This window comes from Hyla sarda, chromosome 5, assembly GCF_029499605.1.
Source record: "Hyla sarda isolate aHylSar1 chromosome 5, aHylSar1.hap1, whole genome shotgun sequence".
NCBI classification, from domain to species: Eukaryota; Metazoa; Chordata; class Amphibia; order Anura; family Hylidae; genus Hyla; species Hyla sarda.
This window is the reverse complement of record NC_079193.1, coordinates 4,613,109-4,757,287: the sequence shown is the minus strand read 5'-3', so window position 1 is coordinate 4,757,287 and position 144,179 is coordinate 4,613,109. Positions and strand designations below refer to the sequence as shown.

The 144,179-nt window shown below is 44.7% G+C and overlaps 2 protein-coding genes across 4 annotated transcripts in view; both read right to left on the bottom strand.

Annotated features, from left to right (window-relative positions):
- Positions 1 to 23,677: 23,677 nt before the first annotated feature.
- Positions 23,678 to 109,912, bottom strand: LOC130272815 (cathelicidin-6-like). Of its 3 annotated transcripts, none has more exons than XR_008843755.1 (5): positions 79,292 to 79,533; positions 77,719 to 77,820; positions 71,207 to 71,278; positions 69,168 to 69,369; positions 23,678 to 23,693 (listed from the first exon to the last, which is right to left on the bottom strand). XR_008843755.1 is itself a non-coding variant. In XM_056518726.1 (5 exons), exons 1-5 carry the CDS (start codon positions 109,775 to 109,777, stop codon positions 69,238 to 69,240), a joined length of 444 nt encoding a protein of 147 aa, XP_056374701.1. In that variant the 5' UTR covers positions 109,778 to 109,912; the 3' UTR covers positions 69,082 to 69,237. The 3 variants fall into 3 exon arrangements, 2 of the variants coding, with proteins under 2 accessions (XP_056374701.1, XP_056374699.1); XM_056518726.1 differs by lacking the exon at positions 23,678 to 23,693 and adding an exon at positions 109,756 to 109,912 and having other exon boundaries at positions 69,082 to 69,369; positions 79,292 to 79,407; XM_056518724.1 differs by lacking the exon at positions 23,678 to 23,693 and having other exon boundaries at positions 69,082 to 69,369.
- A 30,692-nt stretch (positions 109,913 to 140,604) lies between these two features.
- LOC130272483 (RNA-binding protein cabeza-like) overlaps positions 140,605 to 144,179 on the bottom strand; it is an 8,783-nt gene continuing 5,208 nt past the window's right edge. Inside the window, exons 3-4 of the mRNA XM_056518320.1 lie at positions 142,052 to 142,135; positions 140,605 to 140,925 (exon numbers count right to left, since the gene is read on the bottom strand). Of these exons, the coding sequence (XP_056374295.1) occupies positions 140,677 to 140,925; positions 142,052 to 142,135 (333 nt within the window). The 3' untranslated portion in view covers positions 140,605 to 140,676. The remainder of the gene's footprint in view (positions 140,926 to 142,051; positions 142,136 to 144,179) is intronic.

Genomic DNA, 144,179 nt, shown 5'->3' with positions numbered 1-144,179 from the left:
AGATAGATCTGGCCTATATATATATATTATAGTGGACATGTGGGGGGGGGGTATATAGAGATAAATCTGGCCTATATATATATATATATATATATATATATATATATATATATATATATATTATAGTGGACATGTGGGGGGGGTATATAGATAGATCTGGCCTATATATATATATATACACATTATAGTGGACATGTGGGGGGGGGTATATAGATAGATCTGGCCTATATCTATATATATATATACACATTATAGTGGACATGTATCTTCAGATCACATGACCGCTCTAAAGCAGACGGATTTGGGGGAGAATTTCATCATTTCCTCCTGCCATCTCCCTGCTGGAGCCGTCCGTATATAACCGCCACTTATACGTCTTTTCCTATTACACCTCCCTGCTGTCTCCATTATCCATTGGTTCCAGATATTTGTGTTTTTCTTGCCCCTGATTGGAAGCGACACCTTGAAGGCGTTCCTCCATTGGGTGAAATGTAACCTTGGAATGTACCTGGGACGTCCTAGTAGGTTTACTATACAATGTCTGGTGCAGCCAGTACCCACCTCCTCAGGACTGTCAGTGCTGAGGTCGGGGGTCCCATTAGTATCGATGGGTGGTCTCTCTTCCTTCTGGGAATATTACAATATGATTACTTTACTCCAAACAGGTTAATGCGACAGGAAACACTGAATGATAAACTTTTTATTTAAATGCATTCTGGGTAATTCCCATGCTGTGTGCATTACCTATAGTGCAGCAGTCTAAAACTGTGTAACTCCAGATGATGCAAAACTTACTATCATACTGTTACTGACCAAATCCTGTATGCTGAGAACAATATTACCTATAATACCTATATACAAGGAGGAATATTATCACCATACATATTACCATCATACTGATACTGACCAAATCATGTATACTGACCAATAATACCAATAATACCAGTATACAAGGGGGAATATTATCACCATACATATTACCATCATACTGTTACTGAACCAATCCTGTATACTGAGAACAATATTACCAATAATACCTATATACAAGGAGGAATATTATCACCATACATATTACCATCATACTGGTACTGACCAAATCCTGTATACTGATCAATATTACCAATAATACCAGTATACAAGGAGAAATATTATCACCATACATATTATTATTATTATACTGCTACTGACCAAATCCTGTATACTGAGACCGATATTACCAGAAATACCAGGATACAAGGAGAATATTATCACCATACATATTACCATTATATTGTTACTGACCATATCCTGTATACTGAGAGCAATATTACCAATAATCAATTGGTTCCAGATATTTGTGTTTTTCTTGCCCCTGATTGGAAGCGACACCTTGAAGGCGTTCCTCCATTGGGTGAAATGTAACCTTGGAATGTACCGGGGACGTCCTAGTAGGTTTACTATACAATGTCTGGTGCAGCCAGTACCCACCTCCTCAGGACTGTCAGTGTTGAGGTCGGGGGTCCCATTAGTATCGATGGGTGGTCTCTCTTCCTTCTGGGAATATTACAATATGATGACTTTACTCCAAACAGGTTAATGCGACAGGAAACACTGAATGATAAACTTTTTATTTAAATGCATTCTGGGTAATTCCCATGCTGTGTGCATTACCTATAGTGCAGCGGTCTAAAACTGTGTAACTCCAGATGATGCAAAACTTACTATCATACTGTTACTGACCAAATCCTGTATGCTGAGAACAATATTACCTATAATACCTATATACAAGGAGGAATATTATCACCATACATATTACCATCATACTGGTACTGACCAAATCCTGTATACTGAGACCAATATTACCAATAATACCAGTATACAAGGGGGAATATTATCACCATACATATTACCATCATACTGTTACTGAACCAATCCTGTATACTGAGAACAATATTTCCAATAATACCTATATACAAGGAGGAATATTATCACCATACATATTACCATCATACTGGTACTGACCAAATCCTGTATACTGAGACCAATATTACCAATAATACCAGTATACAAGGAGAAATATTATCACCATACATATTACCATCATATTGTTACTGACCAAACCCTGTATACTGATCAATATTACCAATAATACCAGTATACAAGGAGAAATATTATCACCATACATATTACCATCATAATGTTACTCACCAAATCCTGTACACTGATCAATATTACCAATAATACTGCTAATCAAATTATCATCATACTGTTACTGACCAAATCATGTATACTGAGACCAATATTACCAATAATACCAGTATACAAGGAGAAATATTATCACCATACATATTATTATTATACTGCTAATGACCAAATCCTGTATACTGAGACCAATATTACCAATAATACTGGTAATCAAAGAGGAATATTATCACTATACATATTACCATCATACTGTTGCAGACCAAATCCTGTATACTGATCAATATTACCAATAATACCAGTATACAAGGAGAAATATTATCACCATACATATTATTATTATTATACTGCTACTGACCAAATCCTGTATACTGAGACCGATATTACCAGAAATACCAGGATACAAGGAGAATATTATCACCATACATATTACCATTATATTGTTACTGACCATATCCTGTATACTGAGAGCAATATTACCAATAATCAATTGGTTCCAGATATTTGTGTTTTTCTTGCCCCTGATTGGAAGCGACACCTTGAAGGCGTTCCTCCATTGGGTGAAATGTAACCTTGGAATGTACCTGGGACGTCCTGTTAGGTTTACTATACAATGTCTGGTGCAGCCAGTACTCACCTCCTCAGGACTGTCAGTGTTGAGGTCGGGGGTCCCATTAGTATCGATGGGTGGTCTCTCTTCCTTCTGGGAATATTACAATATGATTACTTTACTCCAAACAGGTTAATGCGACAGAAAACACTGAATGATAAACTTTTTATTTAAATGCATTCTGGGTAATTCCCATGCTGTGTGCATTACCTATAGTGCAGCGGTCTAAAACTGTGTAACTCCAGATGATGCAAAACTTACTATCATACTGTTACTGACCAAATCCTGTATGCTGAGAACAATATTACCAATAATACCTATATACAAGGAAGAATATTATCACCATACATATTACCATCATACTGATACTGACCAAATCCTGCAAACTGACCAATATTACCAATGATACCAGTATACAAGGAGAAATATTATCACCATACATATTATTATTATACTGCTACTGACCAAATCCTGTATACTGAGACCAATATTACCAGCAATACCAGTATACAAGGAGAAATATTATCACCATACATAACCATCATAATGTTACTCACCAAATCCTGTACACTGATCAATATTACCAATAATACTGCTATACAAATTATCATCATACTGTTACTGACCAAATCATGTATACTGAGACCAATATTACCAATAATACCAGTATACAAGGAGAAATATTATCACCATACATATTATTATTATACTGCTAATGACCAAATCCTGTATACTGAGACCAATATTACCAATAATACTGGTAATCAAAGAGGAATATTATCACTATACATATTACCATCATACTGTTGCTGACCAAATCCTGTATACTGATCAATATTACTAATAATACCAGTATACAAGGAGAAATATTATCACCCTACATATTACCATCATACTGTTACTGACCGAATCCTGTATACTGAGACCAATTTGACAAATAATACCAGTATACAAGGAGAAATATTATCACCATACATATTACCATCATACTGTTACTGACCATATCCTGTATACGTAGACCAATATTACCAATAATACCAGTATACAAGGAGGAATATTATCACCATACATATTACCATCATACTGTTACTGACCAAATCCTGTATACTGAGACCAATATTACCAATAATACCAGTATACAAGGAGGAATATTATCACCATACATATTACCATCAAACTGCTACTGACCAAACCCTGTATACTGACCAATATTACCAATAATACCAGTATTCAAGAAGGAATATTATCACCATACATATTACTATCATGCTGTTACTGACCAGGACTGTCAGTGGTGAGGTCGGGGGGTCACATTAGTATCGACGGGTGGTCTCTCTTTCTCCTGGGAATGGTAGAATATGATGACTTTACTCCGATCAGGTTAATGTGACATAAAACACTGAATGCTAATCTTTTAAATGCAATGCATTCTGGGTAAGTCACCATGCTGTGTGCACTACCTATAGAGCAGTGGTCTCCAAACTGTGCATCCCCATATATAGTGCAGAACTACAACTCCCAGCATGCCCGGACAGCCGTCGGCTGTCCGGGCATGCTGGGAGTTGTAGTTTTGCTACATTACGTGTCACTTACCTGGTCGGTGTCGTAGCTTTCGATGAACCATCCCCAGGGGTCGCTCTCTGTATCGGAGAGACAGCCGGGTAATGTGACAGCTGCCAGGAGCAGAGACAGCCTCCAAACCAGCATCTTGTCCTCTCTTTAAGGAACACTCCACTCCTGGCTCCTTTTATTCCGTTTCTGCGTCTTAATTTTCCGGTGTCGTTTGCGCAATTCTTACCTTCACAAGGACGGGCAGTGATGTCACCGGCTGATTAGAGATTTGGTATTTCTGTCCGATACTAAGATAAAGAATATAACCTATCACTTCCTGTTATCTGCAAATAAAGTCCGAGGAGACTCCTATTACCACAGGGGAAGACAAACTATTGCTCTCTGTTAGCAGCCATTTCATTCTGTCATTGCCAGAGCAGTGTTTCCCAACGGTTGCCCGGGCACGCTGGGGGTTGCAACAGCTGGAGGCACACTGGTTGGGAAACACTGTGCTAGAGGTTAGCTTAACCCCTTAAGGACTCAGGGTTTTTCCATTTTTGCACTTTCGCTTTTTCTTCATCACCTTCTAAAAATCATAACACTTTTTTAATTTTGCACCTACAGACCCATATGAGGGCTTTTTTTTTTTTTTTTGCGCCACCAATTGAACTTTGTGATGACATCAGTCAGGGCGAAACCAGAAAAAAAATATTTGGGCAAAATTGGGGAAAAAAACGCCATTTTGTAACTTTTGGGGGCTACTTTTCGGAAAAAATGACACCTCTTTATTCTGTAGGTCCATACGGTTACCAGGATACCCAATTTTTATAGGTTTTATTTTATTTTTCTAGATGCACCAAAATTTGTATGTTTAAAATTGTCATCTTCTGACCCTTGTAACTTTTATATTTTTCCATATACAGGGATGTATGAGGTCTTATTTTTTGCGCAGTGATCTGGAGTTTTTATCGGTTCCATTTTTGTTTTGATGGGACTTTTTGATCGCTTTTTATAATCTTTTTAGCGTATACAAAGTGACCAAAAACACACAATTTTGAACTTTGAAATTTGTTTTGCGCGTACGCCATTGACCGTGCAGTTTAATTAACATTATATTTTTATAGTGCGGACATTTACTCAAGGTGCGATACCACATATGTTTATTTTTATTTTTGTTTACATATACATTTTTTTAAATAGGAAGAGTGGGGTAATTCAAACTTTTATTCAGGAAAGGGTTAAATCACATTTATTCACGTTATTTTTTACTTTTTGTTAACAGTTTTTTTTAGCCCCCATAGGGGATTATATCATGCAATCCTTTGATTGCATATACTGATCAATGCTATGCCATAGCAAATCATTGATCAGTGTAATCTGTGCTCGATTGCTCCAGCCTGGATCTCAGGCTTGGAGCAATCAAAATCCGATCGGACAGTGAGGAGAAAGGAAAGGCACTTCCCGCAGTCCTCTAAGCTGTTCGGGAAACCTCAATTTCACCCAGGGGCGGATCCAGAGTCGAGTCTCGGGAGGGGCACTATTAGAGTATTTTGTGTTGGTGGACAGAAAACAAGATGTTGCTCACGGAACTTACAATATTATTAAATGTATCATACAGTCCTAACCTTGTTTAAGACTCTTAGGCCGTGTTCACATGTCAGAATAATTATCAAATATACCAATTGCTACAGAATGGGAAAGTGCTGAAGAGGTTTTTACCATTCAAAACTACAGCTCCCAGTATGACCTAAGCAGTGGTGAAGGGATGCTGGGAGTTGCTGTTTCACCCATCATAACTGCAGAACTGACAAGTGACTACAGCTCTGATGGGACAAAATGAGGAGAATACACAATAATATCAGTGACTACAGGTGACGTCTTCTCTATAGTGAGGAGAATACACAATGATATCAGTGATTACAGGTGACATCTTCTCTATAGTGAGGAGAATACACAATGATATCAGTGATTACAGGTGACGTCTTCTCTATAGTGAGGAGAATACAGATTGAGATCAGTGACTACAGGTGACGTCTTCTCTATAGTGAGGAGAATACACAATGATATCAGTGATTACAGGCGACATCTTCTCTATAGTGAGGAGAATACACAATGATATCAGTGACTACAGGTGACGTCTTCTCTATAGTGAGGAGAATACACAATGATATCAGTGACTACAGCTGACGTCTTCTCTATAATGAGGAGAATACACAATGATATCAGTGATTACAGGTGACGTCTTCTCTATAGTGAGGAGAATACACAATGATATCAGTGACTACAGGTGACGTCTTCTCTATAGTGAGGAGAATACACAATGATATCAGTGATTACAGGTGACATCTTCTCTATAGTGAGGAGAATACACAATGATATCAGTGACTACAGGTGACGTCTTCTCTATAGCGAGGAGAATACACAATGATATCAGTGACTACAGGTGACGTCTTCTCTATAGTGAGGAGAATACACAATGATATCAGTGATTACAGGTGACGTCTTCTCTATAGTGAGGAGAATACACAATGATATCAGTGACTACAGGTGACGTCTTCTCTATAGTGAGGAGAATACACAATGATATCAGTGACTACAGGTGACGTCTTCTCAATAGTGAGGAGAATACACAATGATATCAGTGACTACAGGTGACGTCTTCTCTATAGTGAGGAGAATACACAATGATATCAGTGACTACAGGTGACGTCTTCTCTATAGTGAGGAGAATGTACAATGATATCAATGACTACAGGTGACGTCTTCTCTATAGTGAGGAGAATACACAATGATATCAGTGACTACAGGTGACGTCTTCTCTATAGTGAGGAAAAAACACAATGATATCAGTGATTACAGGTGACATCTTCTCTATAGTGAGGAGAATACACAATGATATCAGGGACTACAGGTAACGTCTTCTCTATAGTGAGGAGAATACACAATGATATTAGTGATTACAGGTGACATCTTCTCTATAGTGAGGGGAATACACAATGATATCAGTGACTACAGGTGACATCTTCTCTATAGTGAGGAGAATACACAATGATATCAGGGATTACAGGTGACATCTCTATAGTGAGGAGAATAAACAATGATGTCAGTGACTACAGGTGACGTCTTCTCTATAGTGAGGAGAATACACAATGATATCAGTGACTACAGGTGACATCTTCTCTATAGTGAGGAGAATACACAATAATATCAGTGATTACAGGTGACGTCTTCTCTATAGTGAGGAGAATACACAATGATATCAGTGACTACAGGGGACGTCTTCTCTATAGTGTGGGGAATACACAATGACATCAGTGATTACAGGTGACGTCTTCTCTATAGTGAGGAGAATACACAATGATATCAGTGATTACAGGTGACATCTTCTCTATAGTGAGGAGAATACACAATGATATCAGTCATTACAGGTGACATCTTCTCTATAGTGAGGAGAATACACAATGATATCAGTGATTACAGGTGACATCTTCTCTATAGTGAGGAGAATACACAATGATATCAGTGATTACAGGTGATGTCTTCTCTATAGTGAGGAGAATACACAATGATATTAGTGATTACAGGTGACGTCTTCTCTAAAGTGAGGAGAATACACAATGATATCAGTGATTACAGGTGACATCTTCTCTATAGTGAGGAGAATACACAATGATATCAGTGATTACAGGTGACGTCTTCTCTATAGTGAGAATACACAATGATATGAGTGATTACAGGTGACGTCTTCTCTATAGTGAGGAGAATACACAATGATATCAGTGATTACAGGTGACATCTTCTCTATAGTGAGGAGAATACACAATGATATCAGTGATTACAGGTGACGTCTTCTCTATAGTGAGGAGAATGTACAATGATATCAGTGATTACAGGTGACGTCTTCTCTATAGTGAGGATAATACACAATGATATCAGTGACTACAGGTGACGTCTTCTCTATAGTGAGGAGAATACACAATGATATCAGTGATTACAGGTGACATCTTCTCTATAGTGAGGAGAATGTACAATGATATCAGTGATTACAGGTGACGTCTTCTCTATAGTGAGGAGAATACACAATGATATCAGTGACTACAGGTGACGCCTTCTCTATAGTGAGGAGAATACACATTGATATCAGTGACTACAGGTGACGTCTTCTCTATAGTGAGGAGAATACACAATGATATCAGTGATTACAGGTGACGTCTTCTCTATAGTGAGGAGAATACACATTGATATCAGTGATTACAGGTGACGTCTTCTCTATAGTTTTCCCTTATCTAATTCAGCTAGTACATACCGCCAGGATTTGTTCCAGCTAAATTTTCTCTCAGCAGAACTTGACACCCAGATGGCTCCTCACTATGTCAGCAGATTCTGATCCTCGATATGAAAACAATAATTATTATAATACTGCCAGACACTGTATTCTTCGAATACAATACCGCCACACACCCTCTGAATATAATTCTGACACACTGTACCCCCTGAATATACAACACACTGTACCCTTTGTATATAATACTATCACACACACTGCATCCCTGAATATAATAATACCACACACTGTGCCCTCTGAATATAATACTACCACACACTGCACTCTCTGAATATAACTTGCTGTGCAGTGCACCCTCTGATTAAAATACCGTAATGTATTGTGGCCCCTAAAAAAACGTACCACCTAAGAAATTCCTCATAATATACACTATACTTCTGAAATACAAAACACTCTGTGCCTTCACAAATAGTAATAATGCCCCATCTTGTGCCCCTACATATAATAATTATGACCCGTCCTGTTCCCCCCACATAATAAGAATGCCCTCTGTCCTGTGCCCCTCACATATAATGCCCCCATCATGTGCCCCTCACATATAATGCCCCGTGCTGTGCCCCTCACATATAATGCCCCATTTTTGCCCCTCACATATAATGCCCCCATCATGCGCCCCTCACATATAATGCCCTCTGTCCTGTGCCCCGCACATATAATGGCCCTGTGCTGTCCAGGCATGCTGGGAGTTGTAGTTTTGCAACAGCTGGAGTCACCCTGCTTGGGAAACACTGATCTAGAGCAGAGTTTTCCAAGCAAGGCGCATCCAACTGTTGCAAAACTACAACTCCCAGCATGTAACAAATGGAATGGGGATATTGGGAACCAACTGTTCTGTTCTCCTTATGTTTTAGGGCACATAACGTGACAGACAGCTAAACCTTCCCCGACAATTCATTGACAAAGGAGCCCTCAACATGTCCCTCAACATGCGATGGTAATCCGTTCCAAATGGACCATTGTTTGTTGAAACCATCGTATGTTGAGGGATCCGTGCAATGTAAAGTATAGGACAGTGGTCTACAACCTGCGGACCTCCAGATGTTGCAAAACTACAACACCCAGCATGCCCGGACAGCTGTTGGCTGTCCGGGCATGCTGAGTGTTGTAGTTTTGCAACATCTGGAGGTCCGCAGGTTGTAGACCACTGTTAGACGAAGTTGTACTCACCTGTCCCCGTCGCTCCGGACCGTCACCGCTCGTCACCGCTGCCCTGGATGTCGCCGTCCATCGCTGTCGCCGTGTCCCCGGGGTGTCCCTGACGCTCCGGCAAGGTCTCCGCTTCCCCGGCATCCTCGCTCTCCGTCACCGCCATCACGTCGCTACGCACAACGCTCCTATTGGATGACGGGACGGCGTGCGCGGTGACGTGATAACGACGATGGAGAGCGCCGACGATGCAGGGGATCCCGAAGAGGAAGCCGGAGCCCCGAGGACAGGTAAGTGATCGTCAGCGGACCACACGGGGCACCGTAAACGGCTATCCGGGGGCAGCTGAAGCAGTCTGCGCTGCTGGATAGCCATTTATGCGATGGCCCCGACATAAAAAAGCATCGTATGTTGATGCTGCCTTCATCATATGATGGCCACTGAGAGTGATCGTATGCTGAAATGATCGTATGTCGGGGCCATCGTAGGTCGGGGGGGTCACTGTATATAAGAGTATATACAGATATATACCCAGGAGCATGCTATCCTATTTGATTGACAAGCATGTTCCCTGTACCCTCTATAAAACTCCTACAAACAAGGATGGAAATCCTTTGGACTTGGTCTTCTCTAGACTCTAGGTCCGTGTTTCCAGCTGGAGAATAACTGGTTTGGACACACGGACCTAGAGTCTAGAGAAGACCAAGTCCAATGGATTTCCATCCTTGTTTGTAGGACAACCAGTTATTCTCCAGCTGTTGCAAAACTACAACTTTGGAGGAACGTTGGTTTGAAAACACGGACCTAGAATCCCAAGACCGGGTCCGGTGGATTTCCGTTCTCGTTCATAGGGGTGTAAGTGTGAGAGGGTCAAGTGACAAAGTTAAAGGGGTACTCTGGTGGAAAACAAATGTTTTCAAATGAACTGGAGCCAGAAAGTTAAACAGATTTGTAAATTTCTTCTGTTTCTAAATCTTAATCCTTCCAGTATTTATCAGCTGCTGTAAGCTCCACAGGAAGTTGTGTAGTTCTTTCCAGTCTGAACACAGTGCTCTCTGCTGCCACCACTGTCCATATCAGGAACTGTCCAGAGCAGGAGAGGTTTGTTATGGGGATTTGCTCCTACTCGAGACAGATCCTGACACGGACAGAGGTGTCAGCAAAGAACACTGTGGTCAGACTGGAAAGAACTACACAACTTCCTGTGGAGAATACAGCAGCTAATAAGTACTGGAAAGGTTCAAGATTTTTATATAGAAGTAATTAAAAAATCTGTATAACTTTCTGGCACCAGTTCATATGAAAATATTAGTTTTCTACTGGAGTACCCCTTTAAAGAGAAAAATATAGGGGCAGATAAGGAGATCAATGAGGGGGATTAAGGAACTGCCAAGGAGAGCCAAGGAGGCGTTGGACAACACTCAAGAAAAATGGCTGGAGGAGTCTGAGGGTGTGGACCTAAAAAAAGGGAGAACACAAGGGAGCGTAATGGAGGAATGACCTGAAGGGTGCACTGTCTGAGACGTAACCCAACTCCTCCGCCATGTCTGTTCTCTGCCCGGGGGGTATGAGAGAAGTGTGGACCACCATAAGTTGTAGCAGCCAGGGTGACCATGTCGGACTCTTGTAGCCATGAGAATCGGCAGAGATCTACTGATAAACAGGTCATGACCGAGAGTTAACAAGAGATGGCACGCAGGGAATCCGAATTGTGCAAATATTTATTAGTTATGAAACAGTTCGGTATTTTTACTAGATTTGAGGGGATCAGTCAAAAGTGTTAAAGAGTACCTGTCATCAACAAAAACTTTTAATATGTTGTTCATAATCATTAATGAAGACATATTGTAATATATCTTAAAAATATTAATATTTATACCAGTTTTTTCATTTTATACCTTTGGCCACTAGGGGTCTCTCTTCTATGCCTGGTCTGCAGGCAGCTTCCTATGCTTTTCATAGTGAGTGTACAGCTTTTAGGACTAATGCTGAAGGGCTCTGGTCCTTCCACAGGAAGTTCAGTACTCTCAGCTCAGGACTCGCTCCCAGCCTGGAGCAGCACTGTTAGCTACTGTCACGATGCCGGCTGGCAGGTAGTGGATCCTCTGTGCCAGAGAGGGATTGGCGTGGACCGTGCTAGTGGATCGGTTCTAAGTCACTACTGGTTTTCACCAGAGCCCGCCGCAAAGCGGGATGGTCTTGCTGCGGCGGTAGTGACCAGGTCGTATCCACTAGCAACGGCTCAACCTCTCTGACTGCTGAAGATAGGCGCGGTACAAGGGAGTAGACAGAAGCAAGGTCGGACGTAGCAGAAGGTCGGGGCAGGCAGCAAGGATCGTAGTCAGGGGTAACGGCAGGAGGTCTGGAACACAGGCTAGGAACACACAAGGAAACGCTTTCACTGGCACGATGGCAACAAGATCCGGCGAGGGAGTGCAGGGGAAGTGAGGTGATATAGGGAAGTGCACAGGTGAACACACTAATTGGAATCACTGCGCCAATCAGCGGCGCAGTGGCCCTTTAAATCGCAAAGACCCGGCGCGCGCGCGCCCTAGGGAGCGGGGCCGCGCGCGCCGGGACAGGACCGAGGGAGAGCGAGTCAGGTACGGGAGCCGGGGTGCGCATCGCGAGCGGGCGCTACCCGCATCGCGAATCGCATCCCGGCTGGAAGCGGAATCGCAGCGCCCCGGGTCAGTGGATCTGACCGGAGCGCTGCAGCGGGGAGAGTGTAGCGAGCGCTCCGGGGAGGAGCGGGGACCCGGAGCGCTCGGCGTAACAGTACCCCCCCCCTTGGGTCTCCCCCTCTTCTTAGAGCCTGAGAACCTGAGGAGCAGACTTTTGTCTAGGATGTTGTCCTCAGGTTCCCAGGATCTCTCTTCAGGACCACAACCCTCCCAATCCACTAAAAAAAAAGTTTTCCCTCTGACCTTTTTAGAAGCTAAGATCTCTTTGACAGAGAAGATGTCCGAGGAGCCGGAAACAGGAGTGGGAGGAACAGATTTGGGAGAAAAACGGTTGAGGATGAGTGGTTTAAGAAGAGAAACGTGAAAGGCATTAGGGATACGAAGAGAAGGAGGAAGAAGAAGTTTGTAAGAGACAGGATTAATCTGACACAAAATTTTGAAAGGACCAAGATAGCGTGGTCCCAACTTGTAGCTAGGGACACGGAAGCGGACATATTTAGCGGAGAGCCATACCTTGTCTCCAGGGGAAAAAATGGGAGGGACTCTTCTTTTCTTATCCGCGAACTTCTTCATGCGTGATGAAGCCTGTAAGAGAGAATTTTGGGTCTCTCTCCATATGATGGAAAGGTCACGAGAAATTTCATCCACAGCGGGCAGACCAGAGGGCAAGGGGGTAGGGAGGGGGGGAAGAGGGTGACGGCCGTACACCACGAAAAATGGGGATTTGGAGGAAGATTCAGAGACTCTGAAGTTATACGAGAATTCGGCCCATGGAAGGAGATCTGCCCAGTCATCCTGGCGGGAGGAAACAAAATGTCGCAAATAATCACCCAAGACCTGGTTAATTCTTTCTACTTGTCCATTGGACTGGGGATGATATGCAGAAGAAAAATTTAATTTAATCTTGAGTTGTTTACAGAGAGCCCTCCAGAATTTAGACACGAATTGGACGCCTCTATCCGAGACGATCTGCGTAGGCAACCCGTGAAGACGAAAAATGTGTACAAAAAATTGTTTAGCCAACTGAGGCGCTGAAGGAAGACCAGGAAGAGGGATGAAATGTGCCATTTTGGAGAATCGATCAACGACCACCCAAATAACAGTGTTGCCACGGGAAGGGGGTAAATCAGTAATAAAATCCATACCAATCAGAGACCAAGGCTGTTCGGGGACAGGCAGGGGATGAAGAAGACCAGCGGGCTTCTGGCGAGGAGTCTTATCCCGGGCACAGATAGTGCAGGCTCGCACAAAGTCCACAACATCCGTCTCCAGAGTCGGCCACCAATAGAAGCGGGAGATGAGTTGCACAGATTTCTTGATGCCCACATGACCTGCGAGATGGGAGGAGTGACCCCATTTGAGGATTCCGAGGCGTTGGCGTGGAGAAACAAAGGTCTTTCCTGGAGGAGTCTGCCTGATGGAGGCTGGAGAAGTGGAGATCAGGCAGTCAGGTGGAATGATGTGTTGCGGAGAGAGTTCAACTTCTGAGGCATCCGAGGAACGAGAGAGAGCATCGGCCCTAATGTTCTTATCGGCAGGCCGAAAGTGAATCTCAAAATTAAATCGGGCAAAGAACAGAGACCACCGGGCCTGGCGAGGATTCAGCCGTTGGGCAGACTGGAGGTAGGAGAGGTTCTTGTGGTCGGTGTAAATAATAACTGGAAATCTTGATCCCTCCAGCAGATGCCTCCATTCCTCAAGTGCTAATTTGATGGCTAGAAGCTCTCGATCCCCGATGGAGTAGTTCCTCTCCGCCGGAGAGAAGGTCCTAGAAAAAAAACCACAAGTGACAGCATGCCCGGAAGAATTTTTTTGTAGAAGAACAGCTCCAGCTCCCACTGAGGAGGCATCAACCTCCAATAGGAAGGGTTTGGAAGGGTCAGGTCTGGAGAGCACGGGAGCCGAAGAAAAGGCAGACTTGAGTCGTTTAAAGGCGTCTTCCGCTTGAGGAGGCCAAGACTTGGGATCGGCATTTTTTTTGGTTAAAGCCACGATAGGAGCCACAACGGTAGAAAAATGTGGAATAAATTGCCTGTAATAATTGGCGAACCCCAAAAAGCGTTGGATAGCACGGAGTCCGGAGGGGCGTGGCCAATCTAAGACGGCAGAGAGTTTGTCTGGATCCATTTGTAGTCCCTGGCCAGAGACCAAATATCCTAGAAAAGGAAGAGATTGGCATTCAAACAGACATTTCTCAATTTTGGCATAGAGTTGATTGTCACGAAGTCTCTGAAGAACCATACGGACATGCTGGCGGTGTTCTTCTAGATTGGCAGAAAAAATTAGGATATCGTCCAGATATACAACAACACAGGAGTATAACAGATCACGAAAAATTTCATTAACAAAGTCTTGGAAGACAGCAGGGGCGTTGCACAGGCCAAAGGGCATGACCAGATACTCAAAGTGTCCATCTCTGGTGTTAAATGCCGTTTTCCACTCATCCCCCTCTCTGATGCGGATGAGGTTATAGGCACCTCTTAAGTCCAGTTTAGTAAAGATGTGGGCACCTTGTAGGCGATCAAAGAGTTCAGAGATGAGGGGTAGGGGGTAGCGGTTCTTAACCGTGATTTTATTAAGACCGCGGTAGTCAATGCAAGGACGTAGGGAGCCATCTTTTTTGGACACAAAGAAAAATCCGGCTCCGGCAGGAGAGGAGGATTTACGGATAAAGCCCTTTTTTAAATTTTCCTGGACGTATTCAGACATGGCAAGAGTCTCTGGGGCAGAGAGAGGATAAATTCTGCCCCGGGGTGGAGTAGTGCCCGGGAGGAGGTCGATAGGACAATCATAAGGCCTGTGAGGAGGTAGAGTCTCAGCTTGTTTTTTGCAGAAAACATCCGCGAAGTCCATATAGGCCTTAGGGAGACCGGTTACTGGAGGAACCACAGAGTCACGGCAAGGGTTACTGGGAACCGGTTTTAGACAGTCCTTGGAACAAGAGGGCCCCCAACTCTTGATCTCCCCAGTGGACCAATCCAGGGTTGGGGAATGAAGTTGAAGCCAGGGAAGTCCAAGGAGAATTTCCGAGGTGCAATTGGGGAGGACCAAAAGTTCAATCCTCTCGTGATGAGATCCGATGCTCATTAGAAGGGGCTCCGTGCGGAAACGTATGGTACAGTCCAATCTTTCATTGTTTACACAATTGATGTAAAGGGGTCTGGCGAGACTGGTCACTGGGATGTTGAACCTGTTGACGAGAGAGGCCAAAATAAAATTTCCTGCAGATCCAGAGTCCAAGAAGGCCACAGTAGAGAAGGAGAAGGCAGAGGCAGACATCCGCACAGGCACAGTAAGACGTGGAGAAGCAGAGTAGACATCAAGGACTGTCTCACCTTTGTGCGGAGTCAGCGTACGTCTTTCCAGGCGGGGAGGACGGATAGGACAATCCCTCAGGAAGTGTTCGGTACTAGCACAGTACAGGCAGAGGTTCTCCATGCGGCGTCGTGTCCTCTCTTGAGGTGTCAGGCGAGACCGGTCGACCTGCATAGCCTCCACGGCGGGAGGCACAGGAACGGATTGCAGGGGACCAGAGGAGAGAGGAGCCGAGGAGAAGAAACGCCTCGTGCGAACAGAGTCCATATCTTGGCGGAGCTCCTGACGCCTTTCGGAAAAACGCATGTCAATGCGAGTGGCTAGGTGAATGAGTTCATGTAGATTAGCAGGAATTTCTCGTGCGGCCAGAACATCTTTAATGTTGCTGGATAGGCCTTTTTTAAAGGTCGCGCAGAGGGCCTCATTATTCCAGGATAATTCTGAAGCAAGAGTACGGAATTGTACGGCATACTCGCCAACGGAAGAATTACCCTGGACCAGGTTCAACAGGGCAGTCTCAGCAGAAGAGGCTCGGGCAGGTTCCTCAAAGACACTTCGGATTTCCGAGAAGAAGGAGTGTACAGAGGCAGTGACGGGGTCATTGCGGTCCCAGAGTGGTGTGGCCCAAGACAGGGCTTTTCCAGACAGAAGGCTGACTACGAAAGCCACCTTAGACCTTTCAGTGGGAAACTGGTCCGACATCATCTCCAGATGCAGGGAACATTGGGAAAGAAAGCCACGGCAAAACTTAGAGTCCCCATCAAATTTATCCGGCAAGGATAGGCGTAGACCAGGAGCGGCCACTCGCTGCGGAGGAGGTGCAGGAGCTGGCGGAGGAGATGACTGCTGAAGCTGTGGTAGTAACTGCTGTAGCATAACGGTCAGTTGAGACAGCTGTTGGCCTTGTTGCGCTATCTGTTGTGACTGCTGGGCGACCACCGTGGTAAGGTCAGCGACAACTGGCAGAGGTACTTCAGCGGGATCCATGGCCGGATCTACTGTCACGATGCCGGCTGGCAGGTAGTGGATCCTCTGTGCCAGAGAGGGATTGGCGTGGACCGTGCTAGTGGATCGGTTCTAAGTCACTACTGGTTTTCACCAGAGCCCGCCGCAAAGCGGGATGGTCTTGCTGCGGCGGTAGTGACCAGGTCGTATCCACTAGCAACGGCTCACCTCTCTGGCTGCTGAAGATAGGCGCGGTACAAGGGAGTAGACAGAAGCAAGGTCGGACGTAGCAGAAGGTCGGGGAAGGCAGCAAGGATCGTAGTCAGGGGCAACGGCAGGAGGTCTGGAACACAGGCTAGGAACACACAAGGAAACGCTTTCACTGGCACGATGGCAACAAGATCCGGCAAGGGAGTGCAGGGGAAGTGAGGTGATATAGGGAAGTACACAGGTGAACACACTAATTGGAATCACTGCGCCAATCAGCGGCGCAGTGGCCCTTTAAATCGCAAAGACCCGGCGCGCGCGCGCCCTAGGGAGCGGGGCCGCGCGCGCTGGGACAGGACCGAGGGAGAGCGAGTCAGGTACGGGAGCCGGGGTGCGCATCGCGAGCGGGCGCTACCCGCATCGCGAATCGCATCCCGGCTGGAAGCGGAATCGCAGCGCCCCGGGTCAGTGGATCTGACCGGAGCGCTGCAGCGGGGAGAGTGTAGCGAGCGCTCCGGGGAGGAGCGGGGACCCGGAGTGCTCGGCGTAACAGCTACAAGCCTGCACATGCCTCTCATATAACAGAGGCCAGTCACCTCCCCCTCCCCCTGCTCTGTGTTCTCCCTGCCCCTCACCACACGTTATCTTTACATTGTATTATCTCACTGCACTCCCTGCTCTGTGCCCCCCCCCCCCCGACATTCATCTTAATTTCTGCCTCTGTGATTGCTCCGACCGCCCCTGGTTCTCAGCATTTACTTTTAAGTGCAGAGAGACACAGGAGAGAGAGAGAGACAGAGGCTGCCGTCCCTCCCCTGTACTTAGTCTGTATGCACATTGCAGAGCAGTGTTTCCCAACCAGGGTGCCTCCAGCTGTTGCAAAACTACAACTCCCAGCATGCCCGGACAGCTGTTGGCTGTCTGGGCATGCTGGGAGTTGTAGTTTTGCAACCGCTGGAGGTACCCTGGTTGGGAAACACTGCTGCAGAGGGAGAGCAGCATACAGGAAGACTGGCAGAAGCAGAGTCCCGGCCAGGCTTCATGTGACATCATGCCTGCCGGGACCCGCCTCCTTCCACCCCTCAGAAAGACAGTGCTCCTGAGCTAATGAAGAGGGATAAAAAAAGGTATTTCCACAGCGTTTTAAACCTCAAAAAACACAGGGATAGGCATAGTTAGAGTAAGGGACAGATGGGGAGGGGGATCAGGGAAAGTCTAGGTGATGACAGGTACTCTTTAAACATTATATATTCCAGGGTTTAGAAATAAAAAATCTTCACTTGTCTATAGAATCTTATGGCATCCCATCTGGTTCCATTTCTTATTGATCAGTTTTGAGAAGGTCAAATAACTCTCTAAAGATAATTGTTTAAACCTTAATCTTTTATGAGTGTTTCGCCCTTTTGTAACCCGAGATTGTACCGATACCTTAGTGTGACACAACGTGTCGAAATGTTTGTATCTTGGTATCTGATCGACAAAAGGTTTCCCAACATGTATTGGTAGATGTTATCGGGGAGGAAGTTATTTTTATTTTCTTCTGTGAGGGGAACGTGGGAGGAAGAGAAGGTTTCGTATTTGATTCTATGATGAGCCGAGTACTCAGGTGGAAAACATATATATATATATTTATTTTTTAATCAACTGGAGCCAGAAAGTTAAACAAATTAATACATTACTTCTATTTAAAAATCCTTATCCTTCCAGTACTTATCAGCTGCTGTATAAAACAGAGGCAGTTCTTTTCTTTTTGAATTTATTTTCTGTCTGACTACAGTGCTCTCTGATGACACCTCTGTCCATGTCAGGAACTGTCCAGAGGAGGAGCAAATCCCCAAAGTGAGCCTCTCCTGCTCTGGACAGTTCTTAACATGGCCAGAGGTATCAGCAGAGAGCACCACGAACAGATAGAAAATAAATTCAAAAAGAAAAGAATTATTATACAGCAGCTGATGAGTACTGGAAGGATTAAGGTTTTTAAATAGACGTCATGTGCTAATCTGTTTAACTTTCTGGCACCAGTTGATTTAACCCCTTAAGGACTCAAGGATTTTATTTTAACATTTTCGTTTTTTCCTCCTCGCCTTCTAAAAATCCTAACTCTTTTAAATTTTCATCCACAGACTAGTATGCAGCTTTTTTTTTTTTTTTTTGCATGACCGGTTTGTAATGACATCATTCATTTTACCATAAAATGTAGGGTGCAACCAAAAAATATGGTGATACCAAATATGTTTGTTAAACTTTTTTTTTACACTTTTTGGGGATAAAATGGGGAAAAATTGACAATTTACATTTTTTTGGGGGGAGGGGATTTTTCACATTTTTTTAACTCCCATAGGGGACTATTTATAGCAATCATTTGATTGCTAATACTGTTCAGTGCTATGTATAGGACATAGCACTGATCAGTGTTATCAGTCATCTTCTGCTCTGGTCTGCTCGATCTCAGACCAGAGCAGAAGACCCGCGGAGACGGATGGAGGCAGGTGAGGGGACCTACAGATGATTGGATCGCCGCGGCAGCGCTGTGGGCAATCCGATCATCCATTTTTCTGACCGCGCTCCCGCAGATGCCGTGATCTGTGGGATGCGATTGCTGATGTTGGCCATTACCGGCGGGCTATCAGCAGTCGGGAACTGCTGCGCATGACCCGAGCATCGCTCCGATGCTCGCGGTGAAGTACAGGGCATAAATGTACGTCATGGTGCGTTAAGTACCACCTCACCAGGACGTACATTTACGTCCTGCATCGTTAAGAGGTTAAAGGGGTATTCTGGCTTTATACATCTTATCACCTATCCAAAGGACATATGATAAGATGTATGATCGCAGTGGGGTCCCCTATATTTTGTGGCGGGTGCTGCCTCCAAGACGTGACATCACGGCCAAGCCCCCTCACAACTTCACAACAGACGTCACACCCCCTCCCATAGACATGAATGGAGGAGGCGTGGCGTGACGTACATCTTCGTCTCAGAAGCAGCCCCCGGCACTGAATGTTGGGGGCTGCACCAAGATCTCGGGGGTCCCAGTGGCGGAACCCCTGCTGCGATCATACATCTTATCCCATGTACTTTGGATAGGGGATAAGATGTATAAAGTCGGAATACCCCTTTAAGTTGCTCAGCTTGTCTATATATTGGGATATATATGTATATATATGTTTCACAAGTGATGTTATAGTCAGGTAGATCTTGATCAAGAAACACAAGAAATGATGAAATAATCTAAAACAGGTGGAATCTGGACCCAAATCATCTGCAGAATATTGTATCCCAAAATCATCATGGCTCCTGGTTTACAGTCTGGATGTGATTATACTGTGAGGAGGGACTCTGTATGTAATTATACTGTGAGGGGGGATCTGGATGTGATAATATGGTGAGGGGGCGCTGGATGTAATTATACTGTGAGGGGGGATCTGGACATGATTATACTTTGAGGAGGAGCTCTGGACGTGAGTATACTGTGAGGGGGGCACTGGATGTGACTATACTGTGAGGGGGGCTCTGGATGTGATTATATTGTGAGGGTTGCTCTGGATGTGATCATACGGTGATGGGGCACTGGATGTAATTATGCTGTGAGGGGGCACTGGATATGACTATACTGTGAGGGGGGCTCTGGATGTGATTGTATTGTGAGGGGGCGCCTATGGATGTGATTATACTGTGAGGGGCATCTGGATGTGATTATACTGTGAGGGGGGCGCTGGATGTGATTATACTGAGAGGGGGGCTATGGATGTGAATATACTGGGGGGATCTGGATGTGATTATACTGGGGGGATCTGGATGTGATTATACTGTGACGGGGCTCTAAATGTAAATAAACTGTGAGAGGGCTCTAAATTGGATTATACTGTTAGGAGGCTCTGTATGTGATTATACTGTGGGGGGCTCTGAATGTAAATAAACTGTGAGAGGGCTCTAAATTGGATTATACTGTTAGGAGGCTCTGTATGTGATTATACTGTGGGGGGCTCTGAATGTAAATAAACTGTGAGGGGGCTCTGAATGTGATTATACTGTGAGGGGGCTGTGGATATGATTATATTCTTAAGGGGCTATGGATCTGATTATACCATGAGGGGGCTCTGGATGTGATTATACTGTCGGGGGCTCTGAATTTAAATAAACTGTGAGAGGGCTCTAAATTGGATTATACTGTGAGGAGGCTCTGTATGTGATTATACTGTGGGGGGCTCTGAATGTAAATAAACTGTGAGGGGGCTCTGAATGTGATTATACTGTGAGGGGCCTGTGGATGTGATTATACTGTCAGGGGCCTCTGGATGGGATTATAGTGCAAGGTGGGTCCTTGGATGGGATTATAATGTGAGAGGACTCTGGATGGGATTATCCCGTGAGTGGATTGTGGATGTGATTATATTGTAAGGGGGCTCTGGATGTGATTATATTGTGAGGAGGACTCTGTATGTGATTATACTGTGAGGAGGACTCTGTATGTGATTATATTGTGAGGAGGACTCTGTATGTGATTATACTGTGAGGAGGACTCTGTATGTGATTATACTGTGAGGAGGCTCTGGATGTGATTATACTGTGAGGAGGCTCTGGATGTGATTATACTGTGAGGAGGCTCTGGATGTGGTTATACTGTGGGGGGCTCTGAATGTAAATAAACTGTGAGGGGGCTGTGGATAAGATTATACTGTCAGGGGGGCTCTAAATATAAATAAACTGTGAGGGGGCTCTGGATGAGATTATACTGTGAGGGGGCTCTGGATGGGATTATAGTGCAAGGTGGGTCCCTGGATGTGATTATAATGTGAGGGGACTCTGGATGGGATTATAATATGAGGGGGCTTCGGATGGGATTATATTGTGAGGGGGCTCTGGGTAGTATTATATTGAAAGGGGGCTCTGGATGGGATTATACTGTGAGGTGGCTCTGAATGGGATTATGTATGATTATGTAGTGAGGGGGGCTCTGGTTGTGATTATAATGTGATGGGGCTGTGGATGTGATTATACTGTGAGGGGGGCTCTGGATGTGAATATACTGTAAGGGGACTCTGAATGTGATTAATCCATGAGAGGGCTGTGGATTTGATTGTACTCTGAGGGGGTACCTCTGGATGTGATTATACTGTGAGAGGGGACCTCTGGATGTGATTATATTGTGAGGGGGATGTTGATGTGATTATACTGTAGGGGGGCCTCTGGATGTGATTATACTGTAGAGGGGCTCTGGATGTGATTATATTGTAGAGGGGCTCTGGATGTGATTATACCGTGAGAGGGCTGTGGATTTCATTGTTCTGTTAGAGGGATGTGGATTTCATCATACTGTGAGGGGAGCTCTGGATGTGATTAAACTGTAGGGGTCTCTGGATGTGATTATACTGTAGGGGGGCTCTGGATGTGATTATACTGTAGGGGGTCTCTGGATGTGATTATACTGTAGGGGTCTCTGGATGTGATTACGCTGTAGGGGGTCTCTGGATGTGATTATACTGTAGGGGGGCTCCGAATGTGATTATACTGTAGGGGGCTCCGGATTTGATTAAATTGTAGGGGGGTTCTGGATGTGATTATACTGTAGGGGGTTCTGGATGTGATTATACTGTAGGGGGGCTCCGTATGTGATTATATTGTAGGAGGGCTCCGGATGTGATTATACTGTAGGGGGGCTCTGGATGTAATTATACTGTAGGGGGTTCTGCATGTGATTATACTGTAGGGGGACTCTGGATGTGATTATATTGTAGGGGGGTTCCGGATGTGATTATTCATCATCATCCATCATCATGCATCATTATCCATCATCATCCATCATTATCCATAATCATCTATCATTATCATCCATTATTATCCATCATTATCCATCATCATCCATCACCATCCATCATTGTCCATCATCATCCTTCACCATCCATCATTATCCATCATCATGCATCATTATCCATAATTATTCATCATCATCCACCATCATCCATCATTATCCATCATCATCCATCATTATCAGCCATTATTATTCATCATCATCCATCATTATTCATCATCAACCATTATTATCCATTATCATCCATCATCATCCACCATCATTCATCACCATCCATCATCATCTCTCATTACCCATCATTATCCATCATTATTCATCATCATCCATCATTATCCATCATTATCCATCATTATCCATCATCATCCATCATTATTATCTATCAGCATCCATCATCATCCATTATCATCCATCATTATTCATTATCAACCATTATTATCCATTATCATCCATCATCATCCATCATCATTCATCACCATCCATCATCATCCATCATTACACATCATTATCCATCATTATTCGTCATCATCCATCATTATTATCCATTATTATCCATCATTATCCATCATCATCCATCAACATCCATCATCATCCATCATTATCCATTATTATCCATTATTATCCATCATTATCCATCATTATCCAGCAACATCCATCATCTTCCATCATTATCCATCATTATTCCTCATCACCATCCATCAACATCCATCATCATCCATCATTATCCCTCATTATCCATCATCATCCATCATTCCTCTAAGAGATGATTCTATACACGGTGTGATATGTAACAAGGACATTTATTTTTATTTGCAGGTTTTTGGTTCATTATTTTATCCTGATTTCTAGGACTGTAACCAAGTGAGATGCTGTGAGCTCTGCTACATCTGTGACTCTGCTACACCAGGACAAAGCAGCTTCAGACCACCACAGCCTGCCAAGCTGGTGTTTATAAGGGGGTCTATGTGGTCATGTGGTCTAGGCCGTATAGGTCGTCTAGGTAGCCAAATGGTCTAGGCTGTAAAGGTCGTCTAGGTGGTCCATGTGGTCTAAGTCTAGGTAGTCTAGGCCGTAGAGGTCGTCTAGGTGGTCCATGTGGTCTAAGCCGTATAGGTCGTCTAGGTGGTCTAGCTGCTCTAGGCAGTCTGGGTGGTCTAAGAAATCTAGATGGTTCAGGAGGATGATGTTTCTCGTTTTATCTTATCCCAATGGAATTGAATTTCTGAAAGAAACAAAGATGTTTTGGAAAATTTGAACCAAATCCCCAGAAAACATTTCTAAGGTGAATACACATATACTCTGCATACTGTATATATCTTATAGTGGATATGTGGCTGTAAGGAGAGGAAGCATACATCCTAACAAGGCTGGGTGAGATGGTGAAGTCCAGGAAAGTTCAGCAGAATTACTATGTTACACCGTTTATTTAGAGGTAGGTGTAAAAATCACACATAGTTGTCGCCATCATATTTTGTATTTCTTTTCACAGTGTTGCTTATACGTATGATACCTCAATCATTTCTATGATGATAAAGTCAAGTTGGACTTTTCACTTGATCGCAGACCATGTTACTGTTTACTAACCCCTAAGTAACCACCATACTGTTACTGACCAAATCCTGTATACTGAGAATACAGGATTTGGTCAGTAACAGTAGGACTTGGTCAGTAACAGTATTACCAATAATACCAGGAATATTATCACCATACATATTACCAGCATACTGCTATGTAATACTGTATACTGAGAATAATATTACCAATAATATCAGTATACAAGGAGAAATATTATCACCATACATATTAACATCATACTGTTACTGAACCAATCCTGTATACTGAGACCAATATTACCATCAATACCAGTATACAAGGAGGAATATTATCACTATATATATTACCATCATACTGTTACTGACCCAATCCTGTATACTGAGACTGATATTACCAATAATACAGTATACAGGGAGGAATATTATCACCATACATATTACCATCATACTGTTACTGACCCAATCCTGTATACTGAGACTGATATTATCAAAAATACCAGTATACAAGGAGGAATATTATCACCATACATATTACCATCATACTGTTACTGACCAAATCCTGTATACTGAGACCAATGTTAACAATAATACCAGTATGCAAGGAGGAATATTATCACCATACATATTTCCATCATACTGTTACTGACCAAATCCTGTATACTGAGACCAATATTACCAATAATACCAGTATACAGGAAGGGATATTATCATTATATATACAAAGCATATAGGGATGAGCGAATCGAATCTGACGAATCTGAATTTGTTAAGAATTTCAGGAAAAATTTGATTCGTAACAAATACGAATATCGCCGCGATTCGATGAAATTAATCGCTTCATTAAACTCGATTTAGTGCGATCCAGGCTCCAAGACATCTAAAATGGCGGATCCAAATTTGAGGATATGGGGCAAGGAACTATGGGAAGGTGGGTAGGCGGGATGACCCTGAATGACATGAAGAATGCAGCCTATCAGCAGCCAGCCAGCCCTGTGATGTCACAGCCCTATATAATTGGCAGCCATCTTGCATTCAACCATTGCAGCGTTTTATGTCAGAGAGAGTGTTTTATTGCAGAGAGAGAGAGAGATAGAGCAGTGTGTGTGTTGCACAGAAAATGCATAATAATACTGCACTGTGCTCTACTACACAGTGACTCTGTACTGCTGCAGTGGTGTACAACAACTCTAAAGCTAATAGGGGCCAGTTAGGCTGAGCACTAAAAGCCATTGTCACCTGCTATTAGTATTGAGGGGTCTGTTCTGCACAACTCTATTACGCACCCTCTCCCGGTTACATCGCTGCAGCTTCACCTACCCTCTAGTACTCTACTCAGCCGCACCTGTCCTTTCAACCTACTGGTTACTGATTTCTTGCAGAAAGTCTGGGCTAACATACAATTCCAAGAAGATGGCTCTGTCACCCTCAGCTCAACACTGGACCCCGAGGAAACCCCGAGGACCCCGAGGAAACCTTCTCATGGCCAGGTCGCAGCAGACAAGGGGCATGTGGCAGCAGGAGTCACAGCGAGAGGTCTGGGGGGGGGTTAGAGGCAGGGGCTGAGACAGGCCGTAGCTGGCCTTGCGGCGGACCACCAGCTCAATTTTAAGATACAAGTACGAGCTTTTTCACTGCTGCAACTTCAAGCAGTATGCACCCACTAATCCAACGGCGCAGAAGTTGAATGTGCTCCTGTCCAAGCTGCTGGTGTTGCAGTCCCTCCCTTTTCAAGTGGTGCACTCTGCACCTTTCAGAAAATTGATGGCTTGTGCCGAGCCAAGGGGGAGAGTCCCAGTACCAGCCCTGCACAATTTTGTGGAAGAGAAGGTGGGCCAGTCCTTGAGCCTGTCGGTGTATACCAAAGTGCACGGCAGCGCCGATGTGTGGAACTGTAACTACGGTCAGGGACAATACTTGTCTTTTACGGCCCACTGGGTGAATGTGTTTTCTGCACAGCCACAACAGCAACTTGGACAGGTCACACCGCTTCCTCCTCCACGCTCTCAGGCCTTTGGTCCTGGTACAGTGTGCGACTCCACCTCCTCATCCTCTACCGTGTCCTCAGCCTCCACTGCCCGGACAAGTCTCTGTGGTCCTCCAGCATACCACGTGTGTAGGGCACGTTGGTGTCACGCTGTTCTTAACATGGTTTGTCTTGGCGAACGGAGTCACACAGGGGAGGAACTGCTAAAAGTCATTCGTAAAGAAATCCGAGTATGGCTTACTCCACGAAATCTGGAAATGGGAACCATGGTGACAGACAACGGGAAGACATTGTGTCCGCGCTACGACTGGGAAGGCTGAGCCATGCGCCCTGCATGGCACACATGTCCAATCTGGTTGTCAAGCGGTTCCCCCATCTGCAAGACATCCTAACAATGGGAAGGAAACTGTGCAAGCACTTCAGCCATTCGTACACCGCCAAGCACACTTTCCTTGAGCTGCAGCGTCAGAACGGTATCCCACAACATAGTCTTATTTGTGATGTTGCAACTCGTTGGAATTCCACCCTCCATATGTTGGACAGACTATACGAACATAGAAAAGCCATCACCGATTTCTTGATGATCCAAGCAGATAGGAGTACTCCCCTGTGTAACTTCAATGTGAACGAGTGGCAGCTCATACGTGACACCTGCCGTTTGCTCAGGCCCTTTGAGGAAGCCACATTATTAGTCAGTCACTAGGATTACGGAATGAACAACATAATTCCACTGCTTCATATCCTACAACACATATTGGAAACGATGGCTGGTCACGGCAATGGAGATGTGGCGCCTACATCTCACGGCCACATGATCCCTGTGGGGGCAGAACTGGAAGAAGAGGAAGAGGCGGAGGGGGACAGTGGAGCATAGGCAAAGTTTTGCGAAATGGGTGGTTTTTATAGTCATCTGACAGGAGAGGAGGAGCAGGCTGTGGAGCTACAGGGTGATGAGGAAGACAAGATAGAGGACCCAGACACACCTTGTCCAAGTGGTCTCCTCATTCTGCTGGCACATTAAATAAAACTTTTTATGCTAATCTATTTGAAATCTTCAATTTAAATTTAAAAAAATATCTTTAATCTTTTCAATTGTGAGTCCCAATGGTTTCGTCGGGCTACTGCCACCTCTAGTCTCTGTCATTGTACCGCCATGTGACTCCTTGTTATATTGGGTTTTATGGTCATACAGTATTAGTTAAAAGTACACGCTTCGGGCACCCGGGACATTAAACTTGGGAATCTAATCAAAATCTTCAATTTAAATAAAAAAAATAATTATGTAATCTTTTCAAGACTGAGGCCCCCTATGGTTGTCGCTATATATTACCTGTGGAATTACCACAATTATCCAATGAAACAGGTTGGAGCGATAACAATGAACCATAACTGATTAAACAAAACATTCGCAGTTTCACAGTTGGAGCAGCGCTGAGAGGCAGGGGCTGGAAAAGGTGGTAGCTCGCCTCGTGGAGTACCGCCAGCTAGATTTTAAGATACAAGTACGAGCTTTTTCACTGCAGCAACTTCTAGCAGTATGCGCCCACTTATCCAACAGAGCAAAAATGTGCTCCTTTCCAAGTTGTTGGTACTGCAGTCCCTCCATTTTCAAGTGGACACTCAGAGCATTTGACTGCACTGAGAGGCAGGGGCGGGGACAGGCGGTAGCTGGCCTTGCGGAGGACCGCCAACTCGATTTTAAGATACAACTAGGAGCTTTGCCATAGTTTACACTGCAGCAATTATACACTATTTGAGCTGGAATTACCACGGCTGCTGGCACCAGACTTGCCCTCCAATGGGTTCTCAAAAAATAATTTAAAGTTTGCTCATTCCAGTTATCAGGCTCTATCATTGTGCCGCCATGTGATCTCCTCATGCTGCTTGTACATTAAACTTGTGAATCTATTCAAAATATTAAATTTAAATAAAAAAAAATCTATATAATTTCAAGACTTAGGCCCCATGGTCGTCGTCATATATTACCTGTGGAATTACCACAAGAATCCATTGAAACAGGTTGGAGCCATAACAATGAACCATAACTGATTAAATGAAACATTCGCAGTTCCACACAGAGTAAGACAGTCGGGGGGCGCTGAGAGGCAGGGGCTGGAACAGGTGGTAGCTCACCTTGCAGTGGACCACCAGCTCAGTGCTCAACAGAATGGTTCCTCAAATAAGGATTTAAAAAAATAATAAAAATTAAAGTAAAAAATCTCTTTAATCTCTTCAATTGTGACGATATATGGACTCCCGACCTGCTGCCACACCCAGACTCTCTGCGGCAGTGATTCTAATAGCAATGCCTGTAATCTGCATGTCCTACTGAATAACAGTATTATTTCACTAGCCCAGCACACTCCCTATGCGCATTACGACAAGGCAAAGTGTTCTACACCCATATTAAGGCTCTCTGTAGACCTGAAATAGCCGTTTTTAATAGCCATACGCCACAAATAAATTCAGACCAAACCAATTTTTTTTCGGAAAATTAGGCAAATTGGGCAAATAGAATTTTCCAAAAATTTGCTCATCTCTAAAAGCATACATAATACAGTTACCTCAAGAAGACATATGAATAAGAACCACTATACAGACCAATGCTCCCGCATACAGAGACCACATACTTTAGTGGTAGATACACACTCTTTAGACAATATAATTGATTACAGTGCAGTTTTATTGAGAAACGTACAGAAGACATGTTTTTGCAATCCTCCTCTTTTGATGTCTTGTTTCTTTTCTCCAAAATGCCATAAAGATTTGCTCCAGACTCGTCTTCTTTTCTCTTCAAAATCTGATGGGTAAAAATCTTTTCAGAATCAGCCGAATCCTTTTCGACACCCACACTGCCCCAAAAATGCCATAATATAGCAGTTACATTCTTGTACACAGTAGACATTATTAGAGAACATTGTTGTATATTAGAGGCAGTATTATAGTAGTTATATTCTTGTATATAGGAGCAGTATTATAGTAGTTATATTCTTGTATATAGGGGCAGTATTATAGTAGTTATATTCTTGTATATAGGAGCAGTATTATAGTAGTTATATTCTTGTATATAGGAGCAGTATTATAGTAGTTATATTCTTGTATATAGGAGCAGTATTATAGTAGTTATATTCTTGTATATAGGAGGCAGTAATATAGTAGTTACATTCTTGTATATAGGAGGTAGTATTATAGTAGTTATATTCTTGTATATAGGAGGCAGTAATATAGTAGTTACATTCTTGTATATAGGAGGTAGTATTATAGTAGTTATATTCTTGTATATAGGAGCAGTATTATAGTAGACATATTCTTGTATATAGGAGCAGTATTATAGTAGTTGCATTCTTGTATGTAGGAGCAGTATTATAGTAGTTATATTCTAGTATATAGGAGCAGTATTATAGTAGTTATATTCTTGTATATAGGAGCAGTATTATAGTAGTTATATTCCTGTATATAGGAGCAGTATTATAGTAGTTATATTATTGTATATAAGAGCAGTATTATAGTAGTTATATTCTTGTATATAGGAGACAGTATTATAGTAGTTATATTCTTGTATATAGGAGCAGTATTATAGTAGATATATTCTTGTATATAGGAGCAGTATTATAGTAGTTATATTCTTGTATATAGGAGCAGTATTATAGTAGTTATATATTCTTGTATATATGAGCAGTATTATAGTAGTTATATTCTTGTATATAGGAGCAGTATTATAGTAGTTATATTCCTGTATATAGGAGGCAGTATTATAGTCGTTATATTCTTGTATATAGGAGCAGTATTATAGCAGTTATATTCTTGTACATAGGAGCAGTATTATAGTAGTTATATTCTTGTATATAGGAGCAGTATTATAGTAGATATATTCTTGTATATAGGAGATAGTATTATAGTAGTTATATTCTTGTATATAGGAGCAGTATTATAGTAGGTATATTCTTGTATATAGGAGCAGTATTATAGTAGTTATATTCTTGTATATAGGAGGCAGTATTATAGTAGTTATATTCTTGTATATAGGAGCAGTATTATAGGAGTTATATTCTTGTATATAGGAGCAGTATTATAGTAGTTATATTCTTGTATATAGGAGCAGTATTATAGTAGTTATCTATAAATATAAAACTCAATGGGGGAGATCCCAGTTGCCCATAGAAACCAATCAGATCACTTATTTCATTTCTAACAAGGCCTCTGCAAAATGAAAGAAGTGATCTGGGCAACTGGGCAGATTTTCCACTGCACAGGTTTGATAAATCTCCCCCATAATGTGTGCGTGCTCCAGCATCACGTCCATACGGCTAAAGATATTAACATGAAACTTGGTCACATGTTACTTATATGTCAACAACAGACATAGGATAGGTGATTTAACCCTTACCCACCCCCATTTGCTAGAGTTGGGGTTTTTATTTAAAGTCCCATACAAGTCTATGGGAAATATATGTTACTGCATAACTTCCAAATGGCTGGAGATATTTCCATACTACTTGGTCACATGTTACTTATATGTCCACTTAAAATATAGGATAGTTAATTTAACCCTTAACTACCCCCATTTGTGAGGGTCGGGGTTTTTGTTTAAAGTCCCATATAAGTCTATGGGAAATATATATTACTGCATAATTTCCAAACGGCTGGAGATATTTCGATAATACTTGGTCACATGTTACTTATATGTCCACTTAAAATATATAATAGTTAAATTAACCCCTAACCTACCCCCATATGTGAAGGATGTTTTTTTTTAATTCAAATCCCATGCAAGTATATAGGACTTTTGGTGCCTTACTCCACAAGCTCCGCTCTGCATCTACTGGTGTCAGTCTGGCAGGTAAGCCACACCCTCCCTGCATGCCATGTCCCACCTACAAAAACATGCTCACCCTTTAAGACACACCCCTTTTATTTTCAGCTTACAATATCTTTACCACAATGCAGAAATGAGGATTAGATATGGGGACAGGATATGAGGTTCGAATATAGGGATGAGATATGAGGATGGAATATCGGACAGGATATAGGGACAGGATATGAGGATGGGATATGAGGATTAGAAATGAGGATTAGATATGGGGACAGGATATGAGGATGAGATATGAGGACGGGATATGAGGTCAGGATATGAGGACGGGATACTAGGACGGGATATCAGGACAGGATGTGGGGACGGAATATGGGGTCAGGCTATGAGGTCGGGATATGAGGACAGGATATGAGGACGGGATACTAGGACGGGATATCAGGACAGGATGTGGGGACGGAATATGGGGTCAGGCTATGAGGTCGGGATATGAGGACAGGATATGAGGTCGGGATATGAGGACGGGATATGAGGACAAAAGCTTCCTCCCTTGTTGCTTTTCCTCCCCCACAAGGATTAGGTAGGAAAAACCAGGCAGCGCCGGGTACTCAGCTAGTAAAAATAATAAATTTATACCATGATTTGCTTTGTCTTGGAAAAGTGACTGCTCAATGTTCTGAGGAGATTTTCATGCAATTTATTGATAAATTTGGTGCAAGTAAGCCAAAAACGTATTATATTATATTTTCAAAATGTTAAATGCACAATACTATTACTATAACCGTCATCTAGTGCACTGCAACCAGTACTCACCCCATCAGGACTCTCAGGGTTGAGGTCGGGGGCCTCTTTCATATCGATCGGTGGTCTGTCTTCCTCCTGGGAATAGTAAAATATGATGACTTTAATGTAACCAGACTTAACCCCTTAAGGACCGAGGGTTTTTCCGTTTTTGCATTTTCGTTTTTTGCTCCTTGCCTTTAAAAAATCATTACTCTTTCAATTTTGCACCTAAAAATCCATATGATTGCTTATTTTTTGCGCCACCAATTCTACTTTGTAATGATGTCAGTCATTTTGCCCAAAAATCTACGGAGAAACGGAAAAAAAAAATCCTTGTGAGACAAAATTTAAAAAAAAAACGCTGTTTTGTAACTTTTGGGGGCTTCCGTTTCTACGCAGTGCATTTTTCGGTAATAATGACACCTTATCTTTATTCTGTAGGTCCATACGATTAAAATGATCCCCTACTTATATAGGTTTGATTTTGTCGGACTTCTGGAAAAAATCATAACTACATGCAGGAAAATTAATACGTTTAAAATTGTCATCTTCTGACCCCTATAACTTTTTTATTTTTCCGTGTATGGGGCGGTATGAGGGCTCATTTTTTGCGCCGTGATCTGAAGTTTTTAGCGGTACCATTTTTGCATTGATAGGACTTATGATATAAAAAGTGACAAAAAATGCACTATTTTGGACTTTGGAATTTTTTTGCGCGTACGCCATTGATCGTGAGGTTTAATTAACAATATATTTTTATAATTCAGACATTTTCGCACGTGGTGATACCACATATGTTTATTTTTATTTACACTGTGTTTTTTTTTTATTTTTATGGGAAAAGGGGGGTGATTCAAACTTTTAATAGGGAAGGGGTTAAAAAGTTAATTCACTTTTTTTTCACTTTATTTTTTGCAGTGTTATAGCTCCCATAGGAGACTATAACACTGCACACACTGATCTCTTATACTGATCGTTGTTATCCCATAGGAGACTATAACACTGCACACACTGATCTCTTATACTGATCATTGTTATCCCATAGGGACCTATAACACTGCGCACACTGATCTCTTATACTGATCATTGTTATTCCATAGGAGACTATAACACTGCACACACTGATCTCTTATACTGATCATTTTTATCCCATAGGGACCTATAACACTGCACACACTGATCTCTTATACTGATCATTGTTATCCCATAGGAGACTATAACACTGCACACACTGATCTCTTATACTGATCATTGTTATCCCATAGGGACCTATAACACTGCGCACACTGATCTCTTATACTGATCATTGTTATTCCATAGGGACCTATAACACTGCACACACTGATCTATTACATTGATCATTGTTATCCCATAGGAGACTATAACAATGCACACACTGATCTCTTATACTGATCATTGTTATCCCATAGGGACCTATAACACTGCACACACTGATCTCTTATACTGATCATTGTTATCCCATAGTGACCTATAACACTGCACACACTGATCTATTACACTGATCATTATTATCCCATAGGGACCTATAACACTGTGCACACTGATCTCTTATACTGATCATTGTTATTCCATAGGGACCTATAACACTGCACACACTGATCTATTACATTGATCATTGTTATCCCATAGGGACCTATAACACTGCACACACTGATCTATTACACTGATCATTATTATCCCATAGGGACCTATAACACTGCACACACTGATCTTTTACATTGATCAGTGGTTTCTCATAGGAAACCAGTGATCGATGATTCTGCCGCTTGACTACTCATGCCTGGATCTCAGGCACTGAGCAGTAATTCGGCGATCGGACAGCGAGGAGGCAGGTAGGGACCCTCCTGCTGTCCTGTAAGCTGTTTGGGATGCCGCGATTTCGCCACGGCTATTCCGAACAGCTCCCTGAGCTAACCGGCATGCTTTCACTTTCACTTTAGACGCAGCGTTCAACTTTTAACGCCGCTTCTAAAGGGTCAATAGCGCGTGGCACCGCGATCAATGCCGCACGCTATTAGCCACGGGTCCCGGCCGTTGTTAGAGGCGGGGCCCGACCCGCTATGATGTGGGGCCACGCCGTGGCCCCGCGTTATAGATCGGGAGCGGACACATGACGTACCGGTACGTCATGTGTCGTTAAAGGGGTACTCCGGTGGAAAACATTTTTTTTTTTTTAAATCAACTGGTGCCAAAAAGTTCTACAAATTTGTAAATTACTTCTATATAAAAATCCTAACCCTTCCAGTACTTATCAGCTGCTGTATGCTCCGCAGGAAGTTGTGTAATTCTTTCCAGTCTGACCACAGTGCTCTCTGGTGACACCTCTGTCCAGGTCAGGAACTGTCCAGAGCAGGAGCAAATATCCCCATAGGAAACATCTCCTTCTCTGGACAGTTCTTGATATGGACAGAGGTGTCAGCAGAGAGCACTGTGGTCAGACTGGAAAGAACTACATAACTTCCTGTGGAGCATAAAGCAGCTGATAAGTCCTGGAAGGGTTAAGATTTTTAAATTGAAGTAATTTACAAATCTGTATAACTTTCTGGTACCAGTTGATTTAAAACATAAATAAATAAATAGTTTGCCACCGGTGTACCCCTTTAAATCAGATCAATGTAACATTAAACAGTGAATGATACATTTTATATTGCAATGTATTCTGTGTGCATTGCCTATAGTTCAGCGGTCTCTGAATATTGCTAAACCGCATCCTAAGATGTTGCAAAACTACAACTCCCAGCATGCCCGGACAGCCGTTGGCTGTCCTGGCATGCTGGGAGTTGTAGTTTTGCAACATTATGCCGCAATATGTGTCATTTACCTGGTCTTCATCGTTGCTTTCGATGATCCATCCCTCGGGATCGCTCTGTGAGGTGTCAGAGAGACAGTCGTGTAATGTGACAGCCGCCAGGAGCAGAGACAGCCTCCACACCAGCATCTTGGCCTCTCCTTAAGGAACATTCCGCTCCTGGCTTCTTTTATTCTCTTTCTGAGTCTTAATTTTGGCGCAATTCTTACCCTCACCCGCCCGCAGATAGGGAAGCGCAGTGACGTCGAGAGCTGGAACTGATTAGAGACGTGGTATTTATTTCTGGCAGTAACATTTATTTTCAGTAAGAAAAAAAAAAAAACATCGCTTCTTGTTAAAAGGGGTTTCTCCAGAAATCCAAAAACGTAGTGATTTTTTTTTTATATATAATTTAAGAATTTCTTCCAACTTTCAAAAAAAAAAAAACAGGACGTTGTTTTTTGAAGGATTCAGAGAGCGAATGTAACCTATTGCTCTCTGTTATCAGCCATCCTATGCTAGTAAAAGTATGGTGTAGCTCCCAAAAGGAAACATAGTATTATATAGAGGGGAATGGAACTGCGTCAGCCACCAGCAGCAACACGCAGGAATATCACTTTAAAATACACTATACATATATATATATATATATATATATATATATATATATCAATTTTCCATGCATTATACTACTGTATACGTCTAAATAAATCATAAATTTACCAAGTTACAATAGTGTAAGGAGGAAAGGAAATCTTACCAACACTGTAACTGACCAAATCCTGTATACTGAGACTGATATTTACGATAATACCAGTATACAAGGAGGAATATTATCACCATACATATTACCATCATACCATTATTGACCAAATCATGTATACTGGGACCAATATTACCAATAATACCAGCATACAAGGAGGAATATTATCACCATACATATTACCATCATACTGTTACTGACCAAATCCTGTATACTGAGACCAATATTACCAATAATACCAGTATACAAGGAGGAATATTATCACCATACATATTACCATCATACCATTACTGACCAAATCATGTATACTGGGACCAATATTACCAATAATACCAGCATACAAGGAGGAATATTATCTCCATACATATTACCATCATACTGTTACTGACCGAATACTGTATACTGAGACCGATATGACCCATTATACTTATATACAAGGAGGATATATTACCCCCATACAGTGACCATTTAGTGGTAGATATCTGCTGTACACAGGCTCTTCAGACAATATAAGTGATTACATACATCAGGTGAAGTGTTATCTGGTTGTAGTAGAAGCTCCTTTAAGGTAGTAGTAGCAGACCCCTTTTAGGCAGAAGTAATTTTTATATCAGCTGTACACAGGCTCTGCAGACCATATAAATGATTATGTTCAATTACATCAGTGACGTGTTCTCTGGTCGTATACTCCTTTAGGCAGTAGTAGCTGCAGCCCCCTATAGGCTGTAGTAGTAGCAGCCCCCTTTAGGCTGTGTTAGTAGCAGCCCCCTTTAGGCAGTAGTAGCTGCAGCCCCCTTTAGGCTGCGATAGTAACAGCCCCCTTTAGGCAGTAGTAGCTGCAGCCCCCTATAGGCTGTGTTAGTAGCAGCCCCCTTTAGGCTGTGTTAGTAGCAGCCCCCTTTAGGCAGTAGTAGCTGCAGCCCCCTTTAGGCTGCGATAGTAACAGCCCCCTTTAGGCAGTAGTAGCTGCAGCCTCCTTTAGGCTGTAGTAGTAGCAGCCCCCTTTAGGCAGTAGTAGTAGCAGCCCCCTTTAGGGAGTAGTAGTAGTAGCAGACCCTCCCTCCTATTTGGTAGAAGTAGAAGCAGCAGCCTCCTTTAGGTAGTATTAGTAACAGCCTCCTTTACGTAGTAGTAGTATGAGCAGCCCCCTTTAGATAGTAGTATCAGCATCCCCCTTTAGGTAGTACTAGTAAAGGCCTCCTTTATGTAGTAGTAGCAGTCCCCTTTAGGCAGTAGTATCAGCACCCCCTATAGGTCGTGGTAGTAGTAGCAGCAGCCCCATTTAGGCAGTAGTATCAGCACCCCCTATAGGGGGTAGTAGTAGTAGTAGCAGCAGCCCCATTTAGGAAGTAGTATCAGCACCCCCTATAGGGGGTAGTAGTAGTAGCAGCAGCCCCATTTAGGTGGTAATAGTAGCTGTCCCCTTTAGGCAGTAGTATTTTACTGGTGTATTTTATAAACCTGTTTTTAGCAGGGGGTTAATGGCAAGTTCTGTCATGTGACGTATCTCTGCCATTTTAAAAATCAAAAAATTCTATAATATCTGTGCTGATAGATGGTGTAAACTGTAATTTTTTGTGTAAATTTAACGTGATTTAGAATTTCCTCTAATTGTCCTGGTTCCCCCCAGATAAGAATATAATCATTTATTTAGAGACGTCAGAGCACAAGGCCGGGAAATTATGGTAAATTCTTCCCCGGTGCCACCATAAATAAACTGGACTAACTGGGTGCGAAGCGGATGCCCATGGCTGTGCCTGACAGTTCTAGGTAATTCTTAATTTTGTTTTTCAAAATAAAAGTATTTTGAAATAATATGAAATTTTTCCTTTTTAAAATAACAACATCCAAACCAAAAACATTAAGATTTATTGAAAGCAGGTCAAAGGTTACTGCCACAAACAAGTTTAGCTTGGTCAGGGTGGGCCAGAGTGTTCAGCCCCCCACGATCACTAGAATGATCCAGGAGAAGAGCACAGGTGAGCACTTCACTCTGCTGCCCTACCCCACTGACCCACACTGCTGCCCCACTCCTCTGCCCTACTCCGCCAACCCACACTGCTGCCCCACTCCGCTGCCCTACTTCACCGACCCACACTGCTGCCCCACTCCTCTGCCCTACTCCGCCGATCCACACTGCTGCCCCACTCCTCTGCCCTACCCCACCGACCCACACTGCTGCCCCACTCCTCTGCCCTACTCCGCCAAAACACACTGCTGCCCCACTCCTCTGCCTTACTCCGCCGATCCACACTGCTGCCCCACTCCTCTGCCCTACCCCACCGACCCACACTGCTGCCCCACTCCTCTGCTCTACTCCGCCGACCTACACTGCTGCCCCACTCCTCTGCCCTACTCCGCCAACCCACACTGCTGCCCCACTCCTCTGCCCTACCCACCGACCCACACTGCTGCCCCACTCTGCTGCCCTACCCCACCGATCCACACTGCTGCCCCACTCCACTGTCCTACTCCGCCAACCCACACTGCTGCCCCACTCCTCTGCCCTACTCTGCCAAAACACACTGCTGCCCTACTCCTCTGCCCTACTCCACAAAAACACACTGCTGCCCCACTCCTCTGCCCTACTCTGCCAAAACACACTGCTGCCCCACTCCTCTGCCCTACTCCACCGATCCACACTGCTGCCCCACTCCTCTGCCCTACCCCACCGACCCACACTGCTGCCCTACTCCGCCGACCCACACTGCTGCCCCACTACTCTGCCCTACTCCGCCAACCCATACCCTTGCCCCAATCTGCTGCCCTACCCCACCGACCAACACTGCTGCCCCACTCCGCTTCCCTACCCCACCGACCCACACTGCTGCCCCACTCTTCTGCCCTACTCCGCCAACCCACACTGCTGCCCCACTCCTCTGCCCTACCCACCGACCCACACTGCTGCCCCACTCCACTGGCCTACCCCACCAATCCACACTGCTGCCCCACTCCACTGCCCTACTCCGCCAACCCACACTGCTGCCCCACTCCTCTGCCCTACTCTGCCAACCCATACCCTTGCCCCAATCTGCTGCCCTACCCCACCGACCAACACTGCTGCCCCACTCCGCTGCCCTACCCCACCGACCCACACTGCTGCCCCACTCCCCTGCCCTACTCCACCAACCCACACTGCTGCCCCACTCCTCTGCCCTACTCCACCAACCCATACCATTGCCCCACTCCGCTGCCCTACTCCACCAACTCACACTGCTGCCCCACTCCACTGCCCTACTCCACCAACCCTCACTGCTGCCCCACTCCTCTGCCCTACTCCGCTAACACATACCATTGCCCCAATCCGCTGCCCTACTCCACCGACCAACACCTTTGCCCCACTCCACTGCCCTACTCCACCAACTCACACTGCTGCCCCACTCCTCTGCCCTACTCCACTGACCTATACCACTGCCCCTATCCGCTGCCCTACTCCACCGACCAACACCTTTGCCCCACTCATCTGCCCTGCTCCACCAACCCACACTGCTGCCCCACTCCTCTGCCCTACTCCACCGACCCACACTGTTGTCCCACTCCGCTCCCCCACACCTCTGCCCCACCTGATGACTTTATAGACTTTCTATAGAGTCCATCTCCTGCCATTCTCTTCTCCTGGAGCTTTCTAGTGATCGGTGGGAGTCCTGACTCTTTATCCTACAAATTCATAAGACGTGTCATGCCGCCCTGGTCGTATAGAATTAGACCTTGTGCAAGTGAATGGGGTCCATTTCAGATCTCAACTGTCGGGTTGTGGTCAGGGGCCCTTGTGGGTCACAACACAACCGCAGTCCCTTGCATGAGTCACAATGCCAAAAGATCACAGCAATGCAGCACTGTAATTCTTATTGTGCAACCAAAAATCTCACTGCAGCCCTGACCAAGGACACCGGTGTCTCAAGATGTCTCAGCTGCTGTAAGCATATATATATATTGGCAGCACGGTGAGGAGTTTGATTTTTCTCCATGCAGAGGAGGCGCTGTTATAATTTCACCATATATAATAAGATTAAAAAAATATGGATAGATAGATAGATAAGAGATAGATAAATAGATATGAGATAGATAGATAGATATGAGATAGATAGATAGATATGAATAATGCTAAAGAGAAAAAAAAAGAAGAGCTTCTCATAAGGAAGGTGAATATGAAAACGGTGACCCACCGCCAAACCGGTCATGCTGGAGGATGTTGCAGGCAGCAGAATGTTCTCCACAGCGTCTCCAGACTCTGTCACGTCTGTGGACGTCGGGCCCTCATACCACCCTCATGGAGTCTGTTTCTGACCGTTTGAGTGGACACATACACATTTGTGTCCTGCTGAAGGTCATTTTGCAGGGCTCTGGCAGTGCTCCTCCTGCTCCTCCTTGCACAAAGGCAGAGGTAGCGGTCCTGCTGTTGGGTTGTTGCCCTCCTACGGCCTCCTCCATGTCTCCTGATGTACTGGCCTGTCTCCTGGTAGCGCCTCCATGCTCTGGACACTACGCTGACAGACACAGCAAACCTTCTTGCCACAGCTCGCATTGATGTGCCATCCTGGATGAGCTGCACTACCTGAGCCACTTGTGTGGGTTGTAGACTCAGTCTCCTGTTACCACTAAAGTGAAAGCACCGCCAGCATTCAAAAGTGACCAAAACATCAGCCAGGAAGCATAGGAACTGAGAAGTGGTCTGTGGTCACCACCTGCAGAACCACTCCTTTATTGGGGGTGTCTAATTGCCTATAATTTCCACGTGTTGTCTGTTCCATGTGAAATTGATTGTCAATCAGTGTTCTTCCTGAGTGGACAGTGGGATCTCACACAAGTGTCAGTGACTTGGAGTAACATTGTGTTGGTTAAGTTTTCACTTTATTTATTTGAGCAGTTTAGATAGATAGATAGATATGAGATAGATAGATAGATAGATATGAGATAGATATGAAATAGATAGATAGTTAGAAAGATATGAAATAGATAGATAGATAGATAGATAGATATCCACAAAGACTTGTTGGCAGCACAACCGGATACAATAGAGTGATGATAGGTGGGTGCCAGCGGAGAGGGCCTGGTCACAACCCTTTTAGACAATGCATACACAGAAAATCCGCAGCACTCCAGGAGTAATTCAATGGTGGTTTATTGTCCCATGCAGAAACAGTGATACAACGTTTCACCGGTCTCACACCGGCTTTTTCAGTGAGACGGGTGAAACGTTGTATCACTGTTTCTGCATGGGACAATAAACCACCATTAAATTGCTCCTGGAGTGCTGCGGATTTTCTGTGTATAGATAGATAGATAGATATGAAATAATATAATACTTTGTCTCTCATATCAATCTATCTATCTCATATCTATCTATCTCATATCTATCTATCTATCTATCTCATATCTATCTATCTATCTCATATCTATCTATCTAGCTCATATCTATCTATCTCATATCTATCTCAAATCTATCTATCTATCTATCTATCTCATATCTATCTCATATCTCATATCTATCTATCTATCTCATATCTATCTCATATCTCATATCTATCTATCTATCTATCTCATATCTATCTCATATCTATCTCATATCTCATATCTATCTATCTATCTCATATCTATCTCATATCTATCTCATATCTCATATCTATCTATCTATCTATCTCATATCTATCTCATATCTATCTCATATCTATCTCATATCTATCTATCTCATATCTATCTCATATCTATCTCATATCTATCTATCTATCTATCTCATATCTATCTATCTATCTCATATCTATCTATCTATCTCATATCTATCTCATATCTATCTATCTATCTCATATCTATCTATCTATCTCATATCTATCTATCTCATATCTATCTATCTATCTCATATCTATCTATCTATCTATCTCATATCTATCTATCTATCTATCTATCTATCTCATATCTATCTATCTATCTCATATCTATCTCATATCTATCTATCTATCTATCTATCTATCTCATATCTATCTATCTATCTATCTCATATCTATCTATCTATCTATCTATCTATCTCATATCTATCTCATATCTATCTATCTCATATCTATCTATCTATCTATCTATCTTATATCTATCTCATATCTATCTATCTCATAACTATCAGTGAAAAGAAAATATGAATTATCAAAAATAACAGTTTTTTTTCTTAATTAACTTTTTACAATTCTATACATTTTAATACTTTTGTAATTAATCCAAGTCAGCTTCAAATATACAAATTCTCCTCCTATTTATCACCACAAGGAGGAGCCATAAGAACTGAGCTTTTGTTGATACAGTTAATAATCTATATTATTATCTATTCATTGATATAATGTGCTGACTGATATAAAGCTCTGTCTGAAATAAAGCTCTGTCTGATATAAAGCTCTGTCTCATATGAAGCTCTGTCTGATATGAAGTGCTGACTGTTATAAAGCTATGTCTGATGTAAAGCTCTGACTGATATAAAGCTCTGACTGATATAAAGCTCTGTCTGATATGAAGCTCTGTCTGATATGAAGTGCTGACTGTTATAAAGCTATGTCTGATGTAAAGCTCTGACTGATATAACGCTCTCACTGATATAAAGCTCTGATTGATATAAATTCTTATAAAACTCTGATTGATATAAAACTTTGTCTGATATAAGGCTATGACTGGTATAAAGCTCTGACCGATATAAAGCTATGACTGGTATAAAGCTCTGACCGATATAAAGCTCTGACTGATAGAAAGCTCTGTTTTAAATAAAGCTCTGACTGATATAAATATCTATCTGATATTAAGCTCTGACTGATTTAAACCTCTGTCTGATATTAATCTCTGACTAATATAAAGCTTTGTCTGATATAAAGAATGGTCTGATGTAAAGCTCTGACTGTTATAAATCTCTGACTGTTATAAATCTCTGACTGATATAAAGCTCTGTCTGATATACAGCTCTGACTGATATAAAGCTCTGACTGATATAAAGCTTTGTCTAATGTAAAGCTCTGATTGATATAAAGCTATTTCTGATATAAAGCTCTGACTGATATAAAGCTCTGACTGAGATAAAGCTCTGACTGAGATAAAGCTCTGTCTGATGCAAAGCTCTGAATTATATAAAGCTCTGTCTGATATAAGGCTCTGACTGGTATAAAGCTCTAACTGATATAACGCTGACTGATTTATAGCTTTGACTGATGTAAAGCTCTTGCTTGTTTAAAGTTCTGACTGATATAAAGCTCGAATTGGTATAAGGCTCTGACTGGTATAAAGCTCTGACTGGTATAAAGCTCTGACTGGTATAAAGCTCTGACTGGTATAAAGCTCTGACTGGTATAAAGCTCTAACTGATATAAAGCTCTAACTGATATAACGTTCTGACTGATTTATAGTTTTGACTGATGTAAAGCTCCTACTTGTTTAAAGTTCTGACTGATATAAAGCTCGAATTGGTATAAGGCTCTGACTGGTATAAAGCTCTGACTGGTATAAAGCTCTGACTGGTATAAAGCTCTGACTGGTATAAAGCTCTAACTGATATAAAGCTCTAACTGATATAACGTTCTGACTGATTTATAGTTTTGACTGATGTAAAGCTCCTACTTGTTTAAAGTTCTGACAGATATAAAGCTCGGATTGGTATAAGGCTCTGACTGGTATAAAGCTCTGACTGGTATAAAGTTCTGACTGATATAAAGCTCTGACTGATATAAAGCTCTGATTGGTATAAGGCTCTGACTGGTATAAAGCTCTGATATAAAGCTCTGACTGATATAAAGCTCTGATTGGTATAAGGCTCTGACTGGTATAAAGCTCTGATATAAAGCTCTGACTGATATAACGCTCTGACTGATATAAAGCTCTGACTGATATAAAGCTCTGATTGGTATAAGGCTCTGATTGGTATAAGGCTCGGACTGATATAAAGCTCTGACTGATATAACGCTCTGACTGATATAAAGCTCTGACTGATATAAAGCTCTGATTGGTATAAGGCTCTGACTGATATAAAGCTCTGATTGGTATAAGGCTCTGACTGGTATAAAGCTCTGACTGGTATATAGCTCTGACTAGTATACAGCTCGTACTGCAGATCCACATATAGACGTTTTCCTAAGAATCAAAGTCATTTTTCTTACAAAACATTTGGGAAATTCCTGGGAACAGTGAAAATAAAATCATCACAAACCAAAGTTCTATCCAGAAATTATTATAAAACCACAGAACAAAGGAACAAATGATGAGATAATAAAAAACAGGGGAATCTGATCCCAAATCATCTACAAAATATTCTACACCCTGTACAAGGGATTATCTGATCGTATCCCCTATATGTCCGCATCCCCTTTATATCACTACCCCTATATATCCTTACCCTCATATGTCCTCATCCCCTTTATATCCTTATCCACATATGTCCTCAACCCCTATATCCCCTTACCCTCATATGTTCTCATCCCCTTTATGTCCTTATCCCCTATAAATCCTCATTCCCTGTATGTCCTTATCCCCTATATGTCCATATCCCCCATATGTCCTCATCCCCTTTATGTCCTTATCCCCTATAAATTCTTATCACCTATATGTCCATATTCCCCATATGTCCTCATCCCCTATATGTCCATATTCCCCATATGTCCTCATCCCCTATCCTTATGCCTTATATGTTCTTATCCCCCATATAGCCTCATCCCCTATATGTCCTCATTCCCTATATATCATTATCCATTATATATATTTACCCCCCATGTGTCATTATCCCCTATATGTCCTCATTCCCTATATATCATTATCCCTTATATATCTTTACCCCCCATGTGTCGTTATCCCTTATATATCTTTACCCCCCCATGTGTCGTTATCCCTTATATGTCCTCATCCCCTATTTGTCCTCATTCCCTATATATCATTATCCCTTATATATCTTTACCCCCCATGTGTCCTTATCCCTTATATGTCCTCATCCCCTATATGTCCTCAACCCCTATATATCATTATCCCTTATATATCTTTACCCCCCCATGTGTCGTTATCCCTTATATGTCCTCATCCCCTATAGGTCCTCATTCCCTATATATCATTATCCCTTATATATCTTTACCCCCCATGTGTCCTTATCCCTTATATGTCCTCATCCCCTATATGTCCTCAACCCCTATATATCATTATCCCTTATATATCTTTACCCCCCCCATGTGTCGTTATCCCTTATATGTCCTCATCCCCTATAGGTCCTCATTCCCTATATATCATTATCCCTTATATATCTTTACCCCCCCATGTGTCGTTATCCCTTATATGTCCTCATCCCCTATGTGTCCTCATTCCCTATATATCATTATCCCTTATATATCTTTACCCCCCATGTGTCATTATCCCCTATATATCCTCATTCGCTATATATCATTATCCCTTATATATCTTTACCCCCCCATGTGTCGTTATCCCTTATATGTCCTCATCCCCTATATGTCCTCATCCCCTATATATCATTATCCCTTATATATCTTTACCCCCCCATGTGTCGTTATCCCTTATATGTCCTCATCCCCTATATGTCCTCATTCCCTATATATCATTATCCCTTATATATCTTTACCCCCCCATGTGTCGTTATCCCTTATATGTCCTCATCCCCTATATGTCCTCATCCCCTATATATCATTATCCCTTATATATCTTTACCCCCCATGTGTCCTTATCCCCTATATGTCCTCATTCCCTATATATCATTATCCCTTATATATCTTTACCCCCCCATGTGTCGTTATCACTTATATGTCCTCATCCCCTATATGTCCTCATCCCCTATATATCATTATCCCTTATATATATTTACCCCCCATGTGTCCTTAACCCCTATATATCCTCATTCCCTATATATCATTATCCCTTATATATCTTTACCCCCCATGTGTCCTTATCCCCTATATGTCCTCATTCCCTATATATCATTATCCCTTATATATCTTTACCCCCCCATGTGTCGTTATCACTTATATGTCCTCATCCCCTATATGTCCTCATCCCCTATATATCATTATCCCTTATATATATTTATCCCCCCATGTGTCCTTAACCCCTATATATCCTCATTCCCTATATATCATTATCCCTTATATATCTTTACCCCCCATGTGTCGTTATCCCCCATATGTCCTCATCCCCTATATGTCCTCATCCCCTATATATCATTATCCCTTATATATCTTTACCCCCCCATGTGTCGTTATCCCTTATATGTCCTCATCCCCTATATGTCCTCATTCCCTATATATCATTATCCCTTATATATCTTTACCCCCCCATGTGTCGTTATCCCTTATATGTCCTCATCCCCTATATGTCCTCATCCCCTATATATCATTATCCCTTATATATCTTTACCCCCCATGTGTCCTTATCCCCTATATGTCCTCATTCCCTATATATCATTATCCCTTATATATCTTTACCCCCCCATGTGTCGTTATCACTTATATGTCCTCATCCCCTATATGTCCTCATCCCCTATATATCATTATCCCTTATATATATTTACCCCCCCATGTGTCCTTAACCCCTATATATCCTCATTCCCTATATATCATTATCCCTTATATATATCTTTACCCCCCATGTGTCGTTATCCCCTATATGTCCTCATCCCCTATATGTCCTCATTCCCTATATATCATTATCCCTTATATATCTTTACCCCCCATGTGTCGTTATCCCCTATATGTCCTCATCCCCTATGTGTCCTTATTCCTTATCAGTTCTTATCCCCTATATCTTATACGTTAGTGAGAGGCACAAACATAAAACCATTTTGGGAAAAACAAAAAAATCTGAAGCAATTTCCTGCTACAAATGAACATCTTCAACCTGACCTTTATATATCTGACATATATATATATATATATATATATATATATATATATATATATATATATATACATATATGTAACCAGTAATAATAAATAATATTCTACATTATTGAGGCCGGAGACAGTTCTGCGCGGTCCGGAGCTGCGATAGAACGGAGATAAATACAGAAACCTGTGGAGCAGCTGGATGGGGTTTGTTGAATCTTTTAGCCTTTTCTTCCTATGAATTGTTTATTAGCTGCAGCTGGTGACGTCCTTTAACCCCTTAGTCAGGTGTTTACGCCGTTCTGCGCTGCACGGTATAATGTTTTTTTTTGTATTCCTCATTTTGGTCTGATTACACTTATACCCGGAAAATAATGAAAAAACGCAGATCAGCTGACCCCTTCAGTATGAATACACATCAGGTCCGTGGCCTATATCGGATACGGAAACTCGCAGAACAATGGGCCGGATGCCATGTGGAACTAAACCACGTAGGGCCAAATCTCAAAAGAAAGTGGGTTAAAACTTTAAACTTTAATAAATGTCCAGATTAAAAACAGAAGGGCAGCAACATGTCACTGTAAAAAGTGAAAATTCTGACGCGTTTCGGGATGAAATATTATCCCTTATTCATGGCATGATTAAAGGGGGTACTCTGCTGCTTGGCGTTTGGAACAAACTGCTCCAAACGCTGGAGCCGACACTGTGAGCTCGTGATGTCATAGCTCCGCCCCCTCATGATGTCATCCCCCTCAATGCAAGTCTATGGGAGGGGGCGTGACAGCTGTCACGCCCCCTCCCATAGACTTGCATTGAGGGGGAGGGGCGTGATTTGTTTCTTCCAAATGCTGAGCAGCAGAGTACCCCTTTAATCATGTCATGATTAAGGGATAATATTTCATCCCGAAACGCGTCATTTTTTTTTAACTTTTCACAGTGACATGTTGCTGCCCTTCTGTTTTTAATATAAACATTTATTAAAGTTTAAAGTTTTAACCCACTTTCTTTTGGGAGCCGAACCTGCACCTTTCTCCTACATGGTTTACACTTATACCCAGCCCGTATTGTTTCCACCATGTTTTGTGTTTTGCTAAAATGTAAAAAGTTGAGACCAATAATGTAATTATCCTTTTTCTGACTCATAGAAATTCTTTAAAGGGGTATTCCAGGAAAAAACTTTTTTTTATATATATCAATTGGCTCCAGAAAGGTAAACAGATTTGTAAATTTCTTCTATTAAAAAAATCTTAATCCTTTCAGTACTTATGAGCTTCTGAAGTTAAGGTTGTTCTTTTCTGTCTAAGTGCTCTCTGATGACACGTGTCTCGGGAACCGCCCAGTTTTGAAGAGGTTTGCTATGGGGATTTGCTTCTAAACTGGGCGGTTCCCGAGACACGTGTCATCAGAGAGGACTTAGACAGAAAAGAACAACCTTAACTTGAGAAGCTCATAAGTACTGAAAGGATTAAGATTTTTTAATAGAAGTAATTTACAAATCTGTTTAACTTTCTGGAACCAGTTTATATATATATAAAAAATATAAAAATGTTTATATTTTATAACTGGAATACTCCTTTAACTTTTCTCTCCATGAAGCTGTATGTGGACATTTTTGCACCATAATATAACATTTTTATTGTGATCGTTCATTAGACTTTAAAAATTCCTTTTTATAACTTTTTTTTGTAGGATGTGCTTAAAAAATAAAAAATAAAACACGCCCCCTCCCATAGACTTCATGTTAGGCGCGGTGTGACATCACAATTACGGAGGCCCCAGGCTTCCATGACCGTAACGCCACAGCGCCAGCTTGGAGATCGCGGGGGGGTCCTATTGGCCGGACCTTCCGCGATTAGACATGTAACCCCCTATCGTTTGTATAGGGGATAACATACCTAGGGGGCGGAGTAGCCATTTAGGGTCTATTCACACACACAATATTCTGCGCAGATTTTCTGCGCAGGATTTCAAGTCATTCAGTTTGCATTGAAATCTGCAGCAGAAAATCCTGCGCATCAAATCTGCACAGAATCCTGTAGGTGTGAACAGACCCTTTAGGTTTTATTTCATACACACATATTTCTGTACACATTGATGCCAAATATGTCTATGGGTTCTTTTTATTTGTTAATTTTTTTATGTAAAAAATAGGAAAAAGGAAACAATAGTTTTTTTTTATCATGGATAATTTTTTGAAATATTGAAAATTAAATATTTTTGACAGTTTTTTTTAACCCTCAGTTCTGTCGATGCCTTTAGAAGGTCCTGGGCTGCGGTGACCACACATCAGCTCCCTATAGCAGTAGATACCATCATATAGTGACTGAATAATACCGCCATACTGTTCCTGAATAAAACGTATTATATACAGACTAATATTCCCCCGCATAATGACCATATAGCAGTAGATACCATCATATAGTGACTGAATAATACCGCCATACTGTTCCTGAATAAAACGTATTATATACAGACTAATATTCCCCCACATAGTGACCATATAGCAGTAGATACCATCATATAGTGACTGAATAATACCGCCATACTGTTCCTGAATAAAACGTATTATATACAGACTAATATTCCCCCACATAATGACCATATAGCAGTAGATACCATCATATAGTGACTGAATAATACCGCCATACTGTTCCTGAATAAAACGTATTATATACAGACTAATATTCCCCCGCATAATGACCATATAGCAGTAGATACCATCATATAGTGACTGAATAATACCGCCATACTGTTCCTGAATAAAACGTATTATATACAGACTAATATTCCCCCACATAGTGACCATATAGCAGTAGATACCATCATATAGTGACTGAATAATACCGCCATACTGTTCCTGAATAAAACGTATTATATACAGACTAATATTCCCCCACATAATGACCATATAGCAGTAGATACCATCATATAGTGACTGAATAATACCGCCATACTGTTCCTGAATAAAACGTATTATATACAGACTAATATTCCCCCACATAGTGACCATATAGCAGTAGATACCATCATATAGAGACTGAATAATACGGCCATACTGTTCCTGAATAAAACGTATTATATACAGACTAATATTCCCCCACATAGTGACCATATAGCAGTAGATACCATCATATAGTGACTGAATAATACCGCCATACTGTTCCTGAATAAAACGTATTATATACAGACTAATATTCCCCCACATAGTGACCATATAGCAGTAGATACCATCATATAGTGACTGAATAATACCGCCATACTGTTCCTGAATAAAACGTATTATATACAGACTAATATTCCCCCACATAGTGACCATATAGCAGTAGATACCATCATATAGTGACTGAATAATACCGCCATACTGTTCCTGAATAAAACATATTATATACAGACTAATATTCCCCCACATAGTGACCATATAGCAGTAGATACCATCATATAGTGACTGAATAATACCGCCATACTGTTCCTGAATAAAACGTATTATATACAGACTAATATTCCCCCACATAGTGACCATATAGCAGTAGATACCATCATATAGTGACTGAATAATACCGCCATACTGTTCCTGAATAAAACGTATTATATACAGACTAATATTCCCCCACATAGTGACCATATAGCAGTAGATACCATCATATAGTGACTGAATAATACCGCCATACTGTTCCTGAATAAAACGTATTATATACAGACTAATATTCCCCCACATAGTGACCATATAGCAGTAGATACCATCATATAGTGACTGAATAATACCGCCATACTGTTCCTGAATAAAACGTATTATATACAGACTAATATTTCCCCACATAATGACCATATAGCAGTAGATACCAGCGGCGACTCACAGAGGACGTCTTCATCATTCTCTTTCCTTTTCTTCTATAAACCTCTATGACAACGTCCAACCTCCATGACTCCTTACTGCACATCACCCCTCTACACAATCCCCTCATCTATAATCCCCTATTAGAGCAAACAACAAGCCATGAGGAGGAAAGAACTGCCTGTGGAGCTCAGACACAGCCCTGTCTATATAAGGTCTCACAGCTGACAATGTATATCAGAGCAAACACCAAGCCATGAGGTGGAAAGAACTGCCTGTAGAGCTCAGACACAGCCCTGTCTATATAAGGTCTCACAGCTGACAATGAATATCAGAGCAAACACCATGAGGTGGAAAGAACTGCCTGTAGAGCTCAGACACAGCCCTGTCTATATAAGGTCTCACAGCTGACAATTTATATAAGAGCAAACACCATGCCATGAGAGGGAAGAACTGCCTGTAGAGCTCAGACACAGCCCTGTCTATATAAGGTCTCACAGCTGACAATGTATATGAGAGCAAACACCAAGCCATGAGGTGGAAAGAACTGTCTGTAGAGCTCAGACACAGCCCTGTCTATATAATGTCTCACAGCTGACAATGTATATCAGAGCAAACACCAAGCCATGAGGGGGAAAGAACTGCCTGTAGAGCCCAGACACAGCCCTGACTATATAAGGTCTCACAGCTGACAATGTATATCAGAGCAAACGCCAAGCCAGAAGGATGAAAGAAGCCAAGCCATGAGGGGGGAAGAACTGCCTGTAGAGCTCAGAGACAGAGTTATGTGAATGAACCACAGATCTGGAGAAGGGGACAAAACATTTCTACTGCACTGAAAGTCCCCAAGAGCTCAGTGGCCTCCATAATTCTTACATGGGAGAAGAAGAAACAACCAGGACTCTTCCTAGAGCTGCCGCCCCAGCAGACTAAGGGATCGGGGGAGAAGGGTCTTGGTGACACAGGAGACTGAGAACCCAATGGTCATTGATCTCCAAAGATCCTGTGTATAGATGAGAGAAACTTCCAGAAGGTACAAAACCATCACTGCAGCCTCCACACGCACCTTTGAAGGTAAAAAGGCCAACTCCTCTTGTAGTTTCCTATTATTCTGATGCTGAGCATGTATAAAACTACTGAGCATAGCCTAAAATGTATAAAACTACAGCGCATAGCCTAAAATGTAGAAAACTACTGAGCATAGCCTAAAATGTATAAAACTACTGGGTATAACCTAGAATATATAAAACTACCGAGCATATCCTACGATTTATAAACTACTGAGCATAGCCTAAAATATATAAAATTACTGAGCATAGCCTAAAATATATAAAACTACTAAGCATAACCTAAAATGTATAAACTACTGAGCATAGCCTAAAATGTATAAACTACCGAGCATAGCCTAAAATATATAAAACTACTAAGCATAACCTAAAATGTATAAACTACTGAGCATAGCCTAAAATGTATAAACTACCGAGCATAGCCTAAAATATATAAAACTACTGAGCATAGCCTAAAATATATAAAACTACTGAGCATAGCCTAAAATATATAAAACTACTGAGCATAGCCTAAAATATATAAAACTACTGAGCATAGCCTAAAATATATAAAACTACTGAGCATAGCCTAAAATATATAAAACTACTAAGCATAGCCTAAAATATATAAAACTACCGAGCGTAGCCTAAAATATATAAAACTACTGAGCATAGCCTAAAATGTATAAAACTACTGAGCATAGCCTAAAATATATAAAACTACCGAGCATAACCTAAAATATATAAAACAACATCTACATTCCCAGAAATAAACGGTTTTCCCAGAAATGAACATCTTGGCCCATCTGGTAATACGACTTAATGAAAATTTCCCGGGAACATTTCTGCATTAAAAACAAAATAATCATAAACATATTGTAAAACCGCAACAAGAAAACAACAGGAAAAGACCCCGAGATAAAATAAAGCCGGAGGCGTCTGCACCTGAATGGCCATCGCTTCTGGTTTACTGTTATCTGCATTCAGATTCTGGGGCTCCTGTACCAATCTATACAACAGGGTTTTCCAAGCAGTGTGCCCCCAGCTGTTGCAAAATTACAAATCCCAGCCAGCTCGGACAGCCTTTGGCTGTCCGGGTGTGCTGGGAGTTGTAGTTTTGCAACAGCTGGAGTCACCAGCGATAAACCTAATGACTTTATTCAGGCTATTGAAATGAATGGTACCTGACCCCCTTAAACTGATACAGACCCTGGACCTGACCCCCTAAACTAATTTTGACCCTGGACCTGACCCCCTAAACTAATACAGACCCTGGACCTGACCCCCTAAACTAATTCTGACCCTGGACCTGACCCTCTAAACTAATACAGACCCTGGACCTGACCCCCTAAACTAATTCTGACCCTGGACCTGACCCTCTAAACTAATACAGACCCTGGACCTGACCCCCTAAACTAATACAGACCCTGGACCTGACCCCCTAAACTAATACAGACCCTGGACCTGACCCCCTAAACTAATACAGACCCTGGACCTGACCCCCTAAACTAATACAGACCCTGGACCTGACCCCCTAAACTAATACAGACCCTGGACCTGACCCCCTAAACTAATACAGACCCTGGACCTGACTCCCTAAACTAATACAGACCCTTGAACTGACCCCCTAAAATAATACAGACCCTGGACCTGACCCCCTAAACTAATACAGACCCTGGACCTGACCCCCTAAACTAACACTGACCCTGGACCTGACCCCCTAAACTAATACTGACCCTGGACCTGATCCCCTATACTGATACAGACCCTGGACCTGACCCCCTAAACTAATACTGACCCTGGACCTGACCCCCTATACTGATACAGACCCTGGACCTGACCCTCTAAACTAATACAGACCCTGGACCTGACCCCCTATACTGATACAGACCCTGGACTTGACCCTCTAAACTAATACAGACCCTGGACCTGACCCACTATACTGATACAGACCCTGGACTTGACCCTCTAAACTAATACAGACCCTGGACCTGACCCCCTATACTGATACAGACCCTGGACCTGACCCCCTAAACTAATACTGACCCTGGACCTGATCCCCTATACTGATACAGACCCTGGACCTGACCCCCTAAACTAATACTGACCCTGGACCTGATCCCCTATACTGATACAGACCCTGGACCTGATCCCCTAAACTAATACTGACCCTGGACCTGATCCCCTATACTGATACAGACCCTGGACCTGACCCCCTAAACTAATACTGACCCTGGACCTGATCCCCTATACTGATACAGACCCTGGACCTGACCCCCTAAACTAATACTGACCCTGGACCTGACCCTCTAAACTAATACTGACCCTGGACCTGATCCCCTATACTAATACAGACCCTGGACCTGACCCTCTAAACTAATACAGACCCTGGACCTGACCCTCTAAACTAATACAGACCCTGGACCTGACCCCCTAAACTAATACAGACCCTGGACCTGACCCCCTAAACTAATACAGACCCTGGACCTGACACCCTAAACTAATACTGACCGTGGACCTGACCCCCTAAACTAATACAGACCCTGGACCTGACCCCCTAAACTAATACAGACCCTGGACCTGACCCCCTAAACTAATATAGACCCTGGACCTGACCCCCTAAACTAATACAGACCCTGGACCTGACCCCCTAAACTAATACAGACCCTGGACCTGACCCCCTAAACTAATACAGACCCTGGACCTGACCCCCTAAACTAATACAGACCCTGGACCTGACCCCCTAAACTAATACAGACCCTGGACCTGACCCCCTAAACTAATACAGACCCTGGACCTGACCCCCTAAACTAATACTGACCCTGGACCTGACCCCCTAAACTAATACAGACCCTGGACCTGACCCCCTAAACTAATACTGACCCTGGACCTGACCCCCTAAACTAATACTGACCCTGGACCTGACCCCCTAAACTAATACTGACCCTGGACCTGACCCCCTAAACTAATACAGACCCTGGACCTGACCCTCTAAACTAATACTGACCCTGGACCTGACCCCCTAAACTAATACAGACCCTGGACCTGACCCCCTATACTAAAACAGACCCTGGACCTGACCCTCTAAACTAATACTGACCCTGGACCTGACCCCCTAAACTAATACAGACCCTTGAACTGACCCCCTAAACTAATTCAGACCCTGGACCTGACCCCCTAAACTAATACTGACCCTGGACCTGACCCCCTAAACTAATACAGACCCTTGAACTGACCCCCTAAACTAATTCAGACCCTGGACCTGACCCCCTAAACTAATACTGACCATGGACCTGAACCCCTAAACTAATACTGACCCTGGACCTGACCCCCTAAACTAATACAGACCCTGGACCTGACCCCCTAAACTAATACAGACCCTTGACCTGACCCCCTAAACTAATACAGACCCTGGACCTGACCCCTAAACAAATACTGACCCTAGACCTGACCCCCTAAACTAATACTGACCCTGGACCTGATCCCCTAAACTAGTACTGACCCTGGACCTGACCCCCTAAACTAATACTGACCGTGGACCTGACCCTCTAAACTAATACAGACCCTGGACCTGATCCCTTATACTGATACAGACCCTGGACCTGACCCCCTAAACTAATACAGACCCTGGACCTGACCCCCTAAACTAATACAGACCCTGGACCTGACCCCCTAAACTAATACTGACCGTGGACCTGACCTTCTAAACTAATACTGACCCTGGACCTGACCCCCTAAACTAATACTGACCGTGGACCTGACCCCCTATACTGATACAGACCCTGGACCTGACCCCTTAAACTGATACAGACCCTGGACCTGACCCCCTAAACTAATACAGACCCTGGACCTGACCCTCTAAACTAATACAGACCCTGGGCCTGACTCTCTAAACTAATACAGACCCTGGACCTGACCCCCTAAACTAATACAGACCCTGGACCTGACCCCCTAAACTAATACAGACCCTGGACCTGACCCCCTAAACTAATACAGACCCTGGACCTGACCCTCTAAACTAATACAGACCCTGGACCTGACCCCCTAAACTAATACAGACCCTGGACCTGACCCCCTAAACTAATACAGACCCTGGACCTGACCCCCTAAACTAATACAGACCCTGGACCTGACCCCCTAAACTAATACAGACCCTGGACCTGACCCCCTAAACTAATACAGACCCTGGACCTGACCCCCTAAACTAATACAGACCCTGGACCTGACCCCCTAAACTAATACTGACCCTGGACCTGACCCCCTAAACTAATACTGACCCTGGACCTGACCCCCTAAACTAATACTGACCCTGGACCTGACCCCCTAAACTAATACAGACCCTAGACCTGACCCTCTAAACTAATACTGACCCTGGACCTGACCCCCTAAACTAATACAGATCCTGGACCTGACCCCCTATACTAAAACAGACCCTGGACCTGACCCTCTAAACTAATACTGACCCTGGACCTGACCCCTTAAACTAATTCAGACCCTGGACCTGACCCCCTAAACTAATACTGACCCTGGACCTGACCCCCTAAACTAATACAGACCCTTGAACTGACCCCCTAAACTAATTCAGACCCTGGACCTGACCCCCTAAACTAATACTGACCATGGACCTGAACCCCTAAACTAATACTGACCCTGGACCTGACCCCCTAAACTAACACAGACCCTGGACCTAACCCCCTAAACTAATACAGACCCTGGACCTGACCCCCTAAACTAATACAGACCCTGGACCTGACCCCCTAAACTAATACAGACCCTGGACCTGACCCCCTAAACTAATACAGACCCTGGACCTAACCCCCTAAACTAATACAGACCCTGGACCTGACTCCGTAAACTAATACAGACCCTGGACCTGACCCTCTAAACTAATACAGACCCTGGACCCGACCCCCTAAAAATGCATAACCTATGTAGGGGCTGATATGACCTTTGTAAGTACATATAGAAACATAAAATGTGTCGGCAGATAAGAACCATCCGTCCCATCTAGTCTGCCCAATATTCTGAATACTATCAATAGTCTCTATCTTATATGAAGGATAGTCTTATACTTATCTCTATCTTATATGAAGGATAGCCTTAAACTTATCCCTATCTTATATGAAGGATAGCCTTATACTTATCCCTATCTTATATGAAGGATAGCCTTATACTTATCTCTATCTTATATGAAGGATAGCCTTATACTTATCTCTATCTTATATGAAGGATAGCCTTATACTTATCTCTATCTTATATGAAGGATAGCCTTATACCTATCTCTATCTTATATGAAGGATAGCCTTATACTTATCTCTATCTTATATGAAGGATAGCCTTATACTTATCTCTATCTTATATGAAGGATAGCCTTATACTTATACCTATCTTATATGAAGGATAGCCTTATACTTATACCTATCTTATATGAAGGATAGCCTTATACCTATCCCTATCTTATATGAAGGATAGCCTTACACCTATCTCTATCTTATATGAAGGATAGCCTTATACCTATCCCTATCTTATATGAAGGATAGCCTTATACCTATCTCTATCTTATATGAAGGATAGCCTTATACCTATCTCTATCTTATATGAAGGATAACCTTATACCTATCCCTATCTTATATGAAGCATAGCCTTATGCCTATCCCTATCTTATATGAAGCATAGCTGTCACGATCCCGGCTGGTGGGAGGTGGATCCTCTGTGCCAGAGAGGGATTGGCGTGGACCGTGCTAGTGGACCGGTTCTAAGTCACTACTGGTGTTCACCAGAGCCCGCCGCAAAGCGGGATGGTCTTGCTGCGGCGGTAGTGACCAGGTCGTATCCACTAGCAACGGCTCAACCTCTCTGGCTGCTGAAGATAGGCGAGGTACAAGGGAGTAGGCAGAAGCAAAGTCGGACGTAGCAGAAGGTCGGGGGCAGGCGGCAAGGTTCGTAGTCAGGGGAGATAGCAGAAGTTCTGGTACACAGGTTTTTAAACACACAAAACGCTTTCACTAGGCACAAGGGCAACAAGATCCGGCAAGGGAGTGCATGGGAGGAGGCTAGATATAGTCAGGGACCAGGTGGGAGCCAATTAAGCTAATTGGGCCAGGCACCAATCATTGGTGCACTGGCCCTTTAAGTCTCAGGGAGCTGGCGCGCGCGCGCCCTAGAGAGCGGAGCCGCGCGCGCCAGCACATGACAGCAGGGGACGGGAACGGGTAAGTGACCTGGGATGCGATTCGCGAGCGGGCGCGTCCCGCTGTGCGAATCGCATCCCCGACGGCCATGACAGTGCAGCGCTCCCGGTCAGCGGGACCGACCGGGGCGCTGCGGAGAGAGAGACGCCGTAAGCGCTCCGGGGAGGAGCGGGGACCCGGAGCGCTAGGCGTAACAATAGCCTTATACCTATCCCTATCTTATATGAAGGATATCCTTATGCCTATCTGTCACGATGCCGGCTGGCAGGAGGTGGATCCTCTGTGCCAGAGAGGGATGGCGAGGACCGTGCTAGTGGACCGGTTCTAAGACACTACTGGTTTTCACCAGAGCCCGCCGCAAAGCGGGATGGTCTTGCTGCGGCAGTAGTGACCAGGTCGTATCCACTAGCAACGGCACCTCTCTGGCTGCTGAAGATAGGCGAGGTACAAGGGAGTAGGCAGAAGCAAAGTCGGACGTAGCAGAAGGTCGGGGGCAGGCGGCAAGGTTCGTAGTCAGGGGAGATAGCAGTAGTTCTGGTACACAGGGTATAAACACACAAAACGCTTTCACTGGCACTAAGGCAACAAGATCCGGCCAGGGAGTGCAAGGGAGGAGACTAGATATAGCCAGGGAACAGGTGGGAACCAATTAAGCTAATTGGGCCAGGCACCAATCATTGGTGCACTGGCCCTTTAAGTCTCAGGGAGCTGGCGCGCGCGCGCCCTAGAGAGCGGAGCCGCGCGCGCCAGCACATGATCGCAGGAGACGGGAACGGGTAAGTGACCTGGGATGCGACTCGCGAGCGGGCGCGTCCCGCTGTGCGAATCGCATCCCCAACGGCCATGGCAGAGCAGCGCTCCCGGTCAGCGCTGACCGGGGAGCTGCAGGGAGAAGGACGCCGTGAGCGCTCCGGGGAGGAGCGGGGACCCGGAGCGCTAGGCGTAACAGTACCCCCCCCCCTTAGGTCTCCCCTTCTCTTTATCGGGTAACTGCCTCCCCTGGGATGAGGACACCGGGAAAGGATGGAGGAATTCCTCAACGGCAGGCAGAACCGCAGGAGTAGGAATGGGGAGAGAGGGCAGAGGGCGAGACCTGGCACGGGGCAGTGTGACACCAGGACGAGGGCCATGAGGGGACACAGAGGTTTGCCTGATGGGACTGGGAGGGGGGGAGAGGCATTTCCTGTGGCAGGCAGAGTCCTTAAAGACCTTAGGGGGAGCGGATACAGGAGGAACCACAGAGTCACGGCAAGGGTTACTGGGAACCGGTCTTAGACAGTCCTTGGAACAAGAGGGCCCCCAACTCTTGATCTCCCCAGTGGACCAATCCAGGGTTGGGGAATGAAGTTGAAGCCAGGGAAGTCCAAGGAGAATTTCCGAGGTGCAATTGGGGAGGACCAAAAGTTCAATCCTCTCGTGATGAGATCCGATGCTCACTAGAAGGGGCTCCGTGCGGAAGCGTATGGTACAATCCAACCTGGCTCCGTTGACCGCGGAAACGTGGAGTGGCTTCACAAGACGGGTCACCGGAATGCGGAATTTATTCACTAAGGATTCCCGAATAAAATTCCCAGAAGCTCCAGAGTCCAGGCAGGCCACGGCAGAGAGGGGAGAGCTGGCTGAAGTGGAAATCCGAACAGGTACCGTGAGACGTGGAGAAGCCGACTTGGCATCAAGAGACGCCACACCCACGAGAGCTGGGTGCGAGCGTGCGTTTCCCAGACGTGGAGGACGGATTGGGCAATCCACCAAAAAATGTTCAGTACTGGCACAGTATAGACAAAGATTCTCTTCCTTACGGCGATTCCTCTCTTCCAGGGTCAGGCGAGACCGATCCACTTGCATGGCCTCCTCGGCGGGAGGCCTAGGCGCAGATTGCAGTGGAGACTGTGGGAGAGGTGTCCAGAGATCTAAGTCTTTTTCCTGGCGGAGCTCTTGATGCCTCTCAGAAAAACGCATGTCAATGCGAGTGGCTAGATGAATGAGTTCATGCAGGTTAGCAGGAGTCTCTCGTGCGGCCAGAACATCTTTAATGTTGCTGGATAGGCCTTTTTTAAAGGTCGCGCAGAGAGCCTCATTATTCCAGGATAGTTCAGAAGCAAGAGTACGGAATTGTATGGCGTACTCGCCAACGGAGGAATTACCCTGGACCAGGTTCAGCAGGGCAGTCTCAGCAGAAGAGGCTCGGGCAGGTTCCTCAAAGACGCTTCGAATTTCCGAGAAGAAGGAGTGTACAGAGGCAGTGACGGGGTCATCGCGGTCCCAGAGCGGTGTGGCCCATGACAGGGCCTTTCCAGACAGAAGGCTGACCACGAAAGCCACCCTAGACCTTTCAGTAGGAAACTGATCCGACATCATCTCCAAGTGCAAGGAACATTGCGAAAGAAAGCCACGGCAAAACTTAGAGTCCCCATTAAATTTGTCCGGCAAGGACAGGCGGAGGCTAGGAGCGGCCACTCGCTGCGGAAGGGGTGCAGGAGGTGGCGGAGGAGATGATTGCTGCTGCAGTTGCGACTGAAGTTGGTGCACAATGGTGGACATTTCCGACAGCCGGTGGGATAGATGGGCGATCTGTCGGGATTGCTGGGCGACCACCGTGGTGAGATCAGAGATGGACTGCTGGGGAACCTCAGCGGGATCCATGGCCGGATCTACTGTCACGATGCCGGCTGGCAGGAGGTGGATCCTCTGTGCCAGAGAGGGATGGCGAGGACCGTGCTAGTGGACCGGTTCTAAGACACTACTGGTTTTCACCAGAGCCCGCCGCAAAGCGGGATGGTCTTGCTGCGGCAGTAGTGACCAGGTCGTATCCACTAGCAACGGCACCTCTCTGGCTGCTGAAGATAGGCGAGGTACAAGGGAGTAGGCAGAAGCAAAGTCGGACGTAGCAGAAGGTCGGGGGCAGGCGGCAAGGTTCGTAGTCAGGGGAGATAGCAGTAGTTCTGGTACACAGGGTATAAACACACAAAACGCTTTCACTGGCACTAAGGCAACAAGATCCGGCCAGGGAGTGCAAGGGAGGAGACTAGATATAGCCAGGGAACAGGTGGGAACCAATTAAGCTAATTGGGCCAGGCACCAATCATTGGTGCACTGGCCCTTTAAGTCTCAGGGAGCTGGCGCGCGCGCGCCCTAGAGAGCGGAGCCGCGCGCGCCAGCACATGATCGCAGGAGACGGGAACGGGTAAGTGACCTGGGATGCGACTCGCGAGCGGGCGCGTCCCGCTGTGCGAATCGCATCCCCAACGGCCATGGCAGAGCAGCGCTCCCGGTCAGCGCTGACCAGGGAGCTGCAGGGAGAAGGACGCCGTGAGCGCTCCGGGGAGGAGCGGGGACCCGGAGCGCTAGGCGTAACACTATCTCTATCTTATATGAAGGATATCCTTATACCTATCTCTATCTTATATGAAGGATAGCCTTATACCTATCTCTATCTTATATGAAGGATAGCCTTATACCTATCTCTATCTTATATGAAGGATAGCCTTATACCTATCCCTATCTTATATGAAGGATAGCCTTATACCTATCCCTATCTTATATGAAGGATAGCCTTATACCTATCTCTATCTTATATGAAGGATAGCCTTATACCTATCTCTATCTTATATGAAGGATAATCTTATACCTATCCCTATCTTATATGAAGCATAGCCTTATGCCTATCCCTATCTTATATGAAGCATAGCCTTATACCTATCCCTATCTTATATGAAGCATAGCCTTATACCTATCTCTATCTTATATGAAGGATATCCTTATACCTATCTCTATCTTATATGAAGGATAGCCTTATACCTATCCCTATATTATATGAAGGATAGCCTTATACCTATCTCTATCTTATATGAAGGATAGCCTTATACCTATCTCTATCTTATATGAAGGATAGCCTTATACCTATCTCTATCTTATATGAAGGATAATCTTATACCTATCCATATCTTATATGAAGCATAGCCTTATGCCTATCCCTATCTTATATGAAGCATAGCCTTATACCTATCCCTATATTATATGAAGCATAGCCTTATACCTATCCCTATCTTATATGAAGGATATCCTTATACCTATCTCTATCTTATATGAAGGATAGCCTTATACCTATATCTATCTTATATGAAGGATAGCCTTATACCTATCTCTATCTTATATGAAGGATAGCCTTATAAGTATCTCTATCTTATATGAAGGATAATCTTATACCTATCCCTATCTTATATGAAGCATAGCCTTATACCTATCTCTATCTTATATGAAGGATAGCCTTATACCTATCCCTATCTTATATGAAGGATAATCTTATACCTATCCCTATCTTATATGAAGCATAGCCTTATACCTATCCCTATCTTATATATAGGATAGCCTTATACCTATCTCTATCTTATATGAAGGATATCCTTATACCTATCTCTATCTTATATGAAGGATAGCCTTATACCTATCTCTATCTTATATGAAGAATAGCCTTATACCTATCTCTATCTTATATGAAAGATAACCTTATACCTATCTCTATCTTAAATGAAGGATAGCCTTATACCTATCCCTATCTTATATGAAGGATAATCTTGTACCTATCCCTATCTTATATGAAGCATAGCCTTATACCTATCCCTATCTTATATGAAGCATAGCCTTATACCTATCCCTATCTTATATGAAGCATAGCCTTATACCTATCCCTATCTTATATGAAGCATAGCCTTATGCCTATCTCTATCTTATATGAAGGATAGCCTTATACCTATCCCTATCTTATATGAAGCATAGCCTTATACCTATCTCTATCTTATATGAAGGATATCCTTATACCTATCTCTATCTTATATGAAGGATAGCCTTATACCTATCTCTATCTTATATGAAGGATAGCCTTATACCTATCTCTATCTTATATGAAGGATAGCCTTATAAGTATCTCTATCTTATATGAAGGATAATCTTATACCTATCCCTATCTTATATGAAGCATAGCCTTATACCTATCTCTATCTTATATGAAGGATAGCCTTATACCTATCCCTATCTTATATGAAGGATAATCTTATACCTATCCCTATCTTATATGAAGCATAGCCTTATACCTATCCCTATCTTATATGAAGCATAGCCTTATACCTATCCCTATCTTATATGAAGCATAGCCTTATACCTATCCCTATCTTATATGAAGCATAGCCTTATGCCTATCTCTATCTTATATGAAGGATAGCCTTATACCTATCCCTATCTTATATGAAGCATAGCCTTATACCTATCTCTATCTTATATGAAGGATATCCTTATACCTATCTCTATCTTATATGAAGGATAGCCTTATACCTATCTCTATCTTATATGAAGGATAGCCTTATACCTATCTCTATCTTATATGAAGGATAGCCTTATACCTATCTCTATCTTATATGAAGGATAGCCTTATACCTATACCTATCTTATATGAAGGATATCCTTATACCTATCTCTATCTTATATGAAGGATAGCCTTATACATATCTCTATCTTATATGAAGGATAGCCTTATACCTATCCCTATCTTATATGAAGGATAGCCTTATACCTATCCCTATCTTATATAAAGGATAGCCTTATACCTATCTCTATCTTATATGAAGGATATCCTTATACCTATCTCTATCTTATATGAAGGATAGCATTATACCTATCTCTATCTTATATGAAGGATAGCCTTATACCTATATCTATCTTAAATGAAGGATAGCCTTATACCTATATCTATCTTATATGAAGGATAGCCTTATACCTATCCCTATCTTATATGAAGGATAGCTTTATACCTATCTCTATCTTATATGAAGGATAATCTTATACCTATCCATATCTTATATGAAGCATAGCCTTATGCCTATCCCTATCTTATATGAAGCATAGCCTTATACCTATCCCTATCTTATATGAAGCATAGCCTTATACCTATCCCTATCTTATATGAAGGATATCCTTATACCTATCTCTATCTTATATGAAGGATAGCCTTATACCTATATCTATCTTATATGAAGGATAGCCTTATACCTATCTCTATCTTATATGAAGGATAGCCTTATAAGTATCTCTATCTTATATAAAGGATAATCTTATACCTATCCCTATCTTATATGAAGCATAGCCTTATACCTATCTCTATCTTATATGAAGGATAGCCTTATACCTATCCCTATCTTATATGAAGGATAATCTTATACCTATCCCTATCTTATATGAAGTATAGCCTTATACCTATCCCTATCTTATATGAAGGATAGCCTTATACCTATCTCTATCTTATATGAAGGATATCCTTATACCTATCTCTATCTTATATGAAGGATAGCCTTATACCTATCTCTATCTTAAATGAAGGATAGCCTTATACCTATCCCTATCTTATATGAAGGATAATCTTATACCTATCCCTATCTTATATGAAGCATAGCCTTATACCTATCCCTATCTTATATGAAGCATAGCCTTATACCTATCTCTATCTTATATGAAGGATATCCTTATACCTATCTCTATCTTATATGAAGGATAGCCTTATACCTATCTCTATCTTATATGAAGGATAGCCTTATACCTATCTCTATCTCATATGAAGGATAGCCTTATACCTATACCTATCTTATATGAAGGATAGCCTTATACCTATCTCTATCTTATATGAAGGATAGCCTTATACCTATATCTATCTTATATGAAGGATAGCCTTATACCTATCCCTATCTTATATGAAGGATAGCCTTATACCTATCTCTATCTTATATGAAGGATAATCTTATACCTATCCATATCTTATATGAAGCATAGCCTTATGCCTATCCCTATCTTATATGAAGCATAGCCTTATACCTATCCCTATCTTATATGAAGCATAGCCTTATACCTATCCCTATCTTATATGAAGGATATCCTTATACCTATCTCTATCTTATATGAAGGATAGCCTTATACCTATATCTATCTTATATGAAGTATAGCCTTATACCTATCTCTATCTTATATGAAGGATAGCCTTATAAGTATCTCTATCTTATATGAAGGATAATCTTATACCTATCCCTATCTTATATGAAGCATAGCCTTATACCTATCTCTATCTTATATGAAGGATAGCCTTATACCTATCCCTATCTTATATGAAGGATAGCCTTATACCTATCTCTATCTTATATGAAGAATAGCCTTATACCTATCTCTATCTTATATGAAAGATAACCTTATACCTATCTCTATCTTAAATGAAGGATAGCCTTATACCTATCCCTATCTTATATGAAGGATAATCTTGTACCTATCCCTATCTTATATGAAGCATAGCCTTATACCTATCCCTATCTTATATGAAGCATAGCCTTATACCTATCCCTATCTTATATGAAGCATAGCCTTATACCTATCCCTATCTTATATGAAGCATAGCCTTATGCCTATCTCTATCTTATATGAAGGATAGCCTTATACCTATCCCTATCTTATATGAAGCATAGCCTTATACCTATCTCTATCTTATATGAAGGATATCCTTATACCTATCTCTATCTTATATGAAGGATAGCCTTATACCTATCTCTATCTTATATGAAGGATAGCCTTATACCTATCTCTATCTTATATGAAGGATAGCCTTATAAGTATCTCTATCTTATATGAAGGATAATCTTATACCTATCCCTATCTTATATGAAGCATAGCCTTATACCTATCTCTATCTTATATGAAGGATAGCCTTATACCTATCCCTATCTTATATGAAGGATAATCTTATACCTATCCCTATCTTATATGAAGCATAGCCTTATACCTATCCCTATCTTATATGAAGCATAGCCTTATACCTATCCCTATCTTATATGAAGCATAGCCTTATACCTATCCCTATCTTATATGAAGCATAGCCTTATGCCTATCTCTATCTTATATGAAGGATAGCCTTATACCTATCCCTATCTTATATGAAGCATAGCCTTATACCTATCTCTATCTTATATGAAGGATATCCTTATACCTATCTCTATCTTATATGAAGGATAGCCTTATACCTATCTCTATCTTATATGAAGGATAGCCTTATACCTATCTCTATCTTATATGAAGGATAGCCTTATACCTATCTCTATCTTATATGAAGGATAGCCTTATACCTATACCTATCTTATATGAAGGATATCCTTATACCTATCTCTATCTTATATGAAGGATAGCCTTATACATATCTCTATCTTATATGAAGGATAGCCTTATACCTATCCCTATCTTATATGAAGGATAGCCTTATACCTATCCCTATCTTATATAAAGGATAGCCTTATACCTATCTCTATCTTATATGAAGGATATCCTTATACCTATCTCTATCTTATATGAAGGATAGCATTATACCTATCTCTATCTTATATGAAGGATAGCCTTATACCTATATCTATCTTAAATGAAGGATAGCCTTATACCTATATCTATCTTATATGAAGGATAGCCTTATACCTATCCCTATCTTATATGAAGGATAGCTTTATACCTATCTCTATCTTATATGAAGGATAATCTTATACCTATCCATATCTTATATGAAGCATAGCCTTATGTCTATCCCTATCTTATATGAAGCATAGCCTTATACCTATCCCTATCTTATATGAAGCATAGCCTTATACCTATCCCTATCTTATATGAAGGATATCCTTATACCTATCTCTATCTTATATGAAGGATAGCCTTATACCTATATCTATCTTATATGAAGGATAGCCTTATACCTATCTCTATCTTATATGAAGGATAGCCTTATAAGTATCTCTATCTTATATGAAGGATAATCTTATACCTATCCCTATCTTATATGAAGCATAGCCTTATACCTATCTCTATCTTATATGAAGGATAGCCTTATACCTATCCCTATCTTATATGAAGGATAATCTTATACCTATCCCTATCTTATATGAAGTATAGCCTTATACCTATCCCTATCTTATATGAAGGATAGCCTTATACCTATCTCTATCTTATATGAAGGATATCCTTATACCTATCTCTATCTTATATGAAGGATAGCCTTATACCTATCTCTATCTTAAATGAAGGATAGCCTTATACCTATCCCTATCTTATATGAAGGATAATCTTATACCTATCCCTATCTTATATGAAGCATAGCCTTATACCTATCCCTATCTTATATGAAGCATAGCCTTATACCTATCTCTATCTTATATGAAGGATATCCTTATACCTATCTCTATCTTATATGAAGGATAGCCTTATACCTATCTCTATCTTATATGAAGGATAGCCTTATACCTATCTCTATCTCATATGAAGGATAGCCTTATACCTATACCTATCTTATATGAAGGATAGCCTTATACCTATCTCTATCTTATATGAAGGATAGCCTTATACCTATATCTATCTTATATGAAGGATAGCCTTATACCTATCCCTATCTTATATGAAGGATAGCCTTATACCTATCTCTATCTTATATGAAGGATAATCTTATACCTATCCATATCTTATATGAAGCATAGCCTTATGCCTATCCCTATCTTATATGAAGCATAGCCTTATACCTATCCCTATCTTATATGAAGCATAGCCTTATACCTATCCCTATCTTATATGAAGGATATCCTTATACCTATCTCTATCTTATATGAAGGATAGCCTTATACCTATATCTATCTTATATGAAGTATAGCCTTATACCTATCTCTATCTTATATGAAGGATAGCCTTATAAGTATCTCTATCTTATATGAAGGATAATCTTATACCTATCCCTATCTTATATGAAGCATAGCCTTATACCTATCTCTATCTTATATGAAGGATAGCCTTATACCTATCCCTATCTTATATGAAGGATAATCTTATACCTATCCCTATCTTATATGAAGTATAGCCTTATACCTATCCCTATCTTATATGAAGGATAGCCTTATACCTATCCCTATCTTATATGAAGGATAATCTTATACCTATCTCTATCTTATATGAAGGATATCCTTATACCTATCTCTATCTTATATGAAGGATAGCCTTATACCTATCTCTATCTTAAATGAAGGATAGCCTTATACCTATCCCTATCTTATATGAAGGATAATCTTATACCTATCCCTATCTTATATGAAGCATAGCCTTATACCTATCCCTATCTTATATGAAGCATAGCCTTATACCTATCTCTATCTTATATGAAGGATATCCTTATACCTATCTCTATCTTATATGAAGGATAGCCTTATACCTATCTCTATCTTATATGAAGGATAACCTTATACCTATCCCTATCTTATATGAAGGATAGCCTTATACCTATCTCTATCTTATATGAAGGATATCCTTATACCTATCTCTATCTTATATGAAGGATAGCCTTATACCTATCTCTATCTTATATGAAGGATAGCCTTATACCTATCTCTATCTCATATGAAGGATAGCCTTATACCTATACCTATCTTATATGAAGGATATCCTTATACCTATCTCTATCTTATATGAAGGATAGCCTTATACCTATATCTATCTTATATGAAGGATAGCCTTATACCTATCCCTATCTTATATGAAGGATATCCTTATACCTATCTCTATCTTATATGAAGGATAGCCTTATACCTATATCTATCTTATATGAAGGATAGCCTTATACCTATCCCTATCTTATATGAAGGATATCCTTATACCTATATCTATCTTATATGAAGGATAGCCTTATACCTATCTCTATCTTATATAGAAGGATAGCTCCTTATGTTCTATAGGGGTTTACACCTCTTAATATTATTTTATTGCCTGTTCATTGTGAGCAAAACATTCTCCTGTAGATCCATGAGCCCGGAGAACTGAACTTTTCACAAATTTACACATCTCTAATCATCATCAATCTTCATGAATTATCAGCAATTATCATCATCATCATCCATCATCATCCATCATCCTCATCATCATGAATCATCATCCATCATCCTCATCATCATCATCCATCATCATGAATCATCATCCTCATCATCATCATCCATCATCCTCATCATCATGAATCATCATCCATCATCCTCATCATCATCATCCATCATCATGAATCATCATCCTCATCATCATCATCCATCATCCTCATCATCATCATCATCATCATCCATCATCCTCATCATCATGAATCCTCATCATCATCATCCATCATCCTCATCATCAATCATCCATCATCATCATAATCCATCATCATCCATCATCCTCATCATCATGAATCCTCATCATCATCATCATCCATATTCCTCATCATCAATCATCCATCATCATCATAATCCATCATCATCCATCATCCTCATCATCATGAATCATCATCCATCATCCTCATCATCATGAATCATCATCATCATCCTCATCATCAATCATCCATCATCATCATAATCCATCATCATCCATCATCCTCATCATCATGAATCATCATCATCCATCATCCTCATCATCAATCATCCATCATCATAATCCATCATCATCCATCATCCTCATCATCATGAATCATCATCCATCATCCTCATCATCATGAATCATCATCCATCATCCTCATCATCAATCATCCATCATCATCATCATCCATCATCCTCATCATCATCATCCATCATCCTCACTCCTTATACAGATGTCACTATACACAGTGTAAGATTTCACCTGAATATTTTATTTCTAGGTTTCCAGTTGATTATTTTACCACAATTTCTAGGACTGTAACAGAGTGAAATGCTGGGATCTCTGAGGCATCTGTGACTCTGCTGCATCTGTGACTCTGCTGCATCTGTGACTCTGCTGCCCCCAGACCCGGTGTCTTCAGACCCTCACTAGTCTTGGGAATGTGGCACTACCAATGATGCTGCCTCCTCCCACAGTCTGGAGTATCTTGCAGACCGCGCTCTTACACTTCTTCTTCTTCTTCTTGCTCGCCCTTCTGACCCGGACGTTCTGAGGAGCAAGAAATATAAAGTGTTAAGTCATCAACAAGAAGATCAGTGCTCCGAGCCAGGGGCCACCAGGACAGATCCCAGGGGCCACGAGGAGGGTCCCGAACCAGGACAGATCCCAAGGGCTACCAGGAGGGGAACGCACCAGGACAGATCCCAAGGGCCACCAGGAGGGGCCTGAGCCAGGACAGATCCCAGGGGCCACAAGGAGGTGCCCGAGTCAGGACAGATCCCAGGGGCCACCAGGAGGGGCCTGCACCAGGACAGATTCCAGGGGCCACCAGGAGGTGCCTGGGCCAGGACAGATCCCAGGGGCCACCAGGAGGGGCCCGAGCCAGGACAGATCCCAGGGGCCACCAGGAGGGGCCCGAGCCAGGACAGATCCCAGGGGCCACAAGGAGGTGCCCGGGCCAGGACAGATCCTAGGGGCCACAAAGAGGGGCCTGGGCCAGGACAGATCCCAGGGGCCACCAGGAGGGGCCCGAGCCAGGACAGATCCCAGGGGCCAGTTTCACATGAGGTGGATTCAGGTCTTATTCACACGTCGCGGTCAGCAACAAAAGAAACAGCTGCAAAACGATGTCAGGACTGCGACACGTTGTGGATTTACCGTAGAGTGATAGAGAATAGTGGTATAATATAGATCCCCTGATATAGATTATTAGATCTGCAGCGTAACCTACCAGGGAGGTCACCAGGGGGCGCACACGAAAATCCACTCCGGAAAAAACTCCTACATTTGAATGAGGCTTCATTGGACTAATGCTGTACTGTAAATATGAGGAAGATTTGTGACCCCTTAAAGGGGCACCCCAGAGGAGAAAAAATATATAACATTCAACTGTTCCATGAAAATTCTAAAGATTAGTATATGACTTCTGTATAAAAATCTTAACCTTCCAGTACTTATCAGCTGCTGTATGCTCCACAGGAAGTTGTGTAGTTCTTTCCAGTCTGACCACAGTGCTCTCTGCTGACACCTCTGTCCATGTCAGGAACTGTCCAGAGTAGGAGAAAAGAGGTGTCAGCAGAGAGCACTGTGGTCAGACTGGAAAGAACTACACAACATCCTCTGGAGCATACAGCAGCTGATAAGTACTGAAAAGATTAAAATATAAAAGAGAAGTTGTTAACAAATCTGTATAACTTTATGGCAACAACTGATTTTGAAAAAATAAAATAAAATGTTTTACCTCCGGAGTACCCCTTTAAATCATCACCAAAATAACAAAGTCTGGACATGGCCTTGTGTCACCTGATCTCTCTGATACAATGTAACAAATGTATATGATATTCTGCTTACAGAGAAAGGGAAGAGGAAAAGAAGAAGAGACGATGATAGAGAACATCCGGATAACTGGAGAAAACAACAGATAAATATAAATAAATAGATGAAAGAAAAGAAAAAATATATAATAAAAATATAAAACACAGAAGACAGAGGATATTCCCAAAAAGCAGAGGCCATAGAGGGGAAACCAAATGGGCAGCAGTGTAAATCATGGGGGATGTAAAAGGGTGGGAGCAGCCAGAAGGGTTAATATTCTACTGTAACTGATACATTGTATCCTTCTCCTCCCAAAGAGAAGCGCCCCTGTATACTTGTGCTTAATGTTGAGCACGAATATTTGTAATGATGAATATTCATTATTTTTTTGTTTTTTTTCACATGGAAATTTTTATGCAAATTTTCCATGCATATTTTTGCATGAAAAAAAAAGTGAACGATCATAGCGAATATGCAAATTTTGCGAACATAGGACAAATAATCGTCAATATATTAGTGAAATATTGCAAATTCGAATATGGCCCCTGCCGCTCATCACTAGTTGTGGTACCTTGGTCAGACTGGTGCACATTATGTCCTCGGGATCCTCATCCCCCAGATCAACAGCACAAATCTTCACATCCTGCAAAACACGGAAACCGGAATAAGGAACCGAGAAATAATCATCAATAATGTAATTGACTCATCACATCTATAATGATGACACCAAACAATCCACTAATAAAAATAAAAAAATAGACCGGGAGGATGAGATTGCCTCAATGGTTCTTATCTTCTGACACCGTCTATGTGTCAAAGTATTCATATATATACATTTCCCCTGATGATGACACTTTTAGTGGTGAAACATGTTGGTTGTCAAATATGACAAGTTCATGTGTAAATATTTTTAATGCACAAAGGTTTCATCGTGGTCAAGTATAGTTAGTGAGGTTATTATTTATGCTTTACACGCTTCATTAAAGGGGGGGGGGGGCAGCATTATGGTGTTATAATCTTACATATAGGAGCGGTATTATAGAATAAATATTCTTGTATATAGGAGCAGTATTATAGTAGATATATTCTTGTATATAGGAGCAGTATTATAGTAGATATATTCTTGTATACAGGAGCAGTATTATAGTAGTTATATTCTTGTATATAGGAGCAGTATTATAGTAGTTATATTCTTGTATATAGGAGCAGTATTATAGTAGTTATATTCTTGTATATAGTAGCAGTATTATAGTAGTTATATTCTTGTATATAGGGGCCAGTATTATAGTAGTTCTATTCATGTATATAGGAGCAGTATTATAGTAGTTATATTCTTGTATATAGGGGCCAGTATTATAGTAGTTATATTCATGTATATAGGAGGCAGTATTATAGTAGTTATATTCTTGTATATAGGAGCAGTATTATAGTAGTTATATTCTTATATATAGGAGGCAGTATTATAGTAGTTATATTCTTGTATATAGAAGGCAGTATTATAGTAGTTATATTCTTGTATATAGGGGGCAGTATTATAGTAGTTATATTCTTGTATATAGGGAGCAGTTTTATAGTAGTTATATTCTTGTATATAGGAGCAGTATTATGGTAGTTATATTCTTGTATATAGGAGCAGTATTATAGTAGTTATATACTTGTATATAGGGGCAGTATTATAGTAGTTATATTCCTGTATATAGGAGCAGTATTATAGTAGTTATATTCTTGTATATAGGAGCAGTATTATAGTAGTTATATACTTGTATATAGGAGCAGTATTATAGTAGTTATATTCTTGTATATAGGAGCAGTATTATAGTAGTTATATTCTTGTATATAGGAGCAGTATTATAGTAGTTATATACTTGTATATAGGAGCAGTATTATAGTAGTTATATTCTTGTATATAGGAGCAGTATTATAGTAGTTATATTCTTGTATATAGGAGCAGTATTATAGTAGTTATATTCTTGTATATAGGAGAAGTATTATAATAGTTATATTCTTGTATATAGGAGCAGTATTATAGTAGTTATATTCTTGTTTATAGGAGCAGTATTATAGTAGTTATATTCTTGTATATAGGAGCAGTATTATAGTAGTTATATTCCTGTATATAGGGGCAGTATTATAGTAGTTATATTCTTGTATATAGGAGGCAGTGTTATAGTAGTTATATTCTTGTATATAGGAGGCAGTATTATAGTAGTTATATTCTTGTATATAGGAGGCAGTATTATAGTAGTTATGTTTTTGTATATAGGGGCAGTATTATAGTATATATATTCTTGTATATAGGAGCAGTATTATAGTAGTTATATTCTTGTATATCGGAGCAGTATTATAGTAGTTATATTCTTGTATATAGGAGCAGTATTATAGTAGTTATATTCTTGTATATAGGAGCAGTATTATAGTAGGTATATTCTTGTATATAGGAGGCAGTATTATAGTAGTTATATTCTTGTATATAGGAACAGTATTATAATAGTTATAGTCTTGTATATAGGAGAAGTATTATAGTAGTCATAGTCTTGTATATAGGAGCAGTATTATAGTAATTATATTCTTGTATATAGGAGCAGTATTATAGTAGATATATTCTTGTATATAGAAGACAGTATTATAGTAGTTATATTCTTGTATATAGGAGGAGTATTATAGTAGTTATATTCTTGTATATAGGAGCAGTATTATAGTAGTTATATTCTTGTATATAGGAGCAGTATTATAGTAGTTATATTCTTGTATATAGGAGCAGTATTATAGTAGTTATATTCTTGTATATAGGAGCAGTATTATAGTAGTTATATTCTTGTATATAGGAGCAGTATTATAGTAGTTATATTCTTGTATATAGGAACAGTATTATAGTAGTTATAGTCTTGTATATAGGAGCAGTATTATAGTAGTTATAGTCTTATATATAGGAGCAGTATTATAGTAATTATATTCTTGTATATAGGAGCAGTATTATAGTAGTTATATTCTTGTATATAGGAGTGTTACGCCGAGCGCTCCAGGTCCCTGCTCCTCCCCGGAGCGCTCGCTCCGACACTGCACTGACACTGCCGGCGGGGATGCGAATCGCATCCCAAGTCACTTACCTGTCCCGTTCCCCGGCTGTCACGTCCTGGCGTGCGCGGCTCCGCTCCTTAGGGCACGCGCGCGCCAGCTCTCTAAGATTTAAAGGGCCAGTGCACCAATGATTGGTGCCTGGCCCAATCAGTCTAATTAGCCTCCACCTGCTCCCTGTCCTTATTACCTCACTTCCCCTTCACTTTCTCGCCGGATCTTGTTGCCTTGTGCCAGAGAAAGTGTTTATAGTGTTTGCCTTACCAGTGTTCCTGACCTCTTGCTATCGCCATTGACTACAAGCCTTGCCGCCTGCCCTGACCTTCTGCTACGTCTGACCTTGCCTCTGACTAGTCCTTCTGTCCCACGCCTTCTCAGCAGTCAGCGAGGTTGAGCCGTTGCCTGTGGATACGACCTGGTTGCTACCGCCACAGCAAGACCATCCCGCTTTGCGGCGGGCTCTGGTGAATACCAGTAGCAACCTAGAACCGGTCCACCGACACGGTCCACGCCAATCCCTCGCTGACACAGAGGATCCACATCAAGCCTGCCGAATCCTAACAGTAGATCTGGCCATGGATCCCGCTGAGTTCCCGCTGCCAGTTGTCGCCGACCTTACCACGGTGGTCACCCAGCAGTCTCAACAGATAGAGCAACTTGGACAACAGTTCGCCCAACAAGGACAGCAGCGGTCGCAGTTGACCGCCATGCTACAGCAACTTCTGCCACAGCTACAGCAGCAACCATCTCCTCCGCCAGCTCCTGCACCTCCTCCACAGCGAGTGCCGCTCCTGGCCTCCGCTTGTCCCTGCCGGACAAATTTGATGGGGACTCTAGACTTTGCCGTGGTTTCCTGTCACAATGTTCCCTACATTTGGAGATGCTGTCGGACCAGTTTCCTACAGAACGGTCGAAGGTGGCTTTCGTGGTTAGTCTCCTGTCTGGGAAGGCCCTGTCATGGGCCACACCGCTCTGGGACCGCAATGATCCTATCACTGCCACTGTACAGCCCTTCTTCGCTGAGGTTCGTAGTGTCTTCGAGGAACCAGCCCGAGCTTCTTCTGCCGAAACTGCCCTGCTGAACCTGGTCCAGGGAAATTCTTCTGCAGGAGAATACGCCATCCAATTTCGTACCCTCGCCTCTTAATTATCTTGGAACAACGAGGCCCTCTGCACGACCATTAAAAAAGGCCTATCCAGTAACATCAAGGATGTGCTGGCCGCACAAGAGATTCCTGCCAACCTGCATGAACTTATCCATTTGGCCACCCACATTGACATGCGTTTTTCTGAAAGACACCAGGAGCTCCGCCAGGAAAAAGACCTTGATCTCTGGGCACCTCTCTCACGGTATCCCTTGCAATCTACCCCTGTGCCTCCCGCCGAGGAGGCTATACAAGTGGATCGGTCTCGCCTGACCCTTGAAGAGAGGACTCGCCGTAGAGATAAAAAATTATGTTTGTACTGCGCTAGTACCGAACATTTCTTGGTGGATTGCCCTATTCGTCCTCCACGTCTGGGAAACGCACGCACGCATCCAGCTCACGTGGGAGAGGCGTCTCTTGGTGTGAAGTCTGCTTCTCCAAGTCTCACTGTGCCCGTGCGGATTTCTCCTTCTGCCAACTCTTCCTTCTCAGCTGTGGCCTTCTTGGACTCTGGTTCTGTGGGAAATTTCATTTTGGCCTCTTTTGTTAATAAGTTCAACATCCCTGTGACCCGTCTCGTCAAGCCGCTCTACATTTCCTCGGTCAACGGAGTAAAGTTGGACTGCACTGTGCGTTACCGCACAGAACCCCTGCTCATGAGCATTGGACGGCATCACGAAAAAATTTAATTTTTTGTTTTGCCCAACTGCACATCTGAAGTCCTCCTCGGTCTGCCATGGCTCCAACGCCACTCTCCTACCCTTGACTTGACCACCGGGGAGATCAAGAGCTGGGGTGTTTCTTGCCACAAAAAATGCCTCACGTCTGCTCCCAGTACCGTCAGTCAAACCTCAGTGTCCCCTCCTCATAGCCCCCGTCCTGGTATCACTCTGCCCCGTGCAAAGCTTCACCCTCTGCCCCCCCCCTCCCCCCCATTCCCACTCCTTCTGAACTGCCTGCCGTTGATGTGTATTCCCAGGACTTCTCTGTCCTCCAGAAGGAGACTCTATAATCGCTCCCAATGTCCTCGTCCCTTGTGGAGCGACAACCGGACAAAAAAAGGGGGAGACCTAAGGGGGGGGGTACTGTTACGCCGAGCGCTCCGGGTCCCTGCTCCTCCCCGGAGCGCTCGCGGCGTTCCTCTCTCTGCAGCGCCCCGGTCAGACCCGCTGACCGGGAGTGCTGCACTGACACTGCCGGCGGGGATGCGATTCGCATAGCGGGACGCGCCCGCTCGCGAATCGCATCCCAAGTCACTTACCTGTCCCGGTCCCCGGCTGTCACGTCCTGGCGCGCGCGGCTCCGCACTTTAGGGCGTGCGCGCGCCAGCTCTCTAAGATTTAAAGGGCCAGTGCACCAATGATTGGTGCCTGGCCCAATCAGTCTAATTAGCCTCCACCTGCTCTCTGTTCATATAACCTCACTTCCCCTTCACTTACTTGCCGGATCTTGTTGCCTTGTGCCAGAGAAAGCGTTTAGTGTTTGCCTTACCAGTGTTCTTGACCTCTTGCTATCGCCATTGACTACGAACCTTGCCGCCTGCCCCGACTTTCTGCTACGTCTGACCTTGCCTCTGTCTAGTCCTTCTGTCCCACGCCTTCTCAGCAGTCAGCGAGGTTGAGCCGTTGCCGGTGGATACGACCTGGTTGCTACTGCCGCAGCAAGACCATCCCGCTTTGCGGCGGGCTCTGGTGAATACCAGCAGCATCTTAGAACCGGTCCACCGGCACGGTCCACGCTAATCCCTCGCTGACACAGTGGATCCACATCCAGCCTGCCGAATCGTAACAGTAGTTATATTCTTGTATATAGGAGCAGTATTATAGAAGTTATATTCTTGTATATAGGAGCAGTATTATAGTAGTTATATTCTTGTATATAGGAGCAGTATTATAGTAGTTATATTCTTGTATATAGGAGCAGTATTATAGTAGTTATATTCTTGTATATAGGAGGCAGTATTATAGTAGTTATATTCTCGTACATAGGAGCAGTATTATAATAGTTATATTCTTGTATATAGGAGCAGTATTATAGTAGTTATATTCTTGTATATATGAAGCAGTATTATAGTAGTTATATTCTTGTATATAGGAGGCAGTATTATAGTAGTTATATTATTGTATATAGAAGGCAGTATTATAGTAGATATATTCTTGTATATAGGAGCAGTATTATAGTAGTTATATTCTTGTATATAGGAGCAGTATTATAGTAGTTATATTCTTGTATATAGGAGCAGTATTATAGTAGATATATTCTTGTATACAGGAGCAGTATTATAGTAGATATATTCTTGTATATAGGAGACAGTATTATAGTAGTTATATTCTTGTATATAGGAGCAGTATTATAGTAGTTATATTCTTGTATATAAGAGGCAGTATTATAGTAGTTATATTCTTGTATATAGGAGACAGTATTATAGTAGTTATATTCTTGTATATAGGAGCAGTATTATAGTAGTTATATTCTTGTATATAGGAGGCAGTATTATAGTAGTTATATTCTTGTGTATAGGGGCAGTATTATAGTAGTTATATTCTTGTATATAGGGGCAGTATTATAGTAGTTATATTCTTGTATATAGGAGACAGTATTATAGTAGTTATATTCTTGTATATAGGAGCAGTATTATAGTAGTTATATTCTTGTATATAGGAGGCAGTATTATAGTAGTTATATTCTTGTGTATAGGAGCAGTATTATAGTAGTTATATTCTTGTATATAGGGGCAGTATTATAGTAGTTATATTCTTGTATATATGAGCAGTATTATAGCAGGTATTTTCTTGTAAATAGGGGGAAGTATTGTAGTAGTTTACATTACTGTGGACATGTCCTTTAGTAAATTGTCACTTACACCGTCCGGCTTGAAATCACATTGGGATAAATCAGGATTCTCAGATTTGAGGCACTCCGTCTCTCTGATAATACAGTGTCTTCTGTTAGGGTTTTCTTCCTCCTGTCAAAAGAAGATTTGTATACAGATACATTATATCCTCCTCATATACAGATAAATTATTTCCTCCTTATATACAGATACATTATTTCCTCCTTATATACAGATACATTATATCCTCCTTATATACAGATACATTATCTCCTCCTCATATACAGATACATTATTTCCTCCTTATATACAGATACATTATCTCCTCCTTATATACAGATACATTATTTCCTCCTTATATACAGATACTGTACTGTCCATTTGTTTGTTTTTGTGTTTTTATGTCTTGGGGTCTGTTCAGACACTGGTTTTTGTGTTTGGGAAGTTTCTGTTTAATTCTTGCTAGTCTTGGAAGAATTAATGTTCTCATCCAATTGCAGCTTGGGTGTGGCTCTTAAACCCTAGCACTGCTGCACTCTGTTTGCTGGTGATTTGTGTAATGCTGTCCATGTCTGTTTTATCATGCACCTTGTATATATCTTGTGATGTTATCTGAGTTTTTAACCATGGTTAATAGTTCTGTTTATTATAGATTTTAGTCTGTGGTACATTTGTCGGCTTTTAGGATATTGTATGCCTGTTCTGCTTTTGCCTTGTATCTTAGTCTATATTCTGACCTGTGTCCCTCCACATTGTGGAGTTTGATTTTGTGGAGTCTGTTCAGACTCATCCATTTCTAATGTTCCGTGTTTTATATTTCTGTTTCCTTCCAGGCCAGTATCCTGATCACACGGTGGAGTGTGCCCGCTGGCAAGAAGTCTATCTGGAGTTAGTAGTTTTGTTCCTCTAAGTTTGGAGTGGGGTGTCTAGTTTCTTCTTTGTATGTGTTTAGTGTTGATTGCTTATCTTCAGAGTTTATAGTACATGTACTGACCATAGAGTACATGATCACTAATCTAGTGCTTTACCATTGGTCTATAGTGTCCTTTGTGCTTACTCACTGATCTGTGTCCTCTGAACTTAATCTGTTTATGTTAGTTATCTGTGTCCAGTGTGAACAGTGTTTTATGTTCCTAATCAGTTTGGTGTTTAACATTCAGTTCATCTGTTCATCCCCTGCATCTCCTGGTTTCTGCTGTTTACTCATTCTATTCCTTGTCTAGTTCACTTATTCATATTTGCCGTATATCTGGATTTCGGTTTCTGAACTGTTTGCTAGTATGCTGTATTCTGCCCTGTTGGTATGTTTATATATTCTGTTTGGTATATCTGGTTGTTTGGTAGTTTTCCTGTTATGTTTATGGCCTGTGACCGACTATGTACATTATTATTTGTGTACCTTTACGCCCACTGCACTTTAGCTCAGGTAGGGACTGGCACCGTGGTTGTCGGTCCGCCGTTTAGGGTGGTCGGGCAGTAGGCAGGGAGAGTGTGTATAGGGACAGCTTAGGGCTCACTCTCCCAGTCCACCAGTCGGTCATGACAGATACATTTTCTCCTCCTTATGTACAGATACATTATCTCATCCATACTGTGGTCTTACCTGTACTGAAGTCCAGGGGAGCTGGTCTGTGGCTTTATATAAGTATGTGACCCCTTCCCTCTGGTTATAGAGGTGGACAATGTCTCTTATAGATTTCTCATCCTGGCCCTCGAGCTCTGTAGAGAGACAGCCGTGTAATGTGACAGTAGTGAGGAGCAGAGACAGCCCCCAAACCCACATCGTGCACAATGGCCGCTCCTCGTCCCCTCAGATCTTATATCATGTACAATGACCGCTCCTCCTCCTCCCCTCAGACCTTATATTCTGTGTCTATTTCTTCATATTCCTGGATGATGGTGAAATTCTTATTTATGCGTAAGAAATGAAATTGATGTCCTGAGTCACCTCTGTATTACTGGAGTATCAGGGAGACTAACACACTGCTTGAAAAAATAACACTTAAACAACACAATGTAACTCCAAGTCAATGACCCTTGTGTGAAATCCCACTGTCCACTCAGGAAGAACACTGATTGACAATCAATTTCACATGGAACAGACAACAGGTGGAAATTATAGGCAATTAGACACCCCCAATAAAGGAGTGGTTCTGCAGGTGGTGACCACAGACCACTTCTCAGTTCCTATGCTTCCTGGCTGATGTTTTGGTCACTTTTGAATGCGGGCGGTGCTTTCACTCTAGTGGTAGCATGAGATGGAGTCTACAACCCACACAAGTGGCTCAGGTAGTGCAGCTCATCCAGGATGGCACATCAATGCGAGCTGTGGCAAGAAGGTTTGCTGTGTCTGTCAGCGTAGTGTCCAGAGCATGGAGGCGCTACCAGGAGACAGGCCAGTACATCAGGAGACATGGAGGAGGCCATAGGAGGGCAATAACCCAGCAGCAGGATCGCTACCTCTGCCTTTGTGCAAGGAGGAGCAGGAGGAGCACTGCCAGAGCCCTGCAAAATGACCTCCAACAAGCCACAAATGTGCATGTGTCCACTCCAACGGTCAGAAACAGACTCCATGAGGGTGGTATGAGGGCCCGACGCCCACAGGTGGGGGTTGTGCTTACAGCCCAACACCGTGCAGGACGTTTGGCATTTGCCAGAGAACACCAAGATTGGCAAATTCACCACTGGCGCCCTGTGCTCTTCACAGATGAAAGCAGGTTCACACTGAGCACATGTGACAGATGTGACATAGTCTGGAGACGCCGTGGAGAACGTTCTGCTGCCTGCAACATCCTCCAGCATGACCGGTTTGGCGGTGGGTCAGTAATGGGGGGGGGGTGGCATTTCTTTGGGGGGCTGCACAGCCCTCCATGTGCTTACCAGAGGTAGCCTGACTGCCATTAGGTACCAAGATGAGATCCTCAGACCCCTTGTGAGACCCTTTGCAGGTGCGGTTGGTCCTAGCTTCCTCCTAATACAAGACAATGCTAGCCCTCATGTGGCTGGAGTGTGTCAGCAGTTCCTACAAGAGGAAGGCATTGATGCTATGGACTGGCCGCCCGTTCCCCTGAATCCGATTGAGCACATCTGGGACGTCTCGCTCCATCCACCACAGACTGTCCAGGGGTTGGCGGATGCTTTAGTCCAGGTCTGGGAGGACATCCCTCAGGAGACCATCCTCCACCTCATCACGATCATGCCCAGGTGTTGTAGGGAGGTCATACGGGCACGTGGAGGCCACATACACTACTGAGCCTCATTGGGACTTGTATTAAGGACATTACATAAAGTTGGATCAGCCTGTAGTGGGGTTTTCCACTGTGATTTTGAGTGTGACTCCATATCCAGACCTACATGGGTTGATGATTTCCACTGATTATTTTTGTGTGATTTTGTTGTCAGCGCATTCAACTATGTAAAGAGGAAAGGATTTCATACGATTAGTTCATTCAGATCTAGATGTATTATCGCAGGGTTCACTTTATTTTTTTGAGCAGCGTATATTAGAGGTCTGTGCAGTCTATTGCTCCCTGTTATCTGCCGACTATAGTACAAGTAAATACACTGAATGCATTTGTCAGCAGCAGGAGAACTACAAATCCCAGCTGCAGCAGTGGAAATACATGATTGGAGGAGAACAGTCAGTTATGTAGAGAGGAAGGTGCATGCAGGAACCTTTGAGAAGCGTGTGGGATCCAGGGACTGGAGGGTGTCCCCAGAAGTAACTTAGGGTGGGGGAAAGAGGAATCCTCTGTGCTGCTGGGACCATCCAGAGTGATCCTGGAGTAAGAGATCATCCATGCAGAGATGTTTGGAGGCTTCCACACAGCGGCCATCATCAGCCCTGGTATGAAAGCCACAGAAAGTAAATTTGGATTACCCTGGGATTAGGAGCCCTCAGTATATGTCACGTGGCAGGGTGGTATGGCTCTTTTGGTGCTTCCTAGGACATGTACAGGTAATGAGTAGTGCAGATGTGAATTTCCTATGGTTGTCAAGTTCTCATTACTGACACTACTTAGAAGGATCTGCACATGGGGGCTCTATACGGTGCAATATGTAGACTGTTCTTTACTCGCACAACTCTGATTCTGCAACAAAATACCAATAAGTATAAATCCAGGTACATTTTTCGGATGTGTAGCCAAGCAGCACTGACTCTGACCATAGGCTGTCAAATAGATTAGTGTATTGCAGAGAGGCCCTTGTCCAGCCTTCTCCTCTCTAATGAAGACAATAATCCCCTCTTGGAGATGTGAGATCTCATAAAATGTTATCCTCACAGTGGGGACAGGTGTTCTAGTTTATTTGTTGTATAGTCCAAGATATATGTTTCTTGTCTGTGTGATTTCATAAGTAGGTTCCCTGATGAATCTGTGGTAATCTGGGGAAACACGTCAGAACCAATTAGATTACTCTGGTGAACCAAAAACCTATTGTGACTCTGTAAAATGTTGTGGATCTGATTGTCTTGAGATTCTTGTTGATGTTTGTCTAATATGGTTTGTTGTGTGAAACCAGGAACCAACCAGGTTTGACCTTTATAGAAATATTTCATAGAACCGAGGGTCCGTGGTGACCTTGTAGCAGTTCTTATTATCAATTCTCTTTTGGATTAGATTATGTTTAGATTTTTTAATCTCTTTTCTAATTCAGCTTCTTGTGTCCCTCCGTATTTTCCTGCCCCTCCCCCGCTCCTCTTTAATATATTATTTTGCCCCTCTCATTATATCAGCAATTTAAAAAAAATATCCCAACATATTTACAAAGGTTTACACAATAAATATGGTGGATTTGAGATGAGGAAAACCCGATCAGAGCAGGTGTAGAAAAAAGCAAAATGTAGGGAAAAGAGCAAAATGTAGGGAAAGCTTAGTAAATACCGTGGAAAAATATCTGTTGGGGAAAAACCCACAAAGGAAACTATACAACACTCAGGGCCAAAATCTACAATTCTAGATCAGTTTTGGGGCTTCACCAGATCCCCGATCTACATACAGGTATCCAGAGACTCCTCCCCGCTGTATCCCTCCACTAGTCTATCAGTCTTATGTCTATTCTGTTATTTCTATGTATATTCCTATAAATATACAAGGTGACGGACACCTGGATGGTGAACAGGCACATGACACCTGGATGGTGAACGGGCACATAACACCTGGATGGTGAACGGGCACATGACACCTGGATGGTGAACGGGCACATGACACCTGGATGGTGAACGGGCACAGGACAACTGGATGGTGATCGGGCACACGACACCCGGATGGTGAACGGGCACATGACAACTGGATGGTGATCGGGCACACGACACCTGGATGGTGAACGGACACACGACACCTAGATGGTGAACGGGCACACTACACTTGGATGCTGAACGGGCACATGACACCTGGATTGTGAACGGACACACGACACCTGGATGGTGAACGGGCACATGACACCTGGATGGTGAACGGACACATGACACCTGGATGGTGAACGGGCACATGACACCTGGATGGTGAACGGGCACATGACACCTGGATGGTGAACGGGCACACGACACCTGGATGGTGAACGGGCACACGACACCTGGATGGTGAATGGACACACAACACCTGGATGGTGAACGGGCACATGACACCTGGATGGTGAACGGGCACATGACACCTGGATGGTGAACGGGCACATGACACCTGGATGGTGAAAGGGCACATGACACCTGGATGGTGAATGGGCACATGACACCTGGATGGTGAAAGGGCACATGACACCTGGATGGTGAACGGACACACGACACCTGGATGGTAAACGGGCACATGACACCTGGATGGTGAACGGGCACATGACACCTGGATGGTGAACGGGCACATGACACCTGGACGGTGAACGGGCACATGACAACTGGATGGTGAACGGGCACATGACACCTGGATGGTGAACGGGCACATGACACCTGGATGGTGAACGGGCACATGACACCTGGATGGTAAACGGGCACATGACACCTGGATGGTGAACGGGCACATGACACCTGGATGGTGAATGGGCACATGACACCTGGATGGTGAACGGGCACATGACACCTGGATGGTGAACGGGCACATGACAACTGGATGGTGAACGGGCACATGACACCTGGATGGTGAACGGGCACATGACACCTGGATGGTGAACGGGCACATGACACCTGGATGGTGAACGGGCACATGACACCTGGATGGTGAACGGGCACTCGACACCTGGATGGTGAATGGACACACGACACCTGGATGGTGAACGGGCACAGGACACCTGGATGGTGAACGGGCACACGACACCTGGATGGTGAACGGGCACATGACACCTGGATGGTGAAAGGGCACATGACACCTGGATGGTGAACAGACACACGACACCTGGATGGTAAACGGGCACATGACACCTGGATGGTGAATGGGCACATGACAACTGGATGGTGATCGGGCACACGACACCTGGATGGTGAACGGACACACGACACCTAGATGGTGAACGGGCACACTACACTTGGATGCTGAACGGGCACATGACACCTGGATTGTGAACGGACACACGACACCTGGATGGTGAACGGGCACACGACACCTGGATGGTGAACGGGCACATGACACCTGGATGGTGAACGGGCACACGACACCTGGATGGTGAACGGGCACACGACACCTGGATGGTGAATGGACACACAACACCTGGATGGTGAACGGGCACATGACACCTGGATGGTGAACGGGCACATGACACCTGGATGGTGAACGGGCACATGACACCTGGATGGTGAAAGGGCACATGACACCTGGATGGTGAATGGGCACATGACACCTGGATGGTGAAAGGGCACATGACACCTGGATGGTGAACGGACACACGACACCTGGAGGGTAAACGGGCACATGACACCTGGATGGTGAACGGGCACATGACACCTGGATGGTGAACGGGCACATGACACCTGGATGGTGAACGGGCACATGACAACTGGATGGTGAACGGGCACATGACACCTGGATGGTGAACGGGCACATGACACCTGGATGGTGAACGGGCACATGACACCTGTATGGTAAACGGGCACATGACACCTGGATGGTGAACGGGCACATGACACCTGGATGGTGAATGGGCACATGACACCTGGATGGTGAACGGGCACATGACACCTGGATGGTGAACGGGCACATGACAACTGGATGGTGAACGGGCACATGACACCTGGATGGTGAACGGGCACATGACACCTGGATGGTGAACGGGCACATGACACCTGGATGGTGAACGGGCACATGACACCTGGATTGTGAACGGGCACACGACACCTGGATGGTGAATGGACACACGACACCTGGATGGTGAACGGGCACATGACACCTGGATGGTGAAAGGGCACATGACACCTGGATGGTGAACAGACACACGACACCTGGATGGTAAACGGGCACATGACACCTGGATGGTGAATGGGCACATGACACCTGGATGGTGAACGGACACATGACACCTGGATGGTGAACGGGCACATGACACCTGGATGGTGAACGGGCACATGACACCTGGATGGTGAACGGGCACACGACACCTGGATGGTGAATGGACACACAACACCTGGATGGTGAACGGGCACAGGACACCTGGATGGTGAACGGGCACACGACACCTAAATGGTGAACGGGCACACGACACCTGGATGGTGAAAGGGCACATGACACCTGGATGGTGAACAGACACACGACACCTGGATGGTAAACGGGCACATGACACCTGGATGGTGAACGGGCACATGACACCTGGATGGTGAACGGGCAAATGACACCTGGATGGTGAATGGGCACATGACACCTGGATGGTGAACGGGCACATGACAACTGGATGGTGAACGGGCACATGACACCTGGATGGTGAACGGGCACATGACACCTGGATAATGAACGGGCACATGACACCTGGATGGTGAACGGGCACATGACACCTGGATGGTGAACGGGCACATGACACCTGGATGGTGAACGGGCACATGACACCTGGATGGTGAACGGGCACATGACACCTGGATGGTAAACGGGCACATGACACCTGGATGGTGAACGGGCACATGACACCTGGATGGTGAACGGGCACATGACACCTGGATGGTGAACGGGCACATGACACCTGGATGGTGAACGGGCACATGACACCTGGATGGTGAACGGGCACATGACACCTGGATGGTGAACGGGCACATGACACCTGGATGGTGAACGGGCACATGACACCTGGATGGTGAACGGGCACACGACACCTGGATGGTGAATGGACACACAACACCTGGATGGTGAACGGGCACAGGACACCTGGATGGTGAACGGGCACACGACACCTAAATGGTGAACGGGCACACGACACCTGGATGGTGAAAGGGCACATGACACCTGGATGGTGAACAGACACACGACACCTGGATGGTAAACGGGCACATGACACCTGGATGGTGAACGGGCACATGACACCTGGATGGTGAACGGGCAAATGACACCTGGATGGTGAATGGGCACATGACACCTGGATGGTGAACGGGCACATGACAACTGGATGGTGAACGGGCACATGACACCTGGATGGTGAACGGGCACATGACACCTGGATAATGAACGGGCACATGACACCTGGATGGTGAACGGGCACATGACACCTGGATGGTGAACGGGCACATGACACCTGGATGGTGAACGGGCACATGACACCTGGATGGTGAACGGGCACACGACACCTGGATGGTGAATGGACACACAACACCTGGATGGTGAACGGCATAGGACACCTGGATGGTGAACGGGCACACGACACCTGGATGGTGAACGGGCACACGACACCTGGATGGTGAAAGGGCACATGACACCTGGATGGTGAACAGACACACGACACCTGGATGGTAAACGGGCACATGACACCTGGATGGTGAACGGGCACATGACACCTGGATGGTGAACGGGCACATGACACCTGGATGGTGAATGGGCAAATGACACCTGGATGGTGAATGGGCACATGACACCTGGATGGTGAACGGGCACATGACAACTGGATGGTGAACGGGCACATGACACCTGGATGGTGAACGGGCACATGACACCTGGATGGTGAACGGGCACATGACACCTGGATGGTGAACGGGCACATGACACCTGGATGGTGAACGGGCACATGACACCTGGATGGTGAACGGGCACATGACACCTGGATGGTGAACGGGCACATGACACCTGGATGGTGAACGGGCACACGACACCTGGATGGTGAATGGACACACAACACCTGGATGGTGAACGGGCACAGGACACCTGGATGGTGAACGGGCACACGACACCTAGATGGTGAACGGGCACACGACACCTGGATGGTGAAAGGGCACATGACACCTGGATGGTGAACAGACACACGACACCTGGATGGTAAACGGGCACATGACACCTGGATGGTGAACGGGCACATGACACCTGGATGGTGAACGGGCAAATGACACCTGGATGGTGAATGGGCACATGACACCTGGATGGTGAACGGGCACATGACAACTGGATGGTGAACGGGCACATGACACCTGGATGGTGAACGGGCACATGACACCTGGATGGTGAACGGGCACATGACACCTGGATGGTGAACGGGCACATGACACCTGGATGGTGAACGGGCACATGACACCTGGATGGTGAACGGGCACATGACACCTGGATGGTGAACGGGCACACGACACCTGGATGGTGAATGGACACACAACACCTGGATGGTGAACGGCATAGGACACCTGGATGGTGAACGGGCACACGACACCTGGATGGTGAACGGGCACACGACACCTGGATGGTGAAAGGGCACATGACACCTGGATGGTGAACAGACACACGACACCTGGATGGTAAACGGGCACATGACACCTGGATGGTGAACGGGCTCATGACACCTGGATGGTGAACGGGCACATGACACCTGGATGGTGAATGGGCAAATGACACCTGGATGGTGAATGGGCACATGACACCTGGATGGTGAACGGGCACATGACAACTGGATGGTGAACGGGCACATGACACCTGGATGGTGAACGGGCACATGACACCTGGATGGTGAACGGGCACATGACACCTGGATGGTGAACGGGCACATGACACCTGGATGGTGAACGGGCACATGACACCTGGATGGTAAACGGGCACATGACACCTGGATGGTGAACGGGCACATGACACCTGGATGGTGAATGGGCACATGACACCTGGATGGTGAACGGGCACATGACACCTGGATGGTGAACGGGCACATGACAACTGGATGGTGAACGGGCACACGACACCTGGATGGTGAACGGGCACATGACACCTGGATGGTGAAAGGGCACATGACACCTGGATGGTGAACAGACACACGACACCTGGATGGTAAACGGGCACATGACACCTGGATGGTGAACGGGCACATGACACCTGGATGGTGAACGGGCACATGACACCTGGATGGTGAACGGGCACATGACACCTGGATGGTGAACGGGCACATGACACCTGGATGGTGAACGGGCACACGACACCTGGATGGTGAATGGACACATGACACCTGGATGGTGAACGGGCACATGACACCTGGATGGTGAAAGGGCACATGACACCTGGATGGTGAACAGACACACGACACCTGGATGGTAAACGGGCACATGACACCTGGATGGTGAATGGGCACATGACACCTGGATGGTGAACGGACACATGACACCTGGATGGTGAACGGGCACATGACACCTGGATGGTGAACGGGCACATGACACCTGGATGGTGAACGGGCACACGACACCTGGATGGTGAATGGACACACAACACCTGGATGGTGAACGGGCACATGACACCTGGATGGTGAACGGGCACATGACACCTGGATGGTGAAAGGGCACATGACACCTGGATGGTGAATGGGCACATGACACCTGGATGGTGAAAGGGCACATGACACCTGGATGGTGAACGGACACACGACACCTGGATGGTAAACGGGCACACGACACCTGGATGGTGAACGGGCACATGACACCTGGATGGTGAACGGGCACATGACACCTGGATGGTGAACGGGCACATGACAACTGGATGGTGAACGGGCACATGACACCTGGATGGTGAACGGGCACATGACACCTGGATGGTGAACGGGCACATGACACCTGGATAGTAAACGGGCACATGACACCTGGATGGTGAACGGGCACATGACACCTGGATGGTGAACGGGCACACTACACTTGGATGCTGAACGGGCACATGACACCTGGATTGTGAACGGACACACGACACCTGGATGGTGAACGGGCACACGACACCTGGATGGTGAACGGGCACATGACACCTGGATGGTGAACGGGCACACGACACCTGGATGGTGAACGGGCACACGACACCTGGATGGTGAATGGACACACAACACCTGGATGGTGAACGGGCACATGACACCTGGATGGTGAACGGGCACATGACACCTGGATGGTGAACGGGCACATGACACCTGGATGGTGAAAGGGCACATGACACCTGGATGGTGAATGGGCACATGACACCTGGATGGTGAAAGGGCACATGACACCTGGATGGTGAACGGACACACGACACCTGGATGGTAAACGGGCACATGACACCTGGATGGTGAACGGGCACATGACACCTGGATGGTGAACGGGCACATGACACCTGGATGGTGAACGGGCACATGACAACTGGATGGTGAACGGGCACATGACACCTGGATGGTGAACGGGCACATGACACCTGGATGGTGAACGGGCACATGACACCTGTATGGTAAACGGGCACATGACACCTGGATGGTGAACGGGCACATGACACCTGGATGGTGAATGGGCACATGACACCTGGATGGTGAACGGGCACATGACACCTGGATGGTGAACGGGCACATGACAACTGGATGGTGAACGGGCACATGACACCTGGATGGTGAACGGGCACATGACACCTGGATGGTGAACGGGCACATGACACCTGGATGGTGAACGGGCACATGACACCTGGATGGTGAACGGGCACACGACACCTGGATGGTGAATGGACACACGACACCTGGATGGTGAACGGGCACATGACACCTGGATGGTGAAAGGGCACATGACACCTGGATGGTGAACAGACACACGACACCTGGATGGTAAACGGGCACATGACACCTGGATGGTGAATGGGCACATGACACCTGGATGGTGAACGGACACATGACACCTGGATGGTGAACGGGCACATGACACCTGGATGGTGAACGGGCACATGACACCTGGATGGTGAACGGGCACACGACACCTGGATGGTGAATGGACACACAACACCTGGATGGTGAACGGGCACATGACACCTGGATGGTGAACGGGCACATGACACCTGGATGGTGAAAGGGCACATGACACCTGGATGGTGAATGGGCACATGACACCTGGATGGTGAAAGGGCACATGACACCTGGATGGTGAACGGACACACGACACCTGGATGGTAAACGGGCACACCACACCTGGATGGTGAACGGGCACATGACACCTGGATGGTGAACGGGCACATGACACCTGGATGGTGAACGGGCACATGACACCTGGATGGTGAACGGGCACATGACACCTGGATGGTGAACGGGCACACGACACCTGGATGGTGAATGGACACACAACACCTGGATGGTGAACGGGCACAGGACACCTGGATGGTGAACGGGCACACGACACCTAGATGGTGAACGGGCACACGACACCTGGATGGTGAAAGGGCACATGACACCTGGATGGTGAACAGACACACGACACCTGGATGGTAAACGGGCACATGACACCTGGATGGTGAACGGGCACATGACACCTGGATGGTGAACGGGCAAATGACACCTGGATGGTGAATGGGCACATGACACCTGGATGGTGAACGGGCACATGACAACTGGATGGTGAACGGGCACATGACACCTGGATGGTGAACGGGCACATGACACCTGGATGGTGAACGGGCACATGACACCTGGATGGTGAACGGGCACATGACACCTGGATGGTGAACGGGCACATGACACCTGGATGGTGAACGGGCACATGACACCTGGATGGTGAACGGGCACACGACACCTGGATGGTGAATGGACACACAACACCTGGATGGTGAACGGCATAGGACACCTGGATGGTGAACGGGCACACGACACCTGGATGGTGAACGGGCACACGACACCTGGATGGTGAAAGGGCACATGACACCTGGATGGTGAACAGACACACGACACCTGGATGGTAAACGGGCACATGACACCTGGATGGTGAACGGGCACATGACACCTGGATGGTGAACGGGCACATGACACCTGGATGGTGAATGGGCACATGACACCTGGATGGTGAACGGGCACATGACAACTGGATGGTGAACGGGCACATGACACCTGGATGGTGAACGGGCACATGACACCTGGATGGTGAACGGGCACATGACACCTGGATGGTGAACGGGCACATGACACCTGGATGGTGAACGGGCACATGACACCTGGATGGTGAACGGGCACATGACACCTGGATGGTGAACGGGCACACGACACCTGGATGGTGAATGGACACACAACACCTGGATGGTGAACGGCATAGGACACCTGGATGGTGAACGGGCACACGACACCTGGATGGTGAACGGGCACACGACACCTGGATGGTGAAAGGGCACATGACACCTGGATGGTGAACAGACACACGACACCTGGATGGTAAACGGGCACATGACACCTGGATGGTGAACGGGCACATGACACCTGGATGGTGAACGGGCACATGACACCTGGATGGTGAATGGGCAAATGACACCTGGATGGTGAATGGGCACATGACACCTGGATGGTGAACGGGCACATGACAACTGGATGGTGAACGGGCACATGACACCTGGATGGTGAACGGGCACATGACACCTGGATGGTGAACGGGCACATGACACCTGGATGGTGAACGGGCACATGACACCTGGATGGTGAACGGGCACATGACACCTGGATGGTAAACGGGCACATGACACCTGGATGGTGAACGGGCACATGATACCTGGATGGTGAATGGGCACATGACACCTGGATGGTGAACGGGCACATGACACCTGGATGGTGAACGGGCACATGACAACTGGATGGTGAACGGGCACACGACACCTGGATGGTGAACGGGCACATGACACCTGGATGGTGAAAGGGCACATGACACCTGGATGGTGAACAGACACACGACACCTGGATGGTAAACGGGCACATGACACCTGGATGGTGAACGGGCACATGACACCTGGATGGTGAACGGGCACATGACACCTGGATGGTGAACGGGCACATGACACCTGGATGGTGAACGGGCACATGACACCTGGATGGTGAACGGGCACACGACACCTGGATGGTGAATGGACACACGACACCTGGATGGTGAACGGGCACATGACACCTGGATGGTGAAAGGGCACATGACACCTGGATGGTGAACAGACACACGACACCTGGATGGTAAACGGGCACATGACACCTGGATGGTGAATGGGCACATGACACCTGGATGGTGAACGGACACATGACACCTGGATGGTGAACGGGCACATGACACCTGGATGGTGAACGGGCACATGACACCTGGATGGTGAACGGGCACACGACACCTGGATGGTGAATGGACACACAACACCTGGATGGTGAACGGGCACATGACACCTGGATGGTGAACGGGCACATGACACCTGGATGGTGAAAGGGCACATGACACCTGGATGGTGAATGGGCACATGACACCTGGATGGTGAAAGGGCACATGACACCTGGATGGTGAACGGACACACGACACCTGGATGGTAAACGGGCACACGACACCTGGATGGTGAACGGGCACATGACACCTGGATGGTGAACGGGCACATGACACCTGGATGGTGAACGGGCACATGACAACTGGATGGTGAACGGGCACATGACACCTGGATGGTGAACGGGCACATGACACCTGGATGGTGAACGGGCACATGACACCTGGATAGTAAACGGGCACATGACACCTGGATGGTGAACGGGCACATGACACCTGGATGGTGAACGGGCACATGACACCTGGATGGTGAACGGGCACATGACACCTGGATGGTGAACGGGCACATGACACCTGGATGGTGAACGGGCACATGACACCTGGATGGTGAACGGGCACATGACACCTGGATGGTGAACGGGCACATGACACCTGGATGGTGAACGGGCACACGACACCTGGATGGTGAATGGACACACAACACCTGGATGGTGAACGGGCACAGGACACCTGGATGGTGAACGGGCACACGACACCTAGATGGTGAACGGGCACACGACACCTGGATGGTGAAAGGGCACATGACACCTGGATGGTGAACAGACACACGACACCTGGATGGTAAACGGGCACATGACACCTGGATGGTGAACGGGCACATGACACCTGGATGGTGAACGGGCAAATGACACCTGGATGGTGAATGGGCACATGACACCTGGATGGTGAACGGGCACATGACAACTGGATGGTGAACGGGCACATGACACCTGGATGGTGAACGGGCACATGACACCTGGATGGTGAACGGGCACATGACACCTGGATGGTGAATGGGCACATGACACCTGGATGGTGAACGGGCACATGACACCTGGATGGTGAACGGGCACATGACACCTGGATGGTGAACGGGCACACGACACCTGGATGGTGAATGGACACACAACACCTGGATGGTGAACGGCATAGGACACCTGGATGGTGAACGGGCACACGACACCTGGATGGTGAACGGGCACACGACACCTGGATGGTGAAAGGGCACATGACACCTGGATGGTGAACAGACACACGACACCTGGATGGTAAACGGGCACATGACACCTGGATGGTGAACGGGCACATGACACCTGGATGGTGAATGGGCAAATGACACCTGGATGGTGAATGGGCACATGACACCTGGATGGTGAACGGGCACATGACAACTGGATGGTGAACGGGCACATGACACCTGGATGGTGAACGGGCACATGACACCTGGATGGTGAACGGGCACATGACACCTGGATGGTGAACGGGCACATGACACCTGGATGGTGAACGGGCACATGACACCTGGATGGTAAACGGGCACATGACACCTGGATGGTGAACGGGCACATGACACCTGGATGGTGAACGGGCACATGACACCTGGATGGTGAACGGGCACATGACACCTGGATGGTGAACGGGCACATGACACCTGGATGGTGAACGGGCACATGACACCTGGATGGTGAACGGGCACATGACACCTGGATGGTGAACGGGCACATGACACCTGGATGGTGAACGGGCACATGACACCTGGATGGTGAACGGGCACACGACACCTGGATGGTGAATGGACACACAACACCTGGATGGTGAACGGGCACAGGACACCTGGATGGTGAACGGGCACACGACACCTAGATGGTGAACGGGCACACGACACCTGGATGGTGAAAGGGCACATGACACCTGGATGGTGAACAGACACACGACACCTGGATGGTAAACGGGCACATGACACCTGGATGGTGAACGGGCACATGACACCTGGATGGTGAACGGGCAAATGACACCTGGATGGTGAATGGGCACATGACACCTGGATGGTGAACGGGCACATGACAACTGGATGGTGAACGGGCACATGACACCTGGATGGTGAACGGGCACATGACACCTGGATGGTGAACGGGCAAATGACACCTGGATGGTGAACGGGCACACGATACCTGGATGGTGAACCGGCACACGACAGCCCACACACCTCTTATGGTTTCTCTTATTCTGGCGCTGAACATATGAACGTCACCGTAAATATATAAAACAGGGTCTGCAGCTCCATATATGAACCGTTCGCCCAGAAATCTACATCTTTGGCAACTTCCTATCTAGAACATTTCACAATATAAAGAAAAACATAAACTGATGTAACATCCAGAAGAGGAAGTGAGAAATGATTGTAAAACCCCAGAGCAATAAAAACAGGAAAAAACACTGAAAACGGGGGACGTCTGCAGAGCATTTCACCCGACATCTCATACAGTCTTATCCACATCCAGATACAGGGGCTCATGTACAATCTACATAAAGCAGGAAAATGGCGCAGGCAGACTGGCAAATCTGGATGTCATTTGGCTCCAGATGGTGATAGAAATGTTTACTACGACCAAAAATGTACAAATGGCAACAACATTTATACTGCTATTATACTGTATCTATAATGATAGAGGGGTCTGTCAGATATTTATGCTTAAGCGAGAGGTGATGACACCATTATGACCCATAGTAACCAAAACTGTAAAATATGTGACCTTGTGAATTGTCGACAAATATAAACAATGCAATTCATATCTCCGGGTCTGACTATTTACCCAGAATTATCTATTAACGCCTTGCCGCAAAACACCGTTTATAAAAGGGGCTGCGGCACGGGAAGGGTTATGAAGCGAGCTCAGGAGCAGAGCTTGCATCATACCCGCACGGTCCCGACTGCTATCAGCAGCCATGACCCGTGGCTAATGCCAGACATCGCCGTTCAGGCAGATGTCCGGTATTAACTCTTTAGAAGCAGCAATCAAAGTTGATCGCCGCGTCTAAAGTGAAAGTGAAAGCTTCGAGGCAGCTCAGTCAGGTTGATCGGGACCATCGCAGTAAAATTTGCGATGTCGCGATCAGCTAGGACATATCAGGAGGGTGCCTTACCTGCCTCCTGCACGTCCGATCGGCGATTGATTGCTCCAAGCCTGAAATCCAGGCTTGATCAATCAACCGCCGATAACACTGATCAATGCATTGCAATGCAATGGCATTGATCAGTGTATTGAATCAATGTACTGCATGTACTGATACGTTTGTGTCCTGCTGGAGGTCATTTTGCAGGGGTCTGGCAGTGCTCCTCCTGCTCCTCCTTGCACAAAGGCGGAGGTAGCGGTCCTGCTGCTGGGTTGTTGCCCTCCTACGGCCTCCTCCACATCTCCTGATGTACTGGCCTGTCTCCTGGTAGCTCCTCCATGCTCTGGACACTACGCTGACAGACACAGCAAACCTTCTTGCCACAGCTCGCATTGATGTGCCATCCTGGATGAGCTGCACTACCTGAGCCACTTGTGTGGGTTGTAGACTCCGTCTCATGCTACCACTAGAGTGAAAGCACCGCCAGCATTCAAAATTGACCAAAACATCAGCCAGGAAGCATAGGAACTGAGAAGTGGTCTGTGGTCACCACCTGCAGAACCACTCCTTTATTGGGGGTGTCTTGCTAATTGCCTATAATTTCCACGTGTTGTCTGTTCCATGTGAAATTGATTGTCAATCAGTGTTCTTCCTGAGTGGACAGTGGGATCTCACACAAGTGTCAGTGACTTGGAGTTACATTGTGGTGTTTACGTCGTCCCTTTATGTTTTTGAGCCGTGTAGTTCTTAGAGAGTACGAAGTCAAGGAGTTGTAGGATGAATGTTGTTTTGTCTGGAGAGAAATCAGGGGTGATGCAGTTACGGACGGTTTGTAGTCCCAAATGGTGGGGGATGGATGTATATAAACTGACAATGTCAAGTGAAGCTAAAATGACAGAAGAAGGTAAGGTGATGGGGTCAAGTATTTGGGGGAAATCAGAAGTGTCTCTCAGAAAGGAACGGGATCGGGTGGCAGAGAATGTGATCAAGAAAACAGAAGCGTGACTAGTGATAGGTTCCCTCCTTGACACAATGGGTCTGCCAGGGGGAGGCCGGTCATTCCAAGCGGGATCGGAACTTCATTCTTATTGACCATATCCCTCACCCAATAGAGGTGGGATCGGATTCCATTACTTTTGAAGCGAGAACTCATGTGGATACATAAACTCAACTCCTTACGTCCACACGGCCTAAACGTGGACTTCACCATTCCACATAATCTCACTTGACCCCATCTGTATAGTTAGCGGTAGATTGTCCTTTAGCTAGATAGGTTGGATTTTTTTTCATATATGTTTTTAACCTTTTCTTCCCTTTTTTCCCTTCCCCTAGAGACGGCGCTGGAACCTTGATCACACACGGAGACTCTTCCCTCCACTTTCCCCCGACCCATCATAGAGGACCGCCATACATCATCTTCCATTTCACTGCCCTTCACTGCCAACCATCTATACGGGCCATACCGTGCTTCTAAGAGTCACATGACTATTCCATTGTACCGTAATCCACTCTGGCTATATATGTATTTATACCATCACTTCCTATTTAGCCAATGACATTCTTTCCTCTAGGTGACTGTATGAATATGTGGATGGCAGGGGTAGGACCACTCTGTGGCCCCTGGTGGCGACTGTGTCACGGTGGTGGACCTGCAGCTTGCACCATGTGGGCTTGCGGCTCCCTCACCTGCTATCCTCCGGCTGCGCCATGTGGCCGTTGGGTGGCCATCTTCGCCCCGTGGGACCCAGAGCCCATTATGTATGCTTTGATTGATTGTCACCTATTATCCTGAAGGACTTATTGCCATCCTGGTTATATACATTTTTATTCACTCTGGCTATGGCCTGACATGACATCCTACTACCCCTTATGTTTCTCCTGACGTCCTCTTTAACCTCCTTGGTGACCTCCACTGTACTCAGCCATTTGCTCTTGTGGTAGCTCTTGGGGGGTGTTGGTAGTTGGGGTGTTGTTTCGGTAGATGAGGGGTTAAGGTTAACCCTATAGTTCGTGACGCCAGGCTGAGGGCTAGTAACGATAGGTGCATGAAATGACTGAAGGTCCACAAAGTAGTTGAACTTGAACTTAAATGCTTGCGGTACATCCAATGCACAATAACAGTCTCATTCAAACAGTCTCTATATAGTTCAGTGACTGACAGTTGTTGCAGACCTTGAATTGTATTATAAGTCTCTGAATTTAGGGTAATTTTGAAGATCCGTCCTGATTTAGGGGATAGATAAGGTCCGGTGATCTTGCAGAGTGCTTAGGGATTGATACACTCACGATTTAGAAGAGATCAGCCGTCGCCGCAAGGCTCGGGCCTAACTCACTGATGACAGCAGCGCAGATCCTTCTCGTTTGACAGCCCGGGAACAAGAGAGCAAGAGCGAGAATCACGCCCGCCGCTCCCTTATATGGGCGGGGGCGGGGTTGTTTTGATTAGTCCGAATATCTATCTGTCACTCACCGTCACAAAGCATGGTGGGTGCAATACGTCACAGGGACCTCCAAAGGTCCTCAAACAAAAACCATAGAGTTTACCTGATCATGTGACCCGCAGGTCCTGCTACGCTCCGTACAGGTAATTAACTATTTATAGACATTTATACAATCCTTTATATCAATCCTAAATGATTACTAGATAACTAATACCTAGATGAGAGGTGACTAGGGGTGGACTAGACAATAAGGACCCGCACGTCCTAGGGACTATGGCTATGGGGACCTATACACACAGGTACCGGATAGGATACGGTACCAGGACAACACACACTCTCCTCATGTCATTAAAGGGGTACTCCGCTGCTCAGTGTTTGGAACAAACTGTTCTGAACACTGGAGCCAGCTCAGGGAGCTTGTGATGCCATAGCACCGCCCACTCATGATGTCACACCCCTCCCCCTCAATGCAAGTCTATGGGAGGGGGGCTTGACGGATGTCACGCCCCCTCCCATAGACTTGCATTGAGGGGGCGGGGTATAACATCATGAAAGGGCGGGGTAATGATGTCAGGAGCTCCCGGCACCAGCTCCAGCGTTCGGAACACTAAGCAGCGGAGAACCCCTTTAATTATGCACCATTTCTAGTCCCTGGTTTGCCAGTTTGTTCACTACGTTAATAATTGAATTGGTCTTACTTTATTAAGACTAGTTACGAACACATGATATACAAGTCTAAGTTCCTGCTAGTATAACTATTTCCAAAATAGGTTGAGACATTTATCGGGATTATTGTTTTGCTTTTATGTCCCTTATTTCATTTAGTCTTTTTATTTCTTTTCTCAATTTCCATATTATTTTACATTTATGTGAAAATGTGAATGTTATTTTATGGACAGTCTCGGCATGCTGGGAGTTGTAGTTTTGCAACATCTGGAAGGGCTGTAGTGCTCCAGATGTCGATTCAAAGAATGCCGAGACTGTCCTGGCATGTTGGGAGTTGTAGTTCGGCAACATCTGGCTCTTCAGATGTTACCGAACTACAACTCCCAGCATGCTTGGGCAGTCTGGGCATGCTTGGAGTTGAGTTTTGCAACATCTGGAGGGCTACAGTTTGGAGACCACTACACATTGGTCTCCAAACTGTTCTCCTCCAGTTGTTGCATAACTACAACTCCCAATATGCCCTTAGGCTGTCTGGGCATGCTGGGAGTTGTAATTTTGCAACAACTGGAGGCACACTGGTTGGGAAACATTGTCTGCTTCCTAGCTCAGTGTTTCCTAACCCATGGGCCTCCAGCTGTAGCAAAACTATAACTCCCAGCATGCACTGACAGACCATGCATGCTGGGAGTTGTAACTTTGTAACAGCTGGAGGCCCACAGGTTGGGAAACACTGAGTTAGGAAACAGACAGTGCCGCGGTAGTCTGACTGTCGAGACCCCCAATACCTTATACCGTACCATTTATTGTTTTCCTTTCTCCAACTTAAATAATTAAATAAAAACCTAAGCAAATGAACTTGTATCTGTGGGTGAGGGTAGGCCACAGCTTTATTTATAAATATATAAATAACATTAAATAACCATAAACAAGGCTTTATTGTCTTCTGTTGAACACTGAGCGGTACTTCCACACCCTCCGGTGTATAGGTCTACCCCAGGTTGAAAACCTCTTCTTTCTTCTTACCGCCAAGAAGGAGACCAGTTAAACCTACACTGGGCTCCAACCCCCACCCAAAAGGTAGAGAACGTGCTCTATGCCATCCATCAAACTGGACAAGAAGATATCCAACCCTATATCCGTAAGGTGCACACCATCGTACCTAATTAACGCCCTGTTATCCCCCTCTAATTGGACATGCCTGACCACCACACCAGCACGAAGCCGCATGAATCGAGACATTCGCGCATTCACCGTGTGGCGCTCCCTCTCCGCTGCAGCTGGATCCCGCGCCCCTGTCCATAACACCCAGGAAACAATTTCCGACCATAAGAGGAGAAGCTCAGAGAAAAACCTGGGGAAATCTCACCAAATCAGCCTTCATCGTGGTCAGGAGCTCAGCTAAAGTAGATGAACACAGATCATTACCACCAACGTGTGAGACCAACAGAACCGGCCCTCTGGACAACCGGCTGATGCTCAACACCTCGGCCAATACTTGGGGCCACCAATGCCACGCCAGCACACCTCCACTCCTTGGAACCCCAGATTCCTGCCACCAGGACGTGTCTTCGCTCGATGAGCAGCCGAAAGATAGGCGTGTCCCAGCACCCAAACCACCTGCCCGAGCGGAACCGGCAAAAGAGAACTCAAAGCTAGGCGCCTTATGAGCAAAGATCCAATTAGGTGGGGGAAGGGGGGAAGCGATTAGCGAAAGGAAGAATGACTGTAGGAGTGAGTTAGTATGTTCCGTTGAGTATGTAATTAATGTACTGTTAAAATGGTTGTATCAAACCATATTTGTTTAAGCTCGGGCAGCCTCAGTGGCAACCCCCGATCCGAAAAAAGTGAGCCCCGAATTCACGAAAATCGAGCTCCACAACCAAAAGGCACCGCCGAAAAAAAGATAAAAACTGAAAATGAGTGAGAGGAAAAGCATCCTCATGCAAAAGAAAATTGGGGCCACGAGGCCACAGCGCCAAATAAGAAGATGACAACCGAAAAGGGCATGCCTCACTGGAAACAGCATAAAGCAACAGCCAGTTCCCAGGGCCCGCATGATCCGTTTTGGACTTGTGGATATGCACCTGTACAAAACCATCGCCAAGAAAACGTCTGACTCGCCCAGACCTCCCGGATGGAAGCGAGAAGGAGGGACAAGCTCCCCGATCCTCATCGCCCCAAAAAACGTCAGCCCAAAAGCCTTTGAAAACAAAACTGACTTGTTAAACAAAGAGCCAACCCGCTGTGATGCCGCAACCAATTTAGTCAACAGTGGAAACGACACTGGGCGACGCACATCGAGGCAGACCCGCTCGCAAAACCAGCCCTTCAGGGCTTGAAGGACTACGAAAAAATTAGTGACATCCAACCAACCCAAAAACTGAAAATAAAAAGCAACCCCGGCCATCCGGCGAGCAGCAACCGAGAAGAACAGGTGGCCGGAGCCACAGAAGATCTAACAAGAGACATGAAACACTCTCCAGTCCGGGCACGGATGGCCTCCATTTTGCTGCTATTCCTGTGAAACACCTAAAGGGTTAACAAACTTTATGAATGTCATTTTGAATACTTTGAGGGGTGCAGTTTTCATAATGGGGTCCATTATGGGGTATTTCTAAAATAAAGACCCTCAAATTCACTTCAAAACTAAACTGGTCCCTGAAAAATTTAGATTTTGAAATTTACGTGAAAAATTGGAAAATTGCTTCTGAACTTTGAAGCCTCTGATGTCTTCAAAAAGTAAAAACATCTCAACTTTATGATGGAAACATAAAATAGACATATTGTATATGTGAATCAATATATCATTTATTTCGTATGTCCACTTTCCTTACAAGCAGAGAGCGTCAAAGTTATAAAAATGCAACATTTTCATATTTTTTATGAAATTTTTGAATTTTTCACCAAGAAATGATGCAAGTATTGACAAAATTTACCACTGACATAAAGTAGAATATGTCATGAAAAAAACATAAGTAACATTCATAAGTAAAAGCATCCAGAGTTATTAATGCTTAAAGTGACAGAGGTCAGATGTGCAAAAAATGCTCTGGTCCTTAAAGGGGTACTCCGGCGCTTAGACATCTTATCCCCTATCCAAAGGATAGTGTTGTGACGTCACAGCTCCGCCCCCGTGTGACGTCACGCTCCGCCCCCTCAATGCAAGCCTATGGGAGGGGGCGTGCAAGCCTTTGGATAGGGGATAAGATGTCTTAGTGCCGGAGTACCCCTTTAAGGTGAAAATGGGCTTGATACTTAAGGGGTTAAAACCACTGAGCATATCCTAAAATAAATTAAACTACTAAGCATAGCCTAAATTTAAAAAAACAAATGGAGTGTAGCCTAAAATGTATAAACTACTTAGAATAGCCTAAATATATACTACTGAGCATAGCTTAAATTTTTTAAAACTTCTGAGCATAGCTTTACAGGGGTACTCCACTGCACCAGTGTTTGGAACATTTTGTGCTTGCTGTGATGTTCATGAGGTCACGGCCACGCCCCTCGTGATGTCATATCATGCCTCCTGAATGTAAGTCACCCCTATTACCTCGAGACCCCCGCAGCCCGCACCTAGTGTTTGAAACAAAATGTTCCGAATGCCGGGGCAGTGGAGTACTCATTAAGTATATAAAACTGTACTAAGAATAGCCTAATATGTATAAAACTACTAAGCTTAGCCCAAACTGTATAAAACTACTAAGCATAGCCTAAAATATATAAAGCTACTTAGCATAGCCTTAAATATATAAAACTACTGAGCATAGTCTAAAATGTATAAAACTACTGAGAATAGTCTAAAATGTATAAAACTACTGAGCATAGCCTAAAATATATAAAACTACTAAGCATAGCCTAAAATATATAAAGCTACTTAGCATAGCCTTAAATATATAAAACTAATGAGCATAGTCTAAAATGTATAAAACTACTGAGCATAGCCTAAAATGTATAAAACTACTGAGAATAGTCTAAAATGTATAAAACTACTGAGCATAGCCTAAAATGTATAAAACTACTGAGAATAGTCTAAAATGTATAAAACTACTGAGCATAGCCTAAAATGTATAAAACTACTGAGAATAGTCTAAAATGTATAAAACTACTGAGCATAGCCTAAAATGTATAAAACTACTGAGAATAGTCTAAAATGTATAAAACTACTGAGCATAGCCTAAAATGTATAAAACTACTGAGAATAGTCTAAAATGTATAAAACTACTGAGCATAGCCTAAAATGTATAAAACTACTGAGAATAGTCTAAAATGTATAAAACTACTGAGCATAGCCTAAAATGTATAAAACTACTGAGAATAGTCTAAAATGTATAAAACTACTGAGAATAGCCTAAAATGTATAAAACTACTGAGCATAGCCTAAAATGTATAAAACTACTGAGTTTAGTCTAAAATGTATAAAACTACTGAGCATAACCTAAAATGTATAAAACTACTGAGAATAGCCTAAAATGTATAAAACTACTGAGCATAGCCTAAAATGTATAAAACTACTGAGTTTAGTTTAAAATGTATAAAACTACTGAGCATAGCCTAAAATGTATAAAACTACTGAGTTTAGTCTAAAATGTATAAAACTACTGAGCATAGCCTACAATGTATGAAACTACTGAGTTTAGTCTAAAATGTATAAAACTACTGAGCATAGCCTAAAATATATAAAACTACTGAGCATAGCCTAAAATGTATAAACTACTGAGCATAGCCTAAAATGTATAAAACTACTGAGCATAGCTTAAAATATGTAAAACTACTGAGCATAGCCTAAAATGTATAAAGCTACTGAGCATAGTCTAAAATGTATAAAACTACTGAGCATAGCTTAAAATATGTAAAACTGCTGAGCATAGCCTAAAATGTATAAAGCTACTGAGCATAGTCTAAAATGTATAAAACTACTGAGCATAGCCTAAAATGTATAAAGCTACTGAGCATAGTCTAAAATGTATAAAACTGCAGAGCATAGTCTAAAATGTATAAAACTACAGAGTATAGTCTAAAATATGTAAAACTACTGAGCATAGCCTAAAATATATAAAACTACTGAGCATAGCTTAAAATGTATAACACTACTGAGCATAGCCTACAATGTATAAAACTCTAAGCATAGCCTAAAATATATAAAACTACTTAGCATAGCCTAAAATATATAAAACTATGGAGAATAGTCTAAAATGTATAAAACTACTTAGTATAGCCCAAAATCTATAAAACTACTGAGCATAGTCTAAAATGTATAAAACTACTGAGTTTAGTCTAAAATGTATAAAACTACAGAGTATAGTCTAAAATATGTAAAACTACTTGTTACGCCGAGCGCTCCGGGTCCTCGCTCCTCCCCGAAGCGCTCGCAGCGTTCTCTCATTCACAGCGCCCCGGTCAGACCTGCCGACCGGGTGCGCTGCGATATTGCTCCCAGCCGGGATGCGATTCGCGATGCGGGACACGCCCGCTCGCGATGCGCATCTCGGTTCCCGTACCTGACCCGTTCCCCGTCTGTGCTGTTCCGGCGTACGCGGGCCCGCTTCTTAGGGCGCACGCACGCCGGGTCTCTGTGATTTAAAGGGCCACTGCGCCACTGATTGGCGCAGCAGGCCTAATCAGTATCCTCACCTGTGCGCTCCCTACTTATACCTCACTTCCCCTGCACTCCCTCGCCGGATCTTGTTGCCATCGTGCCAGTGAAAGCGTTTCCTTGTGTGTTCCTAGCCTGTGTTCCAGACCTCCTGCCGTTGCCCCTGACTACGATCCTTGCTGCCTGCCCTGACCTTCTGCTACGTCCGACCTTGCTCTTGTCTACTCCCTTGTACCGCGCCTATCTTCAGCAGTCAGAGAGGTTGAGCCGTTGCCGGTGGATACGATCTGGTTGCTACCGCCGCTGCAAGACCATCCCGCTTTGCGGCGGGCTCTGGTGAATACCAGTAGTAACTTAGAACCGGTCCACCAGCACGGTCCACGCCAATCCCTCTCTGGCACAGAGGATCCACCTCCTGCCAGCCGAATCCTGACACTACTGAGCATAGCCTAAAATATGTAAAACTACTGATACCCTAAAATTTATAAAACTACTGAGCATAGCCTAAAATATTATATATATAAAGCTCTGTACAAAGATTTAAACATGGTCGGTTCCCCCAATAATCGCTGCCTCAGAACCTCTTGGAACACGACGTACCAGGAATATTACTATAAACAAGAGAAACATAAAGTGATGTAATATCCAGAGATTATTACCAAACCTGAGAGCAAAAAAAACAGGAATAAACAATGATATCATGTAAGACGGGGACGGCTGGACCATCTGCAGAACATCTCACCTCTGGTGTATGATCTGGGATAACATAAAGGAAGCCCCTTCAATCTATTCACCAGGAGGTGGAGGGCGCCCCTTTAATCTATTCATCAGGAGGTGGAGGGCGCCCCTTTAATCTATTCACCAGGAGGTGGAGGGCGCCCCTTTCATTTATTCAGCAGGAGGGGGAGAGTGCCCCTTTAATCTATTCACCAGGAGGTGGAGGGTGCCCCTTTAATCTATTCACAAGGAGGTGGAGGGTGCCCCTTTAATCTATTTACTAGGAGGTGAAGGGTGCCCCTTTAATCTAATCACCAGGAGGTGGAGGGCGCCCCTTTAATCTATTCATCAGGAGGTGGAGGGTGCCCCTTCAATCTATTCAGCAGGAGGTGGAGGGCGCCCCTTTAATCTATTCATCAGGAGGTGGAGGGCGCCCCTTTCATTTATTCAGCAGGAGGGGGAGAGTGCCCCTTTAATCTATTCACCAGGAGGTGGAGGGTGCCCCTTTAATCTATTCACAGGAGATGGAGGGCGCCCCTTTAATCTATTCACAAGGAGGTGGAGGGTGCCCCTTTAATCTATTTACTAGGAGGTGAAGGGTGCCCCTTTAATCTATTCACCAGGAGGTGGAGGGCGCCCCTTTAATCTATTCATTAGGAGGTGGAGGGTGCCCCTTCAATCTATTCAGCAGGAGGTGGAGGGCGCCCCTTTAATCTATTCATCAGGAGGTGGAGGGTGCCCCTTCAATCTATTCAGCAGGAGGTGGAGGGCGCCCCTTTAATCTATTCAGCAAAAGGGGGAGGGCGCCCCTTTGATCTATTCAGCAGGAGGTGGAGGGCGCCCCTTTAATCTATTCAGCAGGAGGTGGAGGGCGCCCCTTTAATCTATTCACCAGGAGGTGGAGGGCGCCCCTTTAATCTATTCATCAGGAGGTGGAGGGCGCCCCTTTAATCTATTTACTAGGAGGTGAAGGGTGCCCCTTTAATCTATTCACCAGGAGGTGGAGGGTGCCCCTTTAATCTATTCATCAGGAGGTGGAGGGTGCCCCTTCAATCTATTCAGCAGGAGGTGGAGGGCGCCCCTTTAATCTATTCAGCAGGAGGGGGAGGGCGCCCCTTTAATCTATTCACCACGAGGTGGAGGGCGCCCCTTTAATCTATTCACCAGGAGGTGGAGGGCGCCCCTTTAATCTATTCAGCAGGAGGTGGAGGGCGCCCCTTTAATCTATTCATCAGGAGGTGGAGGGCGCCCCTTTAATCTATTTACTAGGAGGTGAAGGGTGCCCCTTTAATCTATTCACCAGGAGGTGGAGGGCGCCCCTTTAATCTATTCACCAGGAGGAGGAGGGTGCCCCTTTAATCTATTCAGCAGGAGGTGGAGGGCGCCCCTTTAATCTATTCACCAGGAGGTTGAGGGCGCCCCTTTAATCTATTCAGCAGGAGGTGGAGGGCGCCCCTTTAATCTATTCACCAGGAGGTGGAGGGCGCCCCTTTAATCTATTCAGCAGGAGGGGGAGGGCGCCCCTTTAATCTATTCATCAGGAGGTGGAGGGTGCCCCTTCAATCTATTCAGCAGGAGGTGGAGGGCGCCCCTTTAATCTATTCAGCAGGAGGGGGAAGGCGCCCCTTTAATCTATTCACCAGGAGGTGGAGGGCGGCCCTTTAATCTATTCACCAGGAGGGGAGGGTGCCCCTTTAATCTATTCAGCAGGAGGGGGAGGGCGCCCCTTTGATCTATTCACCAGGAGGTTGAGGGCGCCCCTTTAATCTATTCAGCAGGAGGTGGAGGGCGCCCCTTTAATCTATTCACCAGGAGTTGGAGGGTGCCCCTTTAATCTATTCACTTAGAGGTGGAGGGCGCCCCTTTAATCTATTCACCAGGAGGTGGAGGGCGCCCCTTTAATCTATTCAGCAGGAGGTGGAGGGCGCCCCTTTAATCTATTCAGCAGGAGGTGGAGGGCGCCCCTTTAATCTATTCACCAGGAGGTGGAGGGCGCCCCTTTAATCTATTCAGCAGTAGGGGGAGGGTGCCCCTTTAATCTATTCATCAGGAGGTGGAGGGTGCCCCTTTAATCTATTCACCAGGAGGTGGAGGGCGCCCCTTTAATCTATTCAGCAGGAGGGGGAGGGGGCCCCTTTAATCTATTCATCAGGAGGTGGAGGGTGCCCCTTTAATCTATTCAGCAGGAGGGGGAGAGCGCCCCTTTAATCTATTCACCAGGAGGTGGAGGGCGCCCCTTTAATCTATTCACCAGGAGGTGGAGGGCGCCCCTTTAATCTATTCAGCAGGAGGGGGAGGGCGTCCCTTTAATCTATTCACCAGGAGGTGGAGGGCGCCCCTTTAATCTATTCAGCAGGAGGTGGAGGGCGCCCCTTTAATCTATTCAGCAGGAGGTGGAGGGCGCCCCTTTAATCTATTCAGCAGGAGGGGGAGGGCCCCCCTTTAATCTATTTACCACGAGGTGGAGGGCGCCCCTTTAATCTATTCACCACGAGGTGGAGGGCACCCCTTTAATCTATTCACCACGAGGTGGAGGGCGCCCCTTTAATCTATTCAGCAGGAGGTGGAGGGCGCCCCTTTAATCTATTCAGCAGGAGGTGGAGGGCGCCCCTTTAATCTATTCAGCAGGAGGGGGAGGGCCCCCCTTTAATCCATTTACCACGAGGTGGAGGGCGCCCCTTTAATCTATTCACCACGAGGTGGAGGGCACCCCTTTAATCTATTCACCACGAGATGGAGGGCGCCCCTTTAATCTATTCACCACGAGGTGGAGGGCGCCCCTTTAATCTATTCACCACGAGGTGGAGGGCGCCCCTTTAATCTATTCACCACGAGGTGGAGGGCGCCCCTTTAATCTATTCACCACGAGGTGGAGGGCGCCCCTTTAATCTATTCACCACGAGGTGGAGGGCACCCCTTTAATCTATTCAGCAGGAGGGGGAGGGTGCCCCTTTAATATATTCAGCAGGAGGGGGAGGGCGCCCCTTTAATCTATTCACCACGAGGTGGAGGGCGCCCCTTTAATCCATTCACCACGAGGTGGAGGGCGCCCCTTTAATCTATTCACCACGAGGTGGAGGGCGCCCCTTTAATCTATTCACCACGAGGTGGAGGGCACCCCTTTAATCTATTCAGCAGGAGGTGGAGGGCGCCCCTTTAATCTATTCAGCAGGAGGGGGAGGGCGCCCCTTTAATCTATTCACCAGGAGGTGGAGGGCGCCCCTTTAATCTATTCACCAGGAGGTGGAGGGCGCCCCTTTAATCGATTCAGCAGGAGGGGGAGGGCGCCCCTTTAATCTATTCACCACGAGGTGGAGGGTGCCCCTTTAATCTATTCAGCAGGAGGTGGAGGGCGCCCCTTTAATCTATTCAGCAGGAGGTGGAGGGCGCCCCTTTAATCTATTCAGCAGGAGGGGGAGGGCCCCCCTTTAATCTATTCACCACGAGGTGGAGGGCGCCCCTTTAATCTATTCACCACGAGGTGGAGGGCGCCCCTTTAATCTATTCACCACGAGGTGGAGGGCGCCCCTTTAATCTATTCAGCAGGAGGTGGAGGGCGCCCCTTTAATCTATTCAGCAGGAGGTGGAGGGCGCCCCTTTAATCTATTCAGCAGGAGGTGGAGGGCGCCCCTTTAATCTATTCAGCGGGAGGTGGAGGGCGCCCCTTTAATCTATTCAGCAGGAGGTGGAGGGCGCCCCTTTAATCTATTCACCAGGAGGTGGAGGGCGCCCCTTTAATCTATTCACCACGAGGTGGAGGGCGCCCCTTTAATCTATTCACCACGAGGTGGAGGGCTCCCCTTTAATCTATTCACCACGAGGTGGAGGGCGCCCCTTTAATCTATTCACCACGAGGTGGAGGGCGCCCCTTTAATCTATTCACCACGAGGTGGAGGGCGCCCCTTTAATCTATTCACCATGAGGTGGAGGGCGCCCCTTTAATCTATTCACCGCGAGGTGGAGGGCGCCCCTTTAATCTATTCACCACGAGGTGGAGGGCGCCCCTTTAATCTATTCACCACGAGGTGGAGGGCGCCCCTTTAACCCCTTAAGGACTCAGGGTTTTTCCGTTTTTGCACTTTCGTTTTTTCCTCCTTACCTTTTAAAAATCATAACCCTTTCAATTTTCCACCTAAAAATCCATATTATGGCTTATTTTTTGCGTCGCCAATTCTACTTTGCAGTGACATTAGTCATTTTACCCAAAAATGCACGGCGAAACGGAAAAAAAAATCATTGTGCGACAAAATCGAAAAAAAAAACGCCATTTTGTAAATTTTGGGGGCTTTCGTTTCTACGCAGTGCATATTTCGGTAAAAATGACCCCTTCTCTTTATTCTGTAGGTCCATACGGTTAAAATGATCCCCTACTTATATAGGTTTGATTTTGTCGCACTTCTGGAAAAAATCATAACTACATGCAGGAAAATTTATACGTTTAAAAATGTCATCTTCTGACCCCTATAACTTTTTTATTTTTCCACGTATGGGGTGGTATGAGGACTCATTTTTTGCGCCGTGATCTGAAGTTTTTATCGGTATGATTTTTGTTTTGATCGGACTTTTTGATCACTTTTTATTCATTTTTTAATGATATAAAAAGTGGAGGGGGGGGCGTGGCCGGAAGCGGAGGAGAGCAGACGCGGATGTAGAGGGCTCTCCCCTCAGCTCTGATATAGCGGCACAAATCGGCAGTTAACCCTCACAAATTCCTCTTTGACTAACCTCATCTGACAGGGCTTGCGGTGCGGAACGGAAAGAGACTACCCCGGCCTTTCTACGCTCGCTGAGACCGGAGTTATTGTGGCCGGAGATCCGGAAGGCGCGAACATAGCGGCGCTGCCGGCGCCATTTTGCCACCCAGGCTGTGAGCTACTCACCAGAGGTACGGAGGGGATTCATGTGAGCTGGGGGAGCAGATGGAGTAACTGCTGCTCTTGGACGTCCGGCTGCTGGTATCCCGACCCCCTAATCGCTGCCCGCACTCGGCTACGCTGCTTGGAGTAGAGAGGGGGAGACGGGAAGTGGAGACGCTGACGCCATCTTGCCTGCCTGCTGCTGCGCTCACACATCCTCATTAACAGCACCCCTCCACCGAGACAGTGAAGAGGGAGAGGAAAGGGGAGAAGTGGGGGACGCAGTGACATCGTTTTGAAAGTGCTCCCCTGGCTTTTGATGAAAACAACCTAAAAGACTGTGAGTACTCTGATGACAAACCACCTGTGGCACAGTTGGGATATAGCCTTGTGGAGGAAACTGTACTGCCTGTCAGCCATATTGTTCTTACCCTGGTACCCAAACTACTAAGTGGGACAGCAGTCTCTGCAAAAGTTACTTACAAGGCTCCAGCGATGGATGAGCTGTACCCTTAGATCTGTGGCTTATGGTTTATAGTAACATTTCATCTCCCTTTTCCATACTAGTCAACATATTGTATGCTGCATATTGTGATACTGAAGTGATGATAACTTAAAGAATCTAATACAAGAAAAGTGCTACCTTTTACAGTATATTATTATCAGCTTACCCACGGCTTCCCCTAAAGGGTCCAGTGTCATTAAACAAATTGCCACTGGAGGGTGCTGTTTCCTCGCTTATTCTCAGTCACTGCAGATGGACTTTGATGTTTCCTCCTCTTCCTTTTACCTGCCTTAATGGCCTGTGAGGCTCCTTTTTCTGAGGGACTGTTGTAACATGTCTAGGAGGCGCTCGAAAAAAAAAGATACCAATAAACTCACCGAATACTACTCATTGAGAAACAAATTTGTTCCTATTTGCAACTTCGCTGACGAAGAAAGTGATTTCTCAGACTCACCTTGTAAATATACCACAGGTGACCAAACATCTCTATCTACTCCTTTGGGAGCTGAATCTGTAATTCCAAAAACCAACTCACAACTAAGCTCTATATCAGCAGCTGTTGCCCATATGCCCAACCCCTCCATTAAACCGCCTGATATGGCATCCAAACTGGAGGATAAAATGCCTGCTAGCATGGAATCTACAATGAGAAACTTATTCCAAGAATTCAGAGACTCTTTACAGAAAGATGTACTGTCGTCCATAAGCGTACTCTCTAAAGAAGTGGCACAAATAGGTGAACGTACAGCAAACTTGGAGGACAAAATGGAAAAATTCACAGATGCTCACAATGCACTAGTGGACTCTCAAAATGAGACGACAGACGACATTGTTTCCATTCAATTAAAATTAGCGGACCTGGAAGACAGATCCAGGAGGAATAATATCCGCTTCAGAGGAATACCTGAGTCAGTGCAAAACTCAGAACTGCGTGATTTTCTCACAGACTACTTTAGCGTGCTTACTCCACAAGCTGACCAAAGAAACATGATAGTCGACCGAGTACACCGTCTGCCTAAACCAATACATCTCTCTCGAGACGTGCCTAGAGATGTCCTTGCCAGAATCCATTTCTTTCACTATAAAGAAGATGTATTGAGAGCAGCCAAGAAGCCTCCTAATTTACCGGACCGATTCCTGAACATCACCCTGTTTGCCGACCTATCTGCTGCAACATTGAAAAGGAGGAAAGCTTTCTCCACTTCCACCGCTGTCTTGAGAGAGGAGGGAGTTCCCTACAGATGGGGTTTTCCAGTGAAACTATTGGTTCCCAGAAATGGAGCTACACTCTCCTTCTCCACACCTAGAGAGGCCCTACACATGGTGGGCAAATGGTTCCCTGACAGGATTAAACCCTCCATGCTGACGGATCCATCTAAACCCAGGCCAGCACCTATTCATCAGGAATGGTCCAGAGTACAACGGAAGTCTCCTGAGTCTTCTCACGGACGGGACAGACACTCCCACTCAAGATCTCGCTCCCCTACCTGAGGAGTGACAGACAAGCTCATGGAGACTTTATAGAACTGTTTACCGTCAAGCCCTCATGACGTACTCCACTACAAAACTATGTCAAAGACTATTCTTTGGTTGAGGTATCTTGATGTTTATAGGGTTAACGTTACCAGTTATTGACATCAGGGCGGAATGTCTGATAGATAAAATTGATGCGTATTCTAACGTTGAAATTGTATTTCCATGCAATACATTTTTTCTCCCACGCCATCCTCTTGGCCGTGTTATACCATGAGGTATTGGCTGGTTCTTACAGAACCAAAAGTTTAAAGTTTACGTTCGCGCAAGTTCTTATTCATTATTCTACTAAGGGTCTAGGTTTATTATGGAGCTCCATTTACAGACACAGGTATATGGGATGTATCTGGTTTGCTTATATGTTTCCTTTCAAAAGGGGTATAACTGAGAGTCTTACAACAAGTCTTAATTATGGTGTTTAATATCACTACATTCAATGTGAGGGGGCTTAATAGTCCCTTTAAAAGGAGCTTATTCTGGAGGGAGTGTAAAAGAGTGGGATGCGATATTATTTGTGCCCAAGAAACCCACCTGCTAACAACTGACACCTTTAGACTTAAGCATAGAAACTTTCCCAATATATTCTTCACCCCTAACGTTAATAAGAAAAAAGGTGTATTGATAGCGGTGAAAAATTCAGTAGCCTTCAAGATGGTGGATGTTGTATATGATGCCTATAGCAGATATATTATATTAAATTGCGATATTAATAACCGTAAATACACTATAGCCTCTATATATGCTCCGAATAAAAAACAAGGCACTTTCTTGAATCACGTCCTTAACAGAATTGCCCAAAATAAATATGGAGCGCTAATACTGACGGGTGATTTTAATAAAGTGCTATCCCCACGAATAGATAAAAATCCCCCTAACATTTCGGATAGAAATACGGACGTCTCCAATATTTTATTTAAAGCTGACCTCTTTGACTCTTGGAGAACTCTCAATGCTGAGGAGAGAGACTACACATTCTTCTCCCATACTCATCGTGTATATTCACGTATAGATATGATAGTAGTGGATAAATGGCTTCTCCAGCAGTCAAAAACTTCCTCAATAGGAATTATCAGCTGGTCAGACCATGCACCAGTTACAACTAGCCTACTTGAAGAATATAATACCCCCCCAGTTTTTCAGTGGAGAATTAACAATTCCCTACTTTCTGATGCCCACACCAGCGCCACCATAGATCAAAAAATACAAGACTACTTCCAATTAAATTCCGTGGCAGATACTAATGTTTTTACCCATTGGTGTGCTCATAAGGCGGTGCTAAGAGGGGAATGTATCAAATTGGCGTCCCACCAAAAAAAGTTACGATCCCAAAAAATACAATCCCTTATATCTCAAATTAAAATTTTGGAAAATAATCATAAAAGAACTCCTACAAAAAATTTGTTAACAGAATTAAAAAAATTACGATTCCAATTGTATCAAGCCCTACATTACAAGTTTGACTTTTTTCTTAAAAAGACAAATACTCAATTTTACGGACACGGAAATAAAGCAGGCAAGATGCTGGCCAATAAATTTAGGTCTATAACGAACAAATCAAAAATTCCACATATCCTTAATAGTAAAGGAGAAAAAATACTAAATCCAAAATTAATTGCAAATGTTATGGCAGAGTACTATGAAAGATTGTACAATCTAAAATCGGACCCTGACATTATTCAACCCCAAATCTCATTGATTGATCGCTTTTTATCGAATCTAAACCTCCCCTATATAAATTCAGATGATTCTGAGGCCCTCAATAGCCCCATCACTGAGATTGAGCTGAACTCGGTCATATCCTCTCTAAAGTTGAATAAATCCCCAGGTCCGGACGGGTTCACAGGGGAATACTATAAGAAATATCAAAGTACTCTTGGTAAATATCTCCTCCCTTTATTCAATTCTATGTTTCAGTCTGGTTATATCCCACCCGAAATGCTACGAGCGACAATTATCACGATTCCCAAACCAGGTAAAACCCCTGATAGACCAGAGAATTTTCGGCCGATTTCACTTCTCAACATTGATTTAAAAATATATTCTAAAATCCTTGCGAACAGAATTAATAATATTCTCCCTTCCCTGATCAAAAATGACCAGGTGGGTTTTGTCCAACAAAGACAAACAGTAGACGGAACTAGACGGTTCATTAATTTAATTCACCATGTAGAATCCTGTCGAATACCTTCATTACTACTGACTTTAGATGCTGAGAAGGCCTTTGACAGAATTCATTGGGGTTACCTGGGGCGCACACTGTCAAAATTTGGGTTCTCCGACAAAATTAGGACCGCGATCATGGCGCTATATAGTTCCCCTTCAGCCTCTGTTTTTACCTCAGGTTTCATGTCTAATAATTTTGATATCACTAACGGGACCAGACAGGGTTGCCCCCTTTCTCCCCTTATTTTTGCCCTGGCGATGGAACCCTTAGCGGAAAGTATTAGACTTAACCCGACAATAGCAGGCATAAAAATTGGTGATAGAGAACACCGTATTGGCTTATTCGCGGATGACATTCTGATAATTTGTAGAGACCCTGAGGTTTCCATCCCTAGAATTATTGAAGAATTAGACAATTTTGGTAAGCTTTCTTATTATAAAATTAACCCCTCCAAATCCCATATTTTGAATATGGGCTTGACCAACAAAGTTGTTTCCAGACTGAAGGGCCTTTATCCTTTTTCCTGGGCGGAGAATTGTATTCCCTATCTGGGTATTAAATTAACCTTTCCTACTAAAAAATTGTATGACCTTAATTATATTCCACTTTATACGGATCTAAAAAGAATTACTTCCCAGATGCCCAATTTGAAGGTGACCTGGCTGGGTAAGGTTTCGGCCATCAAAATGATGGTTTTGCCTAAAATTCTCTATACCTTCAGAAATGTACCGATTACTTTGCCCTACCGATACATTCAATCTCTGCAGGCACTACTTATGAAATACATTTGGAAAGGAAGGAAGTCCAGAATTAAGGCATCTTACCTGTACCCATCCCTTAAAAATGGGGGAATTAGCTGTCCATCTATTGCGTCTTACTATAAAGCGGTTATTATGGACCAATTAAAGTCTCTGTGGCTTCTAGACACATCAAAGTTGTGGGTGGAGATTGAACATTTTGTATTGAAACGTACCCCTATAGCCCACACATTAATTGCTACTCATTTATTTCATTCTAAACCCTTCTCTGAGCATCCCATGATTGCTGCCATTCATTCTGTTTGGTCTGCCTATGTCATACCACGTCGTCTTTATCATACCGCACACCTGGAAGCCCCAATAGGAGTATTAGAAGCCCTTATACCCCACCTCACGTTAGAAGCATGGATACATAAGGGAATACACAAAATAGGAGATGTATGGGATGGAGAGAAATGTGTATCCTTTGACGATTTACACCACTCATTCGATATCTCTCACAAAGATTTCTATAAATTTCTCCAAGTCAGACACGCCATGGAAACTGTACAGGTACCTCTCTCCACTGTTAACTCAGAATTACATAACTGGTTTTCTCAAGGGGGTTACCATAGAGGAGGCATATCTTGGTGTTATAATTTCTTAGTCAATAAACATGGTGTAATAGAAGATATGAACAAAATTAGATGGGAACAAGATTTAAATGTGTCATTCTCGGATGACCAATGGAGTAGAGCCCACTCAGTTGTACCCAAACTTTCTAGGTGCGTGGCCCATTTGGAGACATCCAAAAAACTGCTATATAGATGGTATTTAGTCCCTGACAGACTAGCCAAATTTACTTCTTCTTCGGAGAAGTGTTGGAGGTGCAAGGAGAGAGGTACCTTCTATCACGTATGGTGGCAATGTCCCAAAATAAGTGTGATGTGGAAACGTATGGGTAGATTAATGTCTAGCATTTGCGGCTTCCCTGTCATACTGAATCCAGCTCTAGCTCTGCTTAATGTAGATATAGACCAATATTCTTCTTTCCATAAGTCTATAATTATTCATATATTAATTGTCACTAGATTTCTCATAGTTAAGTATTGGACTTCATCCCATATTCCATCCACTAAAGAGATCGTTTCTAAAGTTAATCTTAACGGGTGGCACGAATATAAGGTGGCTTCGGCTTGTGACAGGGAGGCTGAATTTCTTACTAGATGGGATGTTTGGTTACAGGGCCCACATAATACAATACAGATATAACGGATAATTGAGGTACTCGGTGAGACCCTGGTATACTTGGGTTTGTACTCATACAGTAAACTAAGACCCGGAAAAATAAAAAGAGGAAAGGTATATTTACCTATTTGATGGATAGAACTTGTACAATGTGTTAGTTATCTTATGTTTTTAATTATTTACACTTTCAGAGAGGTGTTTCACCTCCTTATATGTTCTAAGTGTACTATGTTCTACTTTTTGTATATGAAAATCTTTTCAATAAAAAGTATTGTTATAAAAAAAAAAAAAAAAGTGACCAAAATACGCTTTTTTGGACTTTGGAATTTTTTTGCGCGTACGCCATTGACCGTACGGCTTAATTAATGATATATTTTTATAGTTCGGACATTTACGCACGCGGCGATACCACATATGTTTATTTTTTATTTTTTTTTACACTGTTTTATTTTTTTTATGGGAAAAGGGGGGTGATTCAAACTTTTATTAGGGAAGGGGTTAAATGACCTTTATTAACACTTTTTTTTTACATTTTTTTTGCAGTGTTATAGGTCCCATAGGGACCTATAACACTGTACACACTGATCTCTAATGCTGATCACTGGCGTGCATTAACACGCCTGTGATCAGCATTATCGGCGCTTGACTGCTCCTGCCTGGATCTCAGGCACGGAGCAGTCATTCGTCGATCGGACATCGGGGAGGCAGGTAAGAGCCCTCCCGGTGTCCGATCAGCTGTTCGGGACGCCGCAATTTCACCGCGGCGGTCCCGAACAGCCCGACTGAGCAGCCGGGTCACTTTCACTTTCACTTTAGAAGCGGCGGTCAGCTTTGACCGCCGCTTCTAAAGGGTTAATACCGCACATCGCCGCGATCGGCGATGTGTGGTATTAGCCGCGGGTCCCGGCCGTTGATTACCGCCGGGACCGACGCGATATGATGCGGGATCGCGGCGCGATCCCGCTTCATATCGCGGGAGCCGGCGCAGGACGTAAATATACGTCCTGCGTCGTTAAGGGGTTAATCTATTCACCACGAGGTGGAGGGCGCCCCTTTAATCTATTCACCACGAGGTGGAGGGCGCCCCTTTAATCTATTCACCACGAGGTGGAGGGCACCCCTTTAATCTATTCAGCAGGAGGGGGAGGGCGCCCCTTTAATCTATTCACCACGAGGGAGAGGGCGCCCCTTTAATCTATTCACCACGAGGGAGAGGGCTCCCCTTTAATCTATTCACCACGAGGTGGAGAGCGCCCCTTTAATCTATTCACCACGAGGTGGAGGGCGCCCCTTTAATCTATTCACCACGAGGTGGAGGGCGCCCCTTTAATCTATTCACCACGAGGTGGAGGGCACCCCTTTAATCTATTCAGCAGGAGGGAGAGGGCGCCCCTTTAATCTATTCAGCAGGAGGGGGAGGGGGCCCCTTTAATCTATTCACCACGAGGTGGAGGGCGCCCCTTTAATCTATTCAGCAGGAGGTGGAGGGCGCCCCTTTAATCTATTCAGCAGGAGGAGGAGGGCGCCCCTTTAATCTATTCAGCAGGAGGTGGAGGGTGCCCCTTTAATCTATTCACCAGGAGGTGGAGGGCGCCCCTTTAATCTATTCACCACGAGGTGGAGGGCGCCCCTTTAATCTATTCAGCAGGAGGTGGAGGGCGCCCCTTTAATCTATTCAGCAGGAGGTGGAGGGCGCCCCTTTAATCTATTCACCAGGAGGTGGAGGGCGCCCCTTTAATCTATTCAGCAGGAGGTGGAGGGCGCCCCTTTAATCTATTCACCAGGAGGTGGAGGGCGCCCCTTTAATCTATTCAACAGGAGGTGGAGGGCGCCCCGTTAATCTATTCACCAGGAGGTGGAGGGTGCCCCTTTAATCTATTCAGCAGGAGGTGAAGGGCGCCCCTTTAATCTATTCACCAGGACGTGGAGGGCGCCCCTTTAATCTATTCACCAGGAGGTGGAGGGCACCCCTTTAATCTATTCACCAGGAGGTGGAGGGCTCCCCTTTAATCTATTCACCAGGAGGTGGAGGGCGCCCCTTTAATCTATTCAGCAGGAGGGGGAGGGCGCCCCTTTAATCTATTCATCAGGAGGTGGAGGGCGCCCCTTTAATCTATTCACCACGAGGTGGAGGGCGCCCCTTTAATCTATTCATCAGGAGGTGGAGGGCGCCCCTTTAATCTATTCAGCAGGAGGGGGAGGGCGCCCCTTTAATCTATTCAGCAGGAGGGGGAGGGCGCCCCTTTAATCTATTCATCAGGAGGTGGAGGGCTCCCCTTTAATCTATTCACCAGGAGGTGGAGGGCGCCCCTTTAATCTATTCAGCAGGAGGGGGAGGGCGCCCCTTTAATCTATTCATCAGGAGGTGGAGGGCGCCCCTTTAATCTATTCACCACGAGGTGGAGGGTGCGCTAGAATAAACTACAGATCATGGTGCAAAAAATAATGAGCCCTGACACATCCCCGAATACCGAAAAATAAGAAAATTAGCGGTGGTCAAAATATTATGATGAATTTTAAACCTACTGATTCTGTAAAAAAAAGTTTGAGATTTTTTAGAGCAGAACAATAATAGAAATGTTGGTAACCATGGCGATCATTTTAATCGAATTGACCCAGAAAATGAAGAAAACGTGTAAATTGTACAGTGTGAAAACAAACCGATCAATAGAGGTAATAACAATATATAGGGGCAATAACAATATCTATAGGGGCAATAACAATATATAGGGGTAATAACAATATATAGGGGCAATAACAATATAATGGGGTAATAACAATATATTGGGGTGATAACAATATATCGGTCCACAAGACGTTTTCCCAGAAGGATTTTGGTTACTCAAGTTCATTTTGGTAAAATGTTTCTGTGTCAGCAGTGGGGTCCTCCTGGGTCTCCTCCATAGTGGGGTCCTCCTGGGTCTCCTCCATAGTGGGGTCCTCCTGGGTCTCCTCCATAGTGGGGTCCTCCTGGGTCTCCTCCATAGTGGGGTCCTCCTGGGTCTTCTCCATAGTGGGGTCCTCCTGGGTCTCCTCCATAGTGGGGTCCTCCTGGGTCTTCTCCATAGTGGGGTCCTCCTGGGTCTCCTCCATAGTGGGGTCCTCCTGGGTCTACTCCATAGTGGGGTCCTCCTGGGTCTCCTCCATAGTGGGGCCCTCCTGGGTCTCCTCCATAGTGGGGTCCTCCTGGGTCTCCTCCACAGTGTGGTCCTCATGGGTCTCCTCCATAGTGGGGTCCTCCTGGGTTTCCTCCATAGTGGGGTCCTCCTGGGTCTCCTCCATAGTGGGGTCCTCCTGGGTCTCCTCCATAGTGGGGTCCTCCTGGGTCTCCTCCACAGTGGGGTCCTCCTGGGTCTCCTCCATAGTGGGGTCCTCCTGGGTCTCCTCCATAGTGGGGTCCTCCTGGGTTTCCTCCGGAGTGGGGTCCTCATGGGTCTCCTCCATAGTGGGGTCCTCCTGGGTCTCTTCCATAGTGGGGTCCTCCTGGGTCTCCTCCATAGTGGGGTCCTCCTGGGTCTCCTCCATAGTGGGGTCCTCCTGGGTCTTCTCCATAGTGGGGTCCTCCTGGGTCTCCTCCATAGTGGGGTCCTCCTGGGTCTTCTCCATAGTGGGATCCTCCTGGGTCTCCTCCATAGTGGGGTCCTCCTGGGTCTCCTCCATAGTGGGGTCCTCCTGGGTCTCCTCCATAGTGGGGTCCTCCTGGGACTCCTCCATAGTGGGGTCCTCCTGGGTCTCCTCCATAGCGTTTCATTTAATTTAAATGTTGACGGATAGTTCGCGCTGACACTGATGCTCCCTGAGCCTGCAGGACAGCTTGACTATCTTTGGAACTTGTTTGGGGCTGCTTATCCACCATCCCACTATGGAGGAGACCCAGGAGGATCCCACTATGGAGAAGACCCAGGAGGACCCCACTATGGAGGAGACCCAGGAGGACCCCACTATGGAGAAGACCCAGGAGGACCCCACTATGGAGGAGACCCAGGAGGACCCCACTATGGAGGAGACCCAGGAGGACCCCACTATGGAAGAGACCCAGGAGGACCCCACTATGGAGGAGACCCATGAGGACCCCACTCCGGAGGAAACCCAGGAGGACCCCACTATGGAGGAGACCCAGGAGGACCCCACTATGGAGGAGACCCAGGAGGACCCCACTGTGGAGGAGACCCAGGAGGACCCCACTATGGAGGAGACCCAGGAGGACCCCACTATGGAGGAGACCCAGGAGGACCCCACTATGGAGGAAACCCAGGAGGACCCCACTATGGAGGAGACCCATGAGGACCACACTGTGGAGGAGACCCAGGAGGACCCCACTATGGAGGAGACCCAGGAGGGCCCCACTATGGAGGAGACCCAGGAGGACCCCACTATGGAGTAGACCCAGGAGGACCCCACTATGGAGGAGACCCAGGAGGACCCCACTATGGAGAAGACCCAGGAGGACCCCACTATGGAGGAGACCCAGGAGGACCCCACTATGGAGAAGACCCAGGAGGACCCCACTATGGAGGAGACCCAGGAGGACCCCACTATGGAGGAGACCCAGGAGGACCCCACTATGGAGGAGACCCAGGAGGACCCCACTATGGAGGAGACCCAGGAGGACCCCACTATGGAGGAGACCCAGGAGGACCCCACTATGGAGTAGACCCAGGAGGACCCCACTATGGAGGAGACCCAGGAGGACCCCACTATGGAGAAGACCCAGGAGGACCCCACTATGGAGGAGACCCAGGAGGACCCCACTATGGAGAAGACCCAGGAGGACCCCACTATGGAGGAGACCCAGGAGGACCCCACTATGGAGGAGACCCAGGAGGACCCCACTATGGAGGAGACCCAGGAGGACCCCACTATGGAGGAGACCCAGGAGGACCCCACTGCTGACACAGAAACATTTTACCAAAATGAACTTGAGTAACCAAAATCCTTCTGGGAAAACGTCTTGTGGACCGATGAGACCAAGATAGAGCTTTTTGGTAAAGCCCATCATTCTACTGTTTACCTAAAACGGAATGAGGCCTACAAAGAAAAGAACACAGGACCTACAGTGACATATGGGGGAGGTCAGTGATGTTTTGGGTTGTTTTGCTGCCTCTGGCACTGGGGGCCTTGAATGTGTACAAGACATCATGAAATCTGAGGATTACCAATGGATTTTGGGTCGCACTGTACAGCCCAGTGTCAGAAAGCTGGGTTTGTGTCCGAGATCTTGGGTCTTCCAGCAGGACAATGACCCCAAACATACGTCAAAAAGCCCCAGAAATGGACGACAACAAAGCGCTGGAGAGTCCTGAAGTGTCAGCAATGAGTCCAGATCTAAATCCCATTGATCACCTGTGGAGAGATCTTATAATTACTGTTGGGAAAAGGCGCCGTCCAATAAGAGACCGGGAGCAGTTTGTAAAGGAAGAGTGGTCCAACATTCCGGCTGAGAGGTGTAAGAAGCTTATTGATGGTTATAGGAAGAGTGGTCCAACATTCCGGCTGAGAGGTGTAAGAAGCTTATTGATGCTTATAGGAAGAGTGGTCCAACATTCCGGCTGAGAGGTGTAAGAAGCTTATTGATGCTTATAGGAAGAGTAGTCCAACATTCCGGCTGAGAGGTGTAAGAAGCTTATTGATGCTTATAGGAAGAGTAGTCCAACATTCCGGCTGAGAGGTGTAAGAAGCTTATTGATGCTTATAGGAAGAGTGCTCCAACATTCCGGCTGAGAGGTGTAAGAAGCTTATTGATGGTTATAGGAAGACACTGATTTCACTTATTTTTTCCAAAGGGTGTGCAACCAAATATTAAATTAAGGGGCCAATAATTTTGTCCGGACCATTTTTGGAGTTTGGTGACATTAGGTCCAATTTGCTTTTTTTCCTCCTTTTTTGGTTTAGTTCCAATACACACAAAGGGAATAAACATGTGTATAGCAAAACCTGTGTTACTGCAATCCTTTCCTGTGAGGAATACTTCATTTTATAGAAAAATTTCAGGGGTTCTAACATTTACGGCCGTGACTGTATAAACTTAAAAAAAACACTAAACACTAAAATAAAAATAATAATAATGATGATGTTATATATTTAGAGCACATGATAAATAATGGCATCAATCATCGTCAGTGACAGTAATATTAATAGGACTTGTACTAATACTAATGCACTGGTATTATTTATTTGTTCATGTGAAACAGAGAAGTCCTGCTATATGGTACATTCCAGTGTTTTGGTACAATATTTCACCATTTAGTTTTTCCCAGGGTCGGCCGCGCCTTTAGTTTTCTAAAAGATGAGATTGAGAGGGATCCCTGGAGGCCCAAGGTGCAATGTAGAGGAGCAATTCTGAAACACATTTACTGGTTTTCTACCCATTGGAGTTTTGGAGAAGTCATGAGGCCGATCCATGGAGTATTTAAGGTGGTTGTACCGCTGGCGCCCCAAAACTGTTACCACTTTCCACACAGCGGCACTATACAGGAAACACCGTAATCACACTGACATTTTAAACATAAAACAGATCTAGGAACATTTTTGCTTATTTTGAAAGCAACAAACTGATTGTTATTTAAAAATTTTCAATTTAACCCCTTAAAGGGGTACTCCGCCCCTGGCATCTTATCCCCTATCCAAAGGGGACCCCGGGGATCGCTGCTGCAGCACCTCGCTATCATTACTGCGCAGAGAGAGTTCGCTCTGTGCGTAATGATGGGCAATACAGGGGACGGAGCAGCGTGACATCATGGCTCCGCCCCTCATGACATCATGGCCCGTCCCCTTAATGCAAGTCTATGGCAGGGGGCGTGACGACCGCCATGCCCCCTCCCATAGACTTGTATTGACGGGGGTGGGTCATGACGTCACGAGGGGCGGAGCCGTGACGTAACTATGCTCCTGCCCCTGTATTGCCCATCATTACGTGCAGAGCGAACTCTCTCTGCGCAGTAATGATAGCGAGGTGCTGCAGCAGCGATCCCCGGGGTCCCCAGCAGCGGGACCGCAGCGATCTGACATCTTATCCCCTATCCTTTGGATAGGGGATAAGATGTCTAGGGGCGGAGTACCCCTTTAAGGACACAGCCCTTTTTCGCAATTCTGACCATCGTCGCTTTACGCATTAATAACTCTAAAACGCTTTTACCGAATATTCTGATTCTGAGATTGTTTTTTAGTGACTTATTGTACTTTATTTTGGTGGAAAATTTTCGTCGCTACTTGCATTCTTTTTTGGTGAAAAATCCAAAAATTTCATGAAAATTTAGCATTTTTCTAACTTTGAAGCTCTCTGCTTGTAAGGAAAATAGATATTCCAAACACATTTTATATTGATTCACAAATGTTTTTGTTGGCATCATAAAATGGACTTATTTTTACTTTTTGAAAAAAATTTGAGGGCTTCAAAGTAGAGCAGCAATTTTCAAAAATTTCATGAAAATTGTAAAATCTGAAGGGACAGATGATACAGAACTACAACTCCCAGCATGCCTGGGCAGACTAGGCATACTGAGAGTTGTAGTTTGGCAATATCTGGAGGGCTACCGTTTGGGCACCACTGTAACAGTGGTCTCCAAACTGTGACCGTCCAGATGTTGCAAAACTACAACTCCCGGCATGCCCAGACAGCCTTTGGCTGTCTGGGCATGCTGGGAGTTGCAGTTTGGCACCCACTAGGAAGGGCAGCAATAAATATCGCTTACTGCCCCCTTCCTCCCCCCCCCCCCCCTCCGTCGTTTCCCTACCTGCACCGTGATCTCCGCTGTCTCCAGCGACGATCGGCGGTCCCCACGCATCTTCTTTGCAGGTACCGGCCTCCATCTTCTCCTCCCGTTCTGCCCGACACCCACTGTCCTGCGCTGCCATTGGTCAGAATCAGTTCTGACCAATGGCAGGGGATAGGAGGAGATTGCAGCACTGCAACCTCGCTCCTATCCCTCAGGATGATCAGGGCTGTCACTGACAGTTCCGATCATCCCTATTTTCTGGGTGATCGGGTCACCAGAGACACGATCAGCCCGGAATAGCAGAAAATCGCATGTCAGAATTGACATGCGATTTTCTGCGATCGCCGACACGGGGGGGGGGGACAGCAGGCATCCCGGTCCGGTCCCCAACCGGCTAGCGGCGTGGACCGGAATTCCCACGGGCGTATGCATACGCCCTACGTCCTTAAGGACTCGGGATGCAGGGCGTATGCATACCCCCGGCGTCCTGAAGAGGTTAAACCTGAATAGTTGGTTGTGTTTACAAACCATTCAACAACAAATAATAGAAAAGCTGAATAAATAAATACATATTAAATATTAATAATAAGGGAAAGTTATACATTTTTCATGTGATAAGATACAGATTTGTGTTGGTTATTTTAATAATGGAGTGCTATAGAGCCTCTATTGTAAACTTTTACACCGCCTGCAGTTCTTCATGGTGTGGCCCTACATATTGCTACAGAGGTGAGGGCCCCTACGTATGTGTAGGGAGAAGCCACTAGCTTACAGTCACGTGTCTCCGCACCTCTAGAGAATGCCGCCTGTTGTATATTAGTGAAAGTGCAGAAAGTATAAGGCCTTTGTGAGATACCAAAGAATTGCGCCACGTTTAGAGCCAATTCAGTGCTACAGTGTAAATGATGAGAAGGAAATTGCTTCACGTCTCCGGAGGTGTATGGTCGGTCATGTGATGTCTCGTTCAAGTGAGAATGATTGGTAACACCAGAAATACTTTTACTTTAGCATTTACTATGTGTTCATACAAGTCCTATTAATATTACTGTCGCTGACGATGATTGATGCCATTATTTATCATGTGCTCTAAATATATAACATCATCATTATTATTTTTAGTATACAGTGGTCCCTCAAGTTACAATATTAATTGGTTCCAGGACGGCCATTGTATGTTGAAACCATTGTATGTTGAGACCATAACTCTATGGAAACCTGGTAATTGGTTTGGAAGCCCCCAAAATGTCATTCAAAAATAGGAAAAAAAGTGAGGATTAAAGAAAAATAAGTAGATAACTAATATTGATAAAGCAAATCCATATATATAAAGGTAAGAAAGATCTGCTGGGAGCTGTAAATCACTGTCTATGTCAGTGTTTCCCAGCCAGGGCGCCTCCAGCTGTTGCAAAACTACAACTCCCAGCATAGATATATAGACGACGTCTTTATTCTGGCAGTTTACAAAACTCATTGTCTTATCCTACTATAGTGTTTCCCATCCAGGGTGCCTCCAGCTGTTGCAAAACTACAACTCCCAGCATGCCTGGACAGCCAAAGGCTGTCCAGGCATGCTGGGAGTTGTAGTTTTGCAACAGCTAGAGGCACCCTGGTTGGGAAAGACTAGTCTATATAGAGGACAGGAGCTTCTTCAGGGTCCTGTACAGTGCACACAAAATGTAGCTGCCCTTACCTGATATCCAAAGGAGCAGCTAACCCTGGCACAGGTAAAAAGAACATAACATGTAGTACCTCCCTGTACTGTAGGGAGGCGCTACCAGACAGTCAGTGCATGCACTTCAGTAGTACAGTTGTAAATGTCCATTCTGATTGGTCAGTTCTTCCAGCCATTGACACGTTTCACAGATCTGGACTGTCTGTACATTGTATAATGAGTCTGGTTTCAAGTTACAATGGTCCAGAAAAGAACATTGTATGTTGAAACTATTGTATGTTGAGGCCATTTTAAGTTGAAGGATCACTGTAGTATTTTCTTTAAGTTTATATGTTACTAAATCTTTTACGATTGAACACATTTCTTTCACTTACAATAGGTGCCCATTTGCCCTAGATACTACTTGGATAGCACAATATTTTCATGAATCTTCGTTATGTATGTAATACCTGAAACACTTATGGAGTGGGTGCATAATAAATGTAACTATAAATTGTGCAATTTGGAAGTATTTACCTTTGGGTGTGTCCAAACAGCGCAAATTTGAAATGTGTTGCAAGACTTTGTCTCTGTGATGGTTAAAGGGGTATTCCAGGCCAAAAAATTTTTTATACATCAACTGGCTCCGGAAAGTTAAACAGATTTGTAAATTATTTCTATTAAAAAATCTTAATCCTTCCAATAGTTATTAGCTTCTGAAGTTGAGTTGTTTTTTTCTGTCTAACTGCTCTCTGATGACTCACGTCCCGGGAGCTGTGCAGTTCCTATGGGGATATTCTCCCATCATGCACAGCTCCCGGGAAATGACATCATCATTGAGCAGTTAGACAGAAAACTTCAGAAGCTAATAACTATTGGAAGGATTAAGATTTTTTAATAGAAGTAATTTACAAATCTGTTTAACTTTCCGGCGCCAGTTGATAGATATATATATATAAAAAAAAGGTTTTGCCTGGAATACCCCTTTAAATCCATGCACATATTTTATAAACAATCTATTCAGCTGTATATATACCATATACCATAAGGCCTTAAAGATCTAATGGAATGTTCTGTGCATTTTCAATTAATTTATTCCTTTTTGTTCTCGTATTGTTTTCCTATCAGTTAGTCAGGGTCAAACTTCAAATGGCACCTAGGAATATTCTTGGAATTTTGGTCATTATTTTAGGCAAAATTAGGAGTGGAATTATCCTGACTGTAATTTACAAATAAAGCAAACAAAACAGAAAAATGATAAAAATGATTTACCCATTTGTAAATCCCCCCCTCCCCACAAATTTGTGTGCTGTTTATTTTAGAAATTAACCCCTTAAGGACTCAGCCCATTTTGGCCTTAACCCCTTAAGGACAATGGACGTACTCCTACGCCCCCGTTTCCGAGTCCTTAAGGACCGAGGATGTAGGAGTACGTCCTGTCCATTCCCGGCCCCCCGCCGCTAGCCGGAGGGGAGCCGGTGCCCGATGCCTGCTGAAATCGTTCAGCAGGCATCGGGGCATATCGCCCAGGGGGGTCATTATGCCCCCCCATGTCGGCGATGGCCGCCAGCGATCTGCGGCGATTCCGGGTCAATCGGGTCTCCAGTGACCCGGTGGCCAGGAATTACTGGCTGATTGGGGCCGTCAGAGACGGCCCCGAACAGCCATAGCCAGCAGGGGTGAGGTGGCACTGGCAATCAGGGCGCCTGCTGCGGGTGTCACTCCCGCACCCGCTCCGCCCCTCTTCCGGAGGACGTGAGCGGGTTGCGGGAAGACGACCCCGGGTGCTGGGGACCCCGATACCCGGCGTTAATGTTGGGATCGGGGCCCCAGGAGCGACAACGACAGCGGCGGCGGCGGGACTGACCTGCAGCATCGATCAGCAGCAGCAGGAGGTGAGTGACAGCCTCCTGCTGTTGCTTAGCAACAGCTCCCAGCATGCAAAAAGGGCATGCTGGGAGCTGTAGTTATGCAACAGGAGGAGGCAGACCACCACAACTCCCAGCATTCCCTTATGGGCATGCTGGGACTTATGGTTTTGCAACAGCTGGAGGCACATTCTTTCTATGGAAAAGTGTACCTTCAGCTGTTGTGTAACTACAACTCCCAGCTTTCACAAACAGCTAAAGTGCATACTGGGAGTTGTAGTGGTGCATCTGCTGGTTGCATAACTACAACTCCCAGCATGCCCGTTGGCTGTCGGTGACTGCTGAGAGTTGTAGTTTTGCAACAGCTGAAGGCACACTGAGTTAAGTAGCAAACCAGTATGTCTCCAGCTGTTGCATAACTACAATCCCCAGCATCCCCAGCCAAAGTAGTATGCCTCCCGCTGTTGCATAACTACAACACCCAGCATGCCCTTCCGCTGTCCGTACATGCTGGGGGTTGTAGCTTTTGCAACAGCTGAAGGCACACTGGTTGCAAAACACTGAGTTTGTTGCCAAACTCTGTGTTTCACAACCAGTGTGCCTCCAGCTGTTGCAAAACTACAACTCCCAGCATGCACTGATAGACCGTACATGCTGGGAGTTGTAGTTTTGCAACAGCTGGATGTCTCCCCCCCCCCCCAATGTGAATGTACAGGGTACACTCACATGGGCGGAGGATTACAGTAAGTATCCGGCTGCAAGTTTGAGCTGCGGCAAATTTTCTGCTGCAGCTCAAACTGCCAGCGAGAAACTACTGTGAACCCCCCGCCCGTGCAACTGTACCCTAAAAACACTACACTAACACAAAATAAAATAAAAAGTAAAAAAACACTACGTATACACATACCCCTACACAGCCCCCCTCCCCTCCCCAATAAAAATGAAAAATGTCTGGTACACCACTGTTTCCAAAACGGAGCCTCCAGCTGTTGCAAAACAACTACTCCCAGTATTACCAGACAGCCACTGACTGTCCAGGCATGCTGGGACTTTTACAACAGCTGGAGGCACCCTGTTTGGGAATCACTGGCGTAGAATACCCCTATGTCCACCCCTATGCAAGTCCCTAATTTAGGCCTCAAATGCGCATGGCGCTCTCACTTTGGAGCCCTGTCGTATTTCAAGGCAACAGTTTAGGGCCACATATGGGGTATCGCCGTACTCGGGAGAAATTGTGTAACAAATTTTGGTGGGTATTTTCTGCTATTACCCTTTTTAAAAATGTAAAATTTTTGGGAAACCAAGCATTTTAGGTAAAAAAAATTTTTTTTTAAAATATGCAAAAGTTGTGAATCACCTGTGGGGTATTAAGGTTCACATTACCCCTTGTTACGTTCCCGGAGGGGTCTAGTTTCCAAAATGGTATGCCATGTGTTTTTTTTTGTGTGGTTCTGGCACCATAGGGGCTTCCTAAATGCAGCATGCCCCCAGAGCAAAATTTGCTTTCAAAAAGCCAAATGTGACTCCTTCTCTTCTGAGACCTGTAGTGCGCCAGCAGAGCACTTTTCACCCCCATATGGGGTGTTTTCTGAATCGGAAGAAATTGGGATTCAAATTTTGGGGGGTATTTTCTGCTATTACCCTTTTTAAAAATGTAAAAATTTTGGGAAACCAAGCATTTTAGGTAAAAATATATATATATTTTTTTTACATATGCAAAAGTCGTGAAATACCTGTAGGGTATTAAGGTTCACTTTACCCCTTTTTACGTTCCCCGAGGGGTCTAGTTTCCAAAATGGTATGCCATGTGTTTTTTTTTGCGGTTCTGGCACCATAGGGGCTTCCTAAATGCGACATGCCTCCAGAGCAAAATTTGCTTTCAAAAAGCCAAATGTGACTCCTTCTCTTCTGAGACCTGTAGTGCGCCAGCAGAGCACTTTTCACCCCCATATGGGGTGTTTTCTGAATCGGGAGGAATTGGGATTCAAATTTTGGGGGGTATTTTCTGCTATTATCCTTTTTAAAAATGTAAAATTTTTGGGAAACCAAGCATTTTAGGTAAAACATTTATTTTTATTTTTTACATATGCAAAAGTCGTGAATCACCTGTGGGGTATTAAGGTTCACTTTACCCCTTGTTACATTCCCTGAGGGGTCTAGTTTCCAAAATGGTATGCCATGTGGTTTTTTTTTTGCTGTCCTGGCACCATAGGGGCTTCCTAAAGGTGACATGCCCCCCAAAAACCATTTGTCGCTCCTTCCCTTCTGAGCCCTCTACTGCGCCCGCCGAACAATTAACATAGACATATGAGGTATGTGCTTACTCGAGAGAAATTGGGTTTCAAATACAAGTAAAAATTTTCTCCTTTTACCCCTTGCAAAAATTCAAAAATTGGGTCTACAAGAACATGCGAGTGTAAAAAATGAAGATTGTGAATTTTCTCCTTCACATTTCTGCTATTCCTGTGAAACACCTAAAGGGTTAATACACTTATTGAATGTCATTTTGAACACTTTGGGGGGTGTAGTTTTTATAATGGGGTCATTTATGGGGTATTTCTAATATGAAGACCCTTCAAATCCACTTCAAACCTGAACTGGTCCATGAAAAATAGCGAGTTTGAAAATTTTGTGAAAAATTTCCAAATTGCTGCTGAACTTTGAAGCCCTCTGGTGTCTTCCAAAAGTAAAAACTCATAAATTTTATGATGCAGACATAAAGTAGACATATTGTATATGTGAACCCAAAAATGTTTTATTTTGAATATCCATTTTCCTTACAAGCAGAGAGCTTCAAAGTTAGAAAAATGCAAAATTTTCATTTTTTTCATCAAATTTTGGGATTTTTCACCAAGAAAGGATGCAAGTTACCATAAAATTTTACCACTAAGTTAAAGTAGAATATGTCACGAAAAAACAATCTCGGAATCAGAATGATAACTAAAAGCATTCCAGAGTTATTAATGTTTAAAGTGACAGTGGTCAGATGTGCAAAAAACGCTCCGGTCCTTAAGGTGTAAAATGTACTGGTCCTTAAGGGGTTAAGGACTCAGACAATTAAATTTTTACATTTTCGTTTTTTCCTCCTCGCCTTCTAAAAATCATATTAACCCTGTATTAACCCTTCAGACGCGGCGATCAAAGATTGACCGCCGCGTCTGAAGCGAAAGTAACACTAACCCGGCTGTTCAGTCGGGCTGTTCGGGAACGTTGCGGTGAAATCGCGGCATCCCGAACAGCTTACAGGACACCGGGAGGGACCTTACCTGCCTCCTCGGTGTCTGCTCCGTGCTGGGACAACCCGGAGCGATGGAGCGACATCCAGGGCAGCGGTGACGGGTCCGGAGCGGCGGGGACAGGTGAGTCCTACCTCCTATCCAGTGGTCTTCAACCTGCGGACCTCCAGATGTTGCAAAACTACAACTCCCAGCATGCCCGGACAGCCAACGGCTGTCCGGGCATGCTGGGAGTTGTAGTTTTGCAACTTCTGGAGGTCCGCAGGTTGAAGATCACTGTTGGGTGCAGAATCTTTTTTTTCTCTAGATTTTGCACCTTTTAAATAGGGTGCGTCTTATATGCCAAGTAAGCACATACCTCATATGTCTATGTAAATTGTTCGGCGGGCGCAGTAGAGGGCTCAGAAGTGAAGGAGCGACAAGGGGATTTTGGAGAGTACGTTTTTCTGAAATGGTTTTTGGGGGTCATGTCGCATTTAGGAAGCCACTATGGTGCCAGAACAGCAAAATGTGTGTTTCCCCCCAAAGTTCACATTTTTGCAAGGGTTAATAGCAGCCCCTATGGTGCCAGAACAGCAAAAAATAAAAAAAATAAAAAATAAAAAAAACACATGGCATACCATTTTGGAAACTAGACCCCTTGAGGAACGTAGCAAGGAATAAAATAAGCCTTATTACCCCACAGGTGTTTCACGACTTTTGCATATGTAAAAAAAAAAAAAAAATATGTTTTCACTAAAATGTGTGTTTCCCCCCAAATGTCACATTTTTGCAAGGGTCAATAGCAGAAAATACCCCCCAAAATTTGTAACCCCCATCTCTTCTGAGTATGGAGGTACCCCATAAGTTGACCTGAAGTGCACTGCGGGCGAACTACAATGCTCAGAAGAGAAGGAGTCATATTTGACTTTTTGAGAGCAAATTTTGCTCGGGGGGGCATGTCGCATTTAGGAAGCCTTTATGGTGCCAGGACAGTAAAATAACCCCCACATGGCATACCATTTTGGAAACTAGACCCCTTGAGGAATGTAACAAGGGGTACAGTGAGCATTTACCCACCACTGGTGTCTGTCAGATCTTTGGAACAGTGGGCTGTACAAAATTTTTTAATTTGCACAGCCCACTGTTCCAAATGTCTGTCAGACACCAGTGGGGTGTAAATTCTCACTGCACCCCTCATTAAATTCTGTGAGGGGTGTCGTTTCCAAAATGGGGTCACATGTGGTTTTTTTTTTTTTTGCGTTTGTCAAAACCGCTGTAACAATCAGCTACCCCTGTGCAAATCACCTCAAATGTACATGGTGCACCTTGTTGTGCGCCCCCAGAGCCCCCTATCTCCGTAGTCGGGAGAAATTGCATTACAAATTTTGGGGGGCTTTTTTCCCCTTTTACCTCTTGCGAAAATGAAAAGTATAGGGCAACACCAGCATGTTAGTGTAAAAAAATTATTTTTTTACACTAACATGCTGGTGTAGACCCCAACTTCACCTTTTCATAAGGGGTTAAAGGAGAAAAAGCCCCCAAAATTTGTAGTGCAATTTCTCCCGAGTACGGCGATACCCCATATGTGACCCTAAACTGTTGCCTTAAAATACGACAGGGCTCCAAACTGAGAGCGCCATGCGCATTTGAGGCCTAAATTAGGGATTTGCATAGGGGTGGACATAGGGGTATTCTACGCCAGTGATTCCCAAACAGGGTGCCTCCAGCTGTTGAAAAACTCCCAGCATGCTTGGACAATCAACGGATGTCCGGCAATACTGGGAGTTGTTTTGCAACAGCTGGAGGCTCCGGTTTGGAAACAGTGGCGTACCAGACGTTTTTCATTTTTATTGGGAAGGGGAGGGGGGCTGTGTAGGGGTATGTGTGTATGTAGTGTTTTTTACTTTTTATTTTATTTTGTGTTAGTGTAGTGTAGTGTTTTTAGGGTACAGTCGCACGGGCGGGGGGTTACAGCGAGTTTCCCACTGCGAGTTTGAGCTGCCGCGCAAAATTTGCTGCATCGCAAACTTGCATCCTGATATTCACTGTAAGCCCCCTGCCCATGTGAATGTACCCTGTACATTCACAGGGGGGGGGGGGGGGACCTCCAGCTGTTGTAAAACTACAACTCCCAGCATGCACGGTCTATCAGTGAATGCTGGTAGTTATAGTTTTGCAACAGCTGGAGGCACAAGGGTTGGGAAACACTGAGTTAGGAAACAGACAATGTCTCACAACCAGTGTGCCTCCAGTTGTTGCAAAACCACAACTCCCAGCATGCCCAGACAGTCAAAGGGCATATTGGGAGTAGTAATAACGCAACAGCTGGAGGAGAACAGTTTGGGGACCACTGTGTAGTGGTATCCAAGCTGTAGCCCTCCAGATGTTGCCAAACTACAACTCCCAGCATGCCTGGGCAGTCTGAGCATGCTTGGAGTTGTAGTTTTGCAACATCTGGAGGACTACAGTTTGCAGACCACTAATACAGTGGTTCCCAATCTGTGCCCTTCCAGATGTTGCAAAACTACAACTCCCAGTATGCCAAAACTGTGCAGGCATGCAGAGGATGTGTAGTTTTGCAACATCTGGAAGGGCACAGTGGTCCCAAAACTGTGGACCTCCAGATGTTGCAAAACTGCAACTCCCAGCATGCCCGGACGCCAAGGGCTGTTTGGGCATGCTGGTAGTTGTAGTGTAAGGGGACCAGATGGAGCAGTCCAGATCGCTTTACCGCGGTCTGGACTGCTGCAAAGGTCCCGCGCCGCCGCCAAATATCCACTCACCTGTCGCCGCTGCTGCTGTCTCCGTGATCCGGGTCTTCAGGGACGTGGTAAGTACCGGGGCCGGGCCCCAGCACTCCCCTGTCCCCCGCCGCGTCCTCCGGTCTTCCTCCCGTTCTCTACGGACTTCCAGGGGCTGGGCAGGGCGGGAGGAAGTAACCGCCCCCCCCCCCCCCCTCTGCGATTGGTCGGTTAGCTAACCGAGGAATCGCAGGGGATAGGAGGAGGGGGCCGGCTTGCCACCTCGCTCGTTGCCTCCAGCATGGTCCTGGCTGTCTGTGACAACCGGGATCATGCAAAATTACCGGGTGGACGGGTCCCAGAGACCCGATCAGCCCGGTATCGCCGCAGATCGCCCCCCTCTGCCCCCCTCGGCGTTTGCCCTGGATGCTTGCTGAAGGATTTCAGCAGGCATCCGGTTCCAATCTCTGCCCGGCGCCGTGACAGGGACCGGAATATACCATGACGTACATGTACGTCATGGGTCCTTAAGTACCAGGGTCCCATGAAGTAAATGTACATCATGGGTCCTGAAGGGGTTAAAGGGGTATTCCAGGAAAAAACTTTTTTTTATATATATCAACTAGCTCCAGAAAGTTAAACATATTTGTAAGTTACTTCTATTAAAAAATCTTAATCCTTTCAATAATTATCAGCTGCTGAAGTTGAGTTGTTTTCTGTCTGGCAACAGTGCTCTCTTCTGACACCTCTGTCTGTCTAGGGAACTGCACAGAGTAGAAGAGGTTTGCTATGGGGATTTGCTTCTACTCTGGACAGTTCCTGAGACACGTGTCATCAGAGAGCACTTAGAAAGAAAAGAACAACTCAACTTCAGCAGCTCATAAGTACTGAAAGGATGAAGATTTTTTAATAGTAGTAATTTACAAATCTGAATTCGAGTAGAATGCAGACATGGTGCACATCTACAATCTTGTATAATGATCTGATTGCTTCTCAGCATAATATCAAAAACTAACAGGTTATTATTATACATTTTTGATCAAAAAGTACAAGCCCACTCGCCACGTCAAGGCCACCTATCCAGAGTGGGTCCCTAACATCCCTAGCATAAAATGGCGCAGCACCGGTCTTCATATGCTAGGGACGTTAGGGACCCACTCTGGATAGGTGGCCTTGACGTGGCGAGTGGGCTTGTACTTTTTGATCAAAAATGTATAATAATAACCTGTTAGTTGTTGATATTATGCTGAGAAGCAATCAGATCATTATACAAGATTGTAGATGTGCGACCATGTCTGTATTCTACTCGAATTCGTAATTTACAAATCTGTTTAACTTTCTGGAGCCAGTTGATATATATTAAAAAGTTTTTTTCTGGAATACCCCTTTAATAAAATGGGAATGGTTGGTGATATTAACTTCCTGTTTGTGGCACATTAGTGTATGTGAGGGGGGAAACTTTTCAATATGGCGGCCATTTTGAAGTCGGCCATTTTGAATCCAACTTTTGTTTTTTCAATAGGAAGAGGGTCATGTGACACATCAAACTTATTGGGAATTACACAAGAAAAACAATGATGTTCTTGGTTTTAACGTAACTTTATTCTTTCATTAGTTATTTACAGGTTTCTCTTTGTTTACAGCCATTGACATGTCGTTGAGGTTAACACGTGAGGAACGGATAGAAATTGTGTTGATGTCTGGTGAACACAGTAACCGGGTCATTGCAGCAGATTTCAATGCAAGACACCCTACGAGACCACCCGTCTCCCATGCTACAGTTAGCAAACTGCTTGCTAAGTTTCGTGAAACTGGTTTAGTGTTGGATTTGCCAAAATGTGGAAGCATGAAATCTGTCACTAATGAAGAAGCATCAGTGTCTGTCCTCGCTTCATCCAGCAAGAGCCCAGAGCGCAGCACTCACCGCATGTCACTGGAGAGCGGCATTAGTCGGACATCCCTTTGGCAGATATTAGCTACTCACAAATGGCACAAACTCCAATTACTGCAGCATCTCAATGAGGATGACCCAGATCGGCCCTGAATTGGCAGAATGGGCAAAACAAATATTGGAGCAGGACCCTCAGTTTACACAGAAGATTATGTTCAGTGATGAAGAAACTTATGTGAATGGTGAAGTTACCAAACAAAGATAGTGGGGCCATTCTTCATCAATAGAAACCTCGAGGCCACTGGATATGTGAAATTGCTCCATGATGATGTTTCCCTCTTTATGCACTGAAGCTGGAACGTTCCCTGAGTTTTTCCAGCAAGATGGTGACCACCACATTATGGGGGTCAGGTCCGAGCATTCCTAGATGAACAGTTTCCTGGAAAGTGGATTGGTCGTCGTGGGCCCCCTTAGACTTTTATCTTTGGGGTCATCTGAAGGCAATTGTCTATGCTGTGAAGATACGAGATGTGCAGCACCTGAAACTACGGATACTGGAAGCCTGTGCTAGCATTTCTCCTGCGGTGTATATAGTAGTATATAGCAGTGTATACGGATACTGGAAGACTGTGCTAGCATTTCTCCTGCGGTGTATATAGTAGTATATAGCAGTGTATATGGATACTGGAAGCCTGTGCTAGCATTTCTCCTGCGGTGTGTATAGTAGTATATAGCAGTGTATACGGATACTGGAAGCCTGTGCTGGCATTTCTCCTGCGGTGTGTATAGTAGTATATAGCAGTGTATACGGATACTGGAAGCCTGTGCAGCATTTCTCCTGCGGTGTATATAGTAGTATATAGCAGTGTATACAGATACTGGAAGCCTGTGCTGGCATTTCTCCTGCGGTGTATATAGTAGTATTTAGCAGTGTATACGGATACTGGAAGCCTGTGCTAGCATTTCTCCTGCGGTGTATATAGTAGTATATGTCACGGTTCGGCTGGCAGGAGGTGGATCCTCTGTGCCAGAGAGGGATTGGCGTGGACCGTGCTAGTGGACCGGTTCTAAGTTACTACTGGTATTCACCAGAGCCCGCCGCAAAGCGGGATGGTCTTGCTGCGGCGGTAGTGACCAGGTCGTATCCACTAGCAACGGCTCAACCTCTCTGACTGCTGAAGATAGGCGCGGTACAAGGGAGTAGACAAGAGCAAGGTTGGACGTAGCAGAAGGTCGGGGCAGGCAGCAAGGATCGTAGTCAGGGGCAACGGCAGGAGGTCTGGAACACAGGCTAGGAACACACAAGGGAACGCTTTCACTAGGCACAATGGCAACAAGATCCGGCGAGGGAGTGCAGGGGAAGTGAGGTATAAGTAGGGAGCGCACAGGTGAACACACTGATTGAGCCAACTGCGCCAATCAGCGGCGCAGTGGCCCTTTAAATCGCAGAGACCCGGCGCGCGCGTGCCCTAGGGAGCGGGGCCGCGCGCGCCGGGACAGGACCGACGGAGAGCGAGTCAGGTACGGGAGCCGGGGTGCGCATCGCGAGCGGGCGCCACCCGCATCGCGAATCGCATCCCGGCTGGGAGAGGTATCGCAGCGCACCCGGTCAGCAGATCTGACCGGGGCGCTGCAGTTGCGAGGATGTTGCGAGCGCTCCGGGGAGGAGCGGGGATCCGGAGCGCTCGGCGTAACAGTATATAGCAGTGTATACGGATACTGGAAGCCTGTGCTAGCATTTCTCCTGCGGTGTATATAGTAGTATATAGCAGTGTATACGGATAGTGGAAGCCTGTGCTAGCATTTCTCCTGCAGTGTATATAGTAGTATATAGCAGTGTATACGGATGCTGGAAGCCTGTGCTAGCATTTCTCCTGCGGTGCATATAGTAGTATATAGCAGTGTATACGGATACTGGAAGCCTGTGCTAGCATTTCTCCTGCGGTGTATACGGATACTGGAAGCCTGTGCTAGCATTTCTCCTGCGGTGTATATAGTAGTATATAGCAGTGTATACGGATACTGGAAGCCTGTGCTAGCATTTCTCCTGCGCTGTATATAGTAGTATATAGCAGTGTATACGGATACTGGAGGCCTGTGCTAGCATTTCTCCTGCGGTGTATATAGTAGTATATAGCAGTGTATACGGATACTAGAAGCCTGTGCTAGCATTTCTCCTGTGGTGTATATAGTAGTATATAGCAGTGTATATGGATACTGGAAGCCTGTGCTAGCATTTCTCCTGTGGTGTATATAGTAGTATATAGCAGTGTATACGGATACTGGAAGCCTGTTCTAGCATTTCTCCTGCGGTGTATATAGTAGTATATAGCAGTGTATACGGATACTGGAAGCCTGTGCTAGCATTTCTCCTGTGGTGTATATAGTAGTATATAGCAGTGTATACAGATACTGGAAGCCTGTGCTAGCATTTCTCCTGCAGTGTATATAGTAGTATATAGCAGTGTATACGGATACTAGAAGCCTGTGCTAGCATTTCTCCTGCGGTGTATATAGTAGTATATAGCAGTGTATACAGATACTGGAAGCCTGTGCTAGCATTTCTCCTGCAGTGTATATAGTAGTATATAGCAGTGTATACAGATACTGGAAGCCTGTGCTAGCATTTCTCCTGCAGTGTATATAGTAGTATATAGCAGTGTATACGGATACTAGAAGCCTGTGCTAGCATTTCTCCTGCGGTGTATATAGTAGTATATAGCAGTGCATACAGATACTGGAAGCCTGTGCTAGCATTTCTCCTGCGGTGTGTATAGTAGTATATAGCAGTGTATACGGATACTGGAAGCCTGTGCTAGCATTTCTCCTGCGGTGTATATAGTAGTATATAGCGGTGTATACGGATACTGGAAGCCTGTGCTAGCATTTCTCCTGCAGTGTATATAGTAGTATATAGCAGTGTATACGGATACTGGAAGCCTGTGCTAGCATTTCTCCTGCGGTGTATATAGTAGTATATAGCAGTGTATACGGATACTGGAAGCCTGTGCTAGCATTTCTCCTGCGGTGTATATAGTAGTATATAGCAGTGTATATGGATACTGGAAGCCTGTGCTAGCATTTCTCCTGCGGTGTATATAGTAGTATATAGCAGTGTATACAGATACTGGAAGCCTGTGCTAGCATTTCTCCTGAGGTGTATATAGTAGTATATAGCAGTGTATACGGATACTGGAAGCCTGTGCTAGCATTTCTCCTGCGGTGTATATAGTAGTATATAGCAGTGTATACGGATACTGGAAGCCTGTGCTAGCATTTCTCCTGCGGTGTATATAGTAGTATATAGCAGTGTATACGGATACTGGAAGCCTGTACTAGCATTTCTCCTGCGGTGTATATAGTAGTATATAGCAGTGTATATGGATACTAGAAGCCTGTGCTAGCATTTCTCCTGCGGTGTATATAGTAGTATATAGCAGTGTATATGGATACTAGAAGCCTGTGCTAGCATTTCTCCTGTGGTGTATATAGTAGTATATAGCAGTGTATATGGATACTGGAAGCCTGTGCTAGCATTTCTCCTGCGGTGTATATAGTAGTATATAGCAGTGTATACGGATACTGGAAGCCTGTGCTAGCATTTCTCCTGCGGTGTATATAGTAGTATATAGCAGTGTATACGGATACTGGAAGCCTGTACTAGCATTTCTCCTGCGGTGTATATAGTAGTATATAGCAGTGTATATGGATACTAGAAGCCTGTGCTAGCATTTCTCCTGCGGTGTATATAGTAGTATATAGCAGTGTATATGGATACTAGAAGCCTGTGCTAGCATTTCTCCTGCGGTGTATATAGTAGTATAAAGCAGTGTATACAGATACTGGAAGCCTGTGCTAGCATTTCTCCTGCGGTGTATATAGTAGTATATAGCAGTGTATACGGATACTGGAAGCCTGTACTAGCATTTCTCCTGCGGTGTATATAGTAGTATATAGCAGTGTATATGGATACTAGAAGCCTGTGCTAGCATTTCTCCTGCGGTGTATATAGTAGTATATAGCAGTGTATATGGATACTAGAAGCCTGTGCTAGCATTTCTCCTGTGGTGTATATAGTAGTATATAGCAGTGTATATGGATACTGGAAGCCTGTGCTAGCATTTCTCCTGCGGTGTATATAGTAGTATATAGCAGTGTATACGGATACTGGAAGCCTGTGCTAGCATTTCTCCTGCGGTGTATATAGTAGTATATAGCAGTGTATACGGATACTGGAAGCCTGTACTAGCATTTCTCCTGCGGTGTATATAGTAGTATATAGCAGTGTATATGGATACTAGAAGCCTGTGCTAGAATTTCTCCTGCGGTGTATATAGTAGTATATAGCAGTGTATATGGATACTAGAAGCCTGTGCTAGCATTTCTCCTGCGGTGTATATAGTAGTATATAGCAGTGTATATGGATACTGGAAGCCTGTGCTAGCATTTCTCCTGCGGTGTATATAGTAGTATATAGCAGTGTATACGGATACTGGAAGCCTGTGCTAGCATTTCTCCTGCGGTGTATATAGTAGTATATAGCAGTGTATACGGATACTGGAAGCCTGTGCTAGCATTTCTCCTGCGGTGTATATAGTAGTATATAGCAGTGTATACAGATACTGGAAGCCTGTGCTAGAATTTCTCCTGCGGTGTATATAGTAGTATATAGCAGTGTATACGGATACTGGAAGCCTGTGCTAGCATTTTTCCTGCGGTGTATATAGTAGTATATAGCAGTGTATACAGATACTGGAAGCCTGTACTAGCATTTCTCCTGCGGTGTATATAGTAGTATATAGCAGTGTATACGGATACTGGAAGCCTGTGCTAGCATTTCTCCTGCGGTGTATATAGTAGTATATAGCAGTATATAGAGAAGAGGGTTGCAATGACAATCCAACACAATGGGCAGCACATTGAACACATTTTATAAGTGATGAGAAACTTGTAAATAACTCATGAAAGAATAAAGTTACGTTAAAACCAAGGACATCATTGTTTTTCTTGTGAAATTCCCAATAAGTTTTATGGGTCACATGACCCTCTTCCTATTGAAAAAACAAAAGTTGGATTCAAAATGGCCGACTTCAAAATGGCCGCCATGGTCACCACCCATCTTGAAAATTTTCCCCCCTCACATATACTAATGTGCCACAAACAGGAAGTGAATATCACCAACCATTCCATTATCCAGGAAAAAAATTTTTTTTTTATATCAATTGGCTCCAGAAAGTTAAACAGATTTGTAAATTACTTCTATTAAAATATCTTAATCCTTTCAGAACTTATGAGCTTCTGAAGTTGAGTTTTTCTTTTCTGTCTAAGTGCTCTCTGATGACACGTGTCTCGGGAACCGCCCAGTTTAGAAGGAAATCCCCATAGCAAACCTCTTCTACTCTGTGCAGTTCCCGAGATAGACAGAGATGTGTATAGACTGTGTATAGGCTAACGGTTCCCTGGCATCTATATATATATATATATATATATATATATATATATATATATATATATATATCTCATTATTCCCTGGACACTGCTGAGTTCTCAGATAGTTTAGTTATGAAATAAAATGCACAGTCATCATTTTCTACATCTTTATTGACATCAACTGGAGTCAAAAGAGCAGCCGTGTCACATGAACAAAGTAAGAAATAAAGTTATTACAAAAATGTTAAGCGTGCCTGGTACCCCCTCTACTACCAACTCCTGCAATGGAGGATCCAGACCCAGCTCGCCCTCCACCGTTTCCTCTTCCCCCGTTTCCTCTTCCCCCGTTTCCTCGTCCACCGTTTCCTCCTCCCCCGTTTCCTCTTCCCCCGTTTCCTCGTCCACCGTTTCCTCTTCCCCCGTTTCCTCTTCCCCTGTTTCCTCCTCCCCTGTTTCCTCTTCCTCCGCTCCTCGATCTCCTCACTCTTGATCTCTGTATAAGAAGACACAGGACATGTTGAGATATAACAGTGATCATACCCTATAATCTTCTGGTGTAAATACCGTATTTTTCGCCGTATAAGACGCACTTTTTCTTCCCCAAAACTGGGGGGAAAAAGTTGGTGCGTCTTATACGGCAAATACACCCCTATCGCGGCGGTCCCTGCGGCCATCAATGGCGATCGAGGTGATGCCCTGTATTAACCCTTCAGACGCGGCGATCAAAGCTGACCGCCGTGTCTGAAGCGGAAGTGACACTAACCCGGCTGCTCAGTCGGGCTGTTCGGGACCGCCACGGGGAAATCGCGGCGTCCCGAACAGCTTACAGGTCACGTGGAGGGACCTTACCTGCCTCCTCGGTGTCTGCTCCGTGGCGGGATCCCCTGCATGGCCGGCGCTCTCCTTCGACATCATCACCTCGTCGCGCATGCCGTCCCGTCATCCAATAGGAGCGGCGTGCGTAGCGACGTGATGACGGCGACGTAGAGCGTGAATCCCGGGGAAGAAGACGTCCGGAGCGTCGGGGACACCCCGGAGACGCGGTGACAGCGATGGAGGGCGACATACAGGGCAGCGGTGACGGGTTCGGAGCGGCGGGGACACGTGAGTATTACCTCCTATCCAGTGGTCTTCAACCTGCGGACCTCCAGATGTTGCAAAACTACAACTCCCAGCATGCCCGGACAGCCAACGGCAACATCTGGAGGTCCGCAGGTTGAAGATCACTGTTGGGTTCAGAATCTTTAATCCTCACCGTACAAAATAATAATAACAATAATAAAAAAAGACGATAATAATAATAATAATAATAATAATAATAATAAAAAATAATGATGATAATAATAATAATAATAATAAAAGCGATAATAATAATAATAATAAATAATAATGATGATAATAATAATAATAATAAAAGCGATAATAATAATAATAATAAATAATAATGATGATAATAATAATAATACAATCATAGACCAGTGCATACACATGAACATAATATACCTAACGTAGACATGTCTGTGAGTATATGGGAACCCTGTGCCGCCTCAAGGAAAGTCAAGTATTTGTTTTTTTTTTACACTTTTTAACTTTTTTTTTTATGTCTATCGTGACGCTACCTGCTGAGCCGCATTGTCACAAGTCACCACAATGACATCACGATCGTCCTCCATCATGATAGATGCCGCACACAACTTTACCAGCTGAAAGGAAAGAAATCCGGATGAGACTACATGATATACTGTATATACCTGTATACCTCTATATAACCTTACATGACCCCTATGTTGTGTATATACTGTATATACCTGTATATCTCTATATAACCTTACATGACCCCTATGTTGTGTATATACTGTATATACCTGTATACCTCTATATAACCTTACATGACCCCTATGTTGTGTATATACTGTATATACCTGTATACCTCTATATAACCTCACATGACCCCTATGTTGTGTATATACTGTATATACCTGTATACCTCTTTATAACCTCACATGACCCCTATGTTGTGTATATACTGTATATACCTGTATACCTCTATATAACCTCACATGACCCCTATGTTGTGTATATACTGTATATACCTGTATACCTCTATATAACCTCACATGACCCCTATGTTGTGTATATACTGTATATACCTGTATACCTCTATATAACCTTACATGACCCCTATGTTGTGTATATACTGTATATACCTGTATACCTCTATATAACCTTACATGAACTATCACAGAGTATAGGATACACTTATTGTCAACCGAAAAATTCCTAATCCAAATATGAAACACTAAAATGTAACTTTTATTATATACCTAAATTAAAGCAAATGAAAATTAAGATCCTATCAGACCAACATATGTTAAAATCAAAGGTCCTGATATATATTCATATTGGCATGATGAAAGCCATAATTGATTTATCAGAAAACCAATTGCTCCCACCAATCAGGAGACTTGTCGTTAATGGTCCGTTATGTGGTTACTAAGGAAAAGATGGGGGGGTGGGGAGGGTGGAGGGGGGGAAAGGGCCTAGGGATGTGTTGGCCTATGGATGGCGGCCTCTACCTACTAGCCCTTTCTACTAGGTCCCTTCACTACCCCTAAACCTAGACGGAGTGATCGCCCTAGAAAGGGCGGCCCCGTACTGGAACCTACCCCTATTGTACTGGCCTTACCCTGTACTATAGACCATAAGGAGGCTCTCTGTCTCACTAGTGGGGGCTATCTATCTCTTAGGATGGGAGAAGGATAGAAATGACCTATTGTCACCACTGTCATAAGGATACCATCTGAGATGGATCTAATTGTAAGGGAAATGACAACATTGGTCCGTTGTCACCCCTATCATAAACTGTCACTGGTACTATAGATCTTACTAGGTAAATCTATATATGCGGTTATAGTACAATTGGGTTTTTGTATTGTCTCACCCAGCTACTTGGTATCACATAAATATAACATACATATGATGAAAAAGGATCATAACAGTATAGATAGACTGTAATATATGTTAAAGCGACAGTAGGATCATACACGAGCACATATTGTGGAGACAGAGCAATAGGTGTAACCATGTAACTTATCTGGACCAAAAGTGGAGAAATCGATGATGGGGTGAAACCCCAGCTGTGTCCCGACGCGTTTCTTGCCCTAATCGTCAGGGGACAATAAAGGGTGTAAGATGAAATTAGGACCAGGGTTGTCCAGCATGATGGTCAGTTGGGGATAGGGATAAGATGACCAGTGTTCCCGCTGCCATGTTGGAATATGGTGTCGGCCATACCTATATACCACGTCCCAATCAGTCCTGGCCAATCATTGATCACCGGGCGATAGACTGACTGGGAATGCCAGCCAACCAGTGTCTCTCATTCTAACTCCGGACCGCCCTATACCTGTAAGGAGGAAGTCCTTACCTTGTTGGTATACTCCTCGGCGTTCACGTGTATAAAGCATTTACTTCCGGATATCGGTCATGTGACCGATCTAGGTCACATAACCATGGATGTCGGAAGTACGTTTGCGCGTGTCATCTAATGTGTTTCATACTCCCGGACTGCGCCGCGCAGGCGCACAGGAGTAATTGTGATAGGTTGATTCCCGCACCTGCGCCTGGCAATGATTGCCGATGATCCCGCAGTGTCTAAGTGTTGAGGCATGCGCATTGAGGCAAAAGTGACACTTAGAAATATTTCCTGCTTATTTGGAAAAGTGAAAAACAGAGAGACCGTATATA

Coding starts and splice junctions, on each gene's coding strand:
- LOC130272815 (XM_056518724.1), bottom strand. CDS start 79,471: ATGTGGGTTTGGGGGCTGTCTCTGCTCCTCACTACTGTCACATTACAC. Junction 77,821..79,291: donor TCCCCTGGACTTCAGTACAG/GTAAGACCACAG, acceptor TTCTTTTGACAG/GAGGAAGAAAACCCTAACAG. Junction 69,370..71,206: donor TGTGCACCAGTCTGACCAAG/GTACCACAACTA, acceptor CTTGCTCCTCAG/AACGTCCGGGTCAGAAGGGC.